This window comes from Xiphophorus hellerii, chromosome 14 (genome assembly GCF_003331165.1).
Source record: "Xiphophorus hellerii strain 12219 chromosome 14, Xiphophorus_hellerii-4.1, whole genome shotgun sequence".
Taxonomy (NCBI): domain Eukaryota; kingdom Metazoa; phylum Chordata; class Actinopteri; order Cyprinodontiformes; family Poeciliidae; genus Xiphophorus; species Xiphophorus hellerii.
In genome coordinates this window covers 28,992,332-29,136,510 of record NC_045685.1, presented here as the reverse complement: position 1 = coordinate 29,136,510, position 144,179 = coordinate 28,992,332, and the positions used below count along the sequence as shown (strand labels likewise).

Below are 144,179 nucleotides of genomic sequence, written 5' to 3'. Positions count from 1 at the left end.
CAGGAAGTGATGCGACAGGCGACATCAGTTACAGAGACATTGGAAATGTTCACACCCTTACTGATAACCAGGTCCAGTGTGTGTCCTTGAGTGTGTGTTGCTTGTTTGACATGTTGTGTTAGACCAAAAGTCTCTAAAATATTAGCGAGCTTTTTTGCCCCTCTGTCTTGGGGGTTGTCAACATGAATGTTGAAATCACCGACAATTATTAAACAATCATAATCAATACATATAAGAGATAGAAGTTCATTCAAGTCAGTAAAGAAATTTTCCACAAAAGTTGGAGTTTTGTATAGAGTTACAGTCAAAGTTCGTTTGTGGCCTTTAACCTCAATTCCAAGATACTCAGAAGAGGTGAAGTGACCCAAAGAGATTTTACTACAATTTATGGTATTCTTAGATATTGAAGCCACGCCTCCTCCTTTTTTATGTTTTCTATTCTCACTGAAGAAATTGTAGTTAGGAGGCGCAGATTCAATTAGTACGATCGATTCATTATTATCATTCAACCATGTTTCTGTCAGAAACATAACATGGATATTATGCTCAGTGATGAAATCATTAATTAATAGAGCTTTAGCACAGAGAGATCTGGGATTTAAAAGAGTTTAAGTGACTTGGAGGCCAAGAAATCTTCAGTCTGAGGTTCCTTTAGGCAGGGGATCAGTCTGACGTTTGAATTAGGTCCCCTGTATTTTATGTTTCTGTTTCTTGTAAATTTTCTTGTAGTGATCCGGACAGGTAATGTCCTGTTCTGCAGTGCCGAGGGGCCAGACACATTCTGGAGCAAGAAGGGCGTAAAGATAAAGTCTGGACCCCGGCCTCAGACCTCAGAAACGCAGAGTGATGGATCCTCTGGGACGTTAGAGTCAGGTGGCTTAAATGAAGTGAGGTCTGCTACGTGAGCGCTAAGGAGAGACGTCCCAAGTACAACCTGTTGGTTCATTCCATCTGTAAATTTAAGAAACTCCGGTCCAGAAGACATTTCTCCATGTGTATCTTGTGAATCCTGTGAATGAGTGGGAGAGCAGAGAGGGAGGGGAGAAGGAGGAAGGGAACCAGTCGCTCCGTCTCTAGTCGATGTATCAGCTTGTTTTTGTTCCTGATAAGGTTTCTTCCTAGTCAGAAATCCTTGAGCCTGTTCTTCTGAAGCCAGCTCAACTTTGCTAAAAACACTGGCTACATCTTTAAGAACTGGTCTTGAGGTTACCTAACTAGAGGTTGTGTACAAGACAATGAGATAAGATAAGATAAGATAAATCTTTATTGTCATTGTCACAAGGACAACGAAATTTAAAAGGTGCCATCAGTCGGTGCATATGCTTAAAAACAAAAAATAACTGTCTCACAATTCACACACAATGTAAGAATTAACAAATAACTGGTAAATTTTTTTTTTTAAAAACCCCAAATAAATAAGAACAGCCACATTCTCACATCCATCATTTATGATGATTAATGGTTGTTTTTGATTGCATTTAGTTTTGTTATTGCTATCGGGTAGAAACTGTCTCTGAGACGGTTGGTTCTGGTTCCGGTTGCTCTGTATCTTCTGCCTGAAGGCAGCAGTGTGAACAGAGAAGGTCCGGGGTGAGAAGTGTCCTTTGTGATGTGTTGTGCTTTTCTTAGACAGCGGTCGCTGTGCAGGTCCTCCAGTGAGGGGAGAGGGCAGCCAATGATTTTTTGGGCTGTATTCACAACCCTTTGGAGAGCTTTCCTTTGAGCCGTAGTGCTGCTGTTATACCAGACGCAGATACAGTAGGTCAGTATGCTCTCTATGGAGCACTTGTAGAAGGACACCAGCAGCTTCTCCTTGATGCTGTTCCTCCTGAGAACCCTCAGGAAGTTCAGTCTTTGCTGGGCCTTTTTTATCAGCTCCAAGGTGTTCATGTTCCATGTGAGGCCCTGCTCAATGTGGACCCCCAGGAAACGGAAATCAGCTACCCTCTCCACACATTTTCCCCCAATGGTTAGTGGTGTAATGTCCGTTTTATTCCTCCTGTAATTTATTATGAGTTCTTTTGTCTTTGAGTTGTTGAGGAGCAGATTGTTCTCCCTGCACCACTGCAACAGCCGCTCCACCTCTCCCCTGTAGGCGGACTCGTCGCCTCCTGAGATGAGCCCCACCACTGTGGTGTCATCAGCAAACTTGATGATGGTGTTGCTGTGGTGGGCAGAGGTGCAGTCGTATGTGTACAGACAATAGAGCAGGGGGCTCAGCACACAGCCCTGTGGAGAGCCAGTACTAAGGCTGAGGGCAGTGGATGTATGTTTTCCCACCCTAACTCTCTGCTGTCGGTTGGTCAGGAAGCTCAGGATCCACATGCAGGTGGAGTGAGGGAGGCCCAGGTCCCCCAGTTTGTCCACCAGTCTGAGGGAGGATGGTATTAAAAGCAGAGCTGTAGTCTACAAAGAGCATCCGCACATAGCTCCCCTGCTGCTCCAGATGTGACAGAGCAGCATGGAGGGCCGTGATCACGGCGTCCTCTGTGGATCTGTTGGCTCTGTAGGCGAACTGGTGGTGGTCAAAGCCAGGAGGGAGAAGTGCTGTGATGTGACCCCGGACCAGTTTTTCAAAACACTTCGTCACCACAGGGGTTAGTGCCACTGGCCGGTAGTCGTTGAGGCAGGAGATGTGAGGTTTCTTGGGTATGGGGACTATGGTGGAAGATTTCAGGCAGGATGGGACTGTAGACAGGGCTAGGGACTGGTTGAAGATCCTGGTGAAGACTCCAGCCAGCTGATCGGCGCAGTCTTTCAGGACATGTCCAGGGACGCCATCAGGTCCAGCAGCCTTCCTTGGGTTGACGGCCCGCAGTGTGCGCCTCACCTCGTGCTCCTCTACTGCGAGGGGTGTGGTGTTCTGGGTCGCTTGGTGTAGTGTGGCTGCCTCTGTTGGCTTCACCTCAAAGCGGGCAAAGAAGAGGTTCAGCTCCTCTGCCAGCGTGGCGTCGCCTTCCGCAGCTGCGAGGTTGGTCCTGTAGTTGGTGAGATGCTGGATTCCCTGCCACACCTGCCTGCTGTTGTTGCTGTCAAGGTAGCCCTCTATCCTCCTCCTGTAGTCAGACTTAGCCATTCTGATGCCGCTCTTCAAGTTAGCTCGGGCTGTACTGTAGACGGTCCTGTCCCCAGACCTGAAGGCGGTATTCCTGGTCTTTAGCAGTCGCTGGACCTCCTGAGTCATCCAGGGCTTCTGGTTTGGGAAGACCCGGATGCGTTTATCCACAGCTACAGTGTCAATACAGTTCTTGATGTAGCACAGTACACTGTCTGTAAAAACCTCCAGGTCCTGATGTTCAAAAACATCCCAGTTTGTCGAAACAGTCCTGCAGCTGCTGTGTCGCATCCTGGGGCCAGGATTTGATGGTTTTGGTGATGGTTGGAGCAGTTTTCCTGAGGGGGGCATAAGCAGGAATTAAATGCAGGGACAGGTGATCCGACTGACCCAGGTGAGGAAGTGGTCTAGCCCTGTAGCCTAGCTTGATGTTGGAGTAGACTTTGTCCAGAGTGTTAGCCTCTCTTGTAGCACACTTTACATGCTGGTGGAACTTGGGGAGCGCCGTCTTCAAGTCTGCATGGTTGAAGTCCCCTGCTATGATGTGCACAGCATCTGGATAGATGCTCTGCAGATGGCTAATGCTGCCATGCAAAAGTCCAATAGCTGTTTTAGCATTAGCATCCGGTGGGATGTAAACAGCGGTTACCATGACTACGGTGAACTCTCTGGGGAGGTATATTGGTCTGCATCTAACAGTCACATACTCCAGGTCTGGGCAGCAATGGCTGATGACAGTCGCTGTGTTAGTAACCAGGTGTTGTTCAGGTACACACAGAGCCTCCTCCTCTGCTCTTACCGGAGTCCTTCGTTCTGTCGCGGCGCTGTACTGTGTAGCCTGCTAGCTCGATGGCAGAGTCCGCTACGTCTGGATGCAGCCAGGTCTCCGTGATCAGAAGAGTACAGCTGTCCTTCACTGCGCTGTGAGATGCAGCCTGTAGTCTCAGTTCATCCATCTTGTTTGCAAGGGATCTGGCGTTGGAGAGAAACAGGCTGGGGAGCGGTGGTTTGTGTGGTTGCCTCCGTAGCCTAGCTAGCAGGCCGGCCCTGCAGCCCCGCTTCTGCCGTCTCTCTCTACGCCGCCGTCGCTTCCTCCCTGCTGGGATGGTAATCCACGGCGCGCCAGGGCTCCTCGCTATGTCCCCCGGAATATTGAACAAGTTGAAAATCAGCTGTAACATCTAGTTCGTAGCGGGCACCGACCGTCAGAAGATCGTCCCGACTGTATATTTTGTTTGTCCGACATGGCAGAACACAAATCAACACGTTCCCAAGCAGCCAAACATAACACCGACCGAGAGAGCAATGAGCCGCTGCAACTGCGTGCGCCGCCATCTTGGGAAAATAAACAACCAGATTAGTTTTTCTTCTGTTCATTATTGACTTTTGCTCAATTAAATTTCTTATGTTTACATTACAAATGGATTTTATTATAGTTCATTATGTCGCAGTTCATGTCTCCTTATTTCTTTTATGCCTCCTATAATATATATTATTTATATTGTATAAATGTCTTTACGTCATTTAATTAGCTCTATGGTGTTTTATAAGATAATTTATCTTTTACGGTTCCAGTAATGCCTAAATTAATAATAAAGACGTTGTGCTATTCTGATTTAGTAATGTAATTATATTAGTTGTGTTACCACCCCACGCCACTAGAGGCAGTATCAGGCCCAAAAAGATGTGACTAAGGAGCAGATTTAGAAGTTCACAGAAAGCTACAGAATCTGTTAAAAACTGTGAGCTGAGCTGAAGTAAATAAAAGAGAAAAGTTTAAATACATGCTGAGAGTGAAAATCCTTCCTAAAGGTGAAGATATATCACAGATAATATAGGAAACAGCGCCCCCTTCACTTCTGGAGTGCAATGGTCCCATTTCCAAATGCCAGCGGTCCGTCCCGCCCCTTCCTGTTTGCTGCAGCAGGTGGACCTGGGTTCTTGTCCCTCTGTCCTCAGTACCAGGTGGACCCGTTTGTCCCTCAGCTCCTCAGTGTCTCAGATGTCCTCCAGTCCCTGCGGTCGTCCTGCTGGTCCTCTCTGCTGCCCCCTGGTGACCTCAGCTCGTCTCAGGTCAACTCTGCTCTCTCCTGGTCCTGCAGGACGCTGACCTCTGACCCCAGGACAGGAGACAGTCTCAGGTAAACTCAGCAGCATCAGGACTATCAGCTGGGAGGAAGCGGATCAGAACCAGCTTTAGGCTCCGCCCCCTTTCATTGTCTCATGTTATCCTTCCTGTTAGGCCTCGCCCCCTCCTGCTGGTCGGCGTCCTCCAGCTCCCCTCTGAAAGGTCAGAGTTCACACAGAGCCTGGAGCTCAGAGACGCTACAGCAGCTGTGAGCTGCGTCGTCACGGAAACCACAGAGGAGGAGGATGGAGGTCAGAGGTCGGCCTTCAACACCGCCTGGATCGGTAGGAACCACACACACGTCTACACACACACAGTAACACACACCATCTTCAGGTCCAGTTCAGAGTCTCTAACTGGACCCAGTTTGGTTTAACCAGCTGATCTGGTTCTACTGGGTTATAAACCCAACCTGATTTCATGATCATTCATTCATTCATTCATTCATTCATTCATTCATTCATTCATCAGACCCTTTATCTAACAGGAATGAAGTGAAAAACCATCAGCAGAGATCAGAAAAAATCCAGTTTAATTCACTGACATCATTAAGTCAGAAGCAGATTATTAATCCTGTCATAATAATAAATTAATCTGTCAGATTATCAGCTGGTTGATCTTTGATCCTCTGATGGAGATAAAACCTGTAGAGCTGCTTCCTCCATCAGACACTGAAACATTTTACTGATGATGATGATGATGATTATGATAAACATCATGGAGAACCGGACCAGAACCGGGTCATTCACTGTGGAGGTCCAGAACCGACTAGTGATGGGATTTTCGGCTCCTTTTCGAGATGCGGCTCTAATGGCTCTTCTTACTGCGGCTCTTTCGGCTCCCAAACGGCTCCCCATATATATTTTTGACATTATTAATTAATTAATAGCTTAAACCTAATTTTATAATATTTTGTTTCATTATTGACATTGTTAAGCACTTATGATGAGTAAAAATGCCGCATAACAATGCTATAGCAATACTGATGCGTGTGATGTCCGCTTGTGCCTGTGCAGGTTGTTTGTCGAGCCTGCACGATAGGAAATGCTGACTTTGCACAGTCTGCACTCTGCCCTGGAGCTTGATGTAGCATTAAAATGAGTCCAAATCTTGCTCCGTTTTCTGTCACTCATTTATTTTCACCTATTCAGTTCTCACACTGACTCCCCTTCTTTCTGTCGTGCTTCTTGACCGCTGAGTGAGTGTCTGTACATAAACACCTGCCGACGAACGCTATACAGCTTGGCCAATTGCCTGCTGTTTCCACAAAAAAAGTGGAGATAAACTTTTTTTTCAGTGTTTTCCCGCCACATTATTAATTGAAACTATGTGTGATTGGTCAGATGTGTGGAGCACACGCTTGACATGAGGGCAGTGGACCGACCGAGGGAAAAAACTCTCCGCTGTAGCACTGGCAGAAGAGTAAAACACGCAAGGAGAGGGAGAAGGGGGGGAGAGACAGCGAGGCACCGCAGGACAAAAAAAAACGATGTGGGGAAAAACTATCGGCTCTGGCACTTGCAGAGCACAAGCACAACGACAGGGAGGCGGAGAGACAGCGATATACTGTAGAAACAAACCCGGCTCCCAAATAGGATCCTAAAACGGCTCCCATTGTGGAGCCGGTTCCAATCGTTCACTTCAAAGAGCCGGCTCTTAGAGCCGGATCGTTAGCAACCGACACATCACTAGAACCGACCCTTTGTCTCCCTGTGTGTGTGTGTGTGTCTCAGGCAGCCTGGTGTGTGTGCGGAGCTTCTCCATGGTAACGGAGCGGTTCCTCCAATCAGAGTTCCCATCTTGCCGACACCTGGACCAGAACGGCTTCATCTCCAACAGAACCAGCAGGTACTGGAACCAGCTGGTTCTGACCCGGTTCATGTCTGGTACCAGAACCAGCAGGGGGCCCTACTGAGCATGCTCAGAGCTGCAGGGGAATCTGACCAGCAACCTCAGTCAGGTGTTTGTGACTCTACCTGTTTCTATAGAGTTTACCTGCAGTTCTCTCTGGATCACCTGATCATCCTGAGCCCCTCTGTTACCATGGCAACACACCTGAGGATGAGGGGGGCGGAGCCAGGAAGTGACAACCTCCACAGGAACCAGAGGGAGGAAGAGGAGGGTTATGATGAAGGCTCATGTCTGAAGAAAAGGCGATGTGATGAAGAGCTCTCCTCCTCTGTTGCCGTGGTAACAGCTCATGAGGGCGGAGAGCCCCCCCGTCCCTGCATCTCCATGGTGATTAGGGTGGAGTCTAAAGAAGGCGTGGCCTGGAGGAACGCTGTGATTGGTGGCAGTAATGAGGGCGCGGGGCTTCAGCTGGGCTTCTCTGCTACGGCTCTGCTGATTGGTCCAGTGGTCAGCTGGGGGCGGGACCCAAAGAACCAGCCAATGACGGAGAAGGAGGCGGAGCCAGAGAGGGAGGAGAAGGTGAGGAGAGAGAGAGGAGGTTACCTGACGGTTACCTGGACGACCACCAGGTGTTTACCTGATGCCTCTACTCTCTCTGTGTCTCCAGGTGCTGCTGCAGTTCTCAGGTGTTTCCTCTCGATGGTTTCCTCTCCTCCAGCCTGGATCCATCTACAGACTCACAGCACCAAACACTCAGGTAGAACACCTGATGGATGGTTCCCTCTGGACTGGTTCTACTGGTTACCTGGTTCTGGTTCTGGAGCTCTTCATGGTTTATTCACTCTGGTATCTGCTTCCTGTCCCGCCTGCAGCTGATTGGTCCTCTGTGTGTCCAACAGGATTCCAGTGTTCTGATTGGTTGCAGCGTTGCTGGGCAGAATGAGGTGGAGCTTCATGCTGACTCCTCCCTCCAGGTGCGACCTGATTGGAGGATCCACACTCTGACCCGACCCATGCTGCTGCCGCACACCTGGACTCAGGTAACCTGGTTCTGGTTCTGGTTCTGGTCAGACCCGACTCCAGGGGAGTGTAACTGGAGTCAGTGGCTGATGTTGAGGGGGATGAGATGGCATTAAACTGACTTTAATTTAATATAAATAGATTTTAAAAAGTTTAAAAAGATTATTATTTATGTTAGAACATAATGAAAGTTTTTATTTTCATCAAAGGGTTGTTGTTTTACACACACACACACACACACACCCACACACCCACACACACACACACGCGCACACCCACACACCCACACACACACACGCGCGCGCACACCCACACACACACACACACACACACACACACACACACCAGAAATCCCTCCTACTCCAGATCTAATCCACCTTTTGTTCATATATTAGTTCATGTTTGTGCATAAATGAAACATTTGACCTTTACATAAATTTATCTGCTGAAACTGTTTCTATGTAAGATATGAACGGCTGCCTGATATCATAAAATGTTTTAATAATCAATACGTCGATCAAACTGAACGCCAAGAGGCTGAAACCAGAACTTCCTCTTCTGAGGCTCTTATCCAAAGATCCAAAACCTTTTTAACTTTATTAAAGAATAAAAATTAAAAAAACAAAACCTGTTCAAATTAATAATCTCTGTAATTATTATTTCAACAAGGTGTTGGGCAACTTGGTACGTTTCCGTTCAATGAACAAAAAAAGGGACTCAGATACCGACTGACTATCAGAGCAGGAATTTAAATTAATCAACCATCGCTGTGTTCATGAGAAGCTTATTAATAATCGAGAAATAAATATAAAGTCTGAAAACCTGATATCATAACGAGCTGAATGTTGTTTTTAACGTAATCTCTTGCGGGGCGCAGGCGGTTGCCACGGCAACGGGCGTTCTTGACAACAAAATAAAATATTGATGTTGATGAAACTTTCTCCAAAATAATAACCTTTATCAACCTTTCTAGCTCTGTGGAGTTAAACTGCTCCCCAAAAGCCTCTCTCAGCTTATTAGTGACACAGGTCAGGGAAGGGAGTTAGGATAAAATGTTTGGTTTATATTGATCTTATTATTTTAAATTAGTATTGTAATCTCTAATAATTAATCTGTATGTCACTTACCCCTGCTAAAGCTTGCTTAATAAATATATCTTTATAAAATTCTATAGAGGTTGGTGGACATTGAAATTAATTGAGTCATTGATTATTTTAGTTTCTCCAATTAAAGTAAAATTAGTGGACATGATTCCAGTAATGTGGTGGCTTCGGACTTTCCTTTAGTGAGAGTAAAAATAACGACCCTGGGACTTGAATCTGAGTCACTAAATCTAATCTAGCCATTTCCAAGTGCAGGTTATTTAAGAGAGAGGGCTACCATTAACAGAAGTGGTTATTGGGGCTACGCAGCTGTGAGGGCTACTCAGTTGACCGTTCCTTAGCTGTAGAGGGTCGTAACTTCTGGATCGAAGGTAGTTAGAGCTAGACGAGTCTCTCTCGCCACCAGTTTAAACAGATTATCTCTCATAGACCTCCTGTAGGGTAAGACTCGGGTCTTAGAGATATTCCGGACCTGTTAGACAGAGAACTGGTCAGTAGTCAGCTCAGAGGAGTTGTGAGGAGTGGGCGGGGCTGGCTATTGCTAGAGTAACGAACACTTGGCATTGAGACTCTGACTGCTTTTCCCAATGAACACATGAAAGCTCTGCTGTTCTGTTTGCTTGAGGCCATAGAAATGTCATCTTCCTGTGTTGGCAGCCCATGTCTGTCAGAAACTTTGAAAAATGTTCACCGTTGAAGGGAATCCCAAACATTGAAAATATTTTGTCCAGGACAGGAATAACAGTGTTTGCTAAATAGACCCAACAGCCTCAACTATTGGATAGCGTGAGTACTCCTCCATTATAACTAGCAAGAATTCACCAGATGGTAGTGGCTATAGAAATCAGCGCTGATTGTACTCCACAGTGTTGTACTTCATGGTTCTGACATTCGGAGGGGCTCAAGGTCACTGGGGTGTTTGGCTGACAGGCTAAACAGTTCTTAACTACAAGCTCTGCTTTTTGGTCCATGTTAGGGAACCATGCTTTCGACCTGACCAATGTCTTTGTCTTTGCCTTGGTGTCTCTCGTTGACTAATTGTAGTTCTCTCTCCTCCAGACCTGAGGGGATGACGATTCTAGTGCCACGAAAAAGAATGTCATCCAATCGTTGCAGATTTGCTTGTACTTTTGTAGAATGGTGATGTCTTGTGAGTCATCCTTGACTTGGTCCAGGTGTTGTTTCTTAGTTGTGCAACATCCTTTTGTAGGACTGTCTCTGTGAGTGTTGCCTCTTTGATGTCAGTTAAAGTCATGGCTTTGTGGCATGTTGTGCCAGGAAGTTAAGATACTCTTTACCTTTGTTGCTGTTGTGTGGTTTCCGGTCCGTATGGGGATCGGATGTCTGGACATGTAGTCGGCTGGTTTATCCGTCCCTTTCCTGTAGACTTCTCGAAGAATCGACTTCTTCGATTCTTGCAGGTGGTTTTGAACAAGGGTTGGTCCAAATTACTTCCAGCGCTTTGTGGTCAGTAACTAAAGTGAAAGGATGTCCATACAGATACAGGTGGAAATGTTCACAGCTCCATACTATTACCAATGTTTCTCGTTCTGTTTGTGAGTATAGCGTCTCTTAACGTCACTTAGATCATGGCTAGCTTATGCTATAGCATAAGCTATGTCTCTCTTTCCTTTCCAAGTTGATGAAAGAATAACCCCCAGGCCAACGGGGCTTCAGTCTATGGCCAGTTCTGTGTCTTTGTAAGGGTCAAAATATGACATCACAGTCTCACTGGTTAAGCTGTCTTTCAGGTTTTGCAGGGCTTTTGCTGGGATTGAACCCCAGCACCATTGTGTGCCTTTCTCGGTCAGTTTGCGTAGTGGTGCTGAAATAGAAGCAAAGTCTTTAAAGAAACATGAGCAGTATGTCGCCATGCCTAGCAGGCTTCTCACCTCGGTGGGGTTTTCTGGCGCGCTAGCTTCCTTGATTGCAGCGACTTTCTTTGGATCGGCAGATATGCCACCAGCTTGGAAGATGAATCAAAAAGATTCCAGCCTAGATTTGTTGAACTCACACTTCTCTTTATTAAGGGCAAAACCTTTCTCTCTGAGCCTCTGGAACGCTGTTGCGAGGTTTTTGTCATGATCTTGTGATGCTTGTGTCTTTCCATGCACAATGATGTCATTGCTGAGGTTCTTCACACCTTCGATCCCTTGTAGAGCCTGGCAGATGGCATTTTGAAATACCTCTGCTGCTGATGATATGAAAAAGTTCAGACTGTAGTACCTCCTCAGACCTTTATGCGTGCTGAATGTTGTCATGTACCTGCTGTCAGGTAGAGCTCTAGCTGATGGTAACCAGCCTTTAGGTCAAGTTTGGAAAAGACTGTTGCTCCGTTCAACTCATGGATGACATCGTCCATAGAGGGAGTAAGATAACGTTCACGTTGGATGGCAGTATTAGCCTGTCTCATGTCTACACAGATTCTGACTTTATTTGGGTGGAGTCACAATTGGGGAGACCCAAGGTGTAGGCCCAGTCACTGTCTCTATAATATCATTGTCTTCTAGTTTTTGGAGTTCCTGTTCTACTCTCTGACGGATGTGAAATGAGACCCGTCTGTGTGGCTGACATGTTGGCTGAACATTAGTGTCTATGTGGAGCTTGACTTGATAGTCCTTCAGTTTGCCTTGAAAAAGGTTTGGGTGATTTTCTACGAGCCTTTCTGTCACTGTGGGGCCAGGTGAGGCTGAGACACTGTTCACTACTTTATGAGGCCTAATCGATTAGCTGTGTCAAATCCTAACAGGAAATAGCCTTTACTTGTTTTCACATAGAATGTGCATTTGGTCTTTTTGCTTCTGCTTCACATACAAACATGCCAGCTAGTTGTAGCAGGTAGAACAGCCATAGGAAAAAACTTTAGTATCAGGTGGGACTAATGCGGTTGTGGCAATAGCAGGTTTAGGTCAGACTCACTGATGTTGTTCACTGTGGCGCCTGAATCCAGAATCACTGATATCTCAATCTTTAATATGAGACTTTGGTGTTTTCTTTTTATCTGTGCCAGTGGTGATGAACACATATTTATCACCACTGCTAGATGAATCCTGTTTGTCCCCTTGTGTTGAGCTGGAGATTGAGAAAACTTCCTTAGAGGTTTTGTGATGTTTATGCTTCACTTTGGGTTTTGTGTCACAGCTTTGGACAGGAGGTTTTTGTTTCGATCCACATTGTCTGCCTAATGGTTTAGCTTTGCACTCCTTTCCTCATGCAGGGCAATATCCATCATGTGGATATTTTCCCGCCACAATTTCTGCACTAGTTGTTTGGTTTGTGATTTTATAGGTTTTGTTCGGTTGACCTTTCGGCTGTATGGCGTTCACAAACCCAGCTGCTCCTTGGTCGATGCCTGTTGCACATGTCGGCCTCTCTCAGAGCTCGTCTGCGAAGTCTGGACGACGTACATCTCTGAATGAATTGTCCTTTTATTTCTAGAACCACATCAGCGGCTCATTGCTCTCTCGGTCGGTGCTATGTTATGTTTGGCTGCTTGTGAACGTGTTGATTTGTGTTCTGCCATGTCGGACAAACAAAATATACAGTCGGGACGATCTTCTGACGGTCGGTGCCCGCTACGAACTAGATGTTACAGCTGATTTTCAACTTGTTCAATATTCCGGGGGACATAGCGAGGAGCCCTGGCGCGCCGTGGATTACCATCCCAGCAGGGAGGAAGCGTCGGCGGCGTAGAGCGAGAAGGCAGAAGCGGGGCTGCAGGGCCGGCATGCTAGCTAGGCTACGAAGGCAACCACACAAACCACCGCTCCCCAGCCTGTTTCTCTCGAACGCCAGATCCCTTGCAAACAAGATGGATGAACTGAGACTACAGGCTGCATCTCACAGCGCAGTGAAGGACAGCTGTATTCTTCTGATCGGAGACCTGGCTGCATCCAGACATAGCGGACTCTGCCATCGAGCTAGCAGGCTACACAGTACAGCGCCGCGACAGAACGAAGGACTCCGGTAAGAGCAGAGGAGGAGGCTCTGTGTTTACCTGAACAACACCTGGTTACTAACACAGCGACTGTCATCAGCCATTGCTGCCCAGACCTGGAGTATGTGACTGTTAGATGCAGACCAATATACCTCCCCAGAGAGTTCACCGTAGTCATGGTAACCGCTGTTTACATCCCACCGGATGCTAATGCTAAAACAGCTATTGGACTTTTGCATGGCAGCATTAGCCATCTGCAGAGCATCTATCCAGATGCTGTGCACATCATAGCAGGGGACTTCAACCATGCAGACTTGAAGACGGCGCTCCCCAAGTTCCACCAGCATGTAAAGTGTGCTACAAGAGAGGCTAACACTCTGGACAAAGTCTACTCCAACATCAAGCTAGGCTACAGGGCTAGACCACTTCCTCACCTGGGTCAGTCGGATCACCTGTCCCTGCATTTAATTCCTGCTTATGCCCCCCTCAGGAAAACTGCTCCAACCATCACCAAAACCATCAAATCCTGGCCCCAGGATGCGACACAGCAGCTGCAGGACTGTTTCGACAAACTGGGATGTTTTTGAACATCAGGACCTGGAGGTTTTTACAGACAGTATACTGTGCTATATCAAGAACTGTATTGACACTGTAGCTGTGGATAAACGCATCCGGGTCTTCCCAAACCAGAAGCCCTGGATGACTCAGGAGGTCCAGCGACTGCTAAAGACCAGGAATACCGCCTTCAGGTCTGGGGACAGGACCGTCTACAGTACAGCCCGAGCTAACTTGAAGAGCGGCATCAGAATGGCTAAGTCTGACTACAGGAGGAGGATAGAGGGCTACCTTGACAGCAACAACAGCAGGCAGGTGTGGCAGGGAATCCAGCATCTCACCAACTACAGGACCAACCTCGCAGCTGTGGAAGGCGACGCCACGCTGGCAGAGGAGCTGAACCTCTTCTTTGCCCGCTTTGAGGTGAAGCCAACAGAGGCAGCCACACTACACCAAGCGACCCAGAACACCACACCCCTCGCAGTAGAGGAGCACGAGGTGAGGCGCACACTGCGGGCCATCAACCCAAGGAAGGCTGCTGGACCTGATGGCGTCCCTGGACATGTCCTGAAAGACTGCGCCGATCAGCTGGCTGGAGTCTTCACCAGGATCTTCAACCAGTCCCTAGCCCTGTCTACAGTCCCATCCTGCCTGAAATCTTCCACCATAGTCCCCATACCCAAGAAACCTCACATCTCCTGCCTCAACGACTACCGGCCAGTGGCACTAACCCCTGTGGTGACGAAGTGTTTTGAAAAACTGGTCCGGGGTCACATCACAGCAAAATCGGCCAACAATCTTTAAATTGTGCCGTGTGAACCAGACCTAAAACTCACAAGCAATGATCCGTGGCCCGGTAGTTGGGGACCACTGCACTACATCACTGAGAGGACTTACCATTTATGTTTTGCAAAGACATTTTAAACAGCAGTGGCCTGCTGGTTGTTAGTGCTTTAGCTCAATGCTAGGCTGCTGTCCAGTTACTGTCCACAAATAGATGCACAGAAAGGAAAAAAGGTGTAGAAATATTGGTGGGGACATGTCCACACCAGACCTTCAGGAAGTCACGCCTATAACTATTTATGTCACGTTAATGATGAAAAGTTACCGTTTTTATCAACTGTGGTACCAGTTCCTCTCATTATGATTTCTGTTGATATTCCTTGTATGAAATGCTGAATAAACATTCATGCTGTTTCCACATATCACCTCCAACATCCACCGGACTCTGTTACCATGACAACTGTTTGGGATTCCCCTCCGTTCTTACATCACCATGCTTTCTGATTGGCTACCTGTCACATTCAACAGGCTTCGTTCAGTCAGGGAAAAACCCCACAGGCTGCAATAATCGGGCCAAGGCAATGTTGAATAAGCCCGATTTTAGATGGGAGCGGTCCGACGCTCTATGTAACACACCAGGATGCAGGATGATTGGTTACGATTATCGCCAGCGACAATCTTAGAACTCGTAATGTTCTAAGATTGTCATAATGTTTATCTGTGCTACCCATAAATCCGTGCTACCTTGTGGTGATGCGCTCATCGATGCTACGTCACATACTGCTGACTCGGCAAATTTCCTATAAATCCGTCCTACCTGTGGAAGTTTTATTTCATCGAAGGTTATGATAAGCTTTATTTATACCCTGTTTCCTCTGTCTGATACTGTTTTATTCTTACGAACGCCTCTGTATTTAAAATATTTTAACAGGTAGGATATTCTAGTCAAAGGATTAGTGCAAACATCTACAGCTTTTCATTTTAAACGGGTAAGATATTCAGATGAAGGAAGTCATCTTCTTGTGGTTTCATCATGGATATAAATTGTTCCAATGCTAAGCTAAGCATAACTGCTAAGCTTCCACTTCAGTCACTCAAATAATGTTATAAAATATATTTAACATTAACACAACCTGCTGCAGCTTTCTCTTTGTAAACATGACAGTAGCAGTTTTAGATGGGTAGCACTGACAGATAGACTTAGCTATCTATTCCACGGTAGGAAAATCTGATGAGGTAGCACAGATAGTCAGAACACCGGGCCGCAATGATTAAAAGGTTGGGGTCCACTGACTTAAGGGATCCAGAATCTACAATAGTGAGGACTTCACAGCTGCTGTAAGGAGGAGGAGGGCGGAGCTGATGGAGGATTTTAGAGCAGCACGTCAAAGAAGAGACATTGATTATCTCTGTTATGATGAGCTGATCACCCATCACCACTTGAGCTCCCCAAAATTACCCAGTGATGTTTAGAGGATGCGGTCTGCGTCCAGCATGCCAATAACTAGTCAGATATACAAATGGTACCATGGCAACTGGGCCAGCTGATGCGCCCCAATGGAAAAATCGGTGATTATGAGGATGTGGAAGTGACTACATTTCAGTACAAAGACCATCATCAGCAACACATAGAAAATGACATTTATCCTGGGTAAAAACATTTTGTTTTTACTGGTATCAACGACAGTTGTCACTTTTACACTGATGACCAGTTCAGCATTAAAACTGAACATTCAATAATTCACTTTTACAGCAGAAGCTTGTATGCAAATTTCTACAACATCAAACTGTCCAACAACTCAGACCTTTAATATCATCACATTATCAGAAACGAGGCTCAATAGTGAAAATAGCGAAATGAACCATTTTACAAATGGGTTGTAAAAACAGAGAGAACAAAAATGGAGGTGGAGTAGCTGTTTTACTGAACAAGAACATTAATTATTAGACGATAGAAACAAAGTCAACTGTCATGCAGAACGTTGTTCAATGTGTGACTATAGAAAAACTCATGGAAAAACAGAAGAATGTTTTAATGAACTGAATGTGGATCAAATATAGAAATATTCAATAACTGGATGGAAGAAAAAATTATTAAAGTTAATCAATAAGTTGTATTTATCTGTGGGGTTTTCAAAGTTGATCTTCTAAATCCAAATAAACAGAATAATTTATTAACACCATTAGAGTCTAAGATCACCAGTCGCATTGCATCGCACTGTGAACATTAACTGATAACTGATGTTTTTACAAAATAGTTTAACTAGTGGAATATTAATAGATGATACAACTGATCGTTTACCAGAGTTCACAGTCTGACTGCAAAACACTGATCAAAACATCAGATCAATACAGACGGTTCGGTCAGAAGAGTCATTGATTAATAAATCTATAAATTAATTTAAGGAGATTAATTCATAGAATAAAAGATGTGAAATGAAGCCTTGGTGTAAATTCAAACTGGAAAACTCTTCAGCCTCACCTGGATCATCCAATCGCTGCGTCACGTTCATCCGCCACCAGCCAATCAGCATCAGACCTCGCCGCTCTCAGCCAATCATTGATCAGGCTCCTGTTTATGATGACATCATCTGCTCTCCATGAACGACCACCAGGGGGCGACATCTCAAATCAGCATCACAAAACTCGTGATGTTGATCCTCTTGGATAATGGACCTTACCACAGGGCCGCGTTTCATTGGCTGATGCCCATTCTACGTGGCCGTCTCACAAACACACTTAGCTTCCCGTTAGCTAAGTACAGCATAATGGCAGAACTGATACAACTTCTACACCTTGAAGCCTGTCTGCTACACAGTCTGACGTTAGCTAAACAGATCAATATGCAATGTGTCTGTATCTGACATACACTAAAGATTTTATTTTAGCAGAAAAGGCTTTGGACTAAACTGTTACTCTGTTAGCCACGTTAGCACCAAGTACAGCTAGTCAATCAACCATCGCTGTGTTCAGGGAAGCGCTGATTAATAATCGAGAAATAAATATCAAGACTGGAAACTTGATATCGTAACGAACTGAATGTTATGTTTTTAACTAATCTTTGCTCGTCTTGCAAGGCGCAGGCGGTTGCCACGGTAACAGGTGTGCTTAAACTACAAAGAGAGAGAGAGTAAAAAGGTAGGAGTGGTTTTGAGTTGATCACCTGTTCAGGTTATTTTACCTTTGTTTCCCTTTGCTGTGGCTCATTACAGCCGCTGTAGTTTCTAAACGTTGGACTAATTACCTCGTTCGTTTGTGAGTTTACGTCATTCACAACAAACATCAAATAGAACAAATATATTTCATAAAATTTTAACAAACAAATGGCTTCTACCGCGGTAATTATGTGAAATTAAATGAATTATATCCCAACTTCAGAAGATTTGCCTTTACCTTTACAGAGCTCTTTGGTTCCTCCTATCAGTCTGTAGCTTCTCATGTTGAGGTCAAAGTTCAGATCTACCATAACTGACTGACACCTGCTGGCCTCAGGTTTGCAACCAGCTTGTGACTGAGAAACCAGTAACCTCCTCCCAGATGATGACATGAACTTGTTAGTTCCTCTGTCCATGTAGTAGCTGACATATTGTGAAAATCCGCTAGAAATGATGCACTAATCAGTCATGTTTACATAGAAACAACCAGGCTTTGTTTGTGAGACTTGGGGTCAGGTGGGTCGGTTGTGGGCGGAGCTTGGTAAGGTCCATCTCTTATCCAAGCTCCAATAAGAGATTGGATAACTATCCAATCTCTTAAAGAGTTTTGGAACCAACGTCACTGCGTGTGATGTTTACGTCGCTGGGCGCCATCTTGTATGGCCACAGACCAAAACAAACTTTTTCCGGCGTTTTCATTGCTACCAACCGCATCGAAGTTGTTTCAAGTTGGATATTGGATTTTCGGGCTCCGCAGTGTAAGGAGCGTTTAGCTCAAGGTTGATCCGATTTATGAATGCTAATTCCGGCCAGCTGTTCTCTAGCGCTCCCTCCTCAAGCGTTTGGCGGTTCACATTGGGACCGTCAATTTCCGAACCAAACACTCCTGTAAATAAATGCCTTGTGACCAACTGATACATAAAAGTGGTAATTCATGCTATTACACGAGGCACACTATCCTCTATTAAAATGTTAAGTGACTGACTGGTGACCTGTCCAGGTGACCCCGCCGCTCGCCCGGAACGTTAGCTGGAGAGGCAGCAGCTCCTCCTGACCCACTGGGGACAAAGGGTGTAAGAAAATGGATGGAAAAATCATTTTAATATTAAATATGTTTTCTTCAATAGCTTCCAATTCGTTGCCCTATTAACTCAAAATCAGTGTGAAATTATTCTACTAGACTGTATCGATCATCTTTATTACATTTTGATCCGTTTTATTTTTTAACTAATTTTATATTAAAATTGTTTTTTTTTAAATGTTCATAAAATGTATTACATCAGATGATCATCACATTTGTTACCTGTGTAACCCCAATAAACTATGCTGATCTGTCTGTATGTTTAATGTGTTGGTTTGTTAGTTCTTAGAATGTCCTGTAGAGGGCGCTAGACCCACATTTCTCCTGTGTCGGTAGGAGAAGAAGAGGGAAGAAGAAAAAAGAAATGGCAGACTATGAAGACTAAGCACATTTCAGCAGAAGTAGAGAAGTCACTACGCATAAGTTCTGCTGTGATATGAGAGAAATCTGTTTATTTTGAACTGGATAATGTACATTCTGTTCTGAGATTTTTCCGGTGAGTCTGTTTTATTTTCAGCTGCTTACTTACGCAGAATGGCTAGCTAGCTGCAGCTAACGTTGCTCAGTTTTTTCAAACTGTTAAAAAACCAACCGGAGTATAAAGTGTCGCTCTGTAAGTAGCATAGCTCTGTGAAATGAGACTGTTTATGATGAAGTGATGTTTATTAAGTAATTTCTTTATTACTGAGCGTTTTTGGTTTATTTTAAACGCTAATTTGATTTTCACTGAGAAGTAATTGAAAGATTTCTATGATTTCCGTAAACCTGCATGATCGGTTAACTATGGAGTGAAAATAGTGTCAAAAAGATTTGTGTGTGCGTAAAATGATTTGTGCGTGCATAACAGGATTTGTGCGTGTGTAAAAAGATCTGTGCGTGCGTAAAAAGATTTGTGCGTGCGTAACAGGATTTGTGCGTGCGTAAAAAGATTTGTGCGTGCGTAAAAAGATTTGTGCGTGCGTAAAAAGATTTGTGCGTGCGTAAAAAGATCTGTGCGTGCGTAAAAAGATTTGTGCGTGCGTAAAAAGATTTGTGCGTGCGTAAAAAGATTTGTGCGTGCGTAAAAAGATTTGTGCGTGCGTAACAGGATTTGTAAACCTTAAAAATAAAATACATGTTGAAAAAGTACACACAAATCACCTGGTACGAACACACAAAACTGCAGTTACACACAAATCCGGTTACGAGTGCACAACTATTTTTGAGACTCATTTCATGCCTCGCTGGAAGCTCCAAGGTTTGTGTGTAGATGGTGCATTTACATGCTAGTAAAAGCTGGGACATCTGAGTTTTCTTCGGAACTGTTTCTTTTTTCCATAGTTCAATACGTATTTCTCTCTTTACTTGTCTCGTGGCTTAGACATATTTTTGTGAGAGAAAAATACATATGTCATTACACCCACGTCTACTTTTTAATACTATAAGATTGTTTATATATGAATCCGCATTTGGGACCTATACAACTGTAATTACTTGGGTAAAAAATTCGACCACTAGGTGGTGGAAGTTTATTCCGCTCTGACTGGGAAAAGCCTTCATTCAAACTGAGAGAAGAAACAAGAGAATGGCGGGTCAGCCGAGTGATCGTGTTCGTGGTCTACCGTCCGAAGTAAGTGGATGTTAAAATTTGCACGTTTTACTGACCGTTGTAATGCGTATTTTTTAGATTATTTCAGATTACGTTTTACGTTTCAAGTAGTTCGACCCAAAGTTCTCGCCCTTCTATGTTAGCAATAGCTCATGTCTACGTTAGCTAAGCTACTATTAGCCCTCGATTAGTATCGGTACAGTTTAAAACAGTATCTTCCTGGCCCATTACAGCTATGTCTACGTTTATCACCATGCTCATCTATTATTTGAAGGATTCATCCCAGTTCTCCTCACTAATTGTAGTTTTTGATTTAATTTTTTTTTAGTTCTGCTACAGACTTATGTTTCGTCTATCACCTATATATTTGATATCTTACTGTAATCACTTAAGATTTACTCTTCTCTACATTTCTTCCTGGAATATGATGGTCATTGCTTTCGTACCAGAAATAAATACGTAGAACATCTCTTAACAAATGTACAAATGTATTCTATGCCATACATATACATCTGCACCGTTTTTTTATATTAGTTTCATGCAGATCATCAATATTTCAAATTTTGAAAATATAACCTCATCCAACACTGAAGCACTTGTAAGCAGCTGAATATAAGTGTAGTAACTCGGCTGAATCTTTAAAATATTAATATTTCTGTTACTTCATTATGAGCAAACCACATTTCTCATTACTTCCATGTGATGACTTACATTTTTGGACAGATAATATGTTAAGTTGTGCTTCACATTAACTAAATTGTAATTGTAGCCATCTAGTGAAATTATATTTCTATTGTCCCCAAAAAGTGCTAATAATGTCAAACTTATGATAAATTACTGTATTGACAGTGTAATGGTCAACTTTAACAAACTGTTCTTTAATTCATTTTTATCTGTTTTGAAGGACTTGCTGACGCTCATTTAAGAAAATGGAGAGAGATCAACAAGATCAGTGGGTATGTTGCTAAACAGTAATTAAACAATATGAACAATTTGAAAATAAATATTTTTCGCTTGATAGTGCCATGGTCTTATTTTTCAAGTCGCAATAATTGTGAGGCTTTGTTGGTTCTTCTTATGAAATTCAGTGTTACTATGACATCGGATGAAATGGGACAGTCACACAGATGCAATCCTAGCCTATGTGTGAGGCTGTGTTCCTAGGTGAACAACCTCGTCTCAGTTGTGACTGGGGGCGCTGATCTCTGCATGATGTGGGTGCAGGGGAGAGTGCACCCATATCATGCAATTTTTTGACATATAAAATGGGATTCTTGTCTTGCATCTTTAACCAACAACTTCAGTTAAGAACTGATTTTTTGGGGGGTGTTTTTGCTTTTTAATCTTTAAATTACTTTGATATTATTTAACACTGGAGTGTAAGAACCTTATGTAAAACTACAAAATAAGAATGGGGTGAAACACTTTTTCCACAACTATGTGTGTATAAGTAACATTTTATATGTTTTCACACAGGATAGAGAGGTTGTGGCGTGATCTGTGGATGGGAGTCACATGTGTTTTCTACAATGTTCTACACCAACTGGAGGAGGAAAACCTCTTGGATCTTAGCAATCCTCTGCACTTGTTTTGCTGTCATTATGTTTTCTTGCCTCGCTTGCAAGTGCATCTTGACATATTTAAACAAGGATGGGACAATCACCCAATGAGAACTGAACAAAACCTCACTCCAAATCAGTTGTGGGAACTGGGACAGATCGGACATTCAGTGGTTGACCCAGAGGTACTTGAATGTCTTTTTTTGTTATTTCAAATGAAACAACAAATGTTTTCCACCAGCTATAATGCTATGTATGTTTTGCAGATTCCCCATATAAACTGGGAGGAAAGTGGGCTTGTTCCTGATCCACATGCTGAATTGCGAGTACCAGAGTTGGACAGCCCACTTACAGAAGATCAGATGGAGCTTCTCCGTGAAAACATTGACCCCCTACAACCTTCAGAGTCTAGTGGCATGGACATTTACATGGATACTCTGCAATATTTGGAAACTTTACTTGTGACAAATTAGATGTCACTTAAATTTAAATGTTTGTAATGAACAGCATTTTCAATACCATTTATTTAAAAAATCCATCAAACATGTACAAATATACAAGCAAGTACAAGCTAGAGAAAGAACCAGCTGGCAAAAATATTAACTTTATAAAGTTTAATGTACACCAGAAACATGAAAATTATTTTATGTTTGAATGCCAAACATTTGTGGAATATTTCAGCAAAAACCCACATGATGAACAGGGATGCCTGACAAACATTTAGTAGTCACCTCAGGAACACAACTTCATGTCAAGACTGTGTTGATGGACATTATTTGTAAAAAAAAAAAAAAAAAAAAGCAAGGCTAATAATAAAATTACTTTCTATTTTAACTGACTTGCCATGTCGAACTGCAATTTTTCAACAAATGAAACATCAATACATATTTATCAAATAAGACCAAAGCCTGTCTCTACTGATTTCAGACACACATTCATGTCGGCTGACAGGGCCTGGTAGGTGGTGTAGTGACTTGGTAGCCGTAATCGCTCACTACAGGTTGAAGACGTCGGCATATGGTTAGGTCCAGTTGACAGGACAACTTCAAGCTTCAGCTCTTGGCCTCCCAGCCAACTCAAAACCTCAGGAGCTCGCGCAGTTTGTCTGAAGACGCTATGAAAAGTATAAATTAATTTGTTTTAGATACATGTGGAATTTTCTGTATAATTGAATCATTCATAAAGTCGCGTTTGAGATATTTAGGCAAAAGTATTTTAAATATAAGCAACAGATCCATATAAATGTGATATCATTAAAAAATCAAAATCATTTGAATACCTTTTACCTTGTTAACTGATTGACCTCCTGTCAAAGCATAGACTAAGAGAAACACCATGTTTCCTGTGGCATCTATATAATAATGTAATTTATTCATTGAAGGTCCTCAAAGATGTGTTTTGTGAATTGCATTCCTTCTCAAATACAACTGAATCGTATTTTTGGTGCAGAGTAAACACCAGACAACTTCTCATTTTACTTTAAGTCTGTTCTATAGCCACATAGTCTTTTTGTAACTGGTATACAAAACTGTTTGGAAACCTAATAAGGGCTTTGCATCCTTTTTCCACCAAATGCAAATAATTACTTTATATGAATACTGCTAATGTACCTAATTTATCTGTGCTGTGTTGTAAGACATGATTAGCAGAAATATGCTGGTATGTAATGCACATGTCTTTTGTCATTTTCAAAATAACATATAAATACTGTCAAAATGCTCATGCAGACATATTACCTTCTTCGACAAACTGACGGAATAACCACATCCACTTCGGACGGTAGACCACGAACACGATCACTCGGCTGACCCGCCATTCTCTTGTTTCTTCTCTCAGTTTGAATGAAGGCTTTTCCCAGTCAGAGCGGAATAAACTTCCACCACCTAGTGGTCGAATTTTTTACCCAAGTAATTACAGTTTTATAGGTCCCAAATGCGGATTCATATATAAACAATCTTATAGTATTAAAACGTAGACGTGGGTGTAATGACATATGTATTTTTCTCTCACAAAAATATGTCTAAGCCACGAGACAAGTAAAGAGAGAAATACGTATTGAACTATGGAAAAAAGAAACAGTTCCGAAGAAAACTCAGATGTCCCAGCTTTTACTAGCATGTAAACGCACCATCTACACACAAATCTTGGAGCTTCCACCGAGGCATGAAATGAGTCTCAAAAATAGTTGTGCACTCGTAACCGGATTTGTGTGTAACTGCAGTTTTGTGTGTGCGTACCAGGTGATTTGTGTGTACTTTTTCAACATGTATTTTATTTTTAAGGTTTACAAATCCTGTTACGCACGCACAAATCTTTTTACGCACGCACAAATCTTTTTACGCACGCACAAATCCTGTTACGCACGCACAAATCTTTTTACGCACACACAAATCTTTTTACGCACGCACAAATCTTTTTACGCACGCACAAATCTTTTTACGCACGCACAAATCCTGTTACGCACACACAAATCTTTTTGACACTATTTTCACTCCATACTTAACGCTCTGCATGGAGGTTGGTTTTTTTTTGGACGACCGATACCTGAAGGAGCCAGTGGATCCAGAACCAGGAGGGATCCGCCGCCATCTTTGTGACTCCACTTTGTGACAGTTCGAGTCTTTGTGACTCGGACTGAAGCCTGGAAAGACGGAGGTCCTGGTGCTGCTGGATGTTTAGCTTGGACAACAGATAAGCTTATTGAACAGAAAGGGGCCCAAATCTTTTTTTATTCCACAAACTATTTGTTAATGGACATTTTCATAACGGACAACTTATGTGCACACTGACTGACTGAACTGTTATATTGAAGGACTAACTGGAATATGTAATTTCTTTTGTTGAAATAAGTTTTAAAGCTACCGTTTAAAAAAACTATTCTCAATTTTCTATATATTAATTTGATATTTTTATATAAGGGTGGACAATTTAAGTTTTATACCTTAATTTTATTTTATTAATTAGTGTTACCTGGATTATTATTTTTTGTGGGGAAAGAAAAATAAACTTGAGTTGTTAAAACTTTTATGCCTTTTTATGACCCTAGAACAAAAGTAACTTTCCTACTGAATTTATTGCTAATTAAATTAAGTAGTGGTTACACCTGTAATGTTCAATTACATAAAATTCAGACAGGATCTATTTCATTACATGTTCACTTCTTACCTGAAATATGTTAAATACAACAAATATTTCTTTAAAGTGTGATCTATTTCATAACTTTACTTGTCACCTTTATTGTTTACTCTGAACTTTTTAATTACGCATTAAATGTGTAAAGATGGTTTGATTGTTTACATTAAATGTTTACTGCATAATATCTGATTCTATAATTGTTTACTTTAATCACATAAAATGTTTATTTAAAATATAATCTTTCATTACATGTTTATTACCTGAAATATTTTAAATATCAATTTTTACTTGAAATGTGATTCATTTCATCACCTGTTTACATGCAACTTGAATCAAACGTTTCATGAATTTTTACCACATTAAATTATGAAATGACAGAAAACAGACACTTCCAACTGAACACATATTTCAACCCAAATGGTTCATGTTCCTCTTCAGAGTCTGCAGCCTTGCTGAGCTTCTCCTCTCCAGGGGTTTCCTCCTCTTCTACAGCCTCCACTGTGTTTTATTTACCTCTTCTGGGGTAAATCATGACAACAGTCTCTGTAACTTGTTGATCCATCATGGTTTTGCTGCATCACCTCTTTAATTGTCGTGCATGTCAGTCCGATGTCGTGGCGTTTACCTCACAGTGACCCAGATTCAGTCTGGATTTATCTAATCCATTTCATGTGTCGGTTTGCCTTGAAGAGGAAATAATATCAGAACACATCAGTATTAATACTGTAAACTTGATAACACCAGTAAAATAGTTTACTTCACAATAATGGAATAACCTCGATGTTCACTGACAAAACTCAGACTATGCTACATAAAAAATATCAGCCCGACTTAAACAAGGTTGACCCACTTAAATGAACTCAATGAAACTGAACACGAGTCACCAGGACAAAATCATAGCAAAACATTATGACACAACAGCAACAGAGCGAATTTAAACACTAACCAGAATGGACATGTCTGGAGCAAACTGGTAGATATCTTGGGATGTTGGAGAACGTAACATCAGGACGTCTCACCGCTGATAGCCAGGACATTCGTCTCCTTTCCGTTAGCTCCCACAGTTTAGCTCTGATAGCTTAGCTCCGATAGCTTAGCTGTGATAGTTTAGCTCCGATAGCTTAGCTCCGATAGCTTAGCCTCCTCATGTTGTTTACAGAAAACAGTGAAACTAAAATCCATTTTCCATCTTTTTAACCGTTTCGGTCGTGTCATTGGACATTACATCCAATAACGCAGCAAGTTCGAACCATTGCTAAATAATTTTAAGTAACTTAGATTCAAAAATTCTAAATATCTGTGAGACAGTCGTTTTGTCGGTTATGTTTATGGCCTCACAAGATGGCGCTCATATCCCTACGCCTAGAGCCGTGACGTCACTTTCCAAAGCTCTATAGGGTAGTAATAAAGATATTACTAAGGCGAAGTATGTAGATTTTTTTTTTTTTTTACCCTTTCAGGGGGTCTTTTGTGGCTCTAGTGTCCCTTATATGACAGCAGGCTGACAGGAAACAGGAAATCAGAGGGGGGGAGACATGCGGCAAATGTTGTCGGGTCCGGGAGTCGAACCCGCGACGGCCGCGTCGAGGACTCAAGACCTCCAAATATGGGTCGCCCTAACCACCACGGCACGCCCTGAAATGGAGCATTTTAAATAAGATCAGGAAAACTTCTAACAGTAACAATTATCCACAGAATTTTAAAATAATGACCAGAATATTACCAATATGAAGAGTAAATAAATTCAATAGTTATTTTGTGAATATAGGAGAAAAAATACCTGCGATAAAAACAGCAACTCATCTAAATTATGCTGAGAATAATAAAAGTTTAATGTATCTGAACCCATTAAATAAATCACTGATATTGTGAATAAATATAAAAGTAAATCATCCACTGATGATGATCTAAACATTAAAACCATTAAAAAGGTGATTGAATGTCTAAACATTAACTTTTATAATTTATCATAATTTTATTTAACGGGACAATTTTCCAACAAAATGAAAATAGCAAAGATCAAACCAATATAAAACCAGTATAAAAGTGGCAATAATCACTAATTACAGGTTTGTCTCTCTTCTCTCTCATGTCTCTAAAATCCTAGAAAAACTTTTTAAGAAGAGAAAATTCATAAACAGTCAATATGGATTCAGAGTAAATCGGTCAACATCATGTTGAAAATGGATCAAAAATGTACCGCACACAGAGCAGAAAATCAGCCAGTACAAGTAATCAGACTTTACTTATTTTATTCTTTTTTAGCGCTAAAAAAGGAGACGCTTACCCTTACAGACTAGATGTGGATGTGACCGAGTCTATACAGCATCTGATCAAAAACGGGAAGACTCGTTTACTATACTACGGATGCACCTGGTGGTCATCTGATGTCTTACGTCATTTTATCAACTAAGTTTCTATTTCCTGGGAGACGGGAGTCTGAGGAGTTTCTATAGATGTTACAATTACAAGGGCCTTTGTGTGAGAATATGAGTGTGTGAAAGCATGTGAATGTATTTGAGCTTGATAAGCGCCTCAACAATCACCAGCTGTAACTGACTTAATAGAAGAAATGACCAATGAACAGATAGTCAGAAATGATCTGGGAGTTTTTATAGATCTACAGAAAACTTTGACACAATAAATCAAGATATCTGTCAGGGAGAAGTTCTGAACTGGATGAGTTATTTAAAGAGCAGAAAACAATTTGTGAAAATGGGAGATATTGAATCTGGCGATTGTATGTGGGGAACCTGAAACTGGGACCAGTTTGATTAAGTTTGTATATAAACAACATAAACAAAGTGTCTAATCTACAGTGAACCCTCGTTTTTCACATGGGTTGTGTTCCGAAAACAAACCATGAAGTAGTTACCTTTATTTTTTACAATTATTATACAGCATAATTAAATACTCTACATTGAAACCAAAGAACAAAACCTGTTTTCAGGCACAAGCATTTTTTTAAACAAATAGAACATTTTGTTACAAATAACTACAGTAAAATGATCATTTTAATCATCAATATGAAGTACAGTAGCACAAATTGTGACTCTCGTATTTCACTGACCCTCTGACTGTGACTCCGCAGCCTGAGTCAGGCTGCGGAGTCAGGCTCTTCTGCAGCCTGACTCTGCAGCGACACAGTGTGGACGCTACGTGCGTCCGCACTGTGTCTCTTCTGCAGCCTGCGGTGCAGGTGTGTTTTATTCAGAAATATTGATATACTTTATGAATAATTGTCCAGTGGTCATTTAATGTTTTATTTCACTAATATTTTATTAATGTGGTTTACCAGTTTGGATAATCTGACTTCCTATCAATGAAGAAAAAACATGCTAAGCAAAAATACCTGCAGGCCAGGGCCGGTTCTAGACGGGGGCCAAGAGGGATTCTAAAGAAATTATACTAAATAAATGTCTTTTTTAAATACTCAGTGGTAGATATTTTTTCTTCACAATTTTCTTTTTAAGGTATTATTAAAAATACATAAAATTATTTTAAATAAAAATGAATTTAATGAATTAAAAATGATGGTACTTTAACTGCTGTATGGAGATAGGATCACACTTTCCATCTAATAAATCAGGATCTGCAACCTGAATCTCTGGAGACACAAGTGGCTCTTTGTTCACATTATTAAATGATGAAATATTAATCTGTTTTTGTTTAATTCTATTTTTAAGTGTCTCCATAAAAACACTGTCTGCACGGCCCTGTGGTAAATCTGGCCTAGAACCAGCCTCTAAAGAAAACAGTAAAGATCATTATATATATATTATTTTATATATATATATATATATATATATATATATATATATATATATATATATATATGTATATATTGTTGTTGCGCAACACCCCCCCCCCCTCCTTTCTCCTTTCTCTCACTCTCTGCCTCTCGTACTCTCGTACTTCCTCTTCTGAGAGGGGAGATGTGCTACCAGCTCTCCTTCTAACGGGTTAATTGAGTTTCCTAAATCTGCTGGGATTTACCCTGTCCAGAACTGAAGTAAACTCTGTTTAATCTGGTTTCGAGAAATGATTCGCCTGGTTTTCTGACGGCCTCCATCCAGGTGTCCCACCCTTCTTCCCCCTGTGAATTAGCCAGACTGAGCAGCCTACAGCCAACTAGTTTCACAGAGCACACCTGTTAACGGTCGCTCGTTCTCTATTTTACAACTTGCATTTGTTATTGAACCAGGTAGGTTTTAGTGACTCGGGCGAGTCCCAAGGATGACGTTTTAAATTTGGACTACCAGCAACCTAAAAACATTTTCCACTTTTTCCTCTCCAGAATCAAACATCACAGCTATTTTACAACCATCAAAGAACTTTAAGGTGACTCATTAACTGAATGTCCACAACATCTTTTAGATTTTCTTTATGCTAAATATTTTATTAGTAAGGCATTTTTGCAAGGGTCAGTACAGCTTAATTCAGTAGCAGAAATAATCAAATAAGTAAAATCAATCATCTAGTCTATCTTTCCCTACTGCTGACTGAGAACTAAAAAAGGGAACCTTTGAGAGAGACGGACGGAGTTTGGCGTTTCGAACCCCAGACCTGGCCTGATGATGAAGAAGGTGCTGCAGCAGGAGGAGGAAGCTGATCAGCGAAGGCAGGAATCTCTGTAGGTCTGATGAGCCTCCTCTCCGCATGGATGCTGAGGTCACACAGGACTTGGTGCTGGCAGGAAAAAAGGCACCAGTTCTTCTTCTTTGTCTTTGCCTTTGTCTTCATCTTTGTCTTTGGGGTCTGAACCCAGCTGATGAGAGAAGTGCGATTCGAAGCCACAGGTTGTGGGCCTGACCGGTTGGTCTCCATGAGCGGGACAGTCTTCGGCTCTGTGGCCCCGGCTCTTCTTCAGCTGCAGAGTTCTTTGTCCATCTCGATCTTGGCTCGAAGCTGCCCGGAGGATCCAACGAAAGGTTCCTCTTTTGCACCTACTTTTTATAGGGTTTATCCACCCTTTTGGTGCGTTTTCATTGGCTGTCTGCTTAGACAGATGACCTCACATCCATCACTGTCCTTCAGACATTATGTCCTAATGTCTGTGCTAATGTCTCGGGGTTGCTCAACCTCCTGTGTCTGTTGCCTTTCACCTTTTCTCTAAATAAGGCGTTGATCATCTCTGCTCTCCTGTTAGTTCCTTGCCTTTCACCTTTCACCTACTCTCTACCTCCAACATATCAGTGATGTTTAATTGCAGTTACACCTTTTTACACCATTTCAAGTTCAATGTCAAAATCACATTTATCACATTTATTTTCTTTAGCTTCTCTGATCTAGCATTCATTTATAATTTTATAACCATAACTTATATCACATTTATTTTCTTCAGCTTCTCTGATTTATCATTCATTTATGATTTTATAACCATAACTTATTAATTATACTTATTATAATCCTAATGTGAGTTATTACAGATGTTTTTCTGAAATGAAACCAAGAATAATCCATGATTCTAATTATTTGATACTAAAGTTACGGTTACTGGTTTTTCTTGTAAGTGTTCTCACAAATGTACGTGTAAATATTATTACAAGTAAACCAATATTAATATAAGTATTTTACTTTGAATCTTATCAAATTACTCAAAATGTTTAGATTTCATTCTTTAAAACTTTCATGTTTTAAACTAAGGAATAGTCTCAGCTATTTTTATAAATCTGCAGGCTGGAAACTTTCTTCCTCTTTTTCCAGGAAACCTGCTTTTCCTGTTTAATGACTCTCTCTGACTGACTATGATTTCTTATGATTAGATAGAAAAAAGTAGAATTAAAGCAAAGTTTGCTGGAGACAAAAACAACACACACAACCAGATTTATTTTATTGACACTTAAGTCTACTGTTGGGCCTTGATGTCACTTGAGTGATTCATTTTAAAGATAACTTTATTTATTATTACTGTTAAACTAAAATCTCCAGCATGGGGAAGTGGGATGAGCTCGGATTTTCTTGACAATATATACATATATATGTACGTATATATATATATATAATATTTTTAACCAGCTATAAGGGGCCAGACTTGTATCATCAGCAACTTTATACAGATGACAATTTGCAATATAAAATATTATGCTTAGTGACATTTTGCAATGGACAATGCAGTACTTAATTAATTTAGAATTATTTTTATATTTATGAATGAAATTGTGTACAGCATTGGATTTATTTATTTGAAGAGTATTTTATAGTTAAATATTGTATATGTGCAAAATATTTGGATAAATAATGAGTTAGTCTGATCCTGGTCCTTAGCCTTGTTAATTTCTCTTATTGGTCTTTTTTGAAGTTTGATTAGTGACTGTTGTGTTTTGTAATTAATTTCCCAAATTTCTCTGGAGTCACTTAAATAAGGTCAAACTAAAGACCAGTGCGGGATGTTTGGGTCAGGCTGGTTCTATGAACAGAAAAGTGTTTGGTACTGAAACTATGACAGACCCACTTCATGAACTGTGAACTGAAATATTAAAACCCTAATTCATCATGTCCACTTTTCCACAGATGGACATTCATTCTTGTTTAAAGACAAAAGGTCAACAGCCGCAAAACGTTCAGATAAAAATTTCTAAGTCTGAATTTCAAATAAAGTTCAGGTTAAAGACTCATTTCAATAGTCATTAACCTGAATGTCTACCTTGATAATAAACTGGTTTTAGGTTTATTAATCTATGCATTTAGTAAAATGTTCTTCAAATGACTGGAAATGCAAAGTTTTGAGTAGATTTTGTTTTAATTTCCACTCTAGGACTGAGTGACTCCACAGCTGCTTGTGTCTCATTAATGTTAGCAGATGTTAGCAGCTATGATGTGATCTAGAGATTCTGTTTCAAACTGAGTTTATTCACCTCTGGAAAAAAATAAAGTTTCTCTGATTTTACTGTTTATAAGTATATGTTTGAGTAAAATGAACATTGTTCTTTTGTTTGTGAATGTATGTAAATAAGCTGTTAGATTTAGAAAACCGCACCAACGAATATCTTCTCATGGGTCTTAGCCCTGCTGGGGGCTCAGCCCCCCTACAGGTCAGATCCTAGAATCGCCCCTGGTACCGAGGGGTCACTGGATCAAAATTTGTGTTCTTTGCTGACGACACAAATATTCTAGTCTGTGATGAAAACTTTCCATAGTCGCCTCAGAAATCAGTAAATTAAAGAAACGGTTTGACAATAAATCACTAAATTTGGACTGAAATCTTTGTTGTTGGAAATTGTTACAAAAATACTGAAATTCAAGTTCAGGCAGATGTAACTCTAGACATGGTTTATTTATGTTAATAAGTTTCTCAGACTAATTAACAAAATCAGTTGGAAAACTCAAATGAAACATTTACAGAATAAACTGAGTTAAAGCAAATCAATCCTGGATAAAGCCAGAAATATTCTAGCTTTAGCCAGGATTTATTAAATATATTTATTTACTAATAAATCACTTCATATTCTATTTAACTCTCTGATTTTGCCATATTTAACATATTGTTCAGAGGTTTGGGGAATTAATTACTAAATTAATTATATCCACTAAGTATCTTATAGAAACCTTAGAGTCATAAATAATGTTGGTTATTATGAGAAAATAAACCTGTTATTATTAAAATCTAAAACTCTTAAATTTGAAGATCTGGTGGAATTTAAAATAACTCAACTTGTGTTTAAGGGATGTAATAAACTGCTGCCTGAGATCATATAGAGCATGTTTTTATTAGAGATAAAACTTAAAGATTTATAGTTTATGAACAACAAGAGTTTCTGTATTTCAGTTCATGAGGAGAAATTATGGAACAAGTTAAATAAGGAATTAAAGTCAAAATACAATTTAAAGGAAATATAAGGAGGTTATTTTCACAAGATATAGAAATATGTTTGAGCGTTAGCAGTAATGTGTAAACTGAGGCTAACGCATATTAATGTGTAGATGTTTATATTTAGACATGTAAACAAGATCAAATGTAAAATTAATTAATGTTAATTTTTTATTTGATGTAATAATAATCAGAGTTTATGAGTTTCTTCCTTTTCCAGCTTGTTAAAATACTGAGGTACAAAATAATGTTTTTCCTTCATGTCTGTTTTACTGCTGACTTGTTTCTAATAAATAGTTACACATAAAATCAGCTGATTGATCGGTGGCCGATTGATCGGCAAACCACTAAAGAGCAGCAGGGGGTCACGGCTCACTGTAGACCCACCAGGCCTGGTTCTGGTTCTGGTTCTGATGTCTCTCTCTCTCTCTCCAGGCTCCGCCCCCCTCCGTCCTCTCGGTCTCCCAGGTGTTGGACTGCAGGTATCAGCGTCGCCCCCTGTGACCACCAGAGGAACTGCAGCCGCTTCACCTGGTCTCTGTGTTTCAGGTCAGAGGTCGTGACCTTCCAGGGCCGAGTCACAGAGAGGGTCAGTCTGATGGACAGGAGTGGAGGAGCCTCAGGTAAAAACGATGACACTCACCTGTCCAGGTGAAGCTGGTATCCATTGGTAACCAGGTGTTTCCAGGTGTTCGTCTCATGGTGTGTGACCAGAGTGGGCGGAGCCTCTGTGTGTACCTGGATCTAAGCCACGCCCCCTACCCACCAGGTCTTTTGCCAGGTAACCAGGTGCTGCTGTCAGGATTCCTCAGGAAGATCTCCAGGTAAATCACATGATCACTGGAGCTGACCTTTGACCTCCAGTCTGACCTTTAACCTCTAACCTGTGTCTCAGGTCAGGTGGTGTGTACTGCTGCCTCTCACCTGTTGGCTGTGTCACAGTGACCTCATTGGGAGACTCCAGCAGGTAAACCTGGACTCACCTGAGCTCACCTGGACTCACCTGCTGCTGACCATCTGTTGCTCCTGGTTACAGGTTGGCCCTGCTCCCAGCATGCACCTGGCCCACTGGGCCTCCAGCAAGACTGTTGAGGCCCAGGTCAAAGGTCATGTGGTCTGTGTCCTTCACCTGCAGCTGCAGTGGAGCTGCAGCCACCAGGGGGGGCAAAACACACAGGTAACACACACACACACTGGTAACACATACACACACAGGTAACACATACACACACAGGTAACACACACACACAGGTAACACACACACACACAGGTAACACATACACACACAGGTAACACACACACCCACAGGTAACACACACACACACAGACACTGGTAACACACACACAGGTAACACACACACACTGGTAACACACACACACACACACACAGGTAACACACACACACACACACTGGTAACACACACACACACACACAGGTAACACACACACACACTGGTAACACACACACACACACACTGGTAACACACACACACACACTGGTAACACACACACACACACAAGTAACACACACACACACACAGGTAACACACACACACACACAGGTAACACACACACACACACAGGTAACACACACACACACACAAGTAACACACACACACACACAGGTAACACACACACACACACAGGTAACACACACAAGTGTGTTTAAAATAGTAGAATATGAGAACATTGGCGAAATGATCTAGACTGATGAATATCTGGGGCTAGATGTTCACAACAAGAAGTTTAATTTAAACTAGAAAAATTGATGTTCCTAATGAAACAGACATGAGAATGAATATCTACAGAATGAATATCTGCAGAATGAATATCTGCAGAATGAATATCTACAGAATGAATATCTGCAGAATGAATATCTGCAGAATGAATATCTACAGGATGAATATCTGCAGATAGGAAAGAAAGAGCAGAATAAAACATAAGAACCTGAAATACACTGCCTGGCCAAAAAAAAGTCGCCACCTGGATTTAACTAAGCAAATAGGTACAAGCCTCCTATTGGATAAGTACTGCATAGGCCATTATCTTTCAGCTGGCAACAAGTTATTTAACCCCAGCTGGTGCAATGAGTAACTCCTCATTTCTTAAACAACCATGGCAAAAGACACATCCTGTGGTCGTGGAAAAGACGTTAGTCTGTTTAAGAAGGGTCAAATCATTGGCATGCATCAAGCAGAGAAAACATCTAAGGAGATTGCAGAAACTACTAGAATTGGGTTAAGAACTGTCCAACGCATCATTAAAAACTGGAAGGATGGTGGGGAACCATCGTCTTCCAGGAAGAAATGTGGTCGGAAAAAAATCCTGAATGATCGTGATCGGCGATTACTTAAACGTTTGGTCAAATCAAATCGAAGAAAAACAACAGCAGAACTCAGGAGTATGTTTAATTGTGAACGCAAAAGCATTTCCACACGCACAATGCGAAGGGAACTCAAGGGGTTGGGATTGAACAGCTGTGTAGCCGTAAGAAAACCTCTAATCAGTAAGGCTAACCAGAAAAACAGGCTTCAGTTTGCTAGGGAGCATAAAGATTGGACTCTGGAGGAATGGAAGAGGGTCATGTGGTCTGATGAGTCCAGATTTACCCTGTTCCAGAGTGATGGGCGCATCAGGGTAAGAAGAGAGGCAGGTGAAGTGATGCACCCATCATGCCTAGTGCCTACTGTACAAGCCTGTGGGGGCAGTGCTATGATCTGGGGTTGCTGCAGTTGGTCAGGTCTAGGTTCAGCAACATTGTGGCCCAAAGGATGAGGTCAGCTGACTACCTGAATATACTGAATGACCAGGTTATTCCATCAATGGATTTTGTCTTCCCAAATGGAACGGGCATATTCCAAGATGACAATGCCAGGATTCATGGGGCTCACATTGTGAAAGAGTGGTTCAGGGAGCATGAGACATCTTTTTCACACATGGATTGGCCACCACAGAGTCCAGACCTTAACCCCATTGAGAATCTTTGGGATGTGCTGGAGAAGGCTTTGCGCAGTGGTCAGACTCTCCCATCATCAATACAAGATCTTGGTGAAAGATTAATGCAACACTGGATGGAAATAAATCTTGTGACACTGCAGAAGCTTATTGAAACAATGCCACAGCGAATGCGGGCTGGAATCAAAGCTAAAGGCGGTCCAACAAAATATTAGAGAGTGTGACCAATTTTTGGTGGAGACTTTTTTTTGGCCAGGCAGTGTATTTGAAAAGGTTGAGAAGTGAAACAGCAAAAAAAGCATAAATTAGCAGAAGCAGAACATTTTGACATATGAATTGCTAAAATCAAAGTTTGCAGAAGACCTTTGTAGCCAGTAAAACCAGTAAAACCAGTAGGCATGTACAGACAAGTGTGGCATACAGGCCATTTTGATGGAATAGTCGAGGTAAATTAATACTGTTTTGTGTTTATTAATACTGTTTGTGTTTCGTTGTGTGTTATTTACTAGTGGTGTCGCAGGTTGACGTGGTTGCGGAGGGGGTCAATATCACTCCGCCGTTGCTAGGAAACGACGGTTGTGGAACGGTGGTGAATGTGCTTTTTTTTTCTAACGGCTGTTAGGAACGACACCGCTAACGGAGTTACTTTGTAACAATTATTAAATTAAAATGTTGCGGACTCAATCTCAATATCTCTTTTGATTGTTTGTCACCGTTACATTTTTGGCGAGCCAGCCCCAGGAGGAGTTTCAGCTAAAAGTAACTAATCCAAACGAGACGAACCGAAGACGGAGGAGAAACTACCGATGGAGCAGCTTCAAGACGAAGTGAGCAGAACGCTGCTGATGCTAGAGAAGTCAGAGCTAATTTTAGTTTGTAAACACCTCAAGAGTGATGAACCTCCAGGAGGGTTTACTGACCAAACTCGGCGTTCCCTCATCAGACTAGCAGAGACAACACTGGACGAGATCGGAAATGAGGAAGAACCTGAATCGTTTCAACGGTTTCTCCAGAATTTAATCACCTTCATGGAATCTTGGACGTCGGATGAGCCCAGAACACCAGAACAGACACAAGCTGACGAAGGTGAATTAAACTCACTAAAAGTCAAGTATAAGGAATTCCAGGAAGAACATAGCAAAGCCCGACAGCGCATAGAGGAGGAAATTGGGGTTTTAGAGAAGAAACTGAGCATGACAATGCATATGGAGGAGACTGAACCACACTGTGCTCCATCACCTCACATACCAGAAGTGACCCTCAGGCGGGAGTTTCGGATTTGTGGGCAGATTGGAGAAGCTGGTCAGAGGGATAAATTGTCCTATACGAGCCTGATCAACCAAATTGAATCTGGGCAGAGGAAAGGATATTCAGAGACTGAGATCCTGGAAGCAGTCATACGGGCCATAAGCCCAGGGCTTCACCTGAGAGAGATGCTGGAAATCAAAAGAGGACTGACACTGTCCACTCTGAAAATTATCCTAAAAAGCCATTTTAAAGTGGACTCTTCCTCTGACCTCCTTCATCAGCTGATGAACATCTCACAAGATCCAAAAGAATCTGCACAGAATTTCTTATTTAGAGCTATAGAACTGAAAGAAAAAATGCTCTGGAAATCAAAAGAAGAGGATGAAAGCGAACAATTCAGCCCAGAACTGATACAAAGGAAATTTCTGCGTTCCATAGACACAGGACTGCTAAGCGATGCAGTAAAATTCCAACTAAAACCTTACCTGACTAATCCTGCAGTATCAGATGAGGTCCTAATTGAGCGGGTGAGTGAAGCTGCAAACTTAGAGCAAGAAAGACAAAAAAAACTGAGAAAAAGTGCAGTGAGTAGGTTCCCAAAAATAAATGAACTGAGAGCTGAAGGAGGCGTACATGAGTTTCAACCTCCTTCCATGGAAGAAGCTGCAACCACAAGTGAGATAGGGGACACAGTGATGACCAAAGATGTACTGAGAGGGGCCAAGAAAAATCGAAACACAGAACAGGAAGCAGGAACAACTTAACTCATCGAAGGACTGAAGGCTGAAATGTTAGAACTAAAGAAACTGGTGTTGGAAACAGTGGAGATTACTAAGAAACATCAGACAGAGAGAGCTACCACACACAGCTACCGCAAACCCAGAGGTTGCCCAGCCTGTCTAGAAGCACAGTCAGGGGAGAGGTGCACTCACTGTTATAAGTGTGGTCAAGGAGGACACCTTGCCAGAGGCTGCCGTCAGAACAGGGGACAGCAGGGAAACTGGACAGGGCTGCTGGGCCGGGACCCTCAGTAGCCCCACACAAAACACTCAGTCCCACCACAAACAAACCAGGCTCCCATACAGAACTTTCATCTACCCCAACAGCTCACTACATGAATCCACAGAGCAGACAGAAACTTCTGAACCTCATAGGTAAGAGATGCATTGTTCATTGTTGGATGGATGCCACTCCAGTAGAAGCATTATGGGACACTGGTGCCCAGGCATGTCTCATTAATGAAGAATGGAGACAATTACACTTACCACACCAGCGAGTTAGACCTCTGAATGAACTACTGGAGGTGGATACACTTATTGGGCTTGCAGCAAATCAGACACAAATTCCTTTTCTGGGCTGGGTGGAAGTGGAATTTAGACTGGGCAAAGATTCACTCTCAGCAGAACCCCTGTTGGTACCAGTACTTGTGTCAAGTGACTCCAGTGTGGCACAACAACCAATAATTGGCTACAATGTTATAGAGGAAGTGCTAGGAGACAACACACTTAAACACAGGAAACCGGAAGTCATCCAAAATGTGTGTGGAGCCTTTGCTGTCACTGTCCAAACTGCACAGACAATTGTCAAACTAATTCAGACATCAGATAGTCAGGTTGATGTGGGTCTTGTGCACACAGGGAGAAGTCGAATCAAATTAGCAGCTGAACAAATCACCATCATCCATGTGAAAGTTAATACTGGAACTCAGTTCAGAGGAGAGGACCTTCTTTTTGTTCCCTCGGAGGACTCGGTGCTGCCAGAAGGTGTCAGTGTTCAAGAGGGTCTCATGACAGTTCCTACAGAAAACCCAGGATTCGTATCAATCCCAATTTCCAACACCAATAAGTATAATGTTACTCTACATCAGCGTGCAGTCCTGGGGCACCTAGAAGCAGTAAAGACAGCTTATACTGTAAATGCACAACAGTTGAACATCACTGTTGGTGAACAACAAGATGACCCTTCACCCAGAACAAAGCCAGCTGCAGCTCAGTCCCTGATTATCAACAGCAGAAAAACAGCAGAAAAACAGAAGCCAACACAGTGGGATCCTCCAGTTGACCTCAGCCACTTAACGGAAAGCCAAAGACAGACTGTGAGACAGATACTGAGAGAAGAGTGTCATGCATTCGCCTATGATGAAGATGACATAGGTTTAATTCCCTCTTTGAAACTTCAAATCACTCTGCATGACACTACTCCAGTGAAGAAAACATATATGTCAGTTCCCAAGCCATTACATCAGGAAGTTAAAGAATACCTTCAAGATCTACTGAATAGAGGCTGGATAACTCAGTCACGTTCTCCATATGCATCACCAGTGGTATGTGTGAGAAAGAAAGATGGGGGTCTGAGGTTGTGCTGTGACTACCGGGAATTAAACAAAAAATCTGTCCCTGACCGCCACCCTATTCCCCGAATCCAAGACATGCTTGATTCTCTAACTGGCAGCTCCTGGTTCTCTGTATTAGATCAGGGGAAGGCGTACCATCAAGGGTTTCTGGATGAAAAAAGTCAGCCCTTAACTGCTTTCATAACACCATGGGGTTTGTACCAGTGGATCAGAATCCCCTTCGGTTTGAGTGCTGCAGAGTTCCAAAGAAGCATGGAGGAATGTCTGATTGGTTTAAGAGATGTGATATGCCAGCCCAATCTGGATGACAATTTAGTTCACAGCCCAAGTTTTGAGGATCATCTCAACCACATGAGAACTGTGTTGCAAAGATACCAGAAGCATGGAGTGAAGCTGAGCCCAAAGAAGTGTGAGGTGTTCAAAAGAAGAGTGAGATTTCTGGGACGTCTTGTCTCTGGTGAGGGCTACACGATGGATCCAGCAGAAGTGGCACCAGTTCAAGCTTTGAAGGAGAGAACCCCCACAACTGTAGGAGATCTGAGAAAAATGCTGGGATTTCTCTCCTATTATCGAACATATATACCCAACTTCTCCAGAATAGCTAAGCCCCTCTACCAGCTTCTGGCTAGTCCACCGGAAAATCAACCTGAAAATCCACCATCAGGAAAGCAAAAAGACAGACGGAACATCAACACTGCAAGAAATAAAGGTAACCTCCCATCAAACACTCCCATTCACTGGACACAGAACCATCAAGAGACAATAAACACACTTATTGACAAACTCACTGAGCCTCCCATCCTTGGGTATCCAGATCTCACCCAACCATTTATTCTGCATGTTGATGCTTCCCAGGAAGGGTTGGGAGCAGTTCTGTATCAGAGACAGAATAACAAAATGGTTGTCATCGGGTATGGATCTAGAACACTGACCCCACCTGAGAAAAATTATCACATGCATTCAGGAAAATTGGAATTTCTAGCACTCAAGTGGGCAATATGTGAAAGGTTTAGAGATTATTTGTACCATGCACCTCATTTCACTGTATATACAGATAATAACCCCCTGACCTACATTCTCACCACAGCCAAGTTGAATGCCACAGGTCACAGGTGGGTTGCCCAACTTGCAGATTTCAATTTCACCATTAAATATCGACCAGGCAAACACAATACAGACGCAGATGGCCTCTCTCGCATGCCACTGGACATAAATGGCTTATTGCAGCAATGTACAGAAGAAGTGACTCAGGATGTGATTAGTGCTTCAATTCAGGGAGTGACTGTGCTTCAAGATGCCCCATCTGTCTGGATAACCACGGCTCACATCAATACACTGGACTTAGTAAGGGATGCCTCTTCACCTTCATTGCCTGCCCCACTAACACCAGAACAGATCAGAGAAAGTCAAAAAAAGACCCTCTCATCAAGCGAGTCATGCATTATAAAAGCCAAGATCAATTCCCCCCCAGAGGAGTGGTGAAAACCGAGCCTGCAGATGTTAGAGTGCTCTTGAGGCAGTGGCGAAAACTGTATATCAGCGATGATGGGATCTTATACAGAAAAGCAGGACATACGTCTCAGCTAGTTTTGCCAAAAGAACATCATCCATTAGTGTTTCAAGAATTACACAAAGAGATGGGTCATCTGGGGGTCGAAAGGACTCTGAATCTGATCCGAGACAGGTTTTATTGGGTCAGAATGCAGCAGGACACAGAACATTTTGTGACCCAAGTGTGTGAGTGTCTAAAGTCAAAACGACCACAGAGAGCAGCCAGAGCACCACTGATGCCAATTGTGACAACACGTCCATTCGAACTGGTTTCAATTGATTTCCTGCATCTAGAGGCCTGTAAGCAAGGCTATGAGTATATTCTGGTTATAATGGATCACTACACTCGCTTTGCACAGGCCTACCCCACAAAAAACAAATCCGCAAAAACAGTTGTGGAAAAGCTATTTGATGACTTTGCCCTTCGCTTTGGCTTTCCGGAGAAAATCCACCACGACATGGGGAAGGAATTTGAAAACCAGTTGATGGCTCAACTGCAGAGGTGTTGTCACGTGCGAGGGTCCCACACTACCTGCTACCACCCACAGGGTAACGGACAAGTGGAGCGATTTAACAGAACCCTGCTGTCTATGCTCCGTACGCTCACAAGTGCGCAAAAGTCTGACTGGAAAAAGTCGTTATGTAAGATGGTGCACGCATATAACTGCACCCGCAGTGACACCACCGGCTTTGCTCCATATTATCTACTCTATGGGCGGTCCCCACGTCTGCCGATAGATCTCCTGTTTAACATACAGCCAAATGAAACACAGCAAAGCTATGCTGAGTATGTCAAAGATTGGCAAAGCAGGATGCAGCAAGCCTACAAGATCGCAACAAAAAATGCCACCCGTGAATCGAACAGAGGAAAAAAAGGATATGACAAAAGAGTTTATGGAGCTGACCTGCAGCCTGGGGGGCGTGTGCTTGTACGCAACTTATCAGAGAGAGGAGGTCCTGGTAAGCTCAGATCCTTTTGGGAAGATAAAGTGCACATCATCACAAAGAGAAGAAGTGATATCAGCCCAGTATATGAAGTAGTACCAGAAGGAGGTGGCAAAAGACGTGTGCTGCATAGGAACCTCCTGCTCCCTTGTGACAGTCTGCCAATCGACAGCCCAGAAATAGACTCAAAAATGACAAAAAGGACTAAAAAGACTAAGTCGAATACATCTCCATGTCATCTTTGTCAACGAGAAGAATCTTCAGACAGTGAGAGGGATGAGGAAATGGAGCTAGTGTGCCAGTTTCCTCCTGCTCAGCACAGTGGTCACCGAGCTGTCAGCTTAAACCCAGATGCTGAACCATTTACACCAGACCTGCCTGACCAAGACAACGCACCGAAAGTGAATGAATCTCAGGCTAATTGGATGAACAACATACCAGAAGAAGAAGATGGAGGCCAAGACATGGAGCTACACCAGGATCTCCCTGAGCCATCTGCAGAAACAGCTTCTGAGGAAGAAGAGGATGCAGCTGTTCCACCACCTGCATTCAGCTACCCAAAGAGAGAGCGTCGCCGTCCAAGGATGCTGACCTATTATGCTTTGGGTGAGCCAACCATGGTGGAATTAGGCATTAAAGAACTACCTGTGAGTATGATCCCAACTGGTAAAGAACTTTGGCGACCCTGGGTAGTTCCAGGTGTTAAAGTACAGAGTTAAAGACACACTGTATATAGGTTTAAGAACTACATTTAAAAGAAAAAGACTATACTTGAATTCTCAAAAGACAGTTTATTGACTGTGCTTTCAAGACAAAAGACTGGTATCAGAAAAAAAAACTGTGGCTGAAATTAAGGTTCTGTTACACTAGAGAAATGATCTGAACATATTTAGAAGTATTTGTAACTGGACATTTGTAATCTAAAGTGACAATATCCTCTGTTAGTGGTGGACACTATTACAATAATATGTAATGTAGGTATGTAATGAATGTCATGTTAAGTACCTTACTTATAACATCACTTCCAGTAAAAGGTCTTTAAAATGTCATAGGACATTTTTTTTTAATGAGGGGGAGAGTGTGGCATACAGGCCATTTTGATGGAATAGTCGAGGTAAATTAATACTGTTTTGTGTTTCGTTGTGTGTTATTTACTAGTGGTGTCGCAGGTTGACGTGGTTGCGGAGGGGGTCAATATCACTCCGCCGTTGCTAGGTAACGACGGTTGTGGAACGGTGGTGAATGTGCTTTTTTTCCTAACGGCTGTTAGAAACGAGACCGCTAACGGAGTTACTTTGTAACAATTATTAAATTAAAATGTTGCGGACTCAATCTCAATATCTCTTTTGATTGTTTGTCACCGTTACACAAGCAAAATGCTGACAGATACAAACAGAGCAAACAGAAATACACTGAAGGTCTAGGACAAGGTGTGACGGGTCTGTAGTCCAGAGGAGTTTGACAGAAAGACCTGCAACAATGACAGTAATAGTTCCTTAAAGTAGATATTCTACGTTTTAATGCATAAATTATTCCTGTACAGTTAAATATGTATGAACAGCATCATTTTGTTTGTCAAAAAACATGAAAAGTTCAAAACTGTTCAGTTACTAAAGTTCAGACTCTAACAGCAGTTAGAGGATTAAACTGTAAACCTGAAAACATCAAATATCTGCATGAAACTTAAACTGTGGGAAAACCGAGATATATATATATATATATCATAAAGCTGAGACATTTGAATCTAGTTTAAAGTCTGGTGACTTGTTTAAAAGTTGAATGGAGTCTCTAGGTTGAAGTAAATAGAAGTAGTTAGTGTGAAAGAGCAGAAGATTTTAGCAGATTTTAGCATTTTATAATCTGATATCATCTGCTGCTCCTCAGTGCTGCTGTTCTCTGGCCACTGATGAGTTTCTCTGTTCAGATTTATCAAGTTTTTGTTCTTTTAAGCCACTTCAGCTTTTTCCCAAACTTGAAACAACTAGTTTCCTCTGAAGAGACGCAGCAACAATTCATCTCAGTGACTTTATTATTTATTTATTTATTTATCCTTTCTTTTTCTGAACAAACATGTTCACATGAGCAGGTTGAAAACCTACAAATAAATAGGAGAAATATTAATTACAGATCACAATGAGTTAATCTTAACTTTAACTTAATCTTAACTTTAACTAATTAACTAGTTTGTCAAATAATGATTCAATAATTTACTTGTAAGTTATCAGTGAATAAATAAATAAATAATATTCCAAACAGTGCAATGAATTTGTTTCCAAACACATGAACAACATAACATCAGATAATAAATCTATTTTAATTTTATGAATAATGTTCATTCCTATCATGGTGTCTTTGAGGAAGTTTCAGTTCAGGTTGTTTGTCTGAACAGAGATTATTGTCAGCAAAGGTGTTTCAAGCTTGAGCAGTGAAAGGGATGGGAGCGCTTGATTCGTTGCAAGGTGTGTGCCAGTTGGGTGGAGACGGTGAATACATTCAAAGTTTGTTGTTTTAACTAGTCAGTCTCCTTGGACTGATGGTGGCAGAGAAACCAGTCCTGACCTGGAATCAGACACTAAACCAGTTCAGAGCTCCAACTGGTTTAGTTTGTCTAAACTGGACTGTAGAAAAATCTGGGAGGATTTTGGTTTTTATGGCCAACATTAATATTAGAAGCTGAAACTAATCAGTTTATTAGTTTTGCTCATTTCAAGGTGATTTAATCATAAAAACAGAAAATAACAAAGTTTTCAATAAATCTCCAGGAAAATTGAACAAATGTTACATTTTGATGAGTTTAATCATAAATATGTTGATTAATGTTTCATTTATTATGGTTCTAACCAGGAGGGTTTGGATAGAATTAAAATAAAAACCTATATAAATACTAATCATTATATCTAAGGGCTGTTAGATTCTGTTTCTGGAAGGTCAGTTTTGTCTGCAGGAAGTTATAAACTTGTCAAACTGAGAAATGACCTGGCAGGAAAAACACTAAAGGCTAAAAGATCAAAGTTTGTGACTCACTGAGATAAAATCTGCAGAGACACAGGAAACAATGTCATATTAATACTCATTTTTTATTTATTTATTTTAATTTCTTTATTTAATCAGGTAAACCCCATTGAGATCTAGATCTCAACACCCACAAAGCTCCAGGACCGGACAAGGTGTCAGGCCAGACGCTGAAAACCTGCGCCGACCAGCTGGCAGGAGTGTTTCTGGACATTTTCAATCTGTCCCTGCAGCTCGCCATGGTTCCTGAGTGTCTCAAGTCTTCCACCATCATCCCTGTACCGAAGAAGAGGTCCATCACCAGCCTGAACGATTACCGGCCCGTCGCTCTGACCCCGGTGATCATGAAGTGCTTTGAGAGGATTCTTCTGAGGTACATCAGAGAGTTTATCCCCGCAAACCTGGACAGGCTTCAGTTCGCCTACAGAGCGAACCGGTCAACAGAGGATGCTGTCTCCATCACTCTGCACACAGCCCTGACCCATCTGCAGCATCCCAACACCTACGTCAGGATGCTATTTGTAGACTTCAGCTCAGCATTTAATACCGTCATCCCAGACAAGCTGGTGCTGAAGCTACTCGAGGTGGGGCTGCCCGCTTCACTGTGCCACTGGATCAGAGACTTCCTCACCAACAGGCCTCAGGTGGTGAGAATAAGTGGCTCAACATCGTCCCCACTGGTCCTCAACACAGGCACGCCGCAGGGCTGTGTGCTCAGCCCAGCTCTCTTCACCCTGTTTACACACGACTGCGTGGCCATCCACCCCACCAACACAGTCGTGAAGTACGCGGACGACACAACAGTAGTGGGTCTCATTTCAGACAACAACGAGACCCACTACAGAGAGGAGATTCTGCAGCTCACTCAGTGGTGTTCAGCCAACAACTTGGTGCTGAACACAGGGAAGACCAAGGAGGTCATTGTGGACTACAGAAGGCCCAGGAGGACGGATCACACTCCCCTTCTCATAGATGGAGAAGTGGTGGAACGTGTGGACAACATCAAGTTCCTGGGCCTCCACATCACGTCTGACCTCTCCTGGAACACAAACACCTCCCACCTGGTGAAGAAAGCACAACAAAGGCTCTTCTTCCTCAGGAAACTGAGACGGGCTGGACTTTCCTCACGGCTGCTCGTGAACTTTTACAGGGCGACGATCGAGAGCATCCTCTGCCTCAACATGACTGTGTGGTATGGCAGCTGCACAGCACTGGAGAGGAAACAACTGACACGGGTGGTGAGAACAGCACAAGGCATTGTGGGATGCCCCCTCCCAGACCTGGACTCCATTTACACAGACCGGGTCAAGAAGAGAGCTGGATCCATAGCCATGGATTCCAGCCACCCGGGCCACAGACTGTTTGTGCCGCTGCCATCAGGCAAGCGGTACAGGATTATACGGACTACAACAAATAGACTGAGAAACAGTTTCTTCCCCACAGCCGTCAGAGCCATTACTCCCTGCCGCCCCCCCCCTCCCACACATATCATAACCTCGCAATCACACATACATATCCCCCACCCCCACACAGCCACATTGTTCTGCATTTTGCACTGTCACATTATCTGTACTCTGCCATAATTGGACCTGCTGCTACTTCTTTGGATGGTTGAGTGCCTTTAGTTAATTTAGTTGTATATATTGTTATTATTATTATTGTGTGTTTGCTTATTTTTACTGTATATATTTGACCTTTTGCACGGGAGCTGCAATGGAAATTTCGTTGAATTCTGTTCAATGACAATAAATGCTATCTATCTATCTATCTATCTATCTATCTATCTATCTATCTATCTATCTATCTATCTATCTATCTATCTATCTATCATCTATCTATCTATCTATCTATCTATCTATCTATCTATGTATCTATCTATCTATCTATCTATCTATCTATCTATCTATCCATCTCATAGTCATGCAGAGACTTAAAGACAGGAGCTTGTATTGAAAAGCTGTGGAATGAATTAAAGTCACGTTGCAGCTGTTTGCCTCTCAGCCTTTAGAGCTGCAACGTTCATGTGATTTAGTGCAGATCCTGTTTCAGTCAACAGGAAGGACGAACTTCAGAGCAGGAAGAGACCTCAAACGGCCTAGTCCAAGTCCAAGACCTTACGTCTCTGTTCACGAGTAAAATTAAATCTGACTCTTTGTGTTATTAATGATGTTTGAACCTGACAGGTTTTTAGTCTAGACTTACAGGAACTCAGTGTTTCAGCTGTGCTGCAGTTTTCTGGTAGTTTGTTCTAGATCTGTGGTGGATAGAAGCTGAATGCGGCTCCTCCATCTGCTGAAAGTCTGTCATTTAATCTCCACTGTTAAAACCAGCTGATTAGTGGATTATAGATTTTCTAACAAAGATCATTAATATCTTCATCATCAGTTTTCTGGTAGTTTGTTCTAGATCTGTGGTAGATAGAAGCTGAATGTTGCTCTTTATTATCTTCATCATCAGTTTCCTGATCTCCTCAGGGTTTGTTCTAGTTCCTCTGTTTCTATCTGGTCTCTGATTCTCATCCTGACCTGCTGAAAGGTTAAAGTTCACCTGCTGAGGATCAGCTGGTCGCCCCCTGCAGGCCTGCTGTGGTACCACCACTAACCTCTTCCTCCTCCTCTTCCTCTCCAGGTCTGCAGCTCTCACTGTGGATCAGCCGCCTTCCGGGCCACAGCCAGGTGAGAACAGAACCAGAACCAGGTGGTACCGACCCAGTCACCTGGTTCTGGCTCCAGTGCTGGTAGAATCTGGCACCATCTGCCCCCTGGTTCCGGTTCTGGTTCTGGTCCTGGTCCTGGTTCTGGTTCTGACCCGTGGTTCTGGTTCTGTCTCCAGGTTGGTGATTGATGACGGGACAGCTGAAGCTCATGTCTGGTTGTCAGGGCGACCGGTCCAGGCTGCGCTGGGATTGGCTGATTCCCAGTGGGCGGGGCTCCAGAGGGCGGTCAGGGTCAGAGGTCAGGTCCAGGTGTTCCCTGGGGGGCGGAGCCTGGTCAGTAGCTGTCTGCTCTCTGATTGGCTGTCTGCTGAGTCTCTGATCTGATTGGTGCGTCTCTTCCAGAGGACAGACGGAGACACTGAGGACGTCCTGCTGCACTTCCTGCTGTCCCTCTGCAGCGGTGATGTCATCGGGCAGCAGGTCATCCTCACCTGCAGGAAGCGGACCAATCAGAGCTCAGCAGGTAGGGACACTCAGCAGAACCTGTTGGACCCGGTCCAGAGGACTGATCCGGTTCTGATCCGGTTCTGTCTCCATCAGAGGTGAGACGCTTCAGCCGAGGAGACAGAGACTTCCTGACCAGGAGGCTCCGCCCCCTGCAGCTCACCTGTTCTCACCTGGAGCTGCAGGAAGAATCATGATGACCCGAGTCAGAACTCCGAGTCATCTATCTGACCTGGACTCACCTGGAGACAAGATGAACATCAAGCTTCCTGGTTTGACAAGATGGCGCCGGTGTGTGTGGCTGCTTGTCTGTCATTCTCTCGTTTGATCATGTTGGTACTGTTTCTGACCTGTGTCATCTACGAAACTGAGTCTCTGCTGGTGTATGATCGCAACACACTACTAGACCTCCAACCTTTGGTCCAGGATATGATGTTATTTGATGTTGCTGGCCAACAATCCCTGTCCCCGCTTTTGTCGGAGATTCCGAGTCACCTGTTCCGGGTTCCTGCGCTGCTTCCACGGAGGAGACGTCGTCGTGGTAGACGAAGCGGCCGGCTGGTGAAGCTGAAATTTTATCTGACGCACTGCTCTCCTTTTACCCGATCATCGTATGGATCATTTTTAGGCTCTCGGGTGCCTCGGCGTTTCTTGGATCCCGTTGATGTCTGCTTGGTGCCCGTGGTCGGCGTTGAGGCCCCTCTGCACCGCCGCCCTTGCCTTTCCCGGCTCTACATGCGCCGACAGTGTCTCCAAAACCTGAGACCGCTGTGTCGGGTTTCCCGACTTGTCGAAGCCCATGATCCAGTTCCTGTCAGGATTGGTCTGGTAAACGCCAGGTCGCTTGGGAATAAAACTTTTATTCTTAGGGACTTTTTTAGTCACCAAGACCTGGATTTCCTGTGTGTGACTGAGACGTGGTAGAGTGTTGGTGAGTCCAGTGCTCTATCTGAGCTTTTACCAGCGGACTGTTCTTATTTTAATTCACCACGGGAAGAGGGGGAGGCACAGCGACTGTTTACAAACAGGACTACAGATGTAAGCAGTGTTTTCTACAGACGTCTTTCCCCAGCTTTGAGTTTACGGCATTTGAGATGAGACACGTAAACCCAGTTTTCTGTGCTGTCGTCTACCGGCCCCCCAAATATAATAAGGATTTTATAAGCGATTTCTCTGACTTTTTATCTGGGATTATAACTAACTATGAACATGTTCTTATTGTTGGAGATTTCAATATACACGTGTGTTGTCCTGATAAACCTCTGGTAAAGGACTTTTTAAGCCTTCTGGACTTTTTTAATTTGGTGCAGGCTGTATCCAGCCCAACACATGAGCACGGACACACACTGGACCTGGTCATTTCCTGTGGTCTGCCTGTGACTAACCTGGAAATCTGTGACTCCGTGTTCTCGGATCACCTGCCTGTTTTATTCAATGTCAGTTTGACACCTATTGCAGTTAAAACTCGCGCTGCTGCTCGGCGCTGTCGGATTATTAACCCTTCCACTGCCACTCAGTTCTCTACTGCTTTTCTTCAGCTCTGTGGATCATCTGACTTTCTCCACTCTGATACAGAAGAGCTCTGGTCCTGGTTCTATTCTTCCTCCCAAACCATCCTGGACTCGGTTGCTCCATTAAAAACCAGGCAGCCAAGGATTAAACCTGAGCCTTGGTTTAATGACAGAACTCGTGCTGTAAGGAAGGAATGTCGTCGTGTTGAACGCAGGTGGAAAAAGGATAAATTGCAGATTACTTTTCAGATTTTAAAAGACTGTTGGCGTCTCTACCAGAGCACGGTTAAAGAGGCAAAAAGGGAATATTTGGCAAATATTATTCTCTCAAACTGCCATAACCAACGTGTTTTATTTAACACCATTGACTCTCTGCTTAATATTCCACAGAATGCCTGTTTGGAAGCGTCTCCTGATGTGTGTGATGATTTTCTGCATTTTTTTATTGAAAAGGTTGGTAGTACCAGGGCTCTTATCACAGCTCCTGACTCTGACCCCTCTGTTTTGGTCCCTCGCTCGGCTGCTTTCGATCAGTTTGTGCCTGTGACTGTCTCATTTTTAGAGGACGCGGTTGGCCATATTAAGCCATCAGGTTCCCCTCGTGATCCTGTCCCTCCACGATTTTTTAAAGATATCTTATCTAGCATAGGGCAGCCTGTTCTTGCAATTATAAATAGCAGTCTGTCATCAGGTGTGGTCCCTGCTAGTTTTAAACATGCAGTAGTGCAACCACTGCTTAAAAAACCTGGCCTTGATCAAACTGTTCTGGCTAATTATCGGACTATTTCGAAGCTGCCTTTTCTTTCTAAGGTTTTAGAAAAACTTGTGTACTGTCAGCTGAAACAGTTTTTAGATTACAATGGCATTCTGGAGGTTTTCCAGTCGGGTTTTAAAACTCTTCATAGCACAGAATCTGCTTTAATAAGAGTTTTTAATGACATCCTTCTTGCATGTGATTCTGGTAACCATGTTGTTCTGATTTTACTTGACCTAACTGCTGCCTTTGATACAGTAGACCACGACATTTTAATATCGCGATTATACCACGTTGTAGGTATTGGTGGCACTGTTCTTAAATGGTTCAGGTCTTACCTGGAGGAGAGAACAATCTCGGTCAAGATTGGTGACTCTGAATCATCTGCTGCTTCAATGCCTTATGGCGTCCCACAGGGCTCAATTCTGGGCCCACTGCTTTTCTCTCTTTATTTACTGCCTCTGGGTTCTGTCCTCAGGAAACATGGGATTTCGTTTCATTGTTACGCTGATGATTGTCAGATTTATTTGCCCCTGAAGCAAAAGGATGTACATTCTATCAAACATCTCCTGGCATGTCTAGGTCATATTAAAGCTTGGTTGGCCTTGAACTTTTTAAATTTTAATGAAAACAAAACAGAGGTGATACCCAGTGGCTCCTGTGAGTCCTCCTCTGTTGACCTGGAACCCTTGGAGGTTTATTTTAAACCTGTTATTACAGATCTTGGTTTTAAGGTGGACAGTGATTTTAAATTGGATAGCCAAATCAGAGCCGTGGTTAAGTCCAGCTTTTATCATTTAAGGCGATTGGCGTCAGTGAAATCTTTTCTTTCCAGGCAGCATTTTGAAACAGTGATCCATGCTTTTATTTCAACTCGTTTGGATTACTGTAACGCACTTTATCTGGGAGTTAGTCAGTCGCTGCTCTCACGTCTGCAGCTAGTACAGAATGCTGCTGCACGACTGCTGACAGGAACTCGAAAGAGGGAACACGGGACCCCTGTCCTGGCCTCACTTCACTGGCTGCCGGTATATTTTAGGATTCATTTTAAAATTCTTACGTTTGTTTTTAAATCACTACATAATCTTGCCCCGGCTTACCTCTCTGAGCTTCTTCACCCATACATACCTTATCGGTCTCTTAGGTCCGCAGATCAGCTGCTTTTGGAGGTACCGAGATCAAGAAGGAAGCTCAGAGGGGACAGGGCTTTCTCTGTCATGGGCCCCAAATTATGGAACAACTTGCCTTTGCAGGTCAGGGAGGCCCCTTCACTGTCCACTTTTAAAGCTCGTCTTAAAACCCATCTATTTTATTTGGCTTTCAACTCTAGCGGGATCTAGTTTTAAATTGTATGTTTTTGTTTTTAAACTGTAAGTTTTTATTTTATGCTTTTTTATTGTTATGTTGTGTTTTGATGTACAGCACTTTGTATCAGCTGTGGTTGTTTTAAAGTGCTTTATAAATAAAGTTGGTATGGTATGGTATGTTCACCTGTTGAACCTGTTCACCTGTTGAACCTGTTCACCTGGATGTTGAACAGTCAGTAAATGTTCCCCAGCAGATCTCAGTCTGACAGAAACACCTGGACAGGTGAGTCCACTGCACCTGGTCCAATTACTGACTGTCATCAGATCTCTGTCAGGCTGCAGGTCTTGGACTTGGACTAGGCCGTTTGAGTTTCTGTTCATTTATTAAAAACATTTTTTCCTCTCAGTTGTTGTTTCTTTAAACGATTATAATGAAGCTTCACAGTTGGATCGATATTTAGTTGTCATGATGCTGTAACCATGGCAACCATGTGGTTTTTATCACAGCTGATTAACATGTGGACGGCGCCATGAGGCTGCAGAACAGAACCAGGAGGAAACAGAACCTCCATGATGAGAATCTCAGTCGGTCCGTCTAACTCACCTGGATCCATTGGTTCTGACTCAGAACCATCAGAACCCTTTGATCAAACCAGGTCGGGTCTCTGACATCAGAACCGGGTCACCAGTTCATGCTGCAGCTGCAGAGTTCAGCCAGCAGGGGGCAGCACCGCCTTCAGAACCTGGTTCTGTCTGAACTCTGGTTCTTCTTCAGATCCAAACTGGATCAGAACCAGAGAAGTTCTGGTTCTGATCCAGTCTGGGTCGCTCACAGCGCCACCATCAGGGTTAAAGTGTTACTGCAGGTTTAACTGGATCAGAACCGGGCCTGCTGGTTCTGATCCAGTTTATAAAGACAGTAAAGGTTCTGATGGTTTATTGATTTTATTTCAGGTCCAAACATCAAAGATTAAAATCTGATTATTGATGAAGATGATTAGAGGAAGATGAAGAGAAGCAGCCGGGCCACCAGAACCAGAACCGACCCACATGGAGAACTGGAACCTCCTCTGGTTCTGGTTCTGGATCAGATGGTCCAGTTCAGCAGGAAGCAGGACGAACTGGAACCAGAACCTCCATCCAAGCTCAGCTGGTCGGAACCAGAATACGACCTGGAAGAGAAACAATGGACCGGGTCAGAACCTGGTACTGGTACTGGATTTAGAACTGGGTCAGACTGGATCTGAACTGGATTTAAACCAGTTCTCTACTGGTTCTGTTCAGGTTCTGCTCTAAATGATCCAGAACTTGTTTTTGTGTTTCTGCTCTCAGGCCCGGTCCAAAGCCCAGCGCCTTATGAAGAGTGGCTCAGTCAAAGTCTCATCAGGGGTCAGAGGTCGTCACTGTTTCAACATCCTGCTGCTAAAAACGACCAATCAGATTCTTTTATTCTGTAAATTTATTTCTGCTTTTAGTTTTTGCTGCAGAAAAATGTTTGATTTATTAAATACAGAAACTTTTATATAATATAATATATATTCATAATTTACTTTTGAAAACTGATTTATTTTTATTTTTGTTTTACCATATTTTCAAGATGTAAAAAAATTCACATTAAAATGTTCTAATAATTAATTTATCAGTTTATTTGACTCATTTTTACTGTTTTATGTTTTATAAAAGCATAAAGTGGAGATGATAACAAAGGTCAAGTTCAGGACAAACATATATAATATATAGAAAATAATAAAAATAAAAAGACTAATGGATCAAAAATGTTATTTTTAAAACAAACTATGAATTTTGTGACTTTATGAACCAAAAATGTTCCAATAAATTCATCAGTTTTTTCTCCTCTAGTCTGAGAAAAACAATATTTATTTAAAAATCATGATGATAAAACCAAACCGCTTCCTTTACCACTCCAACAAAATATTGGAATATTAATTTCATAATCATATATAAAGTTTTTCCCAGGTGATTTTCTGCAAAACAAACTAAAAATAAATATCAATTCCTGCATTTTGACAGATTTTGAGACAATAAACATTTTTAAATTGCGACTTTATTAAAGTTTTTAGAAAGTTTTCTAAAAACTTTTTTTGTACAAGTGGATGTTGTAGAATAAATTATTCAATATTTAAGTTTTAATATAATTTGGTTTAGTAACAGGATGAAGAGTTAAATTATGAAATATTTAATCCTCTGGCCTCCATTTTAATGTGAAATTATTTATTTTAGAGATTATTTAAATAAAATCATAAAAGCCCAATTTTTATTCCAACATGTTAAAATCTTAATTTAATGTTTGAAATTTGTTTTTATTTCTGACATTTTGTTTTATTTTCCTCAGTTTGATTATTATTTTTATTTATTATTTTTTCTGCTCAGTTAATCACATAAAACTTTTTATTACTAATGTTTCCATGATATTTGATATAAATTTTCTATAAAATGGGAAAAACAACAAAACATTTCCATGAATCAAAACACCAGCAATGAATTGTGGGTAATTCACTGAAGTCTGTAAAAATACAAACTTTGCTTAAAGGGGAAATAGAACCTAAAATGGACGAAGGGAGGATGAGGAGGATGAAGAGACGCACTGTGACCTTTAACCTCCAACATGAACAGGGAGGGAGAGGATTTGGACCGGGCCTAAAGTGTTCTGGTTCTATAAAGACCAGAAGTGTCTAAACTTGCTTTAAACTGGTTCTGACCTTTGACCTCTTTCATTAAATGAATGCAGCTGGTTTTAAATCGTCTCTAAAAACATCTGAATTGATTCTGTACTGGTTCTGTTGTGGTTCTGGTCCTATCCAGGTTCTGGTTCTAAATGTGTCCAGGTTCTGGTTCTGACCTTTGACCTTCCTCTTGTAGTAGATGAATCCAGCCAGAGACAAAATCAGACCCAGGATCAGTCCTGAAGCTCCGATGGCCAGTTTGTTCCTCTCTGACTCTGGCATGGATGGGTCTGGAGGGACAGAGAGGAAGAGGAGGGGGAGGAAGAGGAGAGGAAGAGGAGGGGGAGGAAGAAGAGGGAGAGGGAGAGGAGGGAGAGGAAGAGGAAGAGGAGGGGGAGGAAGGAAGAGGAAGAGGAGGGGGAGGAAGAGGAGGAGGAGGAAGGAGAGGAAGAGGAAGGGGAGGGAGAGGAGGGAGGGGGAGGAAGAGGAGGGAGAAGGAGAGGAAGAGGAGGGGGAAGAAGGAGAGGAAGAGGAGGGGAGAGGAAGAGGAGGAGAGGAAGAGGAGGGAGAGGAGGAGGAGGAAGGAGGGGGAGGATGAGGAAGAGGAGGAAGAGGAAGAGGAGGACATGGAGGAAGGTAGCAACATGTCAGGACTTGTTATCTCAGCTGTTCCGTCTCCAGGTCTCTCTAGTCCTTCTTACCCCAGTCGGTGATCAGAGGTTCCTTCAGGCTGACATGTTCCACCCTGCAGGAGATCCGCTCTGCAGACCTGGAGACACGAACAGAACCGGGTCAGAACCAAAAGAACCGGGTCAGAACCAGCAGGAAGCTGGGTCAGACTTCAGAGGTTCTGGTCCCAGTTGTCTCAGAGGTTTTAGTTTTGGTTCTGGTTCTGGTTCTGATTGTGACCCACCTGGGCGTGTACTCCAGCTGGGAGTGGACCTGGTAGTACCAGTCTCCGTCCTCCATCTCGTCAGTGGTGGTGACGTCTGATGTCACTTCCTGTCCGTCTCTCAGCCACTGAACTTTGATGGTTTTAGGATAGAAATCATAAACTCTGCAGACCAGCATGGAGGGGTGGTGGCCAGCAGGGGGCGTCCTGGAGTACAGTCTGACTGTGGGAGCCACTGGGAGATCAATAACAGGTTATTGGTTCATTATTGAGGTCTGATCAGGAATCCATAACTGATCCCTGGATGTAACAGGAATTATTTCTGTTATTATATCAATATTATCATTGATTATTGATGATAAAACCAGTTTAACCAGAACAGAAGCTGCTGGGAGAACTGGAGGGAAATAAAAGTTTAGATCCAAACAATAATTATAATTATTAAATAATTATAATTATAAACAGACCAGAGTTCAGATTAAATAAAGTTATTATTGTAGATAAATCACAGATCATCAATAATAATAATACAGATAGATCTGGATGTTATAGACTGAGTCCATCTAGAACTAGATGGAACTTCTGGTATTTAATTTCTATAGTTTATATTTATGAATTAACAGAAAAATTAATTAATTTTTCAGTTTCTCTTTTTCTTGGTTGTTTCCAAATATAAATCAAATGTTTATTAATAATATTTCTATACATTTAATATTGATGATGAATTTATTACTGTAAAATATTTAATATTGATTAACTTCACTAGTAAATAGTTTATTAATAAGTTGATCAGCAGTGATTGGATCTGTATTGATCAGCTGATCAGATCAATATTGATCATTTGATGACATCAGAGTTTATTGTTTTATTTAATCAATAATAAATAAACTGATAGATCCAGTTTAATGATCATCAGTCAGAATTGATCAGAGGATCAATCAGGAAATGATCAAATCAACTCACCTGATTTAGTCAGCATGGCTGGGTACCAGTTACCAATGTTGTGTAGACAGACAGTTTCCTTCTGAGCTTTCTCCCCAGATATCTTTGAAGGATCTTTGTTCCAGTTCTCAGCGTTCTTCACTCCCAGCTCCGTGTATCCAACAAATCTCCCCAGGTTGCTGTCAAACCTGATGAACTCCAGCTTGTTGTAAATGTAGGATCTGATGTACTGGATGTCGTTCAGATCAGTGGAGTTAAAAACACAACGACTCACTCCATATTCTCTGAATCCGTCTGGAACCAGAACAGAACTTCAGTATTGATTTATTACCAGTTATTGATCCTATCATGTGTTCATTTGATCAGATTAATTATCAATCAATACATTTGAATGGACTGAAGTAATAATTGGTATATTAATGATTAATAATTAATCAGAATATTGATCAGTTTATCAGTTATTAATCTGGATCAATAATTCTCCAGCAGAATTTATCCAGATTAAAATATTATTGATCCAGATATTACCTATAGCATTGATCAGAGATCAGATTATTGATCCAACCAGATTTACAGATTGATAAAGAGCCAAAGTATTGATCAGTATTGATCAGATTATTGATCCTTATTGCTGTACAGACTGATGCAGTTTAAACCCTGAATATTGATCCATATAATAATTATTGATCAGTGATTATCAGTTACTAGCAGAGTATTGATCATATTATCAGTGATTATCAGTTATTGATCCTACCTGCAGCGTTGATGGTGATGATGATCAGCAGCCAGCAGAGCAGTGATGAAGCCATGTCTCTCTCTCTCTCCCAGTCAGAGGAACTAACTGGTTCTGATGGGAACTGCAGTAAAAACCAGAGCAGAGTCACATGACCTCTGCATCACTGGTTACCGGGTAGAAAAGACTGAGGCTGAAGACCAGAGAGAGAAACTAGTTCTGTTCTGGTTCTGGTTCTGGTTCTTTCTCTCCTCTTTCTGTCTGCAGTAACTTTCTAACCCAGGTTCTGTTCTGGTTCTGTTCCAGTACCAGGTCTCTGCTGGTCCAGTGGACCGGTTCTGGTTCTACAGAGAAACTCAATAAAAACTCATTTACTGGAACAACTGGACCTACTGACAGAACAACCCAACTCTGTTCAGAACTGGATCAGAACCGGATCAGAACCAGCAGGTCTGGACAGGATTTAATAGATTTAAAAATGAATAAATGAACAAAGTTTACAAATAAAGACCCATCAGCTGGTTCTGCTGGTTCTACTGGTTTCCTCCAGAACCAGTTCCTGGTCTCCAGCAGCTCAGAGCTCCAGCCTTCCTCTGCCTAGCTCCTGATGACGTCACAGCCCTCCTGCCCTCTGATTGGCTGCTGCCAGCGTTTGGTTCAGCAGCAGCTTCAGTTTCTCTCAGAGTCTCTGAAGCTGACAGATGATGAAGATGAAGATGAAGCTGCTCCTCTTCCTCTGTGGGGTCCTCTGGGTCTCTGCTGATGGTGAGTTACACTGGTTCTGACCGGGTCCAAACTGGTTCTGATGGAGCCACTGGGTTCTGGAGGTTCTGCTGCAGGTTCTTCATCAGTTTCTCTCTCTGTGTTTCTAGTTCTACATGAGGACCTTAATATCTTAGGATGTTCAGACTCTGATGGAGAATTCATGTTCACTCTGGATGGAGAAGAGGTTTGGTACGCCGACTTCAAGAAGGGAAAAGGAGTCGAACCTCAACCTCCTTTTGTTGTTCATATCAGCTACCCAGGAGCTTATGAAGCAGCTCTGGCTAATCTACAGGTCTGCAGATCAAACCTGAAGGTTTGTCGCAGTGCCATGAAGGACATTCCAGATGAAAACGGTAAAGAACAATAATCATTTAAACTGATTTATTTTCACCTTTGATCAGCTGATTATTTTGAAATAAACTGATAATTATTAATAAATCACAATAGTTTAATAAATGAAATCCAGTCTGTGAGGAAAAATCATAATGTCTCAAATCTGAGATATGATGTTAATTAAAGCTGCTTCAGTTTATTACAGTTTATATTAATCTAATATTATAATTATTAACTGTTTATTAATTATTAATAACACGCAGAGCTTTAATAATATATAAAATCAGATATTATAATCTGATTTTATATATGTCAGTTCTATTAAACATTTTATTTCATGTGAATTAATTAATATTAATATCTCGCTCTTCATCTGATTTATAAAATAATTAATACAAGTAAAACTTTTCATTTTATTAATTTTATTCCATCTGACCATCAATAAGTTTGTAAAGTTAAGAAATTTAAAATATAAACCAGAAACCAAAAGAAACTAAATAACTAAAATATTCCCACAGAGATTCAGTCAGAGGTAGAGTTATAATATTAGATTAATTAGAAATAAAACAGAAATTTATCGTTTTCATCTTTACATAAATAATAAACAATAACTGTCCTAAACTCCCAGTAAAGACGATGATGGTTACTGGGAACATCCCATAATAGAGAAAAACAAAGCAGGTCGTACTGAAGGTCTGGATCTGGTTCTGATCTGGTTCTGATCTGGTTCTGATCCAGTTCCTCTGGACACTTTTCCATCAGTTTATTTCTAATCTCTACCAGACCTGCTGTTGATTAGCCCCGCCCCATAGACATGAACTAGAATGTGACGTTTCTAGAGTCAGTCTATTCCTGAACCACAGATCTAACCTGATGACTGACTGGATGATCAGAGATGGACTTTTCTAGAACCTGTCCTAAAGCCCTACATGTTCTAGACTCTGATTCAATTTAGAATAATAAAATATGGACCTTTAGATGAGTTCTGCTGCCAACTGGACCAGAACCACTGGGTTTACTTTGGATCTTTAACGCCTCCATAGTTTACCATTTACTGATCTACATTAGATCAGGTCATCAATTCTTCTGCTTCTCTCTGGTCCTCTGAACATTGTAGACTTTGACTGGTCCATCAGACGTTCTGCTCTGAACCATCATGGACCAGTTTCTCCATCTGGTCCAGTTCCTCCAGTTACCCTCCTGGTTTCTCCCCAGATGCCCCCTCCAACCTGGTGATTTACCCCAGAGACGATGTGGAGCTGGGAGAGAAGAACATCCTGGTCTGTCACGTCTCTGGTTTCTATCCGGCTCCGGTCAACGTGTCCTGGACCAGAAACGGTCAGAAAGTGACTGAAGGAACCAGCATCAACGTTCCCTTTCCCAGTAAGGACAGCACCTTCACCCAGATCTCCAGGCTGCAGTTCGTCCCTCAGCTGGGAGACATCTACAGCTGCACAGTGGAGCATCTGGCTCTGGAAGAACCACAGACCAGAACCTGGGGTGAGGAGACTTTGACTAGACCAGAAGCCTGAACAGGAACCTTTAATTTAATAATAGATAGAATAGAATAGAGATAGCATTTATTGTCATTGAACAGAATTCAACGAAATTTCCATTGCAGCTCCCGTGCAAAAGGTCAAATATATACAGTATAAATAAGCAAACACACAATAATAATAATAACAATATATACAACTAAATTAACTAAAGGCACTCAACCATCCAAAGAAGTAGCAGCAGGTCCAATTATGGCAGAGTACAGATAATGTGACAGTGCAAAGTGCAGAACAATGTGGCTGTGTGGGGGTGGGGGATATGTATGTGTGATTGCGAGGTTATGATATGTGTGGGAGGGGGGGGCGGCAGGGAGTAATGGCTCTGACGGCTGTGGGGAAGAAACTGTTTCTCAGTCTGTTTGTTGTAGTCCGTATAATCCTGTACCGCTTGCCTGATGGCAGCGGCACAAACAGTCTGTGGCCCGGGTGGCTGGGATCCATGGCTATGGATCCAGCTCTCTTCTTGACCCGGCCTATGTAAATGGAGTCCAGGTCTGGGAGGGGGCATCCCACAATGCCTTGTGCTGTTCTCACCACCCGTGTCAGTTGTTTCCTCTCCAGTGCTGTGCAGCTGCCATACCACACAGTCATGTTGAGGCAGAGGATGCTCTCGATCATCGCCCTGTAAAAGTTCACGAGCAGCAGTGAGGAAAGTCCAGCCCGTCTCAGTTTCCTGAGGAAGAAGAGCCTTTGTTGTGCTTTCTTCACCAGGTGGGAGGTGTTTGTGTTCCAGGAGAGGTCAGACGTGATGTGGAGGCCCAGGAACTTGATGTTGTCCACACGTTCCACCACTTCTCCATCTATGAGAAGGGGAGTGTGATCCGTCCTCCTGGGCCTTCTGTAGTCCACAATGACCTCCTTGGTCTTCCCTGTGTTCAGCACCAAGTTGTTGGCTGAACACCACTGAGTGAGCTGCAGAATCTCCTCTCTGTAGTGGGTCTCGTTGTTGTCTGAAATGAGACCCACTACTGTTGTGTCGTCCGCGTACTTCACGACTGTGTTGGTGGGGTGGATGGCCACGCAGTCGTGTGTAAACAGGGTGAAGAGAGCTGGGCTGAGCACACAGCCCTGCGGCGTGCCTGTGTTGAGGACCAGTGGGGACGATGTTGAGTCACTTATTCTCACCACCTGAGGCCTGTTGGTGAGGAAGTCTCTGATCCAGTGGCACAGTGAAGCGGGCAGCCCCACCTCGAGTAGCTTCAGCACCAGCTTGTCTGGGATGACGGTATTAAATGCTGAGCTGAAGTCTACAAATAGCATCCTGACGTAGGTGTTGGGATGCTGCAGATGGGTCAGGGCTGTGTGCAGAGTGATGGAGACAGCATCCTCTGTTGACCGGTTCGCTCTGTAGGCGAACTGAAGGCTGTCCAGGTTTGCGGGGATAAACTCTCTGATGTACCTCAGAAGAATCCTCTCAAAGCACTTCATGATCACCGGGGTCAGAGCGACGGGCCGGTAATCGTTCAGGCTGGTGATGGACCTCTTCTTCGGTACAGGGATGATGGTGGAAGACTTGAGACACTCAGGAACCGTGGCGAGCTGCAGGGACAGATTGAAAATGTCCAGAAACACTCCTGCCAGCTGGTCGGCGCAGGTTTTCAGCGTCTGGCCTGACACCTTGTCCGGTCCTGGAGCTTTGTGGGTGTTGATCCTCCTCAGGGTGGACGTCACCTGATGCTTCTGCAGGACGAGAGGCTGGTGCTGCTCTTCCAGTTGGGGTAGATGTGCGGCTTCTCTGCTGCCCGCCGTGTCAAAGCGGGCAAAGAAACTGTTTAAGGTGTCAGGCAGGGTGGGGTCGCGGCTGGTCAGCTGAGTGCTGTGTTTGTAGTCCGTCATGGTTCTTATGCCTCTCCACATGCTTCGGGGGTTGTTGTTGATGAAATGTTCCTCAATCTGCTGTTTGTACTGGAGCTTGGCCTGCTTAATACCTTTTTTCAGTTCCGACCGGGCCCTGCTATAAGCCAACCTGTCTCCAGACCTGTAGGCAGCATCCCGGGCTTTCAGCAGGGCCCGTACTGTGCTGTCCAGCCATTGTTTCTGGTTTGGAAACACTTTTATGGTCTTAACAGGGAGGACAGCGTCGGTGCAGAACTGAACATAGGACAGAACGGACGATGAGTATTCCTCCAAGTCTACGCCGTCCCTGAACACACTCCAGTCTGTATGCTCAAAGCAGTCCTGAAGAGCAGAGGAGGCCTCCTCAGTCCAGACCTGAACTATTCTGGTGGTCGGCTTAGTTCTGCCGGCCAGAGGCTTGTAGACAGGAATCAGCTCCACTGAGATGTGGTCAGACATGCCCAGACCTGATTAATCCTGATTAAACTAAACATCCAGATGTTTCTTGTCTCTCTGTGTCTCCAGATGTGGAGATGGACAATCCTCAGTCCGGTCCCGGTCCGGCCATCTTCTGTGGAGTCGGTCTGACCATCGGCCTGCTGGGAGTCGCTGTGGGAACTTTCTTCCTGATCAAAGGGAACGAGTGCAGCTGATTGGCTGGAGCTGATTGGCTGAAGCTGATTGGTCGATGGTTTATCAGTGATTTATGTTCTTTTTCAAACTGTTTTTTTTTTTAATTCTTCACTTGAATCAGTTTCTTCATCACTGATGTAAATTTAATATAAACTATTTAGAAAGTTTAAATCTTTCATTTATAACATTAAACTTTAATCTGATGTTTTTATCAGTGAACAAGTTTTACTGTCAGTTTGTTTCAGTTAATAAATGATCAATTATTTCTATCACTTTCTTGTCCTTCATCCAGTTCAGTTGGTTTGTTTGTGTCTCCAGAACCAAAAGCAGAACCTCTGGTGTCAGGATGGTTCCATCATCTGATCTCAATAAAAACTTTTATAGTCTGGAGTTTGTCTGACTTATTATAAATTAAATCAGCAGCAGTTTTATCCTCTGCATGTTTCTAGTTTTCACCATCAAACTGCAGGAGTCAGTCGGTTCTGACCTTCAGATTGGACCCGGCTGCTCCAGGCTGATGGAGCATCGATACGCTGCTGCAGCTGCTGCTGCAGCCACAGGAAGTGAGGAGACTAACTTCCTGTGGTGGAGGGAAACCTGGTCATCTTGGTTCACTGTTGATGTGCCTGGATAACCTGGAGATCCTGGTGTGGTGACCTTTGACCTGCAGCACTGGCCTTCCTCCATTGTTTCTTCCTGCTGCAGCAGGTCTGGTTCTGGTTCTGGTTCTGCAGTGAACAGCAGCAGCAGAACCAGACCTGCTGCAGGAGCTGGAAGGTTGTTTCAGCCTGAGTGATGGACGGTTCTGGACGGTTCTGGACGGTTCACTGGGTTCTGTATCGTTCTGCTCCATTATGATGCCGTTGCCTCCTGGTGTTGGTCCAGTGGACCGGCAGATACTCAATGAGTTGTGAGGAACCAGGTCCGTTTGTAGATGTTGGTATTTGGGTTTAGTGATGAAACGTTCAGAACTTTTCTTTTGACTCCTAAACTTCATTTATCATCTGCAGCCTCATATTTCTGCATAACTTCACTAATAGAAACGTTTTGCATGAAAAATCATTTTGTATTTAATATTCTCTATATGAGAATCCATATTCCTCTTTTACTTTATATATTTGTTCTGTTATGATAATGAGCAGCCGGGTCCACCAGAACTTTCAATGCAGCATAATTCATAAAGTTATTTAATTTAAATGTTTTAAATCCATCGATCTTCTGGAAAATGGCCGACTAGTTTCTCCAAAACTCCAAACATGTCGGCGCTCCTTAGTGGGCGGAGCTTGTTGCTCCAACGCCTGAATCAGACGCCAACGTCTCCTCTGATTGGCTGATAGATGCTTGTGCCACCATGGCTGATTTATGAATATATTTCATATTTACATCTTTCACTGCCATCATTTTTATTTATTGCATGAACAAACATATTCATGTCAGATTTTAATTTCATTTAAACACCATGATTATTAAATTGTTTTTCTGACATTCGCAGAAAAGATTTTAACATATTAGTGATGTAAATATAACTAGTGATCATGAACCACAGGAAGTGATGGAGAAACTGATCAGATAAAAACGATCAGATCGTCTCCAATCAGCTTCATGTTCCTGTTTCTGCAGCTGATCTGATTATTCAGCAGTTTTAGGTCCAGAGAATAAATGACCTCTGAACTGAGGAGGAAAACTGGTGACAGATTGAAGAGAAGGAATAATATCTATATATATTTATATTGTCGTTGCGCAACATCCGCCCCTCCTTTCTCTACTCTCTCACTCTCGTACTTCCTCTTCTGAGAGGGGAGATGTGCTACCAGCTCTCCTTCTAACGGGTTAATTGAGTTTCCTAAATCTGCTGGGATTAATCCAGAACTGAAGTAAACTCTGTTTAATCTGGTTTCGAGAAACGATTCGCCTGGTTTCTGACGGCCACCATCCAGGTGTCCCACCCTTCTTCCCCCTGTGAATTAGCCAGACTGAGCAGCCTACAGCCAACTAGTTTCACAGAGCACACCTGTTAACGGTCGCTCGTTCTCTATTTTACAACTTGCATTTGTTATTGAACCAGGTAGGTTTTAGTGACTCGGGCGAGTCCCAAGGATGTTGTTTTTTACATTTGGGCTACCAGCAACCTAAAAACATTTTCCACTTTTTCCTCTCCAGAATCAAACATCACAGCTATTTTACAACCATCAAAGAACTTTAAGGTGACTCATTAACTGAATGTCCACAACATCTTTTAGATTTTCTTTATGCTAAATATTTTATTAGTAAGGCAGTTTTGCAAGGGTCAGTACAGCTTAATTCAGTAGCAGAAATAATCAAATAAGTAAAATCAATCATCTAGTCTATCTTTCCCTACTGCTGATACTGAGAACTAAAAAAGGGAACCTTTGAGAGAGACGGACGGAGTTTGGCGTTTCGAACCCCAGACCTGGCCTGATGATGAAGAAGGTGTTGCAGCAGGAGGAAGATGTTGATCAGCGAAGGCAGGAATCTCTGTAGGTCTGATGAGCTTCTTCTCCGCATGGATGGTGAGGTCACACAGGACTTGGTGCTGGCAGGAAGGAAGGCACCAGTTCTTCTTCTTCATCTTTGTCTTTGGGGTCTGAACCCAGCCGATGAGAGAAGTGCGATGTGAAGCCACAGGTTGTGGGCCTGACCGGTTGGTCTCCATGAGCAGGACAGTCTTCGGCTCCGTGGCCCCGGCTCTTCTTCAGCTGCAGAGTTCTTTGTCCATCTCTTGGCTTGAAGCTGCCCGGAGGATCCAACAAAAGGTTCCTCTTTTGCTCCCACCTTTTATAGGGTTTATCCACCTTGTGGTGCGTTAGCATTGGCTAGCACTGTTGCTGTGCTTGTTTCATTGGCTGACTGCTTGGACAGATGATCTCATATCCATCACTGTCTTACAGACATTATGTCCTGATGTCTGTGCAAATGTCTCAGGGTTGATCAACCTCCTACATTTGTTGCCTGCACAACCTTTTCTCTGAAACATTTATGTTGCTCAACAATCTGTTTCTAAATAAAGCGTTGATCATCTCTGCTCTCCTGTTAGTTCCCCTTTTTCCCTTAACCTTTGACCTTTCACCTACCATCTACCTCCAACATATCAGTGATGTTTAATTGCAGTTACACTTTTTTACACCATTTCAAGTTCAATGTCAAAATCACATTTCTTTTCTTTAGCTTCTCTGATTTATCATTCATTTATGATTTTATAACTTATTAATTATCCTTATTATAATCTTAATGTGAGTTATTACAGATGTTTTCTGAAAAGAAACCAAGAATAATCCATGATTCTTATTATTTAATACCAAAGTTACAGTTACTTGTTTTTCTTGTAAGTGTTCCCACAAATATAAGTGTAAATATTATTATAAGTAAACTAATATTAATATAAGTATTTTACTTTGAATCTTATCAAATTACTCAAAATGTTTAGATTTCATTTTTTAAAACTTTCATGCTTTAAAATAAGGAATAGTCTCATTTATTTTTATAAATCTGCAGGCTGGAAACTTACTTCCTCTTTTTCCAGGAAACCTGCTTTTCCTGTTTCATCTCTTTATCTGATTATGATTTCTGATGATTAGATAGAAAAATAAGTAGAATTAAAGCAAAGTTTGCAGGAGACAAAAACAACCAGATTGATTTTATTGAAGTTTTAATTTACTGTTGGGCCTTGATGTCACTTGAGTGATTCATTTTAAAGATAACTTTATTTATTATTACTGTTAAACTAAAATCTCCAGCATGGGGAAGTGGGATGAGCTCAGGTTTCTTGACAATATATATATATATATAGGCCTGTCACAATAACAGCACTGTTAGACCTTTTATTGTAATTTTACAGTAACTTACTGGCAACAGTGTTGCCAGTAAGTTACTGTAATTACCATTCTACAGTACTCTTACTGGCAACACTGTTGCCAGTAAGGCAACAGTACCCTTACTGGCAACAGTGTTGCCAGTAAGTTACTGTAATTACCATTTTACAGTACTCTTACTGGCAACACTGTTGCCAGTAAGTTACTGTAATTACCATTCTACAGTACTCTTACTGGCAACACTGTTGCCAGTAAGGCAACAGTACCCTTACTGGCAACACTGTTGCCAGTAAGTTACTGTAATTACCATTCTACAGTACTCTTACTGGCAACACTGTTGCCAGTAAGTTACTGTAATTACCATTCTACAGTACCTTTACTGTTATGATATTTCACAGTTAATTTTTACTGTGAGTGTGCTTTACAGTTATAACTGCATTACTGTAAATGTAGTTTCTAGTATAATACAGTAATTGTATTTTATAGTAAAGCTGGTCTACTGTAAACTTGTTTCACAACATAATGTCAGAGTTTTACTGCAAATTAAAGTTTACATTTCTTTAACATAAGAATATTTTACCATAAACCGAAAAATTTCATAAAAGAAATTTTAGTCCAAGTACTGTGAATAACAGGTATTTATTTTCAGCAGATTTGTAGAAATAAAATCCATTTACATATTCGCAATGTCACAATACAATATAATGTGCTGTAAAACAACAAAACCATAGAACACATTTCCTACAACAGAAGAACTTTTATTCCATTCGTCAAACAAAATCAGTGGGATCCATCTTGTGGAAGCTGAACTGTAAAGAATAAGACAGACAATGTGGGAGGTCATGAGATGGTCAGGAAGTTATCTACATTTTCAAATCGACAGGAAGTTGACAAATTAAGCTGAAGTGACAATGTTCACATGCATAAAATCTTTGTCATAAAGCAGCATTAAGTTGATAATTTGTTTAAAAAAAATCAATTGGACTGAAGTGATAATAGAAGCTGCATAAAGAATGAGCAGGACTGGCTTCACTTCAGGTTTTTGGATTGTTTATGGCAAAACCAGTCAGTCAGTCTTCAGTAATTCAAAAGATTGCGTACTACAAATGAAATTGGTTACCAACATCTGGATTGATCCTCACAAAGAATCTTTTAACAGAAATAAAATATATTAATTGTATTTTTTAATGAAGACGTACAATACAGCAATCAGCTATGGTTCTTCATCATCAGTCAAACTGTCATTAAATTTAATTCATAAATGGCTTGGTGTAGAGTACTTACCGTTGTATCATCTCCAGCGTGGTGGATGCTGACTCCTGATACTCCAGATTGAAGACATAATATGACCCAAAAAAGACAGCAAGGACGCTGGCAAAGTCATGTAGTTGCTCAGGCTGGAAAAATACCTTCTCCTCCATACTGACCATCCACCGGGTTGCAGACATCAAGCTATTTCCTAAAATAGACAAACCCTTGTCAGGCTAACGCTAGTGAGTAAAAGTACAGACTACCATAACAATTACATACACTGCTACAAAAAAATTATAGTGTTAGAAAATATTCCTCTTACCAAGCATGATTACCCTCGGTGTAGTGGGTAAGGTCATTTCCATTTCAACAGACATCTTGGTGGAAGATACCTTTAAAACATAAAAGGAAAACTCTCTTAAATATGAATTACTGGTAGTAATTTATATTTAAAGGGCCAGTTCACTCAGATTACAACAGGTTTGTGAGAACCTCATCCCGGAGACTAGACTAGATTTTACCCCTACATCCTGCTACCACTCTGAAACAGCGGATGTGAATGACAGTTTGTGGGGCTAAATGCATTTTTTAAAGCATTACATTCCACAAGTGTTCAGTCTGACTTCTGCAATGGCCGTGACTCCTGTGCATGTGGGACCTGAATGCAGAAAATGTTCTGAAGGAAGCAGGACATTGCTCTATTCCACATGCAAACCGATAATTAGCTGTGTGTTGATGTTTCTTCACATGACTACAAAATTCTGTAAATTCTGAAGTACAAATGCTGCAGAATTTACACCTGTACATAGTTGCACCTGTTAGTACTGACTTAACTTTAAATTTACAGGAGCATGGTTTAAACATGTGAACAGTCCTTATGTGTAACCAGGGTTGGAAATTAACTTTTTTGTCCACCTGCCACTGTGACTGAACAAACTCAAAAAATAACAGAAACTACTTTAATGTTTTTCACCTTTGTCCTCATTTACAGACTCTTATACACTATGTTGGAGATGTAATGGTACTTTAGCAGGCTAACCAGCTGTAGCAAGTTCAAAGTTATAGATTAGGTTAGCTGCTCCTCTACATTTCCAGACTATTTTGTGGCTTCAAATATGTTTGAAGAGCTGTCTTTTTACCTGTTGTCTTGTCTTTTGAAGAGATGAAGCTATGTTAGCAGTCAGCAGGACAGAACTGCACAGCCACTTGGAGGGAAAAAGCTTGGGAGTCAAAAAAAAGGTCATCTGAAGAAAAGAAAAAAAAAGAACAATGTTAGAAATTCATCCTTGCTGACCTACGTAGCTAATCTGCACTTTTAACATTTGCAAGATCATAGTTTAAACAAATGAACAGTCATTAGATGTAAAAAAAAAAGAGAAGGGGGGGGGATCAATTATCAGTTAAGGTTATATTGTTCGACAAAGGATGTAGCAACAATGCTAACAGACACTCAGCACTGAGCTCATCTCAACCCAAAGCCGCCCGAGGAAGATTAAGCGGTAAAAGTCAAGCTAAAACCTTCAACGGTAAAATTAGCACCGTAGCTAACGTTAATTCCGAACCAGCTCAAAAATTAACACCATCATATTTTCCTATCTTTCACCTCATTTACAGACACGTAACTTATAAGGTTGCAATATGCCAGTTATATAAAACACCAGAGTTAGTAAAGGTAACGTTATTTTACCAGGCTAACCAGCACAAACCAGCTCATGCTATAATGCTAAGTTTAGCATTATAGCATGATGCTATAAGTTACGTTAACTCCATCTAAAATGTACATTTCCAGACTAGGTTTTGGCTTCAAACAGTTTTCTAAGAAGTGTTTTTTTACCTGTCTTGAAGAGCTGAAGCAGTGTGAGCCCACAGCACGGAGACAGAGCTGCACTTGCACTTGGAGAGAAAAAGCTTCGGAGTTTAAAACAAACGTCATCAGAAAACAGTTGGAAGTGAAGCCACGCTTGATGACGTAGCTAGATAAACTGCATGTTAATGTTAGCTAGGATGTGGAAAAATCAAAAGTACATTCTCTCTTTCTGCCTTAAAAATATGTTAACCACTAAAGGAGTAAAAATACAGAAACAGGGAACCACGATGAAGCAGCTATGATGACCGTTGGAAATCAAATATAATTCTTACTGTATATTATAAGTACAGTACCACTACTGTAATGTGTAAACAGTAAATTACTGCAAATTCAAAACATACAGTAAGTTACTGTGATACTATGTACTTTACCCATAATGCAATGCAAACTACAGTAACTACTTGTAAAGATGTCTTATGGTAGTTTTACTGGGCATTTTGTGGTATTTAACTGTAAAAAATACAGCAAAGGCTAACAGTGTATGATGACCGTTGGGAATCAAATATAATTCTTACTGTATATTATAAGTACAGTACCACTACTGTAATGTGTAAACAGTAAATTACTGCAAATTCAAAACATACAGTAAGTTACTGTAATACTATGTACTATACCCATAATGCAATGCAAATTACAGTAACTACTTGTAAAGATGTCTTATGGTAGTTTTACTGGGCATTTTGTGGTATTTAACTGTAGAAAATACAGCAAAGGATAACAGTGAGGTTTTGCTGAACGATTAATTGTCTCAAAAAATTATTGCGATAAACGATAATATTGTCTGAAGACCTTTTTACACTGATTTAATGGAAATGACGTAATAATGCATGCGATTTCCTGCCAAAGATAGATACACTTTATTTTCAAAAGAATATTTAACACTTGAGCTGATAAACAAAATAAACAAAACAACCAAAAACAAAAATAAAATGGATTCTCAGTCTCCATTAATAAAAAACTCACTTGAATAAAAACTAAACAACATAAAGCCAAAGTGGAAATAAATACTGCATTCAACCACAAGAGTGCAGATTATGAAGTCTGTATATTATGTTGCCCTTCAGTAATAATTAGATTTAAATAGAGAAGATGGGCACATCGACTACCTGATGCAATAATTCACACTACATGATTTTTTGCTCCTATTTTTCCCCTTAGATCGTTGGTCTTTCTAAGATTGTGTGGTGTGTTACGGTAGATCCTCGTTGCCGCTCCGATCTAAATCAGGGTTTTTTCCCCGACTGGGATCTTAACGCAGCCTGTTTAATGTGACAGGCAGCCAATCAGAAAGCGTGGATTCCCTCAGTGCTTTCTGAGGGAAATTACGGAGGGGAATCCCAAACAGCTGACACGGAGCAACCAGAAGTCCAGCGGACATTGGAGACGATATGTGGAAACAACATTAATGTTTATTCAACATGTAAAGAATATAGAAATGACAAGAGGAGGAGTTGGAGCGAAATTGCTACCGCAGTTGATAAACCCGGTAACTTTTCAGCTGTTCTTCGTTAACGTGACATAAATAGGTTCTAATGATTTTCATTCAGTCAGGACTTTACGCTGACACTAGCCACATGCATTGCAGGTAGATTGTAGTAAAGCATTGATTAATACCTGGTTTTAAAATTAGTTCACTGGACTTGTAGCCATTATTTTGTGCCCATTGTTGGACACCACACGGCAGGAACGAACCCGATCGAACCGTTATACCTAGGATTTCTGTCGGCTAATGTGTGGGTCTGTCAGGTTTTGAAAATGGGCCGACAATCGGCGACAGCTCTAAGATTGTGTCTCTGCGCTGGGCTTTACACTAAGGAAATGAGGTCAGAGGTCAGTGGAGAGCACCGGAGTTGAGCCTTTTTTCATTCAGTGTCATCAACAGAAAGAGAAAAAGGCCGGAAGAGACGATAATGCCGATAATTAAAATGACGTCGATAGTTTTCATTTATCGTACGATTAATTGATTTATCGTTTATCGACAGGCCTATAATATGACTGATAACCAAACAGCCCAGAACAACCTGCAGAAAAACTAAAGGTCAACTCAGAGGTCAAGGTAGATCAGTAACCATGGAGATGAGCTGGTAGATAACTTTCATTCTAAGATTAAAGGTATCATTGCTCCCATTAAAGTGAACCAGTCTCAGTGAATCAGTTGTATTATTTTTGTTCAAAATAAAATGACTCATATTTATATTAAATCTGATACAGAAATCATGTCATGTGTCACTTAAACTACAAATTGCCATTACCAAGCTGTGACACAGGAAGTTCCCCTATTGCTGAAACTGATCTCAGTGCTGCTAACGCTTTAGCCTCATTGTTTACATCAGAGATCAGCTGATTGAGCTGAACATTATAAATATTATAACATTATAAAGATCAGACCATCAGAAGAAGTTTCTCTGTTCATCACCAGAGACAGAGAGTCAGACGCCCCCTGCTGGAGCAGCTGGGTAACATCAGGGCAGCTGGGCGGAGCCATCTTGGTTTGTTTGCTGCAGCAGGTCATGTGACACTAGACACGCCCACTCTGATCTGGTTCAGAGAACCAATGAGAATGAACCTGGTTTACCTTCAGACCAGCCAATCAGAGAGCAGCAGGTGATGATGTCATTAGTTACCAGGTAGAGCAGGTTGGTGGAGGACAGAAGGAGTTATAGTGATTATAATTACTATCCCAGTGATCATATAACATCTGGAGAACAAAAACTGCTGCTGGAAACATCTGGCTGAACTGGAGACGAACCAATCAGAGGCTCAGCAGGCAGTGAGTCATCATGATGGTATAAATCATCTGTAGGAGAACCAATCAGGATCATCTGGATCTCCTCTGGACCAGATCAGGTCAGGACTCTCTGCTGAGGTTCTGCTGGTTCTGAAGGTCCAACAGCCTGGAGCTGGAGGAGGAGTCTAATAGAATCTGTAGAGGTTAAATGGTTAAAACATCATTAATTATTAATGTTCAATAATCTTCTGATCACAGTTTAGTTATTTTCCCTTTAGGATCAATAAAGTATTTTAAACTGAATCTGAATCATGAATATGGTTTAATGTTGTGACATCATCATGATTATTATGTCAGTCATGTGATCAGTAAAACATGACCTCTGACCTCCAGCTGCTGGAGACAAACAGAATATTATAAACCAGTGAATATTTACTGTTATGATGATGAGTTGCTGTTTCTGACTTCTCACCTTGTAAATTTATTTTTTCAACAGATACTTAAACTGTGAGGAGCTGATAGGAACCAGAACCAGAACCAGAACCAAAACCAGAGAGGAGCTGAGCTGCTTTGGGTTCGTTTGGATCTACAGGAAGAACTGAGTTTAAAAAATGAATGGAAGTCAAAAGGAAGAGCCTGGAGACAGAGAGACATGATGAGTCTGACGCTCAAACTGAAACACCAATCAGGAAAACAGCTGCTGATGACTCATCAGTTGCTAGGAGACAACTGTTAGAGTTGACCAGATCAGGAGCGCCCCCTGCTGGGAGGATCTAGATCAGGGGTGTCAATTTCACCAAGGGCCACTTCAGCATATTGGCCACCCTCAATGGGCCACATTGACGGTATAAATCAGGAATGCCCAAGTGCAGTCCTCCAGACTGCAACTTTTAGATGCGTCCCTGCTAAAACATTCCCCAGACAAAAAGTTGACTTCCCTCATTAGCAGCAACTCAGTTCTGTAGAGGCCTATGAATGAGTCAATGATCCAGGTGTGTTAGAGAAAGAACGCATCTAAAGTTGCAGAGTGATGGTCTGGAAAACTAGACTTGGTCAACCCTAGCATAAATGTATGACTGGACCCGGTCCGCCTCTGTTTACTGATCTGTTAATAAAGTTAGCTGATCAAACACCCTGCTGACCTTTGACCTTCTGAGCAGCCAATCACAGCAGGCCGAGCCGGGTCACCCTGCAGAACTCAGCCCGACCCGAACAGAGCAGTTCTGGTTCTGATCAGGAAGCAGCTGGGTCCAATCTGAAGGTAAGAACCGACTGAGACGTTTCTGTTAAAACAGGTGGAGAATTTCTCCCCCTGCTGGTCAGGAGGAGGAACTGCTGATGCTCAGACCTGGACCAGAACCAGAACCAGTCAGACTGGACCCTGACAGTCTGATGACTGGTTCTGCTGTGGTTCTGTAGACACAGAGCTGAACTGGATCAGAACCGTCCAGGACGGATTATGATAATCCTAAATTCTACCAGATAATCTGAACCTGAACAGATTATTGAGTCATTAAGACCAACTGGACAGAACCACCAGAACCAGAACCGGGTCTCAGTCTGATGGTCAGTTTGTCTCATGATCAATAATCAATATCAGTTTCTCTAGTAGAACAGGTGACATTAACCTGGTGACCTTATGACCTTTGACCTCCTGCTGACAGAATATTAGATAATCAATGATTATTGATCTGATATAAAGACCATCAGCTGATGGATCAGAACCACCTGGACCGGGTCCAGATCATCAGAACCTCCTCAGGTTGAAGCTGCAGTGCTCAGCCAATCAGGGCTCAGCTTCAGGATGATGTCATCATGAAGAAGAAGAGATAAAATCTCCTGTCTTGAACTTTGACCTCCTCCAGCTGACCAGGTGCTTCTAGTGTCCAATCAGAGGACAGACAGGTGTCACCTGGACAGATTGGACCAGGTGTCTCCATGAGGGACTCAGAACCAGAACCAGAACCAGAACCAGATGGAGACCAGCAGGTTCTGGTTCAGATCCGACCCACAGCATGCTGAGCCTCCACCTACAGAACCAGCTGCAGACTGAGACAGAATCATGGTTGACCTTTGACCCCTCCATGATTCACCTGACAGTCCACCAGGTGAATCATAAAGGTTGACCTTTGACCTCCTGGTCAGGATGACCTGGGTTCACTGTTCTGTTCTCCTCCCTGCAGTGCATCATGGGAACTCTGACGGCTCACCTGACTCAGGTAACTCCCTGCAGAGCATAGCCCCGCCCCCTCTGTCCTGTAACCATGGTAACAGCTCTTTCTCTCTCTAGTCTGATGAAGAGGAGGAAGCTGCAGCCCAGAGGGAGGAGCTTAGTCTGGAGGAGGTGGGGCCTGTCAGTGACATCACAGGGTGGCTGCTGAGGCATCTCCATGGTAACAGTAGAGGCTGCGTGTTGCTAGGTGTGTGTGGGGGCGTGGCCTTCACTGCAGGTGAGACCAGATACATCACCTGGTCAGAACAACACCTGGTCTGGTCATGTGACTGACATGTTGTCCTCTACCAGCGTTCCTATTGGCCCTCGCTGTGCTCAGGGGGCGGGGCCTCTGCTCCCAGGAGGCGGGGCCACAACAGCCTGGGGGCGGGGCTAACCGACCTTTAGACGGAGGGGCGGAGCTTTACCTGGGGGAGCTGAGAGAGATGATGAGGAGGCTGCTGCAGGACGAAGATCTGCTCAGCACCGTCAGGTAGACACGGTTACCATGGTAACAGCAGGTCGGCCAGTCCTGCCCTCTGATTGGCTGTCTCCGTTCCAGCCGGGTCAGCAGAGCGGATCATCCTCCTGGTTCCTCAGAGGGAACGGTTCTGGCCTCAGAGGTTCTGGGTCGGTTCAGGAAGCTGCAGATGGATCACACCTGGACCGAGTCGCTGTTCGCCACGCTGCAGGTACCTGACAGGTGAGACAGAGAGGGGGGGGGTCTGTCTGCCCAGCAGAACCGGTCCGATCCAGTTCCTCTATCAGGTTTATCTCATCATGTTGCTGACTTTATGACCCACTGGATCAGAACCGACTGACTTTGACTAGACAGAACATTTTCCTGTTCAAAGACACAAACAATCAGAACCAACAAGATGAGTTTCAGTTCAGGTTCCCTGAAGGCTCAGAGACTGAACCCGGACCCAAAAGGACAGACAGAAGCCTTTACACTTCTCAAACCCAGAACCAGAACCTCACAGAACCGGTCCACTCCAGTAGAAACTCTTACCGAATAAATCAATAACTTCCTGGTTCCTCTTCCTCTTTCCATGAAACAAAATTAATTTTTTCTAAGTTAGAACAGAAAATATTCACAAGTTTAAAGTTTTTACCACAACAGACTCCAGAACCAACCCTCTGGATTTGGTTGCCATGGCAACAGGACATCCATCAGGTTCTAGAGGTACCCACTAACTGATCAGGCCGGTCCGGATCACTGAGGTTCTCCTGATGGTTGAAGGTTCATGGAGGTTCTGCAATGTTAGAAAAACATTCCAGGACTTTCCCAGGACTCTCCATGACCTTCAGTATGATTTTCCAGGACCTGGTGCAACAGGTTCATAAAGAAAAGTTTATGAATGAAAGATCGACCCACCAAGTTGAACTCTAGAGAACTTGTAGGGTTTGGGTCAATAATCCTAAATCTACACAGAGAGGAAGGAAACATGACAGAATGTGGAAATGAATCAAAAATAAACTTTAAATCCTGCTAGTTTATAAATCACTGAACGGATCAGAACCTTCTGCTGTCGTCATAGCAACCTTCCAGACCCCTCAGGTTCTGGTTCTGCTCTGCATCAGAACCAGAACCAAACAAGAAGAAGCAGCTTTCAGCTTCTATGCACCACAAATCTGGAACAAACTTCCAGAAAACTGTAAAACAGTTGAAACACTGAGATCATTTAAATCTGGACTAAAACCAGCTGTTAAGAGTTTTATTTCAAATGTAATCAATAATCAATTTAATGATGAAACTCGACTTTATGTCATGTTTTATTGTTGGTTCTGTTTTATGACTTTATGTTTTATGATGTAAATCTCTTGCTGCTGAAATGTGCTACACAAATTAAACTTGATTGATTAATATTGACGTCTGAATCATAAGATGATGATGTCATAAACAAAAACATGTTAGCAGTGATGCAAACACCAGATTTTACATGTATGTAGAGCTAAAGGTTCAGAACAGACACAGTGAAACTCCTCCAGTCTTTAACTGGATCCCAGTTCATCCAGTTCATCCAGTTCATGTTCAGGTCAAAGTTCAGCTGCAGCTGCTTTGTGTTTTCAGCCTCCTGATGTTGAACCTGGTTATCATGATCAGGTTTTAGGTTAAATCTAGTTAGATTATTAACAGGATTCAGAGCCGTGATGCTAAACATGTTTAGTTTCAGTAAACTATGAATCTGAATGAGGATCATTTAGATCAACTGGTTACTGTTCAGGTCCAGTAACAATAAGGAAGAAACATCCAGTCTGTGCTGTGATTTATCTAAAACTGAGATTCATCCAGAAACATCCACAGACACAGGAAGTCCTTGAAGCCACATCCTGTCATAAACCAGAGACTCTGGCTGCTCTAGATCTAGACAAAAATGACTTTTTGTCATAAATGTTTATTTATTCTCTGTGTCTCAGATGGTGGAGATCAGGTTCATAGGGATATAAATATAAAGTTAATCACATTTCATCTGCAGTGGTAAACTATCTGATAAATACTGATCATATTTTAACTATTAAAATTATTTATTGTAAATCATCCAATAAACATTTTCTCCAATAAATCTGATGTGTTCAGTTAGAAATTATGTTATATTTATTTTGGTAGATAATAAGATAGAGAATCTGAGGAGGTTCTGTCTGGTCCGTCTCCATGGAGATAAAAACCTGCAGCTGGTCAGAATCAGAACCAGAACCTGAACCTGAACCAGAACCAGAACCAGAACCAGAACCAGAACTAGAACCTGAACCAGAACCAGAACCAGAACTAGAACCTGAACCAGAACCAGAACCAGAACCAGAACCAGACGACTCCGGTTCTGATTTTACAGTGTCATTTCCACACTGTAAAAAAAGACATAGATTTTACAGTAAAACGCCGGCAGGCAGCAAAGGGTTTCCATAATTACATAATTTAAGATAAAACATTTTTCGTTGCTCAGCCGTTGTTCTTTTTTCAGATAAATCTTTACAATTTTTCACTGTAAAATAAAATGTCTAAACAAACTAAAATAAACAAGAAAATGACTTTTAAAACTTACTTTGTGAAACAAAAACATTTTTCCTGTAAAAATACCAAAAATAATAAAATACACTTTTATTCTGTAAAATTTCCTATGAAAAAAATGTTTTGCAGTTTATTAGTAATAATAATCATAAATAGTAATTTCAGAAAAACAAAGAATTATTAGGAACTTTAATCAAAGAGTTTACCTGATAAAATATGATCACAATTTGCTGGTTATTTCAGAATAAATTATTAATATCCTCATTTCATGAATATAATTAATTTTTAAGTTTATTGTATCCAACATGTTGAGTTATTTTTGTCAGATATTAAACCTTTTTCTCTTAGTTGCATTAATTTATTAAAACATAGAAATGTAACACTAATATCCACCTTTCATTCCAGAAAGTTTTTTATTTACTATCTTTAAAGTTGTAAACATCAAATATTAACATTTTTACTGACAGACAAAATTGTCTGACATATTTTACATCAACTGTGACAAATAATTCACTTTCTGTAACTTTGAGAACTTTATTGGTGCTGTTCTCTATAAAAATACTAAAATATGCTAAATGTTTCTTTTTTGAAATATGCAAATGAAGTTATAAAAAAATAAATATTTGTTCTATTTCAATTAAATCTGAATTAAAGGAATAATTTTACCTCAACTTTTTTTTAAATAAAATTACCTGTGCAGTAAAGTTAAATTACATCTTCATATAATAAAAGAAAAAACTTTACAGAAATATTTTGGTTCATAAAATGCCAGCTATATATTTTATATTTTACACCATTAGATGATAACATTTTAAATTCTGTATGAAAACTGTAATCTAAGAAACTTCTGTAACAGTGAAGCAAAATATTGAACACTTTCACAAAGCTTATTTATGAAAATATGATTTGTGAATCTGACTTTCACAAACAAACTTCAGATTGGTAAAAATTGAAGTTTGTTAAACATTCAGAAGTTTAATAAACTGATTGAATAACAAAAACATCCAGAGTTTGTGACTCACTGAGGATCTGGGCTGGACTGAGGAAACTTTCTTCTTCTTGGGTTGAACGTTGATCTCTGAGGATTTATGGAAAATAAACACTTTTATGGAAAAGAGGAGGAACAGAGATGGAGAAAATTAACAACCTAAGATGAGATATGAAACTGAGAAACTTGATAATTACAAATAGAATAAAAACAGAAATGAACTCCAGAGTCAACCGTTGCTCCTCAGGATGATGAACATTAAAGACGCCAACATCAGGAAGAGCTGAAGGCGGCAATGAGGTCACTGGTCAGATTGTTACCATAGCAACAATCTGATCCTCAACCTGAGCATAAAATAAAAATAATAATTCAAACTTTTACCAAGGGATCAATGTCAGTTATTTACACCAATAAAGATACATGAACAATCTGGAAGATGGATCCTGACAATATTAAGAACATAAAAATACTTGATAAAGTTATTAATATTAATAAGAAAAATATGACAGAAAACAAAATGGAAAGTTTGAGTGAAAGGAGGCGAGCGATCAGGTAAAGCAGCACAAGGCAAAGTGCAGAGGCGCCAGCTGATTGGTCCACAGGCTGCCAACTTTAAATACATAAACTATAAATCTATCGATTATAAACATATTCTTTAGGAATAAATCTGGTATGCTACTGAAACGCTCAGAGCAACACGCTTGCAATCCGACTTAAAAAAATTATTATTTTCCTAAAAACATAAACAAACAACGCTTAGCCTGGCGGGGGCTAGGAAAGCATGGCGGGCTGCCAGGCTTATAATACACTGAGAGAAACCCTGGTATGACAGACAGAATGGATCAGGAGAGGAACTGTAGACCCATCAGAACCTAAAGAACCAGAAATCAGAGTTTCATCCTCAATCATCTCTGATATGGTACAGAACATTTAGTTATGATGATTAAGTTTCTTATTGTGCTTTTAATGGTTTGATTATTTGCTTATTTAATAATAGTATCAGGAAACTATAATAAAGGAAAAATAATGTTTTCTTTGTTGCCTGTTGTACATACAGTGTGTGATTCGGGTCCAGTTCAGGTGTTTAATTTGCAGTTTACATTTAAAACGTCACTCAGTGCCATAATTTGGAAAAATAAAATAGTTCACTTCATCTCCTGAGGCTGATGAAGTGAATTATTTAGAGGCTGGTTAGAGTATTTGGGGTACTCTAACCAACAAATATGAATAGAGGTTAGACCTCTATTCATACAAACTGTATGTATGAGTGATTGCTTTATGGATCACTTTTTAAAGACAGAAAACACTGAGACAGAATATTGTCTATCACTGCAGTTCCACCCCACGACAGCAGGCAACGTCACATTTAAAAATACAAGATTTATTGCGAGGCAGTCTGTGATGAAAAATATAATCTTCCAGGAACTAAACCGATTCTCCATATATGTTGAAGAATTCATCTTAGAAATGACACAGCCGTGAGGTTAGCTAACTTAAAGTTAGCCTGGGATCAGAAAAGGCAGAAAAATCCAGGCCACCTTTTACCCAGAGCATTAAAACGAAGCTCCACTTATAGGATGGGTTACATTAAGTCACATGTCTCTGAAACATTCACGGCCAGAAACTGATTTTTAATCTAACTGGTTCACTTTTAATGCTAGAAAGCTAATGTGACTTAGCATTTGCACCTTCGCTGTCTACAACACAGCGCTGTTAATAAATAACCACATTTAGATTATTTGATTATTTTCTTACCAAAGTAACTGAAGACCAGGTTTGGTTGAGATTAAGTCCTAGAAAACAGGAACAACTTGGTAAAAGTGAAGATTATTGATGCCGTTGTCCAAAGTGAAACTTACATGGCGCTGCATGACGTCATCTGCTCTGACGGAGCGCGCTGATTGGCCCATTTCAAATCAGGCGCCTTAATGTGAAGATGCTCCAGACTTCGTTTTAAATAAGATACAGTTAAAAACATTCAGTTTTATTGTTTAAAAATATATATAAAATATTATTTAAGTATGAATGAATAGGAAAAACATCAGATTATTATTTTAATGAAGATATATTTGAATCAATAATGTAGGCAGCTAGCTGAAGGCCTGACAGCTAGCTGCCTGTAGCTCATGAATTTATGAGCTAAACAGAATATATATTTAATAGCTGCACACCTTGTTATTTATAAACAAAATAATCCAAAAGAGAAGAAAAATATGCTTTAATAAAAATCACCAAACAGGAGGAAGCTGATAAAGACCTGAAAAGATCAAATCAGGATTCTGAGTGAAGTGCTTTATGTTTCTTGGCTAAAAAATTAATAATGTGAAAAATATTTCATAAATCACAATGTCATATGACAGCATGTATTCATCACCAGTTCAATTAAAACTTGGACATTTTTCAACAAATAAAGGTAAAAATCACAACTTTTGACCGTTATAAACTTTACAACATTTTTCTGATAAAGAAAACACTGAAAGAGAGCTTTATGGTGGAATAAAACATTTTTTATAAGAAAAAATCTACAAATTACAGTTTCAAAATATTAATTTATTTACAGCAACTTCATGTCAAATCAACATTACGTTTTATTCCTGTCACAATTTTACTGTTTAACATCGTTAAATATATGGATATTTTTTACAGTGCAGTCTTCCCAGCATGTTACTGGTCTATACTGGTCTATACTGGTCTCCTGTCCCTCCAGGTCCCTCACCAGTTCCCTCCACCTGGTGGATTCTGCAGGTCGGGTTTCTGAACAGATTCCTCTGAACCCGTCTGATTACTGTCCCTACAGCGCCGCAGGAAACTACACGGTAGGAGCACAGGAAGTGCTGGTCTCCATGGCAACCACAGTCCCACTCACCTGTCCATCCACAGGGGGGCGTGGTCTCCATGGCAACCACAGTCCCACTCACCTGTCCGTCCACAGGGGGGCGTGGTCTACGCCCACTACGGCCGTCCAGAGGACTTCAACTGGCTGAGGAGCGTCGGCGTGTCGGCGGCCGGACACCTGGTGGTGATGCGGGTCGGGGGCGGAGTCAGCTTCGCCGAGAAGGTCCGGTTGGCTGAGAGGAACGGAGGGGGTGGAGCTCTGATCTACCCTGACCCCGCCGACCTGCCGCAGGACCCCCGGCGCCTCGGACTGAACGCTCACACCGCCGTGTCTGAACATGTAACAGAGAGAGAAACCTTATCACACCTGAGACTCACCTTAGACAACCTGAGATAAACCTGAACTAACCTTAGACTCACCTGAGCTGCTGGCCAATCAGCTTCTCTCCCTGCAGGTCCACCTGGGCTCAGGTGACCCCTTCACCCCCGGCTTCCCCTCCTTCAATCTGTCCCGGTTCCCTCCCATCCCGTCCTCCGGCCTCCCGCTGATCCCGGCGCTGCCAATCACCGCTACTGTAGCCGCCAAGCTGCTCAGGTAGGACACGCCCCTCAGTTAGGCCCCGCCCCCTCAGGTGTTCAGCTGCTACCTGTCTGCCCTCCTCTCTCCCTCAGCCAGCTGTCGGGTCCTCCCTGTCCGCCATCTTGGAGAGGGCGGCTGCCGTACGTCCGCTGCATTCTCGGTCCGGACTTTAGTTCTGGTCGGAGAGTCCGGCTGTCGGTCCAGAACCTGATGACTCCGGTTCTGCTCAACAACATCTTCTCCTCCCTGGAGGGCCGAGAGCCAGGTACACTCTGACATCATCACACCGCCAGGTGAAGCCTCCAGGTGTAAACCAGTGACCTCTGACCCAGACCAGTACGTCATACTGGGAGCCCAGCGAGACTCTCTGGGTCCAGGAGCCGTGAAGTCTGGAGTCGGAACTGCCGTCCTGCTGGAGCTGGCCAGAACCTTCACCGCCATGGTGAAGAAAGGTAAGACTCACCTGGACAGGTGAACTTCCTGTTTCCTTCCTGTCTCTGACTCACCTGGACAGGTGAACTTCCTGTTCTTGTTCCTGTTGATGGTTCCAGGTTTCAGTCCGCGGCGCAGTCTGCTCTTCGTCAGCTGGGATGCCGGAGACTTCGGGAACGTCGGAGCGACGGAATGGCTCGAGGTTTTTCCCAGAATCCCTTTCTACCTGCTGCTGACCTGAACTCTACCTGACTGTGACCTCTGACCCACAGGGTTACCTGTCCATGCTGCACCTAAAAGCCGTGGCCTACTTCAGTCTGGATCAGGCCATCATGGGTAACTGAGCCAATCAGAGGGCTTGGTGTTCCTCTCAGCCAATCAGAGGTAACAGGATCTGTTGTTCACCAGGTGATGATCACCTGTCGGCCTCCACCAGTCCTCTGCTGGTCGATCTGCTGGACGCCGCCATCAGACAGGTGAACAGGAAACGGTTCCTCTGGTTCAGACTGCAGAGTTTAAAATGTATATCTGGTCTAGAGCCATTTAATAATCGTCCTTAAGATCCTCAGAAAGAGGAAACTGGTAGAAACAGCATCAACATCTCACCATGTGAACCAGGATTTAAAGGTTTACAGATGAAACACAGAGATTCACAGGGATCCACAGGGATCTGTACCTGGACTCCTTCAACTCTTGATCTGTTAAGATCAGAAATGTTAGATTGATTCCTCAGTATAATTCAGGTCCAAATCCTCCAGAAAGTTGGACCAAATGAACATCTTGTTACTCGGCTCCAGCAGATCTGAGCTGGTGCTGCTGAGAGGATTCAGGTATTTGATTGATTTGGAGCAGAGATGCAGCTAAAAGTTGCAGGATGGCAGCTCTAGAGCAGTTATCCACCCCTGATCTATAATAACCCTATAATAATGTTGGATGTAGTTCCACATCCAGCCAGCAGGTGTCGCCTGTTCCTGGGTTTCTGCAGGTGGAGCATCCCAAACATGCAGGTCAGACCATCTACAGCCAGGCTGAGAGAGACGGAGGCAGCTGGAGGATGTGAGGAACCAATCAGAGCTCTAGTCCTCTAGACAAGATGGCCGACAGGCTAGCTACAGGCTAGCTACAGGCTAACAGCTGCGTCTCTCCTCAGCATGAAACCACTCTACCTGAACAGCGGCGCCTACAGCTTCACTGCGTTTGCTGGAGTTCCTGCCATGGAGCTGAGGTTCACTGAGGTAAGGTTCTGTAACGGTTGGCTTGGACCCAGAAAGGCCCGGTTCTGGTCCATCAGAACAATAATGGCTGTCAGGTCATTGAACCATAGAGCTAGAGCCAGCAGAACCTGGTCTGTCTCTCGTCCTCCAGGACAGACCCTATCCGTTCCTCAACACGCCGCTGGACACCGTCCCTCGCCTCCAGGAGGTGCTGGGGGGTCGTCTGGGGGTCACTGGGCGGAGCCTGGCGGAGCTGGTGGGGGAGATGGTGCTGCGACTGGTCCATGACCACATCCTGCCTCTACGCATCACTTCCTACGCTCAGACGGTGCTGCAGTTCAGTGCTCACCTCAACAAGCACTCAGCTGAACTGCAGGTAGGGACAGGTGGAGGACACTTGGGGTCCTTCAGGTGGAGGACAGGTGGTGTCCATCAGCTGGTCTCTCAGCCAGTCTCTGTCCTCTCTGTCCTCTGTCAGTCCAGAGGCGTCTCTCCTCAGTGGCTCTTCAGCGCCAGAGGAGATTACAGCCGGGCAGCAGAGACTCTGCAGAGAGCCATCGACTACAGCGACCTGCACGACCTGAACACCGCCCGGCTCTACAACACCAGGATCATGAAGGTAAAAACATCATGGAGGTAAAAATACCAGCAGCATGAAGGTAACTGTTAAAGTCTCATATTAACTTGTCTTTGAGTTATTTTGACTTATGTTCATGTTTTCTCATTTGTTTTGAAAGGCTCTAAGTTGTTCTGTCACTTCCTGTTAGCGTTATCTATGTGCATGTTGTACTGCAGTTGTCCACTCGGGGCACTGAGAGCAAGTTATTTCTGTAGGCAGCTCAGTTCTGAAGCAGAAGAAGTTGAACCTACGGTGGCCCTGAGGTGCAAACCACTTCAACAAATTCAAAAATGCTACATTAACAAAATAGAAGAGGTACTGTATGTTCCAGTGTGAGACCTGAGAAATCGCTGATTGGACAATAGGCATGAATATGTTTACTATACTAGCCAGTTTAGTACTGCACTAGTTAAGTGTTGCTGCTTAGTTATGACGCACTGAGTGGTTAATGTTGTTGGTTGTTGTAACAGTCATTATACTGCTTGGTTCCTAGACATGAGTAGGTATCACCACAAGGGGGCGCCTATTCCCTTTTTCTTTTGTTGTACTATTGTACAGAGTAAGAACTCGTTTTCCATGTGGTGTAGAGGAGATCATCGGTGATGATGAGGTGCAGAGCGGTGAATTATCATTTCTTTTCTCATGTATGAGACTGTAATGTTAGTACCGTGGAGACCTGGCTTTACATGGACGAAGTGAAAATAAAGCGACAGTGTGGAAAACTTCAACAGTGCGTCCTGCTGTTTTGAGTTAGAGTGGCTAACCACCATTGCTAACTCCTTCTCCAACCTCTCACCGCACCGTCACAATTGGCGCCCGAACATATTTTGGACTTTTCCCTCCTGGATACCGATTCAGCTTTGGACTAGAGGTGATTGTTTACAAGTTCCTTGTGGATGTCTGTTTCATGGGGTGGATACAGTTTCTGAGCGGAGTACGTCGCGATCAGTGTTAAAGTTTGCTGGAGGCATTCATTGCCCGCATATCGCTGGACGTCGTGATGAGCTGTCCCCGTCGGATTTATGTCCTGAAAGCTGTGCGTCTGCTAGTCTGCTGAAGAGGAGGATGTGTTTAAATGACAAGACCACCGCATATTAACTAAATTAACTCACGATTGCTGAAGGACTGGGTGAGTTTTGTGGATTATTTTTCAGTGGAGCTCAGTCATACGGACTACTTTATGGATTTTGACTTGTTGACCTGCGGAAGCATACGGACAGACTGTGCTGCACAAATAACGCAGCAGTGGCAGCGGAGAGCAGGACACCCCCGTGAGCTCGTTTGTTTCTCTGTTTAAGAAGATATCATATTTTATATTTGGACATTTTCTCGCCTACGAGCCCTACTGTCAGTGCTGAAAAAAAATAAAATAAAATAAAAGCAAAACGAACTGAACATTAAAGAACACAAGCGATCTTGTTCACGGTCCTGAGTGTTTTTGGTGTGAATATTGCATTTTTTTTTTGGACTCCACCATAAAGGTTAAAGAAACAAAAATGGCATTTGAACCGGATTTTTCTGTTTTTGACTCTGACATGGATATTGACTCTCTTCAATTTATACCGCCGCATCAGAGAGCTCCAGACCTCTGTCAGCAGGTACAAGAATTGAAAGATGATGTCAAGCAGCTGAGGGATGTCCTCCATAACACATTGTCCCTGCAGCAGAAAATGCTGAATCATCTAGATAAGGTTAATTCCTGTGAGTCTAGTGGACCTCCTGCACAACAGTCTCCTGCAGCTCCTGTGGCCACCTCAACGCCATATGTGCCTCCTGTGAATATCAGTGCGAGGCATTCCAATGACACATGTCCTTATCCTGAAACTCAGAGGGACCTGCATAGCTCTTTCCTACAGACTCATTCAGCTGAGCTAACCAACACCACAAGAGTGATTGCTGCTGCACTACATCACGCCAAGCTGGAACCACCAGTATTCGCTGGGGATGGTGAAGTGCAGGCAGAGGACTGGCTACAGGCTGTGTCAGCATACAAGTCCACTCTGAATTTAACTGATGTCCAGATTCTGAATGAGTTGCCCCATTTTCTCACGAAAGAGCCCAGTAAGTGGTTTAAAGCCCTTCGTTCACACATTAGCTCATGGGTGCACTTCTGCCAACTTTTCCGAACAGTCTTTCTGCCCACTGACAACCAAGAAAGTATTCTCAGAGGCATACTTGACCGTGTCCAGTCAGTTGATGAACCATTACCGACATTTGTAGCTCATATGTTGAGTGAGTTTAATAAGCTAAGTAGCCCACCACCTGAAAAAGAGCGTATTCAATTAATATGTAAACATTCGCTTGAAAAATACAGGGTGGCGTTGTATGGCTCACCTGTGTCTTCTGTGATGGAGTTGCTGCTCAGGGCTCATGAACTGCATGCTGTACTGGGACCTGATAGCCACCAGAACCTTCAAAAAAGACATTGGAAGCAGCAGAGAGCTGAGCCACGCTGTTATAAGTGCTCAAGCCCTGGATATACATCGAAAACGTGTCCTGCCTGTAATCAGGGCCATAGTCAACAACACATGTCGGCTCGGTTCCATAATGAGATCAGTCCCACTACGTCCTTTGACACGCCTGGAGCTGAAACAGACAATGGAAACTCCAGCCCACCTGTAGACGAAGCACCCCAAAGGCCATTGGGAAACTTCAAAGGGGGGAGGATATTTCGTCGAGGCAATCCTCCCTCCAGACGTTAACTGAGCCTCACCTTTCTGCAAATAAATTCCACATCCTTGGTCATGTGGAGGACAATGAGTCTACTGCTACCTGGAACACTCCATTTAAAACTCAGCTGAACTTTAATGGAACCTGCACCGAGGCGACTCGACACAGGCGCTTCACTTTCGGCTGTACGTGCAGATCTCATTAACGCAAATGGGGTTTGTCTGCAGAAAGTACGTCAGTGGCAGGGGCCGCCAGTGAGCCTAGCGGACAACGCTCCTTGCCTTCCAGAGGGTGTGGCTTGGCTGAGTAACAGTCATTATACTGCTTGGTTCCTAGACATGAGTAGGTATCACCACAAGGGGGCGCCTATTCCCTTTTTCTTTTGTTGTACTATTGTACAGAGTAAGAACTCGTTTTCCATGTGGTGTAGAGGAGATCATCGGTGATGATGAGGTGCAGAGCGGTGAATTATCATTTCTTTTCTCATGTATGAGACTGTAATGTTAGTACCGTGGAGACCTGGCTTTACATGGACGAAGTGAAAATAAAGCGACAGTGTGGAAAACTTCAACAGTGCGTCCTGCTGTTTTGAGTTAGAGTGGCTAACCACCATTGCTAACTCCTTCTCCAACCTCTCACCGCACCGTCACAATTGGCGCCCGAACATATTTTGGACTTTTCCCTCCTGGATACCGATTCAGCTTTGGACTAGAGGTGATTGTTTACAAGTTCCTTGTGGATGTCTGTTTCATGGGGTGGATACAGTTTCTGAGCGGAGTACGTCGCGATCAGTGTTAAAGTTTGCTGGAGGCATTCATTGCCCGCATATCGCTGGACGTCGTGATGAGCTGTCCCCGTCGGATTTATGTCCTGAAAGCTGTGCGTCTGCTAGTCTGCTGAAGAGGAGGATGTGTTTAAATGACAAGACCACCGCATATTAACTAAATTAACTCACGATTGCTGAAGGACTGGGTGAGTTTTGTGGATTATTTTTCAGTGGAGCTCAGTCATACGGACTACTTTATGGATTTTGACTTGTTGACCTGCGGAAGCATACGGACAGACTGTGCTGCACAAATAACGCAGCAGTGGCAGCGGAGAGCAGGACACCCCCGTGAGCTCGTTTGTTTCTCTGTTTAAGAAGATATCATATTTTATATTTGGACATTTTCTCGCCTACGAGCCCTACTGTCAGTGCTGAAAAAAAATAAAATAAAATAAAAGCAAAACGAACTGAACATTAAAGAACACAAGCGATCTTGTTCACGGTCCTGAGTGTTTTTGGTGTGAATATTGCATTTTTTTTTTGGACTCCACCATAAAGGTTAAAGAAACAAAAATGGCATTTGAACCGGATTTTTCTGTTTTTGACTCTGACATGGATATTGACTCTCTTCAATTTATACCGCCGCATCAGAGAGCTCCAGACCTCTGTCAGCAGGTACAAGAATTAAAAGATGATGTCAAGCAGCTGAGGGATGTCCTCCATAACACATTGTCCCTGCAGCAGAAAATGCTGAATCATCTAGATAAGGTTAATTCCTGTGAGTCTAGTGGACCTCCTGCACAACAGTCTCCTGCAGCTCCTGTGGCCACCTCAACGCCATATGTGCCTCCTGTGAATATCAGTGCGAGGCATTCCAATGACACATGTCCTTATCCTGAAACTCAGAGGGACCTGCATAGCTCTTTCCTACAGACTCATTCAGCTGAGCTAACCAACACCACAAGAGTGATTGCTGCTGCACTACATCACGCCAAGCTGGAACCACCAGTATTCGCTGGGGATGGTGAAGTGCAGGCAGAGGACTGGCTACAGGCTGTGTCAGCATACAAGTCCACTCTGAATTTAACTGATGTCCAGATTCTGAATGAGTTGCCCCATTTTCTCACGAAAGAGCCCAGTAAGTGGTTTAAAGCCCTTCGTTCACACATTAGCTCATGGGTGCACTTCTGCCAACTTTTCCGAACAGTCTTTCTGCCCACTGACAACCAAGAAAGTATTCTCAGAGGCATACTTGACCGTGTCCAGTCAGTTGATGAACCATTACCGACATTTGTAGCTCATATGTTGAGTGAGTTTGATAAGCTAAGTAGCCCACCACCTGAAAAAGAGCGTATTCAATTAATATGTAAACATTCGCTTGAAAAATACAGGGTGGCGTTGTATGGCTCACCTGTGTCTTCTGTGATGGAGTTGCTGCTCAGGGCTCATGAACTGCATGCTGTACTGGGACCTGATAGCCACCAGAACCTTCAAAAAAGACATTGGAAGCAGCAGAGAGCTGAGCCACGCTGTTATAAGTGCTCAAGCCCTGGATATACATCGAAAACGTGTCCTGCCTGTAATCAGGGCCATAGTCAACAACACATGTCGGCTCGGTTCCATAATGAGATCAGTCCCACTACGTCCTTTGACACGCCTGGAGCTGAAACAGACAATGGAAACTCCAGCCCACCTGTAGACGAAGCACCCCAAAGGCCATTGGGAAACTTCAAAGGGGGGAGGATATTTCGTCGAGGCAATCCTCCCTCCAGACGTTAACTGAGCCTCACCTTTCTGCAAATAAATTCCACATCCTTGGTCATGTGGAGGACAATGAGTCTACTGCTACCTGGAACACTCCATTTAAAACTCAGCTGAACTTTAATGGAACCTGCACCGAGGCGACTCGACACAGGCGCTTCACTTTCGGCTGTACGTGCAGATCTCATTAACGCAAATGGGGTTTGTCTGCAGAAAGTACGTCAGTGGCAGGGGCCGCCAGTGAGCCTAGCGGACAACGCTCCTTGCCTTCCAGAGGGTGTGGCTTGGCTGAGTATCGGCTTTATGAACAAGCGCTTTTATCAACGCTTCGCCATCATCCATAACCTGTCTTCCCCTTTCATATTAGGGATGGATTTTATGATGAGAGCCTCGATAACCATGCATATACCGACAAGGACAGTTTTTATTGATGACAGTCCCTGTCCGACCTTGGATGAAAATGAGGAACACAACCTTGACCTGTTTCCTGTTGAACGGACTCTTATGTCTCTGAACATTTTATCAGACACCATGGAGTCAAAAGTGGCTGAGGCGAGCCTGGAGGAAACGCAAAAATCAGATCTGTATGATCTTCTTTCCCACCATAGCTCCGCTTTTGATGGACACCTTGGACACACTACATTGGCGGAACATGTGATCAATACCGGAACTGACAAGCCCATAAATCTTCCCCCCTATCGCTCATCTCCAACCAAAAAGCGTTTGATTGAGGATCAAGTGCGACAAATGCTGGAAGACAACATAATCGAACCCTCTACCAGTCCATGGGCTGCTCCAGTGGTGATTGTGAATAGACCTGGTTCTGATCCAAGATTCTGTGTGGACTATAGGGGTTTAAACCAAGTCACACAAAAGGACTCCTATCCATTACCACGAATTGACGAATCCCTCGACTTTCTGGCTAGAGGAAAGTACATTTCAACCCTGGATTTGGCTCGAGGATATTGGCAAGTTGCTGTTTCAGAGGAATCCCGACCGAAAACGGCTTTTGTGTCTCACTGTGGCCTCTACCAGTTCCGTGTGCTGCCATTCGGCTTATGCAATGCGCCAGCGACATTTCAAAGGCTCATGAATTCTGTGTTAGCGGGCCTGATCTACAAAACATGTGCAGTGTACCTTGATGACATCGTGGTGGCATCTCCCTCATTCGAGCAGCACTTGAAAGATTTGGAGGAGGTCCTGAACAGACTCGAAGCAGCTGGCCTCACTTTAAAACTGAAAAAGTGTCAGTTCTGTCTGAGTGAGTTCACATTTTTGGGTTATCGCATCACACCTGCTGGCATAAAACCTGACCATGATAAAATCAAAGCTGTCATTGATTTTCAGTCACCATCCACAGTGAAACAGGTCAGACAGTTCCTGGGACTCACTGGCTATTATCGGCGCTTTGTCAAGGATTATGCCCGGCAAGCTGACCCACTCCATAAGCTCACACAGAAAGACACTGTTTTTCACTGGGATGACAAATGTCAGCAAGCCATGAATGTTTTAAAAGACCGAATCACGTCAGCCCCTGTGTTAAGATTTCCGGACTTTGCTAAACCCTTCTATGTTCATGTTGATGCCTGTGATCTAGGACTGGGCGCTGCTTTGATGCAAAAAGATGAAGAAGGCCGAGATATTGTGGTCTCGTATGCAAGTCGTTCTCTACACAAGGCTGAAAAACCATACTCAACCCCTGAAAAAGAATGTTTGGCCGTCATTTGGGGCCTGGAACACTTCAGGCCATATGTTGAGGGCCTTCACGTGACTGTTTTCACAGACCACAACAGCCTTAGGTGGCTTATGTCTCGCCCAAACCCGTCTGGCCGGCTGGCTAGATGGTCTTTGAGACTGCAAGACTTTGACTTTTCAATTGTCCACAAGCCAGGACAACACAATGCAGTTCCTGATGCTCTTTCCAGGAATCCCCTGCCGAATCGAAGTGACACGCCCACTGATATCTTGCCAGAACATGCTGTTATAGGCAGTTTGGACCTCCGTTCCCTGCCCCCAGTGTTATTGTCGGATCGTTCACACATGAGGCAGCTACAAATGGACGACCCTGTGACGGGTCAACTCCTCAGAGACATTGAGTCAGACTCATCGGTTCAAATGGACAGTGAATGCCAAGAACAATATACTGTCTATGACAGTTTGCTGTATTACAGGGACCGAAAGCCTGTATGCGGTTTACACCCATTAAAAGAACTTAAACTTTTTGCCCCAACATCTCTTCGTGGCACCCTGCTGAGCTATTACCATGACCACCCCACTGCTGGCCATCTCGGTGTTTCCAAAACACTAATGAGACTACGACACGGGTTCTTTTGGCCTGGCATGGCAGGTGATGTCAAACGTTATGTCACTTCTTGCTCGGTCTGCCAACTCACAAAACCAAGTCAACAGAAACAAGCTGGTCTCATGGTCCCTATTGTGCCCAAAAAACCCTGGGAATACACAGGAGTGGACTTTGTGGGTCCCTTGCCCCGTACTCAATCAGGAAATGCTTATTTGCTGGTCTTTGTGGCCTATTTTTCGAAGTGGATTGAGGTATGTGCAGTTAGAGAGGCCACAGCTCGGGTCGCAGCTAGCAAGTTCTTGAGTGAAATATTTGCTAGGCATGGTAGCCCCAACTACCTCATTTCAGACAGAGGCTCTCCTTTTGTTAGTGAGCTGTTTGAACACACTGTGTCAGCTCTAGGCTCAACACACAGGCTTACTACAGCCTATCACCCACAAACAAATGCGACAGAGCGTGTGAACAGGACGCTTAAAACAGCTATCCGTGCCTATGTGAGTGACAAACACACTGCTTGGGACAGGTTTCTACCGCAAATATGTTTTGCACTTCGCACAGCCCCGCATGACAGCACAGGTCTTAGCCCATCCATGATGTTGTATGGTCGTGAGCTGGACACGCCTCTCGATCTAATCGTTCAACCAAGCTGTGATGGACTGGATGACCCAGATGTGCAGTATCCAGAGACTCTGAGAGCCACCCTCAGGGATGCTCATCATCACGCCAGGGCTGCGCTAGATCTCAGCCACAAAAGACAGAAACACTACTATGACTTGAAACGCCGCCATTCTGCTTTTGGGATTGGTGATCTTGTTCGAGTGAAGTCTCACCCAAGATCGGATGCTTTGGCTAATTTTACAGCTAAACTGGCACCGTTGTTCAAAGGCCCCTTCCGTGTCAGTCAGAAACTCAGCGATGTGAACTACAGACTGATTGATGTTGAAACTGGAGCCGATGCTGGAGTTTTCCATGTTGTGACCATGCAACCTTTCCATACTTGGGACTCTGCCAGCTGCAAAAAGACTGCCGGTGCAGCTGCACAGGTGGATCACATGGACGATGACCTTGAGGACGGTTCCCCTCAGACTGACGCCGTCCTTGACCTCCCTCCAGGTGATGTGTTTTGTGATGTGCCGAATGATATTTGCCACTCACGGACGCCTCACGGGGTCAGTGAGACCCACGCTGATGAGACTGAGTCTGGCCAAGTTTCAGGAGGTGATGGCCGTTACAATCTGAGAGCCCGACGTCATCCCAGGATCACGACTGGTTGGTCAGATCATAAATGGACAAATATCTACCATACTGACAGGCTTGACAGGGTGTAAGGTTATATTTGTTCAGGTTAATGAATGCATCTAATTTTCAGTTAGATGTGTTATGTTGTAATTTTTGTGGTTACAACCCAAAAGATAATAAGAAAAGAAATTCTGATGATTTGGGATGATGTTGGTTTTGTTGTCAACCATTGTTACATAGGAAGAATTTTATTGTCCCTTAACTGTTCTTTAGAGGGTTTGTGTTCAGAAAACAAAGAAGAGTTCCACACTGATTTTATGTTTGCTTTTTGGAACCTAAGCTGGCTTTGTGTTATAGTTATCCACGGATATGTATACAGGGGTGATTTGATACCTGCCCCGGGTGTAACTGCGGTTTTACGGCTATGTGTTGCTTTGTTAAATTCTGTACTGGTGTCTATAGTCGTGTGCGGCTGAGGACAGCCTTTGTTTACCAGGGGGGCATATGTAACAGTCATTATACTGCTTGGTTCCTAGACATGAGTAGGTATCACCACAAGGGGGCGCCTATTCCCTTTTTCTTTTGTTGTACTATTGTACAGAGTAAGAACTCGTCTTCCATGTGGTGTAGAGGAGATCATCGGTGATGATGAGGTGCAGAGCGGTGAATTATCATTTCTTTTCTCATGTATGAGACTGTAATGTTAGTACCGTGGAGACCTGGCTTTACATGGACGAAGTGAAAATAAAGCGACAGTGTGGAAAACTTCAACAGTGCGTCCTGCTGTTTTGAGTTAGAGTGGCTAACCACCATTGCTAACTCCTTCTCCAACCTCTCACCGCACCGTCACATTGTGTGTAAAGTTAATCCCAAAGATCTTCTTGTCCAAATTACAAATTTGTTCCAGTCAGATGAACCGTTTGTGAACAAATCCATTTATTCCACGATACACGGCCACAGTGTTAACAATGATGTAACCACAGAGGTCAAAAACTTGTATGACCTTCAACACCTGTCAGCTACCTGTCACCTGGAGGCCACAGCCCCATCTAGTGACCAAAAACCAAAACTACACATATTTGGCTCCAATTGTACAGTACAAAATGGAGCCACTGCCTTTACCTTTCACAGGTAAGAATAAAAGATAATAATAATAAGGTAAATTTACGAGCATAACTTCTTAACTTTGTGGCCAGTTCTGTGCATTTCCGTAAACAAACTTCTAAAGAACAGAGAAATATTTCCTTTGTAACTGAATTGGCCCAGTTAACTACTCTGATTATTTTCTTAGCTTAGCTAATTTTTTATACTGTGTAGTTTTTCTAAAGAGGGAGAGGCCATGAGAAACCTGTAACGGTGCTTTGTTTGTTTATTGTTACCATGGTTACCTAGAAGTTGGCGAGACAAGTCACTGTTTGTGGTCAAACATGGTTACTTTAAGGTACGTCAGGTGTCTGTAAGATGTTTCTTATAATTTATGTAGATTAAAATAATTTGTTTGATATAACAGAAAAAGTCCATTAATCCAGAGAGCAGCGTGGAGACCATTTGGTCAGGACATAAAGATCAGACTCTGTTTCACAGATCATGTCCACAATGTCTGTGTTTACAATATTCACCCCATTGTTACCAACTCACCAACTTTTTACTATATTTAGCGACATTTCAGACAAAAAATTTTTTTATATCAATTAAAATCAAAATCAGCAGGTCAGGCTTTTTAAAGATCGGTAACTGGAGATCGGCCAGAAAACTGCAATCGATGCAGCTCAACTTAAGATGGAACATATACACACATATTCATGACATTCTTTGATTAAATTAATTTCTCTTAAGTGTTACTCCAATAGTTAAAAATGTAATTTATACCAGGTGAGTCTTTCTCCCCTGAGAAAGTGGACCGGTACCGGTACCGGACTGATTCTGAGCCTTCAAATGATTTTAACAGAAGTTTCTCATAACTTAGAAGTTGATGTAAAAATAATATTTTTAGCCACTAAATGATTTTGCTCAGCAGCAAACAACATAGAGCAGCTCATCATGTAGCAGCTTGTAGCCTGACGGAAAAACATTTAGCTAACAATGTCAAACATTGACAAGTTTTAATTATTCTTATTAAACACGGTTTGAAGCCAAAATAGCTCAGAAATATCCAGAGCCACCATGAGAATCAACTCATTTAAAGTTTAAACTCTAGCAGAAATGTTTACTGCTGAACTGGACCGGTCCAGGTCGCTATCAAGCTAATGTTCTGTTAGCAGCTTTACTAGTCTTTTTTATAAACATTACCAAGGCTCATTAAAACAAACATTTGTCTTGGCTTGTTTTATTCTTCCTCTTTCTTTTCTCCTTTTTTGAAACATAGTTTTCTTAACTTAACTTCTGACCGGAGTTTTGGACCTTTGGATGTTCTGAACGGCAGCTAATGGTACCGGGGAAGCGTGCAGTACCTACCGCGGCCACCAGGGGGCCCAGGACCAATTTATTCTTTTTTTTTTATCCATAAAATAATTTCTACATACATTATCAAATATATATTATTGTAAAAACAAATCAGTTCATAGTGAAATTGTGTGTTTTTGATATTATAATGACATTAAATTATTACTAAAAAAAATCAGCTCCACTGAGGGGGCCCCTTGGTGGCCCTGGGTCCCTCAGCAGCTGCTTAGTTTGCTTATGCCTTGGAGAAAACCCATTTCGGCCGCTTGTATCCGGCGATCTGGTTCTTTCGGTCATGACCCAAAGCTCATGACCATAGATGAGGGTGGGAACGTAGATCGACCGGTAAATCAAGAGCTTCGCTTTTTGGCTCAGCTCTCTCTTCACCACGACGGACCGGTACAGTGCCCGCTTGACGGCAGACGCTGCGCCAATCCGCCTGTCGATCTCCTGCTCCTTTCTTCCCCCATTCGTGAACAAGATCCACTTTATACCTTGCACATGTACAGAGCTAAATAACTTATATTTTACTGTCATTACTGCACTTTATATTCTATATTTATATTTATATTCATATTTTATACTGTATTTTATTTTATTCTGGAGTAACCTCACAACATTGAAAGCTCAAAACATTGTCCTGAGCCGTATGCAACGAAATTTCGTTCTGTATTCACCCTGTGCATGCAAAATGACAATAAAGTCAGTCTAAGTCTAAGTCTAAGTCTAAGAGATACTTGAACTCCTCCACCTGGGGCAGGACACACCCCCCTGACCTGGAGAAGGCACTCTACCCTTTTCCGGCTCAAGACCATGGCCTGGGATTTGGAGGCTCTGATCCTCATCCCGGCCGCTTCACACTCGGCTGCGAACCGCTCCAGCGAGAGCTGCAGATCATGACCTGATGAAGCCAAAAGAACCACATCGTCTGCAAAAAGCAGAGATGAGATCCTAAGGCCACCAAATCTGATCCCCTCAACACCCTGGCCAAGCTAGGACATAAAATAATATCTTACATATGAATGCTTGTCTTTCTAAGTAACTGTCCAATAAAACATCTGAAAATATTATTTAAACAATGGATCGTTACCTGTTAGAAACTCGGCGCTTCAAACTGGCGTTGTTAGTTTTCACACCTCCTGTTTTTAGCTGTAGATTGTTGATCCACTTTTCTCCTCTTTTGTCTGTAAGTTTTTAAAATTAACTCCTTTGTGACCGACTACCTTAGAAACACAAAAACAACATTTATCTTTCTATTAGAACGGTTAGAACAACCGTACAGGACTCAGACTTTAGGCATTTTGATGCTGGATCAGCAGAAATAAATGGGCTGCATTTACTTCCTGCCCTCCATCTGCACTGGGTCGCCTCGGTGCTGCGTCGTCTGAGACCCAGAAATAAAGTTCATCAGCTCTGATGAAAGGCTGTGGTTCATTATGAACATGAGAACTGAAAACTCATCATATCAGTCGATACCCAGACAGAAGGACCCAGCATGAAGACATCAGCATCATGAAGTTTATCAGAGGTTCATCACAACAGACAGATCTATGACCTCTGACCTTTCCCCCTGCCTCCAGGTGGAGTACTACTTCCTGTCTCAGTACGTGTCGGCGATGGAGACGCCGTTCCGTCATGTGATCCATGGGCGGGGCAACCACACTCTGAGCGCGCTCACTGAGCATCTGACCCTGCTGACCTCTGACCCCGGACGCTTCGACGAGAACCGCTTCAGACGGCAGCTGGCTCTGTTCACCTGGACGCTGCAGGGGGCGGCCAACGCTCTGAACGGAGACGTGTGGAGCATCCGGCACACACACACCTACACACACACTAATACATAACACACACACACACAAATAGAGACACAACACACACACTAATACATAACACACACACACACACACTAATACATAACACACACACACACACAAATAGAGACACAACACACACACGCCCACACACCTACATAACACACACCTACACACACACTAATACATAACACACACACCTACACACACACACACACTAATACATAACACACACACACACACCTACACACACACAAATACATAACACACACACACACACACCTACACACACACTAATACATAACACACACACCTACACACACACACCCATACATAACACACACACCTACACACACACCCTACATAACACACACACCTACACACACACTAATACATAACACACACACACACACACACACACAGTGTGAACAGTGGTGACCTGCTCGCTCTGGATCATCTTGTCCATCATTCAGTCTTTAGTATCTCTGAGGATCAACAGGTTCAATGAAAACCAAGGAGATCTGCTGGTTTCTGCTGGTTAAATATTCATGATATTCTCCAGATACATAAATAAACTTCTGTATCATTCAGTGAAATGGATTTTAGGTTCATGTTGGTGTGAAGTTGTTCTGTTTTAAAACATTAAAGTTTGTGACTGAAATCTCCTGAGTTAACAGAAAACAACCAGAATATAAAAATAATAAAAGTTCATGAACTGAAACGAAACCTGGAGATGAAAAATAAAACTGAATAATCAAAGAATTTTTTGATGAAAACGATCCAGAGAGTTCTGATGGGAACTAAAGATGTAGAATGGGGCGTGCCGTGGTGGCGTAGCGGTTAGCGCGACCCACATTTGGAGGTCTCAAGTCCTCGACGCAGCTGTCGTGGGTTCGACTCCCGGACCCGGCGACGTTTACCGCATGTCTTCCCTCTTCTCCTTCCCCGTTTCCTGTCAGCCTACTTTGTAAAAAGGGACTCTAGAGCCACAAAAAGACCCCCTGGAGGGGTGAAAAAACAAGATGTAGAATGAGATAGAGGCGTTTTGCTCCAATGTGTTGCCATGACAACCTGAGCAGAGCTAGTGTTATAGCTAGTGTTAGCATAGCTAGTGTTAGCACAGCTACTGTTAGCAAAGGTGATGTCTTTACTGAACCAGAACCAAGAAACATTTCAGAGGAAAAACCTGATGGATCAACGATGGACAGACGGCTGGAATCCATCAGCTGAGAGGAACAGAACTGAAGGAACAAGAACCATGAAGAACAACTTTAAAAGTTCTGGATGGATGGATGGAGGATGGATGGACAGATTAATATATGGATGGATGTACATATGGATGGACATTAAAACATTTTAATAAATCATCAGACCCAGAATCCCTAAAGAACATCCGGATCAGAACCACAGAAACGGAAGGAAAACATGGAGGAACCGATGACGTCACAGCGTATGTGTAATGATTATATCTGCCAGCAGGGGGAGACAAATTTCCATCTGCCAGGTGTTTAAAATTAAAATGGTTCAGATGGTTAGAGGCTGAGTTCTGATGGTTCTAATGGTTCTGATGGTTCTATCAGCACTGAGTTGGAGCCAACATTCAGTTTTATAAGGAATTTATTTAAATATTTGAATTTCATTAATAACTAATTTTTCTGTTTTTACAAGAAGCCTTCAGACCAGCAGCCTCCTCTGGTCCAGGTGTGTCTCTGTTGTCCAGGTGTGTCTCTGTTGTCCAGGTGTGTGTAAAGAGTCTCTCCCTCCTCTTCCATCTGACCCGTTCCAGCAGCAGAACCAGTAAGGTTCTTGTTGAGTCCAATTTGGTCCCCATGTCTTCTGCTGAGCCACCGGCCATTACTGCTGCTGCCAGGTCCCGTGGAGCAGGGCACTCTGGGTAATGTAGTCCTGTGTGATGCAGGATGCAGCAGCTGAGAAAGACTTAATATGAAATGTGATGCTCAGATCACATGGAGTCCTTCAGCCTGAACAGAACGGCATTATGGGAGTTAGAGTCCAAACAGAGGAGGAGCAGAGGGTCGTAGTCCAAAAACTAAAAGGATTGTTGGTGTAAACGTCCAAACCGAGTCTGTGGTCCATGGAGAGGAGGACTGTGGGGGTTGTAGTCCAAAAATAAAAAGAATCCAAACAGAGTTGTAGTCCAAATGGAGGATGACTGAGAATGTTTTACAAAGCAAACTGAAACTAAACTTTAAATCTTTCTCTGAGGAAACTATCAAATTAAATTAAATTAAATTCTTTTTCTCAACAATCAGATAGAAATATTTTAGATCTGAGGAGTTTAATTCATGAGCGGTTTGGTCTAGGTTGCTTCTGCCTTGGGCCGGCTCTGACAGGAGAGCTGAGGGAGTTGTAGTCCTAAAGAGGAGGATTGTGGGAGTTGTAGTCCAGTGGTTGTGTGATAGTTTAAGCCCTGAATAGACTGTGTGTTTGAGCCCCATGGTTTTATTTACAGTCACACACGTCTGTATGCGCGCGCACACACACACACACACACCCACGCTCCCTGTCTAACACACACACACACACACCACCTCCACGTCACAGAAAGTCTTAATAAATAAATAATAAATAAATATGTTTCTATAAATACTTGGATCTGGTTCTACAGTCTCTGATTCATTATCTCAGGATTATTCGTCTCTCTGGACAGGAAGTGGTCGCCATGGTTACAGCAGTCTCTGGTCCTCTCCATGTCTTGTGGCTCCGCCCACAGCAGCTGGAGGAGGTGATGGTGGTTGCCATGGAGACAAAGCTCAGCCAATCAGAGCCTGTCTCTGGCAGGAACCCAGATGTACGGTCCGCTCTGCTCCTCGATGACCAGCTTCACCTGGAGGTACACCTCATCGAAGCTGTCGCCCTGGGCAACGGCTGCAGGAGACAGACAGGAAGGAGCAATCTGATTGGTCGGTTAGAGACAGGCTGGCTCTGATTGGTCCAGGTTCTCAGGTGTTCTTACCTGTGAAACACTCCAGGAAGTCCTGCTCCAGCTTGACGGCTCGGTCCAGAGCTTTCCTGGCCTGATCCTCCGAGAGACGCTTGTTCAGGTCCCTAAAGACAATCAGGGAGACGATTCAGCCCAGAGGAACCGGACGGGTCCAGGACCCGGTCTGGTCCTGACCGGTTCTACAGACAGCTCAGGTGAGGTCAGGTAACATGTTTCTTACAGGATGTTCTCCAGGGAGCGCGGGCGGATGAAGATGGCGATGGGGTGAAGGTGAGCGGCCTGCAGACGCCTCACAGCGTTGGCTGAAACATCCAGGATGCAGTGCTTCCCCTGGAACAGCAGGGGGCCACAGTTAGTAAGGCAGGTACAGGTTAATCATGGACCACAGGGGTCAGGAGGTCATGCTGTGGTAAACATCAGGACAGGTGACCAAACCTTTGGTTTTATGTAAAAACCCAGAACAGCAGCTTCTATACAGTCTGTTTCTACAAATTAAAGTGCTGCCGTCCCTTTAAATCTGTTCCAGTATCTCTGGATCATCAGACCAGGTAGAGGCAGAGATCCTCTCTATGCAGACGATGCTCTGCTCTGCTTCACTGGATGACTGAAGATTTGTTTCATCGTTTTATTTACTCATCATCGACCAGTGACCTCCAGGTTCAGACCAACCGTCCACCTTCCTGTCTCACCTGCCCCCCCCCCCAGGTCTCACCTGCTCAGCCACCTGCCTGACGCTCTGCACCGACGTCCCGTACAGGTGGTTGTTGTACTGCCCCGCCTCGATGAAGCGGTGGGACTGGATGTCCCGCTCCATCTGTTCCCGTGACGACACAAAGTGGTAGTCCCGCCCGTCCATCTCGTAGTCCCTGCGGGGACGGGTGGTGTCTGTGGGCGGAGACGGGACGTGACATCACAGACTTCCTGTCTGTCAGCGTGATGACATCATCAGGAGGAAGACTTACGGGGAACGCAGGAGCCGAACTTGTCCGGATATTCAGACAGCAGGTCGTCGTTGACCCGGTCTTTGGTCGGACCCAGGATGATGACGGGACGGGCGTAGTCCACTGAGGACAGACGGACAGCGGTTAGGACATGGACCTAAACATCCTTCAGGAACCAGGACTCAATCAGAGGTCAATACAAGGTCAATGGAGGTCAAAGGTCTGCTGAGGAAAAACTAAACCTGAAGGAACCAGGAACCAACGGACCATTGTGTTTATCTGGTGACCTTCAGCAGGTCATGAAGGTCACGGCTCCTCCATGGAGAGTTAGGGTTAGGACCTAACCGTTAGGACCGTCCTCAGGGACGGTGTCCTGCAGGTTTCAGTTCCTCCTCAGCAGGTCAAAGTTCAGCAGCAGCTAATGAGCCATCAGTTGGTCCAGGATGGAGAACCAGAGAACTGGACCAGGTAGGAACCTGGTCAGTTTGTCCCTGCAGGACGGACTGGACACCACGACCTTGGAACAATGATCTGGTTCTCCTGACCTGAACCAGGAAACCTTTCCACTCTGACCTTTTAAAAAAACATTTCCCCTGGGTTTCCTCATAGGAACAGAAATAGATCAGTGAGTCAGAGGAACCTCTGGTTCTGGTTCTGGTCCAGTTATCAGTGAGTAGTGTTGTGATCTGTGTATTTATTTTGAGTTTCCGGTGTCTCTGTGTCTCCATGTTGTTCCGTCTCCCCTTGATTATTACCAGGTGTGTCTCGTTCCCTGATGACCTCCTGTGTATTTAGTGTCACCTGTGTCTCTGGGTCCTTGTCGGGTCCTTGTCCTTGTCTAATGTGTCTCAGTCCGTCGTCTTGTCCGTTCGTTTAGCCTGTCGCTACCTGTGTTGAGCCCTGGTCTCCCGCTCAGCAGTGCTGCCTGGCGTTTGGACTTTGTATTGGATTATTTCACTATTAAACATCATCATTTGCACTTCCACCTGGTTCCACTGCGTCTGCCTCACCACCGGACCTCTTCACAAGTAGGACTAAAGGTTCTGCTGGTACTGACCTTCAATCTGAGTGACGAGTTCATAGCTGTGGATGAAACCGTCTCGACCTGGAACAGAAACAGACGGATGAAAACAGCTGGAGGAGAAGGATGAACGGTTCTGGTTAGAGCTGAGGCCACGGCCCGGTCCAAAGGCCAGTAGAACCTCCCAGCAGAACCTCCTTTAAGGTGTCCAGAACCTTCAACAGAACCACTGACGGGTGTCTTCAGTCATAGAGGAGTTCTGGTCCGGTCACCTCTCTGTTTAGATCACTAAAGGTTCTGTTCGACCCTCTGAAGGTCCCAGTGTTACACTTCAATCAGGCTGAGGTCTGGACTTTGACTAGGCCTTTGCAGGTTCTGTTCTTTGTCAGCCACAGATTGGCTGAACTGATGAACGTTCTGTTGTTGACCCGGTTTGGATGAAGTTTCCAGAGGAGATCCTGGTCCAACCAGAGACTGGAGGGCCTCGAGCAGAACAAGCCCTCATCATCACACCTCCACCACCGTGCTGCAGAGCTTCTGCTGACCTGCAGGCTCTGGTTTCTTCCATCTTGGTTCTGTCCGGCCCGGCCTGTTATGTGCTTTCGGCACATTGTATTTATTTTTGTCTATTTTTTCTCTTGGATCGTTTTGTGTTGACTTTAGTAGTATGATTTTTTTTTGTTGTTTAATATACTTTGGAGTTTGGATAATTCTTTCTTTTTCTAATTTGGTGCTGTTAATTTGTGGCGCTGTTGGACCGCCTATAAATAGGCTGGGTTGCGCCAGGTAAAGGCGACGCCCACTCCCAACAACCACCCAGGATGCGTTCTGACGCGGTGCGCCCGTCTCCAGCCTGCCATACTGTAGTTTTTGTTAGCTGTTTGTTTGGTTGATGTTTTTTTTGTTGTAATTTTGACCTGGTGGGACCGGTTGTCCTGTTTTCGGTTTTTCTTTAACAGTAGTTTCTTTTTTCTTGTAGTCCGGTACTAGCAGGGGCTTCGACGGCCCTGTATAGGGTTGGCCCCCTGCTGTACCGTTTTGTTCTTTTGGATCAGCTCACCAGGTCCAACTTTCTGTTCCTACTTTGGGATTTTTGTTTTCTTTTTTTTCTTTGGGACACGGGGAACCAAGGATTTAATTCTCTTTTCCTCCACAGGGAAATCAAAAGAAGAGGTCAAGAGAGTTTTGAAATAAATCTGACTTTTTGAATCCTCATTTTACCTTCGTGTCCTCAAATATGTTGTGGCCTTTGTGGACGTAACACGGCCCATCGTCTCGTCTCTGGTCTCGTTGTCCCAGAAGTTTTGGCTCTGCTAACCTCAGTCTGGCGGCCATCTTGTTTATAGAGAGAAGAGGTTTTCTCCTTCAACCCTGAGATGTTTGAGATGTTTCTTCTTGTTCTATCTGGAGCCAGATGGACTACAGATGGTCTGAAGGTGACCTTTGACCCTCCCCAGGTTGACAGGCAGCAGTAGCTGCTGCTCTAGGGTCATTGCTGATGTCTTTCCATCCTGGTATTGTGTCAATATGAACATGAAGCTTCATTCTCTCTGACTGCATGATGTTCTGTTTGGTTTCCTCATCAGGCTCAGTTATTAAACGATGATCATTAAATTGGTTCAGTTTCATCTTAACATTTATTATCAGATATTATATCAGAGCTTTGATATCATACAGGTGAAACAGTTGGACTGTACCTTTACTCTTCATGCGGGACCATTCCTTCCTCTCCACCCTGAAACACAAACAGTTAGCAGCTATAGCAGCTAGCTGTAGCAATAGCAGTGACTGTTAGCTGTAGTTATAGCAGTGACTGTTAGCTGTAGTTATAGCAGCTAGCTGTAGCTATAGCAGTGACTGTTAGCTGTAGTTATAGCAGCTAGCTGTAGCTATAGCAGTGACTGTTAGCTGTAGTTATAGCAGCTAGCTGTAGCTATAGCAGTGACTGTTAGCTGTAGTTATAGCAGCTAGCTGTAGCTATAGCAGTGACTGTTAGCTGTAGCTATAGCAACTAGCTGTAGCTATAGCAGCAACCATTACTCTACCGTAGCCGTTAGCTCTACAGCTAGAGGTCAGCAGGTCAACTAGCCTGTGCTTGGAGGGGATGTATCCCAGCTCCTCTAGCTCCCCCTGCTGGTTGAGTCGTCTGGCCTGCCACCACTCCTCGTCTGCGCTGTCCATCACATGGAGAACCTCCCCGAAGTTAAAGTCCAGAGCCTGAGACAGAACGCCGCAGTCCCACTGCTTATCGTAGTCAAACAGGGCTCTGCAACGGAACAGGGGGCAACGGAGGGCAACAGGGGGCAACATCAGCAACGACATGAAGAGCAACACCAGCTCCGCTCCCTGCTCAGATAGGCAACACGGTTGCTAACATGGTGGCTAACATGGTGGCTAACACGGTGACTAACATAGTGACTAACATGGTGGCTAACATGGTGGTTAACATGGTCGCTAACACGGTTGCTAACATGGTGGCTAACATGGTGGCTAACATGGTGGTTAACATGGTCGCTAACACGGTTGCTAACATGGTGGCTAACATGTTAAGGTCAGGTCAGGAGCTCAGTACCTGACGTAGAAGGTGCGGTTGGCTCTCAGGCTGCCTGATGAGCTGTTCATCATTTGCTCTCTCAGGTCGTGGATCTTGGCCTCAAAGCGGCTGTATTCTGGACAGGAAACAGGAAGTAGACCGTGTTGAGCCAATAAACATGCTAATAGCATGTGCTGCTTAGCATGACCTCATTAACACGCTAACAGCTTGTGGTGTGTCTGAGCTCCTCACCCTCTGGTCTGTACTGAGCTACGATGGTCACCGTCTGGCCGGCGTTCTTCAGAGCTGCTGCTGCCTGTTCATGTGTGGCGAACCGCAGGTCCACCCCGTTCACCTGGACAGAGGACAGAGAGGACAGGTGTTAGACGGGTTAGTGGTCAGTACCACTGTCCTACCAGCAGGGGGCTCACTACAGCCTCTGTCTATGAACTGGTCTCAGGTTGAGGACGGTTCCTGCTGAAGGAGGACAGTGGACCGGGTCTCTGTCTGACCCAGAGGTTCTGGTCTGATAACTGTTCAACAGCTGATCTGGTTCTGGTTCTGTTCTCCAATCCAGACTGGACCGGACCTTCCAGAACCAGGTACCCCCCTGATGGAACCGTGACCTGCAGCAGGTGGTTCAGGTAACGGTGTCAGTGGACCCAGAGCTGCTAGCAGGGGAGCTCAAGTCCAGTCCTGGAGAACTGCCATCCTGTAACTTTCAGATGCATCCCTGAATCCAATGAATGTCTCGTTAGCAGGTCTGTTCAGAGCTGATCTGGTCCGTTGGGGTAAGGATGCTTCTAAAAGTTGCAGGATGGTAGATCTCCAGGACTGGACTTGAGCAGCTGAGCAGCCCTGTGCTAGAGGGTCCACAGACCCCCCCTCTTAAAGCAGTACTCACACTCAGGATCTGCCCCCCCTCTCTTAAAGCGGTACTCACACTCAGGATCTCCCCCCCTCTCTTAAAGCGGTACTCACACTCAGGATCTGCCCCCTCCCCCCTCTTAAAGCGGTACTCACACTCAGGATCCCGCCCCCCCCTCTCTCTTAAAGCGGTACTCACACTCAGGATCTGCCCCCTCCCCCCTCTTAAAGCGGTACTCACACTCAGGATCTGCCCACCCCCCCTCTCTCTTAAAGCGGTACTCACACTCAGGATCTGCCCCTCTCTCTTAAAGCGGTACTCACACTCAGGATCTGGTCTCCCTTCCTCAGCTCCCCGCTCAGGTCCGCCGGTCCTCCCGCCAGGATGAAGGAGATGAAGATTCCTTCTCCATCTTCTCCCCCCACGATGTTGAAGCCCAGCCCGGTGGCCCCCCGCTGGATGCCGACGCGCCGCGGCTCCCTGGAGTACTCCTCGTCTCCCATGATGCCGCGGGGCAGCGGTGAGTATCGCCTGGGCGACGGCGGCGCCAGGGCTGCTGGGTAATCACAGAGGTAGTCTGGATCCATGTAGGCTGCAGAGAGAGAGAGAGTCTGAGGACCAGAACCGGTTCTACCTACCGCTGGTGAGGTCCGGCGGGCCAGAACCCGTCCAGAACCGTCTCTACGTACCGCTGGTGAGGTCCGGCGGGCTGTAGCGCTCCCCCTGCTGGCCGAACGGGGCGGTGGGCGTGGCCACCTTCAGGTACACCACCTCCCCGGTGTTCTTCAGCGCCGCCACGGCGTCTTCATGCAGGACGTCCTCCAGAGACATGTGGTTCACCTGCAGGGGGCGCCAGCGTCACTACTGAACACCCGGCCCACCGGGCCTCCAGAACCAGAACCGGTCCACTTACAGCCAGGATCTTATCCCCGATCTGCAACCGGCCGTCCCGATGCGCCGCGCCGCCATCGATGATCTTAGTGACGTAGATGCTGTTGTCTCCGGGAACGTGCTGGTTCCCCACACCGCCTGCGATGCTGAAGCCCAGACCTGGACCCGACCGGAACCGGAACCAGAACCAGGACCGGAGGAAGAGCGGAACCGACCAGAACCAGGTAGAGAGAGAGAAACCAGGTGAGTTATTATTAAAACATTAAAAAATAATAATAAAATATTTCTAAAGAAAACCTTTCCTTTTTTATTTATTTATTTTTTTAAAAAGAGACTGATTAAACTTTATTCACCTTATTCCGAGCCCCCATGAGGCTTTGCGTGATTTATGGGCGCGACTTCCGCCGTAAACCGGAACCCCCATTTGTTTACATGTCAGCAACTCGCTAACTAGCTTTCCACAGAGCTTTTATGCTATAAAATATGTAGAAACTCCAGTTATTACAGCTTACATGTGGCAATATTGTTTTACCGCTAGCTACAGCTAATGCTAGGAGGGATAGCGACCAATAACAGAACTAGCATAGTTAGCTACAACATAATAAAACATCATTTTTATAAACTTAGACAAATAGTGTGAAATTTACTATTTACTAGATGTGTGCCTGGCACCAATATTTGTACTTTTAGTTTAGTTAATATTGTAAAACACTTTATGTGCTAAGTTAAAGGCTAACTTAACGCTCTGTTGTAGTGTGCAGAGTGAAGCGGAGCCGTTGCACTGATTTGAACTCCCCATATGTTCTCATTCAGGAAATAAACTGCCTGATCAACCAGAAACTCGTCTTCATTTAAAAATCTACACAACCAGAGTCGAGGGGTTACTGGGGCCGGCCTGGTACAGTGGAGTGAAGCAGAACCCGGTTACATTTGATTTGTTAGCCGTTAAAGACTCACCTGTTGCTGCCACAGATTAAACTTGGTCTGATTATTAAAGTACAGCCATGAACAGCACATGAACATACTGCTACTTCCGCTGGGCGCCGGTAGTAAGACCCATAATCGTTTCCCCAGTGAGCCTCCCAGGAATCAGGTGGATAATCCAGACCAGAATAATCAAATCAGAGCAGCTCTAACCAGGCTGAGGGGTTTTGTCTGGATGTGTGTTTGTTAGTTTAGTCTCTGTGTTTCCAGGTCAACCCCTGATTGTTTCCAGCTGTTTCCCCTGATTATCCAATATGTGTTTAACCTCACCTGTCTTCCTTTCTCTGCTGTTTCCTTCATCATGTCTTTGTGAAGCTGCCTGAGTTACTGATGGTGTTTAGTTCCTTACCTGTTACCTCTGGTTTCTACCTTTGTTATTAAAACCAGTTTCTCCACCTGAGTCTCAAAGCCTCCATCCTCACCAACAAACCTCATGACTCAGTGTTTCAGATGTTTTTCAGTTTTCTGGACGTTTGTTCCAGATTTATGGTGCACAGAAGCTGAATGTTGCTTCTCCATGTTCTGGTTCTGGATGCAAACCAGAACCAGAACCAGCAGGTTGATCCATCAGCAGCAGATCTATAATGTGTTCAGTGATTAGAAACTAGAGCAGGATTTAAAATCTCTCAGTGAAGGAATGTAGAACTGGATGGTGTAGAACCGGGTGGTGTCTCTATCCTCCTGGTTCTAGTCAGAACCCCAGCAGCAGGTTCTGGACCGTTGGGTTGTCAATCACACCTGTGAAGACGCTGCTGCAGGAATCAAAGCCACTAAAGAGAAACTAAAGCCTGGATGAGTTTCTCTGATCGGAGACTTTAGTTTCTGGTTCTGGAAATGTTCTGCAGCTGCTAGAAGAACCACTGTGGAACCCAAGGGTCAGAGGTCAGCCTGACCTCTAGTTTACAGCTGGAAGAACTGAAGCTGATTATAGATCTATAACTCTAGATCTATAACTCTAGATTAGCGTTTCTCAATGGGGTGGTACTCTGGGGACTCTCAAAGGGCAGCAGGGGGCGCTGCAATTCTTTTGGGGGTCATTTGGTCAAAGGCAAATTTTACACCTTAAATGCTCAACAAAACCAGTTTAGACTTTGAGCAACTTGCTAAAACTGTATTGTGACATTAAAACATGTTTAGCTGCAGATTATCGATGGCAGCTCTTCTTCTCTTCAGTGTCTGTTAGCTTCTCCTGCTAATGTAGCTTCACCATCAGTTCAGCATCTCACCGGCTGATGATTCTGTGATTCACTTGTCTGGTGTCTGATTTTCAAATATTTTATGTTTTATTGAGGATTTTTGTACATATTTTTTAACAGTGCTGTGATCATGTCAAAGCAGCAACTTATAAAGGTCAAAGGTCACATGTGGGGTACCCCAAGGTTCAATCCTAGGACCCCTTTTATTCAATATTTATATGCTCCCACTAGCTCAGGTTATAACAGGAAATAATATTAGCTACCATAACTATGCAGATGACACACAGCTCTACATTACGATGTCACCAGGTGACCTTTGACCCCATCCAATCACTGAACAGATGCTTAGAACAGATAAATGTGTGGATGTGCCAAAACTTTCTCCAGCTGAACAGAAACAAAACTGAAGTTATTAATATTGGACCTAAAGAGGAAAGATCTAGAGTTATAGATCTAGAGTCATAGATCTAGAGTTATAGATCTAGAGTTATAGATCTAGAGTTATAGATCTAGAGTTATAGATCTAGAGCTATAGATCTAGAGTCAATGCACAGCTTCAGTTATTACAACTGAAAACCAGCGATCAGCCTGAAACCTGGGAGTAGTGATGGACTCTGACCTGAACCTCCAGAGCCACATAAAGACAGTTACAAAGTCGGCCTTCTATCACCTGAAGAACATTTCCAGGATTAAAGGACTAATGTCTCAGCCAGATCTAGAGAAACTCATCCATGCCTTCATCTTCAGTCGTATTGATTATTGCAGCAGCGTCTTCACAGGTCTGTCCAACAAATCAATCAAACAGCTGCAGCTGATCCAGAATGCTGCTGCTGGCGTTCTGACTAAAACCAGGAAGATAGAGCACATAACACCAGTTTTAAAGTCCCTCCACTGGCTCCCTGTAGCTCAAAGAATAGACTTTAAAATACTGTTAGTTTATAAATCACTGAACGGCTTAGCACCACAATACATTAAAGATCTGCTGTTGTTGTATCAACCTTCCAGACCTCTCAGGTTCTGGTTCTGGTTCTGCTCTGCATCCCCAGAACCAGAACCAAACGAGGAGAAGCAGCATTCAGCATCTATGCACCACAAATTTGGAACAAACTTCCAGAAAACTGTAAAACAGCTGAAACACTGACTTCTTTTAAATCTAGACTAAAAACCCACCTGTTTAGGATTGTATTTGAAATGTAATCAATTATTGATGTAACTTGACTTAATGTCGTGTTTTGATTATTGATTCTATATTGCATTGTGTTTCTGTGTTTGTAATGATGTAAAGCTCTTTGAAATGCCTGCTGCTGAAATGTGCTATACTAATAAAATTTGATTGATTTGATTGATTGATTGATTGATTGATTGATTGATTGATTGATTGATTGATTGATTATATTAAAAGTGTTTTATTGTCCATCTGGATGCTTCCATGGAAAGACAACGAAATATTGTATGATATCTGATGTAATTACTAAAATCACGTTACCCTCTCTGTGTGTCCCTCTGAAAAATGAACTAAGTTAAATAAAAAAATCCTCCATGGATGATTCCACGATAGTTTATTTTATAGTTATTGGTTCTGTAAGTGATCCGGTATGAAACGGTACCACAGCACTTTTGAATTTTAATCATCAGAATACCAGGATTTTTCCATTGTTTTAAAAGGTTACATCAGTCTGCTGTTCTCCATCGATATGCTTCCTGACCGCCCCGCACCACAGGGGGTAAAAAAACAAACAAAAAAACAACAACAAAACAACGAGCACATGGAGCTAAACTCTGAAACAGCAGAACCAGGATGTAGAACGGAGAACAAACTGGATGAGAATCTGGATCAGAGAATCTGGAGGTGAACAATGAAAAATTAATGAGAGGAAAATCAGTGAAACTCATGATGATGAGGCGGCGAAGATACATGATGAGTGAAGATTACTGGAGGTGAACGTCAATAAAAACGATAAAATAAAACTAAAAATAAAGAAGAAAATAACAATAAACCAGGAGAGAATAAAACTAATCAAAGAAAACTAAATAAAAATGCAAGAATAAACTAAGAAACTAAATTAAATACAGAGAATAAACTGGTATGGCAAGACCTTTAGAGCAATAATTAATACAGAGTATGGCAAGAATAAACAGACACTATTTTCAGATAAAAGGTCAAATAATATTATTGGGTTTGTTGAGAACATATCTAGTACTAAGAAGAAATATATTTTACACACAATAACAGTAATAAGGAACTTATCACTTATTTATGTTTTTAATTAGATTTTATTTTATATATTTATTTCTTCGATATTATATTTTATGTCAGTGTTAATATCATGATGCTGTTCAGAGACTCCATGACACTTTCAGTTTGACTCATTAGGATTTAATTTGATTGATTAAGAATCAGCTTTGTTCTTTGTAATTTCTTCCAGTAAAACTATTAATCTATAAATCAATAGACAGGTCTATTGATAAATATCATCCATGTTTCTGTCCCATATTTATGTGGCATTAAAATTATCTGAAATTATTTTCCACTGAAGCTCTGGTTTACACATTAACACCATGTGGATGAAATTATATGGATGAAACTCTGATGTCCCATTTTCCTGAAGGCAGCACAGATCTGCAGCACCAGAAACACTGAAGAGAAGAAAAGTTATGATTATATGTTTTAATGTTGCAGAGCTCTGTCTTTGGGAAATAGTTTAAAGTTTAAACTATTGCACATCTTTTATTTGGTCATTTTGTACAATATTTAATAACTAACATCAGAAAATGGCTCAGAATATTTTCTCCTCTCTGATTGGCTGCTGATTTTAACTTGAAGGTTCATTCATTTCATAAACGCCTGTAAAATAATTTTTATTCTTGTTGCTTTTTTGTTCTCTGGGAAATTATTTATGATGATAAATACAGAAACAACCATAAAAACCAAAACATCAACAATAGTGATAGTAATATTAGTAAAATAATATTCAGTGCAAAGAAGCCAAGAGATTCTTTGGGGCGGCGAGGAACCAGGATGGTGGATAGGGGGCGCTGTTCCAGAAACGGGTGAGAAACTCTGAGCTAAATCCTCTTTAGGTAAAAACTTTAGTTCAGAGCCTGAATGGGTTCAAAGGTCACCTGGTTTATTTAAAGATCAGCCGGGTCTGGAACCAGAACCTCAGCCAATCAGAACCAGCTAAAGTATCTTAACTGTAGAATCTGTAGAAGGTTCTGTTGGTTCTGTTAGTTCTACTGGTAACACTGGTTCTACTGGTACCGCTGCTTCTACTGGTTCTACTGGTACCACTGGTTCTGCTGGTACCACTGGTTCTGCTCACCTTTGGGTCCCTTCAGCAGCTTGACCTGAGCGATCCGTTCGCTGGGCGGTCGGCGCCGCAGCACGTAGAGTCGGACCACAGGCCCCGCCTCCTTCAGCGCCTCCACAGCCAATGAGTGAGAGACTTCCCGGACGTCCACGTCGTTCACGAACACGATGCTGTCGTTCACCCTGCGGAGGTCGGACCGGGTCAGAACCAGAACCTCACAGCTGCTGTAGAACTTAAACCATGTTGGACAGAACTTGGACCTCCAGCTATCTGAACCGGACCTGCCTGGTACCGATTACTGATCCAGCCAGTCCTGACCCAATCAGAGGTTCTGAACTGAACCAGCTGCAGCTCTCTGGTTCTGGTTCTGCCATCAAACTGGACCGATCAGAATCCTCTGATCTCTGTTGGGTCAAAGATCCAGCAGTAGAAACAGAACCGGTTCTGAGTGGTTCACTAGTTTGGTTCTGCTGGTTCCATAAAGGAGGAAATAAAAAATCCAACAGATTCAACTTCCAACCGATTGAAGGAACGTTGATCCGTTGCTTAGCAACAGCGGTGACTCAGGGGGCGGGGCTTGGAGCGTTTCCATGGGAACGACCAGGAAACATTAAACTGGTTATTATTTTAATCAATAAAATGTTATTAGTATATCACATTTCAGCAGCAAAGCATTTCAAAGAGCTTTACATCATAAACACAGAAACAATGAAATATAGAATCAATAATCAAACACGACATTAAGTCAATAAATGTGTAATTGATTATGTTTCAATTAAATCCTAAACAGTTTATTAGTCGAGTTTCATCATAAAAATTTACCTGTTAATGTTGGTGAATAATTTCACATTAACATTAAATAAAGTAAAATAGTTTTTAGGTTTTATTTATTTTTTGTTTATTATAAAATTTGTTGATGTGCAGAAAGTTTCATGTTAAAATGTTTATTTGATTCTTATTGTTTAAAAACTTTTAAATTAGTTTGGATCAGAACCAACATGTTTATTCTGATTGAGTTCATTCCTAACTTCATACAAATCAATAACAGTATTGATAGGGAATCAAACTGATCAATTCTAATGAATTCCCCTCCCTAAGAGCAGCCATACTGACCCGGACCCGTTCGGGTCAGAACCGGTACCTGAGGCGTCCGTCCTGGGCGGCGGCTCCTCCTGCGATGATCTTGGTGATGAAGATGGACGGGTCGTCTCCGATGTGCGGGTTGTCGGTTCCGCCCGCGATGCTGAAGCCCAGTCCAGAGTTCCCCTGGAGAGAGGGAGAGGTTCTGATGGAGCCGGTTCTGATGGGCCCAACCGGACCTGGTTCTGATGGAACCGGTTCTGATGGAGCCAGTTGGACTCAGTACTGATTGATCCAACTGTGTCTGGCTCTACATGGTTGGTTCTGATGGTTCTACTGGAGTACTGAAGGTCTGTGGACCTGAGGTTCTGTTGAACGGTGTCGGTCTACATGTTTGTTTAGAACCCGACCAGAACCCATCAGAACCCGGCCTCCAGTCTCTGCTTGGTCCAGAGACCATCAGGGAACCAACACCACTGCTGTGGTTCTGCTGAGGTCCAGATCTGATAGAACCGACCATCAGAACCTCCTGAGCTGCTGCTGGTCCAATAGATAAACCATCAGAGGTGATGATGATGATGATGATGATGCAGCAGTTCAGTGATGAAGGCAGTGAACTGATTAGTGCGGCAGTGACTCATGCTGTCAGCAGTCGGCGCCGGTCCAACTGGGCCCGGTTCTGTTTGATCAGCGAGGCGACAGCAGCTAAAGATAACCTGGTTCTAAAAACAGAACCGCTGATGATATTTATGGACCAGAAGGTTCTGGAACAACATAGATCTACGTGGTACAGAATAGAACCAGCTGTTACTGTATAGATGTAGGATCTTTCACTATAGATCTAGATCATCATAGATAGATAGATCTATGTCTATCAATGTGTGTTGTATCATGATGCGTCCTCACTGTCTATCACTAAAAATCTATGTGTATTGCTATAGATCTATGTGTATTAGAAGCTGTTCCTCACCCTCTCCAGTGTGATCTAGGTCTATAGGTATAGATCTAGGTCTATCAGTATAGATCTAGGCCTATCAGTATAGATCTCTGTGTATCAGAAGCTGTTCCTCACCCTCTCCAGTGTGATCTAGGTCTATAGGTATAGATCTAGGTCTATCAGTATAGATCTAGGCCTATCAGTATAGATCTCTGTGTATCAGAAGCTGTTCCTCACCCTCTCCAGAGTGATCTAGGTCTATAGGTATAGATCTATAGATATTAGAAGCTGTTCCTCACCCTCTCCAGAGTGATCTAGGTCTATAGGTATAGATCTATAGATATTAGAAGCTGTTCCTCACCCTCTCCAGAGTGATCTAGGTCTATAGGTATAGATCTATGTATAGTAGAAGCTGTTCCTCACCCTCTCCAGAGTGATCTCGGTGTATAGGTATAGATCTATAGATAGTAGAAGCTGTTCCTCACCCTCTCCAGAGTGATCTAGGTCTGTCAGTATAGATCTATAGATAGTAGAAGCTGTTCCTCACCCTCTCCAGAGTGATCTAGGTCTATAGGTATAGATCTATAGATATTAGAAGCTGTTCCTCACCCTCTCCAGAGTGATCTAGGTCTATAGGTATAGATCTATGTATAGTAGAAGCTGTTCCTCACCCTCTCCAGAGTGATCTCGGTGTATAGGTATAGATCTATAGATAGTAGAAGCTGTTCCTCACCCTCTCCAGAGTGATCTAGGTCTGTCAGTATAGATCTATAGATAGTAGAAGCTGTTCCTCACCCTCTCCAGAGTGATCTCTTCATACTCCAGTTCTCCTTCTGATCCGTTCATCTGGAAAATCAAGCAGAGTGAAATCAGTTGAATCTCTTGCCAGCATCTCTGCTGCCCGTCGCCATGGCAACTCCATGGTAACAGCTGTTGCTGCCTCAGGGGCACTGGTTACCAAGGCGACTGGCTGTAGCCATGGTGACCAGCTCTCTGTCTCACCACGTCTCCAAAACAGGACAGTTACATCACTTCCTGTCACGGTCCAATCAGAGGCCACCGTCCCCTCTACCATGGTACCTTCAGGTCGACCAATCAGACGAGAGGATCCAACCTCAGGACCTCTGGTGGCACCAGCAGGGGGCGACGTCACCACCGACCTACTGGTGGACCGCTGGGGGTCCAAACGGTACCGAGCTGGAAGAAGGTCTGGTCTCCAGAGTGGAACAAAGGTCCAAATCGGTTCACTGGTACCGAACCAGCAGGGATCCTTAAAACCAGAAGGTTCTGAAAACGTCTCTGTTTGGACCCGAGTCCAATAATCAATGGCAGAACTCTGGAGAACTGATCGGCTCTGAGACACAAGCTGGACCAGAACCACCAATCCGTCTGGATCAGAACCAGTAACCCGTCTGGACCAGAATCAGTAACCCGTCTGGATCAGAACCACCAACCCGTCTGGATCAGAACCACCAACCCGTCTGGATCAGAACCACCAATCCGTCTGGATCAGAACCAGTAACCCGTCTGGACCAGAATCAGTAACCCGTCTGGATCAGAACCACCAACCCGTCTGGATCAGAACCACCAGAAGGTCCTCAACCCTCCATCTTCTCCAGCCTGTGGGTCTCAGTAACTCCTCCAGACCTGATTGGTCCCCAGCAGGTCCCGCCCCCTCCCTGAGGACCAATCAGAAGGCAGCAGAGCCCAGTGGACCAATCGGTTCCTACCATCATCCTCTGCCTGTGTCTCTTTGCTCTCCTCACGTTGTTGATGAATCTTCTTCCCATCTTCTTGGCGTACCAAACCGACACAAACATCCCTCCCTGTGTCTCCGTGTCCCGCAGTCTGTCCCACAGTCTGTCCCTCAGGATGTCCCAAACGATGTCTCCTCCTGTCCCTCCTCCTGTCCTTCTGTCCGTCTTCAGGTCGGTTCTTACATAAGGACGGCGATGAAGGATGGATGAATTATTAACCGAGACGCTCAGCTCGATATGGACCGGGTCCTGGACGCGTCAACGAAGAGCGGAGACATGATGGACGGAGGGGACATCGTCCCTCGCTCAGAGAGGAAGAGGAGACGGAGGAGAGTCCTGCAGGAGGAAGAGGAGCAGCGACAGGAGTCCTGCAGAGAGAGAGAGAGAGGCGGTCTCTCTCTCTCTCTCTCTCTTGTTCCTCCCCCCCTCTGAAGGAATCCCCTCCCCTCTGTGATGTCACTCAGCAGGGCGAGCGAGGCAGAGAGAGAGATATTCTCTCTAACAGATTTTAGAAACACACACACATGTTCTGGTTAATAGTGTTGCCATGGTAACAACCCCCCCTCCACTGTCTTTTTTTTTCCAATCTCCCCCCCTTCTGCCGGTCTCAGCGTTACCATGGAGACGGCTGAGCAAAAAGCAGAAGGATGAGAGAGGGAACGGGCGGCCCACGCTACGGAGAGAGAGAGAGAGTGTGTGTGTCTCCCCCAGTGTGTATCAATGTGTGATTACAGCAGCAGCTCTGATCTCAGCATTGTGAATATTAATGAGCAGTAGATCTATAGTAGATCTATAGTAGATCTATAGTAGATCTGACCTCAGAGCTGATCTTCCTCTCCGGATCTGACCAAACATCCACTGTTCCTCATTCCAGGCCCACTGGATCAGAACCACCCACAGCTTCAACTGGACCTTTACCTAAAACCAGAACCAACCACCCAGAGGCCAATGAACCCAATGAACCCAATGAACCCCCATCTCACCGCCTTCCTGCCCCTTCCTGCCCCCTATAGTAACCCAGTTTGCTGCGTTGATCACTTTGCTGTGTTTCTATGTTTCCAGAATCAGATTACTGATCGATAATCAATAATCTGATTCTCATGAGGTTTCCATAACTCCACCCTGTCCTGTAGACCCAGAGTCACATTGGTTTGGTTTAATCACCATCATGTTGTTCTCTAGCGCCTCCTGCTGCTCAGGTGTTTGGTGTTTATTTGTCTCTTTCTTTGGATGCAATGAAACTAATTTGGTTATTATTCTGTATGATGATAATTCAGATTGATTCTGATTCCAACTGAAGGATTAAACATCAGTGATCTGTTGGTACCAACATGTGAAGTGGATCTGATCCACCGTAAGGTCTAAACCAGCTTCTGTCCTCTGGAGGAAGACTGACTGACCGACCGACCGACCGACAGACAGACAGACAGACAGGTCAGGTCAGGTCTGCATGTTTCCAGTTAACATATTTAACTCACTGTTAAAACAATCACTGCTGGTCAGAATCAGCAGGTCGTTTTAATGATTGGTAATCAGTGATCAGCCAGAAAACTAATCGGTTCATCAATACAAAATCAATGAATGAATCAGACGTGAGCAAAGCTAAGAAACGCTGTCAATCAATTATCGCTGCTCCACCTCCTGACTGGCCACCAGGGGGCGAGTCTGAGTGAGGAGGTTTTATACACAAACAGAAACATCAACCAATCAGGAACCAGCAGAGGAATTAAACTGCAGTAACCAGGAACAGCCAGAGAGGGCAGCACTGAGACAGAATATACAGATAAATATAGATTTTATAGATATATAAATATAGATTTGGTAAAATCACCAGACAGAATTAGTTTGTTTCTAAAGCAACAAAAGATCCTGATCAGTCGATTATTGATTTTTATTTAACCAGGATATTTGTGTCAAGATTTGCGGTGAGGGTTGGTGAGGCAGACGCTGTAGACCCAGGTAGGATGAATAACTGATTTTAATAAAGAAAAACACAGTCCAAACAACGGGCAGCACGGCCGAGAGGAAGCCAGGGCTCCACGCCGGTAGCAACCGTTTTACGGCTGGATAACACGGAGGACAGAACGCACATTAGACAATTGCAAGACAAGGACCCAACGAGGAACAAGGAACACAGGTGGAGTTAAATACACGGCAGGTAATCACAGAACGAGACACACCTGGGAACAATCAAGGGGAGACAGGACAACACGGAGACTCAGGACACAGAAAACTCTAAACACACAGGAAACACAGAACATGACAATTTGATTTAATCCCTGTCAAGAAAACTGGCATGGGGTGTGAGATCTTTCCAGGTACACGCAGAAAAGGTGCATAAAGGCCCGAGCAAGAAAAAGCAGCGTTGTGTGTTGATTAAAATAATTAATATAAGTTAAATGTGTGTATGTAATCAGCAGCGTTGTGTGTTGATTAAAATAATTAATATAAGTTAAATGTGTGTATGTAATCAGCAGCGTTGTGTGTTGATTAAAATAATTAATATAAGTTAAATGTGTGTATGTAATCAGTAAAATGGGTAAGAGTAATCACTGAATAACTTTCTGAAATGTACCTCTAACTAATGATCTGTTGTAACAGTAACCACAATGTAATGAATAGGTTTGATGATTTACAATAAGCAAGTAATGTAATTAATTCTTAAATATAATGGCTAAGATGATTTGAAAGGACTTCAAATAATTAATACAAGTTAAATGTGTGTAATGATTTGTAACAAAGAGGAAAAGGGAGATATAGAAAAGAGAAGAGAATGAGGCCGAGTCAACAGGATAGGTGTAGTCCGGCTGGCCAGCAATGTCACAAGTTGGGGAGAAAAAGAACTTTCCATGGGTGTCGGCAACAACAGCAGATGGTCAGGAAATCACGTGGACCAAACTGACGGCATCACGTATAGAAGGTATAAAACAGGACGGAAAAGGGAAACAGGCGTTCTTAGTCCGGCGGCGCTGAAGAAGAGACAACACACAGAAGCAGATTGGGTAACGGATCGCACTTCGGAGCCACGGGGAAGCTCGGACTTCACGCCGCTAAGAAAGGACTGGATCCCACCGCCTCAGCTCTGGCTCTTAATTCGACCGACGGTCTCGTCTCAACCCAACAATCTCAATCTCTGCAACAAGACTTGGAGGAAGGACAAAGACCCCTAAGGGATAAGGAACTGGGTTTTGCAAAAGGATTTGGACCCGTTCCGCTTTGCTTCCTTTCTAAGGAGGACTTTTCACACAAGACAAAGACTTCGACCAAGGAGGCTAGAAATTTCTGTTGCTAAAAGATCCACTACCACCAGGGTGTGAGTTGAATCTGCTCCCTAAAATTCTATCTCAGAACGTGTGACATAAGTTAGGGAAAGGAGGCAGGGTAGTATAATTATACATGTGGATTCTATTACACTGCTTTTAAATTATATACAATTGATTATTGATCTGTATGTCACATATCCCTGCTTAAGCTTGCTTAATAAATTTATACTATAAAATTCTAGTGAGGATGGTGGACATTGGGATTATTTGCGTCATCTAATTATTCTTCATTTCTTTTAATTAAGGTAAAACTAATGTACATGATTCTAGAAAATAGGAGGCTTCGTACTTTCCTTTAGTGAGTGCAAATAATGACCCTGGGACTTATATCCAAGTCACTAAAATTATCTAGTCGGTTCCAAGAGCGAGTTATATTTTAGAAGGCGAGCTACCGTTAACAGAAGTGGTTATTGGGATCATGCAGCTGCGAGGGCTACTCAGCTGATTGTTTCTTAACTGTAAAGGGTCGTAACTTCTGGATCGAAGGTAGTTAGAACTAGACGAGTCGCTTTCGCCACCAGTTTAAACAGATTATCTCTCATAGATCCCTTTTAGGGTAATACCCAGGTCTCAGAGATTTTCCGGACCTGTTAGGCGGAGAACTGGTCGGTAGTCAGCCCAAGGGAGTTGTGATGGAGGGGGCGGAGCTGACTATTGCGCAATAACACACATCCCATATTAATCTAGTTTATATCATTTCTAGTTTAATATGTTGCATAGATTATAAACCTCCTGCCAGCAGTGAAGCTGATCATCTATAATCTATAATCTATCAGGAAGTTAAAATCCTTCAGGATCCAAAACGCTGCAGCAGAGTTCTGATGGAAACCAGAACCAGAACCATCAGAGGTTCTGATCCGATCCAGATGTTCCACCAGAACCCTGCGGTACCAGCCTGCAGGTTCTGCTGATCGGATCCTGATCAGAACATTAGGGTCCATAATGATGTCTCAGTCTGTAGCTCATGAAGCTGCTGCTGCCCCCTGGAGGCCGCTCAGGGACCAGGTGCATTGTGGGTAGTGTGGTACCTACGGTGAGAGCGGCTGTGAATCCGTCCTGGTGGGCGTGGCTCAGCTCGGCGCTGCGGGTCATGTGACCGGGGCTGGGGTCCACGGGCGGCGTCTCGTCGTCATGGTAACGGTACTTCTGCAGAGACAGAACCAGACGGTCAGGTTCTGGTTCGACCCGGGTCAGAGCGGGGAACACGCTAATGGATCAGGCTAACGGTTCAGAACCAGAACCTCAGAACATCAACGATCCAAACCCACAAACCAGAACCAGAACCTGGATTCTGATTGGTCCGTGGTTCCTCTGGGGTCACCTGAGGTCATCCAGTCCTAACTGGACCTACTGACACTTCCCACCAGAACCAGAACCAGCAGAGGGTCCTGGTTCTGGTTCTACACCATCTCAGAGGTTCTGATACCAGCAGGTCTGGTTCTGATGGACCTGGTTTCTCTCACTTCAACAGGTTCTATTAGAGAGTTCTGGAGAACAAGGGGACCGGTCCATTTCTCTGTAGAACCATCAGAACCTCAGCAGGCTAAATCTGTTAGCAGCTAGCATAAAGCCCGTAGCAGTAGAACTTCCTCTGGGTCAGACCAGAACCATCAGAACCTCCTTGGAGTTAATCTGGATCTCAGTGACGATTCTGGTCTGTCAGAACCAAACTGGACCCAGAAAAACAAACTGGTCTGGTGAGGAAGAGGAGGAACCAGATGAAAACTTTAACTGAGCCACAGAGGAGAAACAAAGTGAAAGTAAAGAATGAGACTGGTTACCATGGTAACAGAGACATTCTGAGCCTGGTTGCCTGGTAACTGATGTCACTGAGGGGGCGGAGCCAGAGAACATTCATAAACACAGTGGAGGGTTTATGGATCCTGGAGGACTGGTTCTGACCCGGTTCTGGAGCTGGGCCGGTTCTGGTTCCTGTCCTCTGGGACCAACTGGGAGGACACTGGACCTCCAGCTGCTCCTCTGCTATTAAACCAGCCAGGTTCTGGTTCTGGTTCTGGTTCAGGATCAGGTTCTGGTTTTCCAGTATCCAGAACCAGAGACCTGCATCCATCCTGGGTCGGGTCCACCAGCCGCACTGACCCGGTTCTGCTGTCCAGAGCGGGTCCAGCTGCTCCTCTACACTGAGGTTTACGGTAATGATGCATTCAGGGTCAGACTGGAAACTATCAATCAGTCGAGTTTAATTTGTACAGGAAAATTCAGCAGCAAGTTATTTACATCATAAAAACATAAAAACACAGAGTTATGCAGCATAGAACCAAGTTTGTTCCAGATTTGTGGTGGATAGAAGCTGAATGCTGCTTCTCCTTGTTTGGTTCTGATCCAGATCAGAACCAGAACCTGAGCCTTACAGGTCTGGAAGGTTGAAGCAGCAGATCTTTAATGTGTTGTGGTTCTGATCCGTTCAGTGATTTATAAACTAACAGGATTTAAAGTTTATCCTCTGAGTTACAGGGAGCCAGTGGAGGTTCTGGAGGTTCTGGAGAACTGGGTTTATGTCTCTGTCCTCCTGGTTCTGGTCAGAACTCCAGCAGCAGCGTTCTGGATCAGCTGCAGCTGGAGGATTGATTTGATGTACAGAATCAAAGCGACTGGATGAGCTTCTCTAGATCTCACTGAGATATTAGTCATCTAGATGTTGTTCAGCTGATAGAAGGCGACTTTGTGACTGTCTTTATGTGGCTCTGGAGGGTCAGAGGTCAGAGGTCATCACTACTCCAGGTTTCAGGCTGAAAGCTGGTTTTAGTTGTAACAACTGAAGCTGTGCATTGACTTTAGATCTATATCTATACCTGTAGATCTATAACTCTAGATCTATAACTCTAGATCGTTCCTCTTTAGGTCCAAAAATAATAACTTCAGTTTTGTTTCTGTTCAGCTGGAGAAAGTTTTGGCACATCCACACATTTATCTGTTCTAAGCTTCTGTTCAGTGATTGGATGGGGTCAAAGGTCACCTGGTGACATCGTAATGTAGAGCTGTGTGTCATCTGCATAGTTATGGTAGCTAATATTATTTCCTGTTATAACCTGAGCTAGTGGGACCTTATAGATTTTGAATCAGAGGGTCCTAGGGTTGAACCTTGGGGTACCCCACATGTGACCTTTGACCTCTTTGATGAGACGTTTCCAGTTAAAACAAAGAAATCCCAGTTCTTTAAGTCACACTGGAACCAGTTGAGCACTGAACCATAGAGTCCGACCCGACTCTCCAGTGGGTTCAGTAAAATGATCAGCACTGAGGTCCAACAGAACCAGAACCAGAACCAGCTCTGTGGTTCTCCCACATCAAAGCAGTTGGTTAACATTGTAACAAAACCACCATGTTTGTTTGGTTCTGGATAAATACATTAAATGTATCAAACTGTTTTATAACAGTTTCTGATGTTTCAGTGTTTAAAGCTGATTTTTCAGCATCATGTTGGTTTTAATCTGACCTTAGTGAATAAAAAGGGGCGTGTCCATCGGCGGCGGCGGCGGCGCAGCCAGAGAGGAAGACGCTCACTGTCAGGTCTGTGCAGCAGGAGATTTGATCAAATGTTTAAAACAAGTAAAAAATCAAAGAAAAAACTAAACGGTGATCAAAGTTCGTCTCAGCGCCGCAGATTCTGAGTTTTAGAAACCGGATCAGAGTTTGGACCCAGGAAGCTCCACCCGGTGTGAGGAAACGGTACCGAGGGAAGAAAGACGCTGCGATGGGATCTGGACTTTAGTTTGGTTTCTGGTGGTTTCTGGTGATGTCATTATTTATTCTCATCCTTTTGGGTTTTTGATGTTTTGGATTTTTCATTTTGGATCAGGACTTTGGATTAAAACGGAGAAATATTTCCAGAACTTTGTTTTGTTGTGTGATTATATGGAACTCCTTTGCTGACATTATTCTCTTTTAAAAAGAACAGAAATTTTTGGACATTTAATTATTTAGGTTTTTTATGCTGATATAAACTGAGGGATTTAAATCTAACCTATAATTATTTTTGGTTATTGATCAATTTATTAGAATAAATATTATTATTTCTCAGTATTGTGTTTTTTTTAATAAATCATTGTTGCTAAAAATTAACAAATTTATTATTGAGTGGTTGGATATTTATTTTCTTATCAAATTAAAAGGTGTAACAGATTTAATCTGATTCCTGATCTCCTTCAGTTTATTGTGATTTCTGATTTAAATCAATTTTACATCGTTAGAAAAATATTTTTAAATGTTGAAGCTTTTCAGTAACTTTGCTGATGAACAGGAGGTCAGAGGTCAGAGGTCGGCCTGTAGCTCTGCAGTAGTGATGAGTTTCTGTTTGGATCAGATCAGCAGCAACAGACTTAGTTAAAGAAACGTTCTAGAGTTATAGATCTAGAACATCCAGACAGAACTGAAGCTTCACTGAATTATTATTTATTCCAGGTTTTATAATTTAGAAGTTTAAATTGGGTCATTTTTATAACTAAATGATGTTTCATTTCTTCCTCAGTGACATTTATATAATAATTTAACTTAATTAAATAAATTCAGTCTGATGATCCAGTCTGACCAGAACCGGTCCAGAACTCCAGCTGGTTCTGAACCGATTACTTCAAAAACGATCCAACAAAATAAAATCTAACCGTTATAATGTCAACATGTGGAAGAGAATCTGAAACCAGTGGAACCAGTGGAACCAGTGGAATGGGTCCAACATGTCCTGGAGTTCTGGTCGGATCCAGTTCAGTTCAGAATCTAAAGAACTTTATTATCCCAAAAGATGTTTTAATGTCATAACAGAAGATAAAAGATCAGATCAAACGACTAAAGAAAATAAAAACTAGAATCAGCAGAAACATTAAAGGCCTGATGGGGCCCAAACTGATGGGGCCTAATGTCCTTATATGGAGCTTCCTCCAGTCAGTCACTGAGGTGGAGAGCTACTGGGTCGGAGCCACAGCTTCACTGGGCCAGCCGGACAGAACCAGTACCACTGGACCCAGAACTGGTTCCACCCTCTGACCCAGAACACGGTGAGTCCTGCTGAGGGAACGGACGGAGCGGGAATCGAACAGGATGAACCTCCATCACCACTAGAAACTGTCTGGACCCGGCAGAACCAGAACCAGGTACCGGGTCGGATTGTAGAGGCTGCCACTGCAGAACCGGGTCCACTTGGTTCTGTTGTACCAGAACTGGACTAGAAGCTGGTTCAGGAAAACAAAGACGGACCAGAACCAGATCAGCTGAAACTGGACCAGAACTCCTGGTACCACCAAACAACACGCTGCAGGATTTGGACCAGCTGATGGAGCCAATCAGAACCGACAGAGAGGAAGCAGGAGTTCAGTTTAGTTCTATCTGGTCCGGTTCGGTTCGGTCCGGTCTGCAGGTGCTGAAGGTTTAGATCAGGGGGTCCAAAGTGGGTTCTGGAGGTTCTGGAGGTCCGGCATCCTGCATGTTTTAGTCTCTCCCTGGTTTAACTCACCTGGATCCAACGATGATCATTAGAGGCCTAAGATGAACTTTGACCTGCTGAAAGGTTGTTGGTACCAGCAGGGAGGGAACCAGAACCTGCAGGATGCCGGGCCTCCAGGACCCACTTTGGGCTCCACTGGTTTAAATGGTTGTTACTGGATCCGTTCAGTCTCAGGTTCTGATCCGAGTTCAGCTGGTCGGTACCAGTTTAGTGTGAGACGTGATGCTGATGAACATTAAATGTTTTATTAATTAAAGCAGTTTTTCATTAAACTTATTTACTGGATGACATCATTTCCTTCATGTTTATTACATGGTTATGACATCATCAGGTCTTATTCACACAGATAAATACAACCAACAGGAACCGGACCGGACTCGGCTCGGTTCTGACCAGAACCTTTAACCCGGTTTCCTCTGAGCCATCAGAACCTCTCTGTGATCCAATCCGTCCGGTACCAGACCTGAGGCAGAACCAGCCACATGTTGCTCCAACATCTGGCTCCCTGCTAGCAGCTAGCAACAGCTACATGCTAACGTGGCTACGCTAACACACACACATCGACACACACACACTTTAACATGTGAAGGCAGCACACACACACTGTCTTTGTATCCTTATGAGACCCAAACACATGATGGATCAGAACACGCCTGGTGTGTGTGTTCTCTGTGTTCGTGTGTGTGTGTGTGTGTGTGTGTGTGTGTGTGTGTGTGTGTGTGTGTTCCCTCTCTCTCTCTGTTTTCTCTCGTCCGGCGTTCAGCTCTTACCTTAGTGGTGACAATGCAGAGGCAGTCCATATCCCCCCCACACACACTCACACACTCTCACACACACACATCTCTGCACACACACACACACACACACACCCTCACACACGCCTGCTCTCTCTCTCTCTGTGAGTAAACGCTCGCTCGCCCCTTCTGTCCCTCCGTCTGTCGGCTGAGGAAGATGATGATGAAGAGGAGAACCTCAGAGTGGGGGGGTGAGGGGGACGAGCGACATCCAGTCAGGGTGAGAGAGAGAGAGAGGGTGGGGGTTGGGCTCCTGTTGCCATGGTGTTATGCAGCGGTTGCCGCGGTGATTCTGCTGCAGCTGTTGCTAGGTAACAGAGACAGGTGTTGCTGTGCAGATGGGAGTGATGGAGCTACCTGTGCAGGTGTGTGTGGCCGGCTGGACGTCTGGCTCTCACACACCGTCAGCTCGTAGAACTCCTGGATGTCTGCAACACACACACACACACCCACACACACACACACACAGAAAACACAGTCAGGTTGGACCAATCACAAGCTGGCTCCTCAGTCACATGGTGCAGCAGGTGGGGGCGGATGGGGGACACCTGGTTAGAACCCACTAATACTTGGTTCAGAACCAGTCAGAACCCGGTCAGAACCCGAACCGTCTCCAGGTTATCAGGACGGTTTCTCAGGTGAACCTGAAGCCTCAGCCAATCAGAGCACAGTTAATCCTGAGGTAAAGGGGGCGGAGCCTCCAGTGAAGCAGACTGTCTGTCCTGATGGTCCGGTCGACCCGGTTCTACTGGAACCAGAACATCTGCTCCACCTCCAGCTGCTGTGGTTCTGACCCAAACCAACCTGTTCCCCTCCTGGCCTGTGGGGGCGCTGCACCAAGAACCACTGAAGGAAACGACACAAAAACTCTGAAGACACTGAGAGCAACTTCCTGTTTCACCAGATGGAAACAAGATGGAGGCGTCAGATTTTAGTGTTGGAGGATTTCTCTTTAGTCTTTGGCTAAAGACCAGGAGCCATTTCTGCTGCTAGCGCTAGGCTAACATGTTAGCTTTGGTTATATTTACCCAGAATGCCCTGGGCTGTAGTCCACTTCCTGTTTTTGGAGCGGACTTTGGTCTGCTTGGCGTTCACATTCAAACTGAACCCAGACTGAGGTTTGGAGGACCAGAGGTCAGAGGTCAGTTAGGGTTCACACCTCACCAACTGAACTGGACTTTGACTAGACAGATGGACTGGAGTTGGGTTGAAGTGGACTGAACAGGACTGGATGCATCCTGAGCTGCTGAGGGGCGGAGCTAACCTGGGCTCAGGTGTGATGATGTCATCAATAACCAGGACGTTCAAACAGCGCCACTGCAGGCCAGATGGAGAACTACAGCAGCAGCAGGTCCACTGGAGGTTCTGGACCGGGTCTCTGTGGACCCAGACAGTCCATCAGAGCAGAACAAGTTCTGGTTCTGAAGGTCCGGTTCGTCTGGACCAGATTTTAGTTGAGCGTAGTGCTGCTCCATCTGTCCTTCAGACCTGGACAAGCCTGGGTTCTGATTGGTTCTGATTGGTTCTGATTGGTTCTGCTGTTCCTCCTGGTTCTGTTTGATCCCTCCTTCTTCCTGTTTGAATTTTCCTACATCAGCAAATGTCCTCAAACATGACAGACTGGTTAAACTGGGTGAACTGGTGTGTGTGTGTGTGTGTGTGTGTGTGTGTGTTACCTAGCAGAGCCTGGAACAGGTCACTCTGGAAGATGCTCAGCAGCCTCTCAGCTCGACCTTTGACCCCGTCAGCAGCCTGGGCCTGGCAGGCCTCCATGACCTGCAGAGCGCGCTCCGTATCTGGAGGAGACAGAACCAGACGGTCAGCGGTTCTGATGGGTCTGACCCAGAAACCTCTGAGTCTGTACTGGGTTCTGGTTCTGGTTCTGACCCAGGCAGCTGGGCTCAGTGTGGAGAAACTGGAGGCTTTGCTCTGCAGCAGGAGGTTCTGATGGTTCTGACTGCAGGAAGGTAAATTACTGACCCGGTTTGGATCAGCAGCAGACGGGTCGGTTAGAGGGGAAAACCGCTGACCCGGTTCTGGTTCCGGTTCAGTAACCAGAGCAGGTCGGTCATGTTGCTATGGAGAGAACAGCATCATACTGGGTTAATCCCAGTGATCCCAGTTAGTCTCCAGGGTTCTGGTTCCGGCCCGGTTCTCTTTACTGTGTTTCTGCTTCCAGTTGGGATGAATGTTCCTGTTCTATTCAGATGGATCTATAATCCAGGTTAATCCAGATTAAAACCTGATGATTCTGAACACAATCTGATCAATAGATTATTGATCAGAGCATAATATTGGAACAATATAAACATATTGAATATTAGATAATCATAAACATCCAGCAGCAAAAATAATTAGAACCTTTATAAATAAAATTATTATTATTATTATTATTATTATTATTATTCTCCAGTTTCCTTCATCTCTCTGTCAATAATCTCATGAAGCTTCACCTCTCAGGTCAGGTGACCCGGGTCGTCTCCTCCAAACCCTCTGAGGTCAAACCAGTAAAACCAGTAGAAACACCCTGCTGGTCCAGTTACACCATTCTAACCAGTTTAATCCAGAGATCTCAGTTTCAACATGGAGACTGTCAGAGGTCAGAGGTCACAAGAAGATGACAGCAGGAAACCGAACTGAAGAAGAAGAAGACGACCCAAACCCTACTGACTGACTGACTGACTGACTGACTGACTGACTGACTGACTGACTGACTGACTGAGGTCAGAGACACAAACAAGAAACAAAAATAACACAGAACCCGTCTGGTTCTGACCCGTCTGGTTTTAGCCCGTCTGGTTCTGACCCGTCTGGTTCTGACCCGTCCCGTCCCAACATGGACCCACAGTTCGTCTCACCTTCCTTCTTCAGCGGCATGTTTCCTCTCTGATCCACTTAAATCCTCTTTAGGGATTTTACTGGCTGCCCCGCTGCATGCTGGGTAATGGAGTCCTGATGCACAGCTGCTGCCAGACAGGCAGAGGCCCCGCCCACCCACTGACATCCAATCAGATTAATTCATCCTGTTCAACAGCCAATCAGAACCAGAATCATCAGCTTCACTTGTCAGTTTACCTGATCAGACTCTGACCTTCATCATCTTCCTCTCTGACCTCCATCATCTTCCTCTCTGACCTCCATCATCTTCCTCTCTGACCTCCATCATCTTCCTCACTGACCTCCATCATCTTCCTCTCTGACCTCCATCATCTTCCTCTCTGACCTCCATCATCTTCCTCCTGCTGCTGCAGCCAGCTTCGCCCTCTGGTGGCCAAACAGCAGAGGTGCAGCCTGGACTGTGAAACTTCCTGAGCTGCAGAAGAACTTAGGTCAGGGGTCACCAACCCGGGGCCCGCGGCCCCCGGTTGCCCAAGGGAACCTTCTCAGTCGCCCGCGGAGCAAGTTCTAAAAATAGCCATAGTCTTTATGGAGCACTGCCAAAAAAATATTTAATTTAATGATTTTACATTGAAGTAATAACATTTGTTTATATTTAGATTTTTTTAAAAAGTAAATTACAAAAAATGTGTAAAATAAACGGCTTTATGCATAAAACACCTGCAGGATTTGATCAGATTCCAGCAGCGCCTGCAGCTGGACGGCTGGACCCGCTCTGGTACCTAAAGGTTTTCCTTGAAGTAAAAAAAGAAAAGAATCATTTCTGAAATTTTTATTATTTAACCCTTTAACCTTTATTATTTAACAATTAACAAAATTGTGGAGAAAAATAAAGATCTTATGTGTCAAAACTTCTTGTATGTAGCCCACGTCTGAGTGTGGGGGTCAAAGGGCATCCAAAGCTTAAATCTGATTGGTCAGTTTGCTTTTGTTTATTTGGTGGCTTGGCGCTTTTTCTGTAAGATAAAAATGAATGACAGGAGTTTGAACCTCGTAGTTCTAAGATCAGTTTGGATCCCGGTTGTGGTTCTGGCGGGTCGCCGGTTTCTGAGCTTCTCTGATGTTTCCTGAACTGAGAGCTGATGGTCACCTGTTAACTGACATCTGCCTCTTCCTGAGCGTCGCGCTAAGACTGAGGGTTAAACAATTTAATCTAGTGGAAACGTTCCCCACAAGAGTAAAAATTAATCAAACATTGTTGCTTCACCTTCTCCTCCTCTGGACGTCTGACTCCACCTGAACCTGGGAATCAACGTCCTCCTCTGTCCGTGGATCAACCGGGTTTATAGGCTTCCATGTCTTTAATATTTAGCATCGTTTGTGTAAAACCAAAAAAAGGCTGCGCTGCTTTAGTGGTTTAGGTTTGTGCTGCTTTTGTGCGACGCCACATGATGCGTTGGAGAGGTGGTTGTGCTCCTGCAGGTCAGGTGCAGTGATGGTTTTATACCTTCCAATCTGTCTGACAGTTTATTGTGTCAGCCAGCTGGTGACCCGTCAGCTTTTAAGTTTGTGAAACCACAAAAAAAGCTAATAAACCGGCGACCCGCCAGAACTGCACACTGTAAAAAGTTCAGGATCTTAGAACAACGAGGTTCAAACTCCACTCATCATTTTTAGCTCACAGAAAAAGCAAACTGACCAATAAGATTTAGGCTTTGGCTGCCCTTTGACCCCCACAGACTCACACTGATGTGGCTACAGACAAGATGTTTTGGTACAAAATAACTTTTTCTTTTCTCTACAATTTTGTTAATAGTAAAGAGGGTTGGATAATAAAAAATACAATAACTTTTCTTTTTTTTATTTAAAGTTAAATCTGTTCAGCTGCAACAATCCAGACTCTCAGTGACTTGTGGATAATTTAGAATCAAACTTAAAACTCTGAACTAAGAACTTCTGATCACATAATAGATATTAACCATAGCTGCATGGTAAATTATTACTGATAACTATTGTCAGTAGTAAAACATGAATATGATCAGGCAGCATGTAATCATATATATTTACCTATATATACTTTTGTTATAAAGGCTGAAACAAGAAAATTGATGTCTGTATCAAACAAGTAGCCCTTCATGTTACTCTGGACCCGTGAAGCAGCTCCCAGTCTCTAAAAGGTTGGTGACCCCTGACCTAAAGAATAAAGTTCTCCTCCTTAGTGTCTTTTCACTGCTAGTGCTGCAGCAGCAGCTTGTGGTTAGCAGTTAGCATCAGCATCAGAGTCTGAGTGCTGGAGACTCAGCTGAATCTTTACCAAGAGTCACATCCTCTCCTTCATCTCTACTCATGATCTACTGCAGCCACAGCAGCAACATGGCGGCTCCATCAGACCAATCAATCAATCAATCAATCAATCAATCAATCAATCAATCAATCAATCAATCAATCAATCAATCAATCAATCAATCAATCAATCAGTCAAATGTTATTTGTATAGCACATTTCAGCAGCAAGGCATTTCAAAGTGCTTTACATCATAACAAACACAGAATCACAATGCAATATAGAATCAATCATTAAGTCAAGTTCCATCAATAAATTTGTAATTGATTACATTTCAAATACAATCCTAAACAGGTGGGTTTTTAGTCGAGATTTAAAAGAAGTCAGTGTTTCAGCTGTTTTACAGTTTTCTGGAAGTTTGTTCCAAATTTGTGGTGCATAGATGCTGAAAGCTGCTTCTCCTCGTTTGGTTCTGGTTCTGGGGATGCAGAGCAGAACCAGAACCAGAACCTGAGAGGTCTGGAAGGTTGATACAACAACAGCAGATCTTTAATGTATTGTGGTGCTAAGCCGTTCAGTGATTTATAAACTAACAACAGTATTTTAAAGTCTATTCTTTGAGCTACAGGGAGCCAGTGGAGGGACTTTAAAACTGGTGTTATGTGCTCTATCTTCCTGGTTTTAGTCAGAACGCCAGCAGCAGCATTCTGGATCAGCTGCAGCTGTTTGATTGATTTGTTTGACAGACCTGTGAAGACGCTGCTGCAATAATCAATACGACTGAAGATGAAGGCATGGATGAGTTTCTCTAGATCTGGCTGAGACATTAGTCCTTTAATCCTGGAAATGTTCTTCAGGTGATAGAAGGCCGACTTTGTAACTGTCTTTATGTGGCTCTGGAGGTTCAGGTCAGAGTCCATCACTACTCCCAGGTTTTAGCCTGATCGCTGGTTTTCAGTTGTAATAACTGAAGCTGTGCATTGACTCTAGATCTATAGCTCTAGATCTATAACTCCAGATCTGTAACTCTAGATCTATAACTCCAGATCTGTAACTCTAGATCTATAACTCTAGATCTATAATTCTAGAACTATAACTCTAGATCTATAACTCTAGAACTATAATTCTAGATCATAACTCCAGATCTATAACTCTAGATCTATGACTCTAGATCTATAGCTCTAGCTCTATAACTCTAGAACTATAATTCTAGAACTATAACTCTAGAACTATAATTCTAGATCTATAACTCCAGATCTATGACTCTAGATCTATAACTCTAGATCTATAGCTCTAGATCTATAACTCTAGAACTATAATTCTAGAACTATAACTCTAGAACTATAACTTTAGAACTATAATTCTAGAACTATAACTCCAGATCTATGACTCTAGATCTATGACTCTAGATCTATACCTCTAGCTCTATAACTCTAGAACTATAATTCTAGAACTATAATTCTAGATCTATAACTCCAGATCTATAACTCTAGATCTATAACTCTAGATCTATAACTCTAGATCTATAGCTCTATAACTCTAGAACTATAACTCTAGAACTATAATTCTAGATCTATAACTCCAGATCTATGACTCTAGATCTATAACTCTAGATCTATAGCTCTAGATCTATAACTCTAGAACTATAATTCTAGAACTATAACTCTAGATCTATAACTCTAGATCTATAGCTCTAGATCTGTAACTCTAGATCTATAACTCTAGATCTATAACTCTAGATCGTTCCTCTTTAGGTCCAAAAATAATAACTTCAGTTTTGTTTCTGTTCAGCTGGAGAAAGTTTTGGCACATCCACACATTTATCTGTTCTAAGCATCTGTTCAGTGATTGGATGGGGTCAAAGGTCACCTGGTGACATCGTAATGTAGAGCTGTGTGTCATCTGCATAGTTATGGTAGCTAATATTATTTCCTGTTATAACCTGAGCTAGTGGGAGCATATAAATATTGAATAAAAGGGGCCCTAGGATTGAACCTTGGGGTACCCAACATGTGACCTTTGACCTCTTTGATGAGAAGTTTCCAATAGACCCTTTTCACAGTGACGTCAGACAATGGCCGCCATAACTCAAAACTGGGTATCTTTACTTCCGGTGTGATTTTGCCTTGGGAACCAAGCTGAAAACTTCCCGCATTCTCATAATCTTAAGGATATAATAAAAGGTAAGTTTAATAATAACAGCATTTAAGTGTTAGATAGCTGTTACTAATCATTGTAAATTCACCATTCTCTATCTGTGTATAAAATAAACAGCCTCCGATCGGAGAGTAAACCACCTAGCAGCAGCTTTAGCCACATTTAGGAAAAATATACTCTCTGTCAGCGCTGTAACGTTTAGAGGTTCACTTTCTGTGTTTTATAAAACAGTGTTTACGTGCTAGATAACCGTTATAAGTCATTGTCAATTTACCATTCTCCAACTGTATTCAAAGGAACCAGCCTCTGATCATGAGTAAACCAGCTAGCAGCAGCTTTAGCCACAGTTAGGAAAGATATACACGGCCGCCTGTCAGCGCTGTAACGTTAGAGGTTCACTTTTTTATTACTTTTTTATAAGTTTAGAAAAAACAAGACAAAAGCCACAAATAACAGTTGGGCTTGACGATATTTCTGTTTTTCCAGCAACAAAATGCGCATCTCCATGCACTGTTCATGTTTCTGTCACTGCTAACTGTCACAGAGTCTCTCCCAAAGACGCAAAGAAGGAATAAAAATAAATACACAAGAAAATATTAATGTGCAATGATTTGGATAAATAACTTTAATCTGATTACTGGATTTGAAATACGAACTCGTTAGATTATTCGTTACCGAAAAAGTGGTCCGATTAAAGGCATTACAAAGCAGCGGCGGCACCGGACATCTCTGCTTATAACAAACAAATCCCTATTTTATGGGATGAGTGGCAACTCCAGTCTATAATTTAATAATCTGATCAAGATTAGAGCCTAAAACGTTATAGTTCAAAAACAGTAAAAAGTTCTGGTTAAGGAACAGTTATGTCACGTAGTTAGCTAGCTAACAAAATTCACTAATGCTAAGCTAACGGTTACGCAAAACAAAAATACCTACCTTCATAGTCAAACAGGTATTGTTCGGTGAAGAATTTGTAGCCTTTGTCTAATTTAGATTTTTTTGTCAGAGAGAACTGGTTTGCAAATCGTGATATATCTTCAAATCTTATTTTAGGCAAATGTTTTAGAGACTGTGTAAACTCCATGCTCCGGTGATCTGTCTGATCAACATATGCTGTCAGATTTATACATCTCTCTCTCTCTCTATATATATATATATAGATATATATATATATCTATATATATATATATAGATATATATGACATATATATATAAAATAGACAACTTTATCATTACTTACTATGTACACCGGAACTAAGGATACACAGCTTCGAGCCAAAACGGAAGTTGTGTGACGTCATGTGAAAAGGGTCTATTGAAACAAAGAAATCCCTGTTCTTTATGTAGGATTCAAACCAGTTAAGCACTGGACCGGAGAGTCCGACCCAACTCTCCAGTCGATTCAGTAATATGTCATGGTCAACAGTGTCAAAAGCTGCACTGAGATCCAACAGAACCAGCACTGTGGTTCTGCCACAGTCCGTATTTATATGGATGTCATTGAACACTTTGACTAGGCCAGTCTCTGTGCTGTGGTAACCATGGAAACCAGACTGGAAGGAGTGAAAGCGGTTGGTTATAGTTAGGAAGCTAGTTAATTGTTTAAACAGCTTTTTCAATAACTTTGCTGATGAATGGGAGGTCAGAGGTCAGAGGTCGGCCTGTAATTCTGCAGTAGTGATTTGTCCAGATTGTTCTTTTTTATCAGTGGTTTGATTACTGCTGTTTTCAGAGCCTGGGGGAAAACGGCTGATGAGAGCGATGAGTTACTATCTGGATCAGATCAGCAGCAATAACAGGCAGAACTTTCTTAAAGAAATGTTCTAGAGTTATAGATCTAGGACATCCAGACAGCAGGAACTGGAGCTTATTTGACTTATAATTTCCTGTAGGGTTTTATGATTAAGTAGTTGAAATTGGGTCATTTTTCCTGTATTTGTTTTGTTTGGGCTCAGCATTGGTACTGACTTTATAGTAGATGTTCAGATTAATCCTCTGATTTTTTGAATTTTCTCTGAAAAGAAGCTGGAAAACTGGTTGCAGGCAGCAATACATTGGAATTCAGGCGGTAACGTCACAGGAGGGTTTGTGATTCTGTCATGGCGGCTCCATCAGACATGAACGATTCCTGAACCTGTCGCTGATTCTCTGGTCGGTTTCTGAGTTCATCTTTATGAAAGTCAGTTTCACAGCTCCATGCTGCCCCCTGCTGGCAGGAGGAGAAAACAACCAGCTGGAAACGAACCAGACGACCAGAACATTTGCTTATTGAAGGCCAGAATTATACGAGCCATTAAAATACATTAATAACACATTAATAACCACAGGAAAACAGGACTAATATGATGCATAGTTTTAGAAATGAAGTGCAATAAATGAGCATCAGAGAGCAAATAAAGCTAAATCCTTTTTAGAGTTCAGAAACTACAAGACAAATATGAAATTTAATAGAAGGAATCTGGAACTAAAGTGTTGATATTAATATTTTAGACCAAGAAGAGCTAATTACAGGTCAGTGGATGCAGCAGGTCGAGGCAAATAAGGAGATAATCAGCAGCTGGAAGAGGAAAGAAAACCTGAACCATAAACACTAAAAACACTGATAAATTATGAATAAATACTGAAAAACACCAATAAAAATCTCTGCTTGGTTTTAGAAGCTAAGATTTGAACAGCATCCCGATGGAAGGAGGAGCTAAAATGTGGAGTTTTATACTGGATTAAATAAATTAATCCTGAGAAAATCAGATCCTGGGATCAAGTTTGATTCATTTTGGAAGATCTGGTCGATGTTTTCCTCTTGGCTGGTCCAAAAGAGACGCCAGGTCAACATGTGGAGAGAGGAAACGTCAGAAGGTCATGTGGAAGGACGACCTTTATCCTGATTGGTCTGTTGGTGGTTCTGCTTTCTGTTTCTATTTATGTATTTGTAAATCAGTGGGCCTGTTCTGTTAAAATCAACATGTTTAAAAAATAAACATAATAAATCTGAATCAAAGCTGATCTAGTGAAACTAAACACTGAGATTATATGAATAATCTGGGCTGAAGTGAGAAAACCAATCAGAAGGAAAACATCTCCAGATTATCACTGATTCATCAATGAATGAATTTTAACTCCAGTTCATCCAGAATAATCCCTGATTCAAGTTTAATATGATAATCCAGACATGCAGGTTCTAATCTGGAATAATAATCTATAATCTATCAGGTACAGACATACAGCAGGTTCTAGATCTGCTTAATCTGATGTAATCTACATGATTCTAGACAATCTAATGGTGTAATCTGGAATAATCTGATATGGAGCTGATCTAAGGTCAGATGAAGTGAAACCTCTGAGCTCAGAGACAACAGGAAGTGAAATCTCTCCACCTTGAAGTGTGAAAACCTCCTGACAGGAAGTGATGTCGCCCTGCGCTCTCTGGCGGCGCCTTCATCCAGACAACATGAAGTCTTCCTCCGGCCGCCTGCTGATGGGTGAGTCCAACGTCTGTCCATCTGGGACCAGGAGGGACAGACGGACCGTCTGGTTCTGGTCCACTGAACCAGAACCAGAACCTTTAGTCAGATTAAATTTGTTGTTAATCATAGAAATAAACTGAATATCAGAGATGAACTGATCGGACTCTGGTTCTGGTTCCTACAGCAGCAGGAAGTCGGTTCTGGACCTGCTGCTGGTTCTGGACCTGCTGCTGGTTCTGGACCTGCTGCTGGTTCTGGACCAAGCTACCTGAGGAGAAACAGAACAGAATAGAAGCAGATGCTGTTTCTATTCTACATCATCTAGCTCTATATTCCTTCACTGAGACTTTAAATATTACTCTAGTTTATAAATCACTGAACGGATTAAAGTTCTGCTGCTGGATCAACCTGCTGGTTCTGGTTCTGGTTCTGCATCCAGAACCAGAACAAAAAGAGGAGACACAGCATTCAGCTTCTATGCAGCATAGATCTGGAACCCATTTCCAGAAAGCTGTGAAACAGAAACTGAGTTTAGCAGAAAATAAATGTTTCACAACCAAAACACTTTAAACTAAAAATCTTCCTGGTTGGAGATGATTTTGAAACATAATCAGTGAAATATTGATAAAGATATTTGACTTTGTTTTGATGGTTTTGATGGTTGAACTGATCAGACATTAATATTTACTGGTTTCCTGTATAAAATCTTTTATGTCTTTGTATTTTTGTGATGTGAAACTTTGAACTGTTTTCTGCTAAAATGTGTGGGAATAATAAACAGGATGATTGAAGGAACTTCTGCAATATTCTGTTCCATCCATCCATCCATCCATCCATCCATCCATCTTCTTCCGCTTATCCGGGGTCGGGTCGCGGGGGTAGCAGCTTCAGAAGGGAGGCCCAGACTTCCCTCTCCCCGGCCACTTCGTCTAGCTCTTCCGGGGGAATCCCGAGGCGTTCCCAGGCCAGCAGAGAGACATAATCCCTCCAGCGTGTCCTGGGTCTCCCCGGGGCCTCCTCCCGGTGGGACGTGCCCGGAACACCTCACCAGGGAGGCGTCCAGGAGGCATCCTGACCAGATGCTCCTCAACTGGCTCTTCTCGATGTGAAGGAGGAGTGGCTCTACTCTGAGTCCCTCCCGGATGACTGAGCTTCTCTCTCTAAGGGAGAGCCCAGACACCCTACGGAGAAAACCCATTTCGGCCGCTTGTATCCACGATCTGGTTCTTTCGGTCATGACCCAAAGCTCATGACCATAGATGAGGGTGGGAACGTAGATCGACCGGTAAATCGAGAGCTTCGCTTTTTGGCTCAGCTCTCTCTTCACCACGACGGACCGATACAGCGCCCGCTTAACGGCAGACGCTGCGCCAATCTGCCTGTCGATCTCCCGCTCCCTTCTTCCCCCATTCGTGAACAAGATCCCGACATACTTGAACTCCTCCACTTGGGGCAGGACACCCCCCCGACCCGAAGAAGGCACTCTACCCTTTTCCGGCTCAAGACCATGGCCTCGGATTTGGAGGCACTGATCCCCATCCCGGCCGCTTCACACTCGGCTGCGAACCGCTCCAGCGACAGCTGCAGATCACGGCCTGATGAAGCCAAAAGGAGCACATCGTCTGCAAAAAGCAGAGATGAGATCCTAAGGCCACCAAACCGGATCCCCTCAACACCTTGGCTGCGCCTAGAAATTCTGTCCATGAAAGTGATGAACAGAATCGGTGACAAAGGGCAGCCCTGGCGGAGTCCAACTCTCACCGGAAACGAGCCCGACTTACTGCCGGCAATGCAGACCAGACTCTGACTCCGGTCATACAGGGACCTGACAGCCCGTATCAAAGGGCCCGGTACCCCATACTCCCGGAGAACCCCCCACAGGGCTCCCCGAGGGACACGGTCAAACACCTTTTCCAAGTCCATAAAACACATGTAGACCAGTTGGGTGAACTCCCAGAACCCTCCAGGACCCTGCCGAGGGTATAGGGCTGGTCCAGTGTTCCACGACCAGAACCAGAACCACACTGCTCTTCCTGAATCTGAGGTTCGACTATCCGACAGACCCTCCTCTCCAGGACCCCTGAATAGACCTTGCCAGGGAGGCTTAAGAGTGTGACCCCTCTATAATTGGAGCACACCCTCCGGTCCCCCTTTTTGAACAGGGGGACCACCACCCCGGTCTGCCAGTCCAGGGGAACTGCCCCCGATGTCCATGCGATATTGCAGAGCCGCGTCAGCCAACACAACCCTACAACATCCAGAGCCTTAAGGAACTCCGGGCGGATCTCATCCACCCCTGGGGCCTTGCCACTGAGGAGCTTTTTAACCACCTCGGCGACCTCGTCCCCAGAGATTGGAGAGCCCAACCCAGAGGCCCCAGGCTCAGCTTCCCCAATGGAAGGCATGTTGGTGGGATTGAGGAGGTCTTCGAAGTATTCTGCCCACCGGCCCACAACATCCCGAGTAGAGTTCAGCAGCACACCATCCCCACTATAAACAGTGTTGGTGCCGTACTGCTTCCCCCCCCCGAGACGCCGGATGGTGGACCAGAATCGCCTCGAAGCCGTACGGAAGTCTTTCTCCATGGCCTCTCCAAACTCCTCCCACACCCAAGGTTTTGCCTCAGCAACCACCCAAGCCGCATGCCGCTTCGCCCGCCGGTACCCATCAGCTGCTTCCGGAGTCCCACAGGCCAAAAAGGCCCGATAGGACTCCTTCTTCAGCCTGACAGCATCCCTCACCGAAGGTGTCCACCAGCGGGTTCGAGGGTTGCCGCCACGACAGGCACCGACAACCTTGCGGTCACAGCTCCGATCGGCCGCCTCGACAATGGAGGCACGGAACATGGTCCACTCAGACTCCATGTCCCCAACCTCCCCCGGGACGTGTTCGAAGTTTTGCCGGAGATGTGAGTTAAAGCTCCGTCTCACAGGGGATTCCGCCAGACGTTCCCAGCAGACCCTCACAACACGTTTGGGCCTGCCAGGTCTGACCGGCTTTCTCCCCCGCCACCGGAGCCAACTCACCACCAGGTAGTGGTCAGTGGACAGCTCCGCACCTCTTTTCACCCGAGTGTCCAAGACATACGGCTACAGATCCGATGAAACGATGACAAAGTCGATCATCGAACTGCGGCCTTCGGTGTCCTGGTGCCAAGTGCACATATGGACACCCTTATGCCTGATCATGGTGTTCGTTATGGACAATCCATGATGAACACAGAAGTCCGACAACAGAACACCGCTCCAGTTCAGATCGGGGGGGCCGTTCCTCCCAACCACGCCCCTCCAGGTCTCACTGTCATTGCCCACGTGAGCGTTGAAGTCCCCCAGCAGAACAAGGGAGTCCCCAGGAGGGGCACTCTCCAGTACCCCCTCTAAGGACTCCAAAAAGGGTGGGTAATCTGAACTGTCGTTCGGCCCGTAAGCACGAACAACAGTCAGGACCCGTCCCCCCACCCGTAGGCGGAGGGAGGCTACCCTCTGGTTCACCAGAGTAAACCTCAACGTACAGGCGCCGAGATGGGGAGCAACAAGTATGCCCACTCCTGCCTGACGCCTCTCACCTTGGGCAACTCCAGAGTGGAAGTATGTCCAGCCCTTCTCAAGGAGGCTGGTTCCAGAACCAGAGCCATGCGCCGAGGTGAGACCGACTATTTCTAGCCGGAACCTCTCGACCTCACTCACTAGCTCCGGCTCCTTCCCCACCAGAGAGGTGACATTCCACATCCCAAGAGCTTCTGCAACCGAGGATCGGACCGCCAGGGTCCCCTCCCTCTGCCGCCACCCATCACACAATGCACCCGACCCCTTTGGCCCCTCTCACGGGTGGTGGGCCCATGGGAGGGGGGGCCCATGTTTCCTCTTCGGGCTGAGCCCGGCCGGGCTCCATGGGTAAAAGCCCGGCCACCAGGCGCTCGCCATCGTGACCCCCCTCCAGGCCTGGCTCCAGAGTGGGGCCCCGGTGACCCGTGTCCGGGCGAGGGAACACGAAGTCCAATGGTGCCGTTCATCATTGGGGTCTTCAGGCTGCGCTTTGTCTGGTCCCTCACCTAGGACCTGTCTGCCTTGGGTGACCCTACCAGGGGCATGAAGCCCCAGACAGCTTAGCTCCTAGGATCATTGGGGCCCTGAAACCCTCCACCACGATAAGGTGGCAGCCCAAGGAGAGGAATATTCTGTTTAAATGATATTAACCTTAATTAATTATATTAATATTAAAACCTGGCGCTTTAGTTGCATTTCATTTTTCTCAGTGTAATGGATCCAGATCCCTTCACACATTAATCTGATGAAGTTTTTTCAGCGTTCTGACCCGTTTCACACCAATGAACCGTTTCTTTCTTTAACAAGCTGAACCGCCTGCTCCTTTGACTAGGCCAGTGGTGGAGAGCCAGTTCAGCACTAAGAGCCAAATTCAGATCATCATCATCATCACTATAAAGAGACACAGATAATTATCATTAGCTTCAGCATGTAGCTGCTCTTTTCTTAGTCCCTGAGGTTTCAGTGGAAACCTGACAGTCGTTGTTTTATAAATATCTAAAGTTTAGTTTGTTCTGTTACTTGAAGCAGAATCTTCATGTGACTCAGTGAAAACAGAACAATAGTTAGTTTGGCTTAAATTTACTAAAAACTCATTCAGAAAACTAATGAGCTTCATCTGACAAACTGGACATGTTTAAATATTTAAATGTTTAAATGTTTCCTGCTGGACATTTTAGACACAAACTGGCACCAAACCCAACAAACTCAGTCTGGACCTCAGCTGGTTCTTCCATCGGGCCCCCAGGGCCCAGTGCTGGTTTACCAGATGTGGCCCATGTGGTCCAGAACCGGGTCAGGTCTGGACCAGTTGAGGACACACCAACTGGCCCATAAACCGTTTCACCTCTCGTTAACCAGAACCGGGTCTCTGCTGACCCGACATTCATTGAGGCATCTGGGCCAGATGGAAATGATGTCATTTCTGTCCCAGACAACTTAATGTTTATAATATCAATAAAAACACAATTTATATCAACACAATTATTTATTACAACATTCTAATTTCAAACAATATTTATATTAATGAATCTGTTTCCATGTCCACCTGCTCAGGTTGTCATGGCAACAGTTCAGTAGATTCTCCTCTGAGCTTCACCTCTTAAATAAAGAGAATAAATAAACATATTGATCAGTATTAAAAATATTATTTAAACCTGAACAACGCTGAACATCTGGAATCAATCTGGCTAACAGCCAAAGGCTAACGGCTCAATGCTAACGGCTCAATGCTAAGGTCTCAATGCTAATGTAACCGGGTTCTGCTTCACTCCACTGTACCAGGCCGACCCCAGTAACCCCTCGACTCTGCGTTGTGTAGATTTTTAAATGAAGACGAGAGGTTTCTGATTGCTCAGGCAGTTTATTTCCTGAATGGGAACATATGGGGAGTTCAAATCAGTGCAACGGCTCCGCTTCATTCAGCACACTACAACAGAGCGTTAAGTTAGCCTTTAGCTTAGCACATGAAGTGTTTGATAATTTTAACTAAACTAAAAGTACAAAAATTGGTGCTAGGCACACATCTAGTAATTAATAAATTTCACACTATTTGTCCAAGTTAATAAAAATTATGTTGCTAACACGTTTCTACTGTGTGCTGAAAAACGCAACTCACCTCTCGTGCAGCTTTCACAGACTGGCACTGAGTGCAGGAGGCAGCAACATTTAACCAGCCACACAGAGAGGGGGGGCGCTATTTCCCCATTGCACTGATCCATATAAAGCAAGTGGGATTCTACAACTTAAACCTAAACACTGTTACATTCCCCCCTGCTGAATTCCACTTGCACCCTGAAATAAACAAACATCACAAACAAAAACAACATCCCCTCTAAAAAAAACAGGTACACCACAGCAACCAGAAGAGAAAAAGAGAACAAAAACAAAATGAATATTCTAGACAATTTTTCAATAGCATCTTCACAGCCATTGAAATGTGATAATTCTGCTCAGCAAAGTCCAGGCAGTACAGTTACAAAGAAAATCCAGTCAGACGACTATTCTCAAAAGAATCAGTGTAAGAAGAAGTTGGCCAGACCTCTTCATCACACGTGTGGGAAGCATGAAAAAAAAATATGCCGATTACATATTTTAACATCTTATAACCATACGCCATCCTGATACAGACAAATGAAAACAAAAGCACCTTGTTTATTCTAAAACACTATTGTCTATTACAAGTACAATAAAACAAACTCTCTCCTCACTCTAACAAGACTCAAACTGTTTCCGTTTTCTGGTGCATCATTTCAATCAATCTGGAAACAGGCTTAAGTAACCTTCCCACCCTCGATCTTGTGCGAATACCCACCACCCTGTCAACAACAGTATGGTCTCCAGTGGGCACAACAGTTTCAGGTGAGACAGGAACCGTAACTAAAGGCAAACAGTTCGGATCATGCTCAGCAGTCGTTGCTGCCTCCAAAGCAGAAGAGCATGTAGCTGGATCCAAGGATATGACCAAGTCAGATTGTTGCTCATCACTGGTCAAATTGTCATGTACATCAGCGTCAATAGAGGTGACATAGGTGGAGGCCAGTTGATGCTCCACAACCGTGCCTTCTGGTTCATTATCCTCCATCGACGGCAACTCACTGGACACTTCAGATGGCAAGTCAGAAACCCAAGCTCTTGTCCTGTACTCAGCAGATGCCACAGACACACCGCACACAGCCTCTCCATCGCTACCCGCCATCAGCGAGCCAGATTCAGAAGACACATCCACTTCATCCTGCAGCGAAGAATCCTCGACAGGCAGAAAGTTCACTGGCATTAACAGGTTACGATGTACAACCTTCACCTGCCCGGTGGACGCATTCTGCAGCTTAAAGGTGTGGCTTGTGTCATTCTTGTCCACAACTGTATAGACAACATTCTCCCAGCGATCAGCAAGTTTTCTCTTGCCGCGTCCCTTTTTGTTGGCCAAAAGAACACGGTCTCCAATCTCCACTGGGGATCCCCGGACCTTCCGGTTGTAGAGATCTGTGTGGCGCTGCAATTGTTTGCTTGCCGTTCTTTGTGCAATGTCCATTGCCTCCTTAAGGTCTTTCCTTAGTGTCTGGACATATCGGTCATAATTTGTGACGTCATGATGGTCAATGACAGAGCCAAAGATTATATCAATTGGGAGTCTTGGTACCCTGTGTCAAGAAAACTGGCATAAGGGTATGAGATCTTTCCAGGCACACGCAGAAAAAGGTGCATAATGGCTTGGAAGAAATAAAAGTAATCCTGTGGTTTGATTAAAAGTTAATTAAGTTGAATATGTCTGAATAATATGAGTATAAGTAATCACTCAGTAACTTTCTGCAAAGAATCTCTGATTAATGATCTGTAATGATTTAACTATGTAATGATTATGTTTAATGATTAATAATAAGAGAAAGATGTGATTTATTGTCAATGAATATGAAGTTGTAATCATTTGAAATCAATTCAAACAGGTTTAGCAACAGGTTGAATGTGTGTACTGAGTTGTAATAGAGAAAAGTGAGTTATAGAAAAGACGAATATGCAGTACAGCCCTGATAACAGGAAATGTCGCAAGCAGTTCTGAACAGATGGCCAGGGCGCACAGGATGGGTGGTGCGGTGAGTTTGGCTGAGGCAACGGGGAAAGGGGAAGTACGGGACTTTCCACTATGGTCAGCAAGAACAGGTTGGGAAATGTGGGGACTTTTTCATGAGAGACAGCAGATGTGAAGAAAGTCACGTAGACCAAACCCCCCCATACACACACATGGTGGAGAAATGTATAAAAAGGGGCTGAAAAGAGGAACCAGTTGTTCCCAGTCCGGCGGCGCAGAAGAAGAGACAACCTGCAGGAGCAGATTGAGCTACGGACCGCACTTCAGAACCACGGGGGAGCTCGGACTTCACACCGCTAAGAAAGGACTGGGTCCCATCGCCCCATCTCTGGTTCTTTATTCGACAGTCGGTCTCGTCTCAACCCAGCACTTTCAAACTCTGCAACAAGACTTGGAGGAAGGACAAAGACCCCTAAGGGATGAAGAACTGGGTCTTGCAAAAGGATTCGGACCCGTTCTGCTTTGTTTCCTTTCTAAGGAGGATTTTTCCACACAAGGCAAAGACCTCAACCAAGGATGCTAGAAATTCCTGTTGCCAAAAGATCCACCATCATCTGGGTATGAGTTGAATCTGCTCATCGAAATTCCATTTCAGAACGAGCGACTTAAAGTTAGGGAAAGGAGACAGGGTAGTATGATTGTACATGTAAATTTTATTACACTGTTTTTGAATTATATACGATTGATTATTGATTTGTATGTCGCATATCCCTGCTTAAGCTTGCTTAATAAATTTATACTATAAAATTCTAATGAGGTTGGTGGACATTGGAATTAATAGAGTCATTTAATCTTTGTCCAGTTCTTTTAATCAAGGTAAAACTAATGTACATGATTCCAGTAAATAGGAGGCTTCATAATTTCCTTTGGTGAGATTAAATAATGACCCTGGGACTTACATCTAAGTCACTAAACATAATCTAGCCGGTTCCAAGTGCAAGTTATGATTTAGAAAGTGAGCTACCGTTAACAGAAGTGGTTATTGGAATTATGCAGCTGCGAGGGCTACTCAGCTGATTGTTTCTTAACTGTAAAGGGTCATAACTTCTGGATTGGAGGTAGTTAGAGCTAGACGAATCACTTTCGCCACCAGTTTAAATAGATTATCTCTTATAGAGTGCTTTTAGGGTAATACCCAGCTCTCAGAGATTTTCCGGACCTGTTAGACGGAGAACTGGTCAGTAGGCAGCCCTGTGAAGTAGTGAGGAGTGGGCGGGGCTGACTATTGCAGGATAACCTTCATGGCGCCCAACGTGGGG

The 144,179-nt window shown here is 43.4% G+C and overlaps 5 protein-coding genes and 2 long non-coding RNA genes across 16 annotated transcripts; 4 read left to right on the top strand and 3 right to left on the bottom strand.

The window, feature by feature from the left end:
- Window positions 1-8,722: 8,722 nt before the first annotated feature.
- LOC116732273 (uncharacterized) lies at window positions 8,723-24,175 on the bottom strand. The gene is made up of 3 exons (XR_004341752.1): window positions 23,241-24,175; window positions 9,709-9,713; window positions 8,723-8,734 (listed from the first exon to the last, which is right to left on the bottom strand). It is a non-coding gene; the product is annotated as an uncharacterized LOC116732273 (long non-coding RNA).
- On the top strand, window positions 20,596-22,645 carry LOC116732276 (uncharacterized). The gene is made up of 3 exons (XR_004341754.1): window positions 20,596-21,212; window positions 21,733-22,000; window positions 22,082-22,645. It is a non-coding gene; the product is annotated as an uncharacterized LOC116732276 (long non-coding RNA).
- Window positions 24,176-33,802: 9,627 nt separating the features above from the next.
- Window positions 33,803-51,962, top strand: LOC116732272 (CST complex subunit CTC1-like). Its single transcript, XM_032582328.1, has 6 exons — window positions 33,803-33,937; window positions 47,453-47,499; window positions 47,657-47,813; window positions 47,883-48,003; window positions 48,081-48,256; window positions 51,736-51,962. Exons 1-5 carry the CDS (start codon window positions 33,815-33,817, stop codon window positions 48,179-48,181), a joined length of 549 nt encoding a protein of 182 aa, XP_032438219.1. The 5' UTR covers window positions 33,803-33,814; the 3' UTR covers window positions 48,182-48,256; window positions 51,736-51,962.
- Window positions 51,963-52,485: 523 nt separating this feature from the next.
- LOC116732269 (H-2 class II histocompatibility antigen, E-S beta chain-like) lies at window positions 52,486-56,950 on the bottom strand. Its single transcript, XM_032582325.1, has 6 exons — window positions 56,829-56,950; window positions 56,096-56,368; window positions 55,154-55,367; window positions 54,942-55,009; window positions 54,417-54,530; window positions 52,486-52,728 (listed from the first exon to the last, which is right to left on the bottom strand). Exons 1-6 carry the CDS (start codon window positions 56,881-56,883, stop codon window positions 52,703-52,705), a joined length of 750 nt encoding a protein of 249 aa, XP_032438216.1. The 5' UTR covers window positions 56,884-56,950; the 3' UTR covers window positions 52,486-52,702.
- A 490-nt stretch (window positions 56,951-57,440) lies between these two features.
- LOC116732271 (H-2 class II histocompatibility antigen, E-D alpha chain-like) lies at window positions 57,441-62,320 on the top strand. Its single transcript, XM_032582327.1, has 4 exons — window positions 57,441-57,572; window positions 57,680-57,925; window positions 59,121-59,405; window positions 61,823-62,320. Exons 1-4 carry the CDS (start codon window positions 57,509-57,511, stop codon window positions 61,948-61,950), a joined length of 723 nt encoding a protein of 240 aa, XP_032438218.1. The 5' UTR covers window positions 57,441-57,508; the 3' UTR covers window positions 61,951-62,320.
- Window positions 62,321-72,765: 10,445 nt separating this feature from the next.
- Window positions 72,766-96,581, top strand: tfr2 (transferrin receptor 2). Of its 3 annotated transcripts, none has more exons than XM_032583291.1 (19): window positions 72,767-72,867; window positions 73,472-73,714; window positions 73,790-73,825; window positions 73,897-74,056; window positions 74,131-74,311; window positions 74,381-74,521; window positions 80,524-80,632; window positions 80,749-80,991; window positions 81,107-81,246; window positions 81,324-81,496; window positions 81,564-81,683; window positions 81,783-81,865; window positions 81,936-81,999; window positions 82,072-82,139; window positions 82,649-82,719; window positions 82,814-82,898; window positions 83,029-83,253; window positions 83,356-83,496; window positions 96,257-96,581. In XM_032583291.1, exons 2-19 carry the CDS (start codon window positions 73,622-73,624, stop codon window positions 96,518-96,520), a joined length of 2,397 nt encoding a protein of 798 aa, XP_032439182.1. In that variant the 5' UTR covers window positions 72,767-72,867; window positions 73,472-73,621; the 3' UTR covers window positions 96,521-96,581. The 3 variants fall into 3 exon arrangements, with proteins under 3 accessions (XP_032439184.1, XP_032439182.1, XP_032439183.1); XM_032583292.1 differs by having other exon boundaries at window positions 72,768-72,867; window positions 83,356-83,536; window positions 96,257-96,337; XM_032583293.1 differs by lacking the exon at window positions 73,472-73,714 and having other exon boundaries at window positions 72,766-72,867.
- A 1,505-nt stretch (window positions 96,582-98,086) lies between these two features.
- Window positions 98,087-126,386, bottom strand: dlg4b (discs, large homolog 4b (Drosophila)). Of its 8 annotated transcripts, XM_032583294.1 has the most exons (19): window positions 126,223-126,386; window positions 124,904-124,974; window positions 119,327-119,440; window positions 114,010-114,060; window positions 112,339-112,463; window positions 111,210-111,379; window positions 105,729-105,865; window positions 105,505-105,655; window positions 105,139-105,368; window positions 104,200-104,302; window positions 103,987-104,083; window positions 103,504-103,680; window positions 103,112-103,149; window positions 101,451-101,498; window positions 100,415-100,516; window positions 100,165-100,337; window positions 99,673-99,782; window positions 99,465-99,556; window positions 98,087-99,376 (listed from the first exon to the last, which is right to left on the bottom strand). In XM_032583294.1, the coding sequence occupies exons 1-19, from the start codon at window positions 126,317-126,319 to the stop codon at window positions 99,270-99,272; spliced, it is 2,193 nt and encodes a 730-aa protein (XP_032439185.1). In that variant the 5' UTR covers window positions 126,320-126,386; the 3' UTR covers window positions 98,087-99,269. The 8 variants fall into 8 exon arrangements, with proteins under 8 accessions (XP_032439185.1, XP_032439189.1, XP_032439186.1 ...); XM_032583298.1 differs by lacking the exon at window positions 126,223-126,386 and having other exon boundaries at window positions 105,139-105,407; window positions 124,904-124,986; XM_032583295.1 differs by lacking the exons at window positions 124,904-124,974; window positions 126,223-126,386 and adding an exon at window positions 124,523-124,726 and having other exon boundaries at window positions 105,139-105,407.
- Window positions 126,387-144,179: the final 17,793 nt, after the last annotated feature.

Coding starts and splice junctions, on each gene's coding strand:
- tfr2 (XM_032583291.1), top strand. CDS start 73,622: ATGCTGAGCCTCCACCTACAGAACCAGCTGCAGACTGAGACAGAATCA. Junction 81,684..81,782: donor CACCGCCATGGTGAAGAAAG/GTAAGACTCACC, acceptor TGATGGTTCCAG/GTTTCAGTCCGCGGCGCAGT. Junction 82,899..83,028: donor TGGAGCTGAGGTTCACTGAG/GTAAGGTTCTGT, acceptor CTCGTCCTCCAG/GACAGACCCTATCCGTTCCT.
- LOC116732271 (XM_032582327.1), top strand. CDS start 57,509: ATGATGAAGATGAAGATGAAGCTGCTCCTCTTCCTCTGTGGGGTCCTC. Junction 57,573..57,679: donor CCTCTGGGTCTCTGCTGATG/GTGAGTTACACT, acceptor CTGTGTTTCTAG/TTCTACATGAGGACCTTAAT. Junction 57,926..59,120: donor GGACATTCCAGATGAAAACG/GTAAAGAACAAT, acceptor GTTTCTCCCCAG/ATGCCCCCTCCAACCTGGTG.
- LOC116732269 (XM_032582325.1), bottom strand. CDS start 56,883: ATGGCTTCATCACTGCTCTGCTGGCTGCTGATCATCATCACCATCAAC. Junction 55,368..56,095: donor AGCCATGCTGACTAAATCAG/GTGAGTTGATTT, acceptor TTGATCTCCCAG/TGGCTCCCACAGTCAGACTG. Junction 54,531..54,941: donor ACCTCTGATCACCGACTGGG/GTAAGAAGGACT, acceptor CTGTCCCTCCAG/ACCCATCCATGCCAGAGTCA.
- LOC116732272 (XM_032582328.1), top strand. CDS start 33,815: ATGCACCTGGCCCACTGGGCCTCCAGCAAGACTGTTGAGGCCCAGGTC. Junction 47,500..47,656: donor GCCTTCCGGGCCACAGCCAG/GTGAGAACAGAA, acceptor TTCTGTCTCCAG/GTTGGTGATTGATGACGGGA. Junction 47,814..47,882: donor TCCCTGGGGGGCGGAGCCTG/GTCAGTAGCTGT, acceptor CGTCTCTTCCAG/AGGACAGACGGAGACACTGA.
- dlg4b (XM_032583294.1), bottom strand. CDS start 126,319: ATGGAGGCCTGCCAGGCCCAGGCTGCTGACGGGGTCAAAGGTCGAGCT. Junction 103,150..103,503: donor TACATCCCCTCCAAGCACAG/GCTAGTTGACCT, acceptor TTTGTGTTTCAG/GGTGGAGAGGAAGGAATGGT. Junction 99,377..99,464: donor CTTCCTGGAGTGTTTCACAG/GTAAGAACACCT, acceptor TGTCTCCTGCAG/CCGTTGCCCAGGGCGACAGC.